This window comes from Ovis aries, chromosome 19, assembly GCF_016772045.2.
Source record: "Ovis aries strain OAR_USU_Benz2616 breed Rambouillet chromosome 19, ARS-UI_Ramb_v3.0, whole genome shotgun sequence".
Lineage (NCBI taxonomy): Eukaryota > Metazoa > Chordata > Mammalia > Artiodactyla > Bovidae > Ovis > Ovis aries.
The window spans coordinates 58,233,920-58,374,483 of NC_056072.1; the positions used below are offsets into that span (position 1 = coordinate 58,233,920).

Sequence of the window (140,564 nt, forward strand, 5' to 3'; positions counted from 1 at the left end):
TTTCCATGGCAACCCCTCTTCCAGGACAAAGCAGAGACTCAGAATTACCCACAGCCACCCCCTGGCAGCCGGCACCGCCAGAGGGAGAGCCCAGGCCGTCAGGCACAGAGGGGAAACTGAGGCCTGGAGAGGGCCCGCACCCTGCTCCGCGTCCCCTGACTCACCCCGCATGGCCCCCCGCGCAGCACTCATCACACCACAGGGTCTGCAGGTGTGGACCTCGGACGGTGATCACACAACTAAATATGTGAGACAGCATGAGTGGATGTGGTTTGATGGAAAATATAAAAGGCTCAGAGGAGAAGTAATGCCAGCTGGGGGGTCGGGGGCCAGGACTCTGAGGGTCTTAGAGGCCACAGTTAAGGAACTGCTGTTCGTCCTGGGAGTGATGGCAAGCCCATGGCGGGGGGTAGGGATGGAAGGAACACAGAACCGGCGTGCTATTTAGAATGAGGAGAAGGTGCTGGGCAGACGGGCGGGGCAGGCGAGAGGGGCCGCGGAGGAGGAGGAGGTGGGGTTCTGCAATGTTCTGAGGGTTCGGCAGGACTTTCTGACAGCGCGGATGCCGGGGCTCACAGAGAAGTCCGGCTACTCCGGATTCCTAACTAGACACCAGGGGCCGGGGCACCACCGCCTGTGCACCCTGTGATCCACCCCCGGCTCACTGGGCCCTTCCCTCCGTATACTGTGACTTCTGCAGCCAGCACCACCCCCCCCCAAACCTCCTCCCTTTACTTGAACACTTGATCCACCGTCAGTGTCTGAGGACCCCTGCTGACAAGGTTTCCGCATCAGCTCCCCTCGTCTGGAGGGATGGACAGGAAGGTGGTCAGTGAAGACCCCCGGAGGAATATGGGGTGGGGGGGCTGGGACAAAAAGGGGCTTGCCCAGCCACAGCTGAGGAAACCGAGGCCCCGGAAGGCGGGATGTCCTGGCCAAGGTCTCAGCTGGCCCAGGCTGGGCCAGCCACTGCCGGGGACACTGCGTCCACTCTGGGCCCAGCATACTGGGTGCCTGGGGTCTCAGAACCCCTCTGCTGCTGCTGCGTCCTCCGGGCCAAGTCCTGGTGCCCAGGCCCAGCCAGGCTCTCTGCAGGGACAACCCAGTGGCGTCAGCCCGCTGCCCAGCTCTCAGGCACAAATCCTGACGCGGCTGACAGCGTCCTGGGGCCGGCACAGAGACCCGCTGTCCCCTTCCTGCCCCCGCCCTTCCTGCCAAGTTCCCCGGGGTCAGGGCGGCTGGGTGTGGAGGACAAGCACTTAACCTTGGGTGCAGCTGGACCGGACCAGCCTTGAGCTTCCGATCTGATAAATGGACCGAGGAGCGGATGAGGCGGGGCCTGGTGCTGACATTTTAGGGCTGAGACTGAGAAAGCTGCTGAGGTCCAAGCCTTTGGGGGACCCTCGGGGGGAACCCCCCTCTCAAGATCAGGCTGATGGGAACCTGGAGCCAATGTTTCAGGTTCTAGGGGGGCCGTGAAGCTTGCAGACGGACCCCAGCCTGGGACCCCGCCCCAGTGGTCCCTGCTCCTGCAGCTCCGACTCAGTCGGGCAAACTCTGATCACCCACCCGAACAGACGGACAGGACCCCGCCTTTCTCTCCTGGGTGGGTAGGTGGCTGGGTGGGGGCGCGCAAAGACGCTTGTTTATTCACTCAGCAAACATTTTTCAGAGCCCGCTTTGTGCCTGCCTGCTGCTGAGAGCTGGGGAAACGGAGATGGTGTCTGTGTGGGTTTCTCCTAAGAGGGGCTGTGTGGAGGCCACGGGGTGAATAGCAGGACGTGCCCCTCTGTGTGCGGTGGGTGGAGTGGGTCCGCAGGGCACTCCCGGCACAGGGGACAGAGGGGCGCATGCCTGGAGGCGTGGAGGTGCTCAAGGGAGCCAGGGAGGGCTGGGGCTGAAGCGGCAGGAGCACCGGGGTGGGCTGAGAGCGACGGCGGGCGTGGAGCTTGGACGTGAAGCCAGGGGTGGGCGGGGCGAGGAGCTGGGTGGGGTGCACACGGGGCAGGGGTTGGTGCGGAGCACCCGCTTCCAGCCCAGCCTCACACCTCCCTCTCCTGAAGTGACAGGCAGGGACTTGGAGGCTCAGAAAGACCCGCCCCTTGTCTGTGGCTGTACTTTCTGTGTGGCCTGCGCAGAAATACTCAACCTCCCTGGACCTCAGTTTCTGCATCTGTAAAATGGGGGTGATCACAGTTTCTGCATCTGTAAAATGGGGGCTTTCCTCATAGCTCAGTTGGTAAACAATCCACCTGCAATGCAGGAGACCTGAGTTCGATTCCTGGGTTGTGAAGATCCGCTGGAGAAGGGATAGGCCACCCACTCCAGTGTTCCTGGGCTTCCCTGTGGCTCAGCTGGTGAACCTGCGATGCTGGAGACCTGGGTTTGATCCCCAGGTTGGGAAGATCCCCTGGAGAAGGGAAAGGCTACCCACTCTAGTATTCTGGCCTGGAAAATCCCATGTAGCCCATGGGGTCGCAAAGGGTCGGACACGACTGAGAGACTTTCACTTTCACAGGAGGAAGGATGTGCTTGGTGATGCAAGAAGGCGACACACAGCCCATCCGTCTCTCAGAGGAGGCGGTGCAGACCCCCCTGCCGACCCCACACGCCACCCCGGAGCCGGCCGGGCAGGGCACCTGACGACGACCGGTGAACACAGGGCTGCAGGCCAGGAGGCTGCCGGAGCCCAGGCACCAGGTCAGACCCCTACACACACACACACACACACACACACACACACACATGCACGCACACACGCAGACACACAGACACACACACACAGACACACACATGCACAGAGACACACAGACACACAGACACACAGATACACACACACAGACACACAGACACACATGCACACACATGCACAGACACACACAGACAGACACACACAGACACACACAGACACACGCACAGAGACACACACACACATGCACCCACACCCACACAGACACACACAGATACACACACAGACACACAGACACACACACAGAGACACACGCACAGACACACACACAGACACAGAGAGATATACACAGACACACAGACACACACACAGACACACAGATACACACACAGAAACACACACACAGCACCCACCTCAGATGCTCTCTGCTGCTTCCACACTCAGGCTCACTCACCTGGAGACGCGACCACTGACGCCCTCAAGCCCCCCGTGCGAGGGGGAGGCCGTGCACCCACCCACTGCTCCGCTCCTCCTCAAGAGTGCAGGTCCAGACGGTCACGTATACAGCCTTGCTGGTGTCGCCCTTCCTCCCGGGAAGCGGGTTTCAAACACTGTGCGTGTCTGCGTGTGCACATGTTTGTGTGTGCACGGGCGTCCCAGAGACGCCTCTGGCAGCCTGGAGGAGCCTGTCGGTTTTTAAAACGCCAATTTAGATTGAAATTACAGTTCTCAAAACACTGAAAAGAGGTCTGTAATACGGCACAACGCGGGCCTCCTTCCTGCTGCTGCTGCTGCTGCTAAGGCGCTTCAGTCGTGTCCGACTCTGTGCGACCCCATAGACGGCAGCCCACCAGGCTCCCCCGTCCCTGGGCTTCTCCAGGCAAGAACACTGGAGTGGGCTGCCATGTCCTCCAGGGCCTGCTTCCCAGCACCGCGAATAACACGATCGGGCGGCAGGTGGTGGTTTGTCAAAGCACTGATGAGGCCCGGCGCTACTCTGAGCTACCTAGAGGAGAGGGGAGCACAGCTAGCGCTACCGAGGTTTCCTGCCTGCGCTCGTACCGAAAGCAAACGCTCCACTTCCACTCGAGGTTAGTGACAAACAAACCATGTCATCTTTGCACGTCTGTATTCGCAGATGCCCCTGATTCCTGCTCCACGACCGCGCCGGGTGCTCTGCCCAGGCCTGCCCGTCCAGGTCGGCACAGGCTGTCCGCGGTCTGCGCCTGCGCGGCCGCCCGCATTCCCCTGCGCCGCCGCCAGGTGTCGCCGCGCACACGTCTTGGCCCAGAGAAGCCCGAGCGACCCCAGAGACCTCACCTCCAGGCTGGGGGCGCCTCCTGCGACTCAACTCCGCACACGCTATGCACCCCAAACTTCCGCTGTGCCCCCAACACCTCGCACCTCCGTGCCTTCCTGCGAGCTGGTTCCTCTGTCCCTAAGGCCGGCCCTGCTATTCCAGCTGGGCTGTCAAAGCTCATTGAACGCTTCCTCCAGGAAGCCAACACTTCCTCCAGGAAGCCTTCCCTGATGCCGGTGTTACAGCTCCTCTGAGTGTTCACAGCCCCCTCGGCCCCCGTGGCCTCCGCATCCCTGCAGTGACTGTACGAATGGTCGTACCTATTTCTGTGTCCAATTCCCACCAGACTGGGAGCTTCCAGGAGCTGGTTAGGGTAATGCAGTGATTTTTTAAAAAATAGACTACTTTTTCATAACAGTTTTAGGTTCACAGCAATATTGTCTGGGAACTGCAGAGTGCCCACATCCGCCCTCCCTCCACACAGGTGCAGTCTCCCCAACCATCAGCACGCCCCGCCACCGTGGTGCGTTTGTTAACAGTCGATGAGCCCATTTCGCTGCACTGTTGCTAACTATAGTCCACAGTTTATACTCTTGGTGGTGCATGTCCTCTGGGGTTAGAAAAATGTACAATGACACGTGTCCACCGTTATAATATCATAAAGAACAGTTTCACTCCCTTAAACATCCTCCAGAATGCACCGGTTTGCCCCTCCCTCCCTGGTAAACTCTTAGCAGCTACTCATCTTTTCACTGTCTTCACAGTTTTGCTTTTCCCAGAATGTCACAGAGTGGGAATCACAGTCTGCAGCCTTTTCAGACTGGCTTCTTTCACTGAGTCGTAAGCATTGAAGGTTCCTCCCTGCCTGTCTTTTCATGACTTGAGAGCGCATTTCTTGACAGTGCTGGATAATACCCCATTGTCTGGAGGCACCACAGTTTATTTACCCCCTCACCTGCGGGAGGACATCTTGGTTGCTTCCTAGTTTTGCTGTATGAATAAAGCTGCTATAAATATCCATCTTTGCATTTTTGTGTGTGCACACAAGTTTTCAGCTCAGCGGGTAAATACCAAGGATGGTGACAGCTGACTTGTATGCTGAAGAGTATTTTTAATTTTATAAGAAACCGCCTGGTGTCTTGAGGAGTAGCTGTACAATTTTGTGTTCTCACAAGCAGTGAATGAGAAACCCTGCTCACCCACAAGCTCACCAGGATGGGGCGTCACCTGCACTCAGTATCTTAGCCATTCTAACAGGTGTGTGATGACGCTTCCTGGATTTAATCTATAACCCCTGACGACATACAGCGTGGGGCATCTTCCCATCTGCTTCCTTGCCATCTGTATGTCTTCTCTGGTGAAGTGTGTGTTCAAATCTTTCGCCCATTTTTAAGTTAGGCTGTTCATTTTCTTACTGTTGATTTCTGAGTTCTCTGTATTTTTAGAGAACTGTCTTTTGCCAGTGTTTGGTCCCTTGTCTTCTCATTCTATGGAGCCATGAGCTTTGGCAGTCAGGCACACCTGGGTCGGAATCTGTGACCTTCGGCCAGTCCCACACTCTCTCTGAGCCTCAGTCTTTGCTTCTGTGGAATGGGAACAGCAGCCCTCCCTCACAGGTCATGGCGGGATGAAAAGCAATCTTAGATGAAAAGCAATCTTAGCAACGCAGAGCCCCAAGCACAGAGGCTGAACCCCTGCAGTGCCTCCAGGGAGATGCTGGTGGAGCCCAGGCATGTCAGTTCTCGGGGGGGGGGGCGCCCTTTGCGCCCAGTTCCACCATTAATGCACCTGGCTGTCAACAGTGGTACCATCCATGGCAGGGCAGGGCAGCAAATCCGCCTGCCAGGAAGATCCCTGTGGGGGGAATTCTCGGTCCCACAGAGACAGTAGAGGAGCAGGCCCCTGGAAACCTCAGCGTTGGGCTCAGGGACACACCTGCTGTTGAAGCAAAGGGTGATCACTCTGCTGGGCGCTACCCAGGCCCACGTCCCTCGAGGACCACCCCTTACTCCACATCCGGTGCCCCCCATCTGACCCCCCACGCCAGACCTCCAGCCTCCAGTACCATGACCCACTCCCCTCCAGCCTCAGGACACGTGGTCAGGGTCTCTCGTGTGTCCCCATGAGCCAGCATGGACCCCCATGCCACCAAGAACACCTCCCCCCCCTCGTTGTCCAAATCCATCTCACTCCACAGGTTGTGGGCAGAGCAGCAGGGCTGGGCTGCAACCACGAGGGGGCACCATTGCCCGGCTCACGCGCCTGCGATGCCCGGCCTGCTGGAAGGAGCCGCCTCCATCCCACTGGCTTGCAGAGCAGCAGGAGGGAGAACACTTGCCTCACAAAATCCTGGAAGGTCCAGGGCCCCATCTCATGCCCAGCGGACCTTCTGGGCCCAACCTGCACATCTCCTGTGACGGGGAGCTTACCACCTCCAGCCAGGCTCTCACAGCTTTGCTCTGGCCTGTTCTGCAGGAGCTATGAGGTTAGATGAGGTTAGACGAGGAGCCATCACTTCATGGGAAGTAGATGGGGAACCAGTGCAAACAGTGAGAAACTTTGTTTTCTTGGGCTCCAAAAGCACTGCAGGTGTGGTGACTGCAGCCATGAAATTAAAAGACGCTTATTCCTTGGAAGCAAACTTATGACCAACCTAGACAGCAGATTAAAAAGCAGAGACATTACTTCGCCAACAAAGGTCCATCTAGTCAAAGCTATGGTTTTTCCAGTGGTCATGTATGGATGTGAGAAGTGGACTATAAAGAACGCTGAGTGCTGAAGAGTTGATGCTTTTGAGCTGTGGTGTTGGAGAAGATTCTTGAGAGTCCCTTGGACTGCAAGGAGATCCAACCAGTCCATCCTAAAGGAGATCAGTCCTGGGCGTTCATTGAAAGGACTGATGCTGAAGCTGAAACTCCAAAACTTCGGCCACCTCATGCGAAGAACTGACTCACTGGAAAAGAGCCTGATGCTGGGAAAAATTGAAGGCAGGAGAAGGGGGCGGCAGAGGATGAGATGGTTGGATGGCATCACCAAGTCAATGGACATGAGTTTGAGTAAGCTCCAGGAGTTAGTGATGGACAGGGAGGCCTGGTGTGCTACAGTCCATGGGGTCACAGAGCCGGACAGGGCTGAGTGACTGAATTGAATTGAATGAGGTCATAAGGGGCCACAGGGGTTACCAAATCAACATTTTAAAAGAAAAGCTTTACCTTGGGAAATTACGAGGAGGAGGAAGCCTGGGGTTTCCAGAAAAGCTGAAAACCTGTAAGTTCGGGCGGAAGCTCTCAACGTTTACGTGTTGCTGCGAAGCTTTTCTGAAGATGGTGGCAGTCATGCCACGGCGCACACGGGCCCTCGGCTCGCTGGCAGGGACCCCGTGTGGGGGGAGCTGAGTGACGAAGCAAGCCTGGGCCACCCACGAGGGGCGCTCAGACACAAGCGCCTGGCACTGGATGCTGGACACTCAAGGCCGGGGCGGGCTTCCCCGCTGGGCGACCCTCCCGCATCGAGGCTGGGAGGAGGTTACCGTGCACCTGGGACTCCACGGGGAAGGCGTGACCAGAACCTGTGCGCAGACGCCCCCGCGCCTGCCCTGAGTCTCCTTCCTCGGCTGATTTTCACCGTGTCCTTTCGCTATCGTGTTCCGTGGATTCCACCAGCACACGCGTGTGCATGCTGGGCCACTCGGCCGTGTGTGACGCGTTGCGACCCCCTGGACCGTCGCCCGCCGGGCTCTTCTGTCCATGGGATTTCCCAGGTAAGAACGCTGGAGTGGGTTGCCATTTCCTTCTCCAGGGGGATCTTCCCGACCCAGGGATCGAACTCACATCTACGAGTCTCCTGCACTGCAGGCGGATGCTTTACCACTGAGCCATCAGACACATCCCTCTGCTGTTAAACAAAGCTGTGAAAGTACGGCGCTTTTCTGAGCTCCATGGGTCATTATAGCAAATCCTTGAACCGGAAGGGAACACAGATTGAGCTGGCAGCTGCTCTGAAGTGAGTGTGGTCCTCGGATATCATAGCTGGCGTCTGAGGATGTGATGGCTACTTTATGTACCAACCTGACTGGATATCTGGCCAAACATTTTTTTCCCAAGTGTACATGGGAAGGTGTTTCTGGAGGAAATGAGCATTTGAACAGGAAGGTGCAGGAAAGTCGCTTGCCCTCAGTCCGTGTGAGCAGAACCACACGGCGGAGGAAGGGAGACGCCAGCTCTCCCTGCCGGACTGTCTGGGCTGAGACGCCGACCTTCTGCCCCGCGTGTGCCGGGCCCTCAGGCCTGCAGACTCGCACCGAACCACCCACCAGCTTTCCTGGGCCGCTAGCGTGCAGGCGGCAGGCCACAGGACTTGCGGGCTTCTGGAGCTGTGCAAGCAATTCCTTATCTACACACACACACACACACACACACACACACATAGATAGATTCTGTTTCTCTAGACAACTCTGACCGACACAGAAGGGCAGTTGTGAGGGGATCACTTCCTCACGCTGTGCCACATGCCAAACGTGGATTTGGGACCAGAAGCTCTCCACTTGAGAGACACTTACTGGCTGGGTACTTTGAGACACTCAGTTGGCCCCATGTTGAGCCAAACACTGCCTCACGGGTGGTGGCCAATGGCCTGCCGCACAGTCAGGCAGAGGGCAGCGGACACCTGGTCTACAATGCTGTTCAGGTGCTCAGCCCTGTCCGACTCTGCGACCCCACGGACTGCAGCACACCAGGATCCCTGTCCATCGCCATCTCTCGGAGTTCACTCAAACTCATGTCCATTGAGTTGGTGATGCCATCCAACCATCTCATCCTCTGTCGTCCCCTTCTCCTCCTGCCTTCAATCTTTCCCAGCATTGGAGTCTTTCCCAAGGAGTCAGTTGTTCGCATCAGGTGGCCAAAGGATTGGAGCTTCAGCTTCAGCATCAGTCCTTCCAATGAATATTCAGGATTGATTTCCTTTAGGATGGACTGGTTGGATCTCCTTGCAGTCCAAGGGACTCTCAAGAGTCTTCTCCAACACCACAGTTCAAAAGCATCAATTCTTTGGTGCTCAGCCTTCTTTATGGTCCAACTCTCACATCCATACATGACCACTGGAAAAACCATAGCCTTGACTAGACGGACCTTTGTTGGCAAAGTCATGCCATCTACTATGGCTAAGTTAAGGCTAAGTGTAGCCGCGCAGTTGTGTCCGACTCTCTGTGACCCCATGGACTGTAGTCCACCAGGCTCCCCTGTCCACGGGATTTCCCAGACAAGGATAGTGGAGTGGGTTGCCATTTCCTTCTCCAGGGGATCTTCCCGACCCAGACATCAAACCTGTGCCCCCTGCGCTGGCAGGAAGCTTCTCTACCACTGGACCGGGGAAGCCCAGTGAGGGTGCCTACAACTTGCAGCTGCTCGGTCACTAAGTCGTGTCCGACTCTCTGCGGCCCCATGGACTACAGCACACCATGCTTCCCTGGCCTTCACCATTTCCCACTTTGCTCAAACTCGTGGCCATTGAGTCGATTCAGCCTGGTAGTAGACGCAAATGTTCAAGAACCTGTGAGAGCCTGGGCACGGGAGACAGTGTGCCAATTTGAACCAGCCAATCACGTTTCTTCAGACCAAGGCTCGCACATCACAGCATAGTGCCAACAACAGGCAGAGAGGCCTCCTCCTTGGAAGGCTGCTCAGACAGAGTCACAGCGGCATCCGCAACGCTCGCTGTCTAACACGGCGTGGGGAGATAAAGCTGGGACGTGCCGGCTTTCAGGGTTTCCTGAGTATACGTTCAACACCAGGGGGACCGAGGCAGGTCCCTGCTAGACGGATTCCTCGGTTTTTCTAGGTGGTCTGGAGCGATGGAGGGGGAGGCAGGGAATGCTGTTATGAATACACAATTCTTCCCACGGCGGGAGGACACAGCCATGCTGTATCTCAACCTTCTTTTTCTGTATCTAACGCCAGGAATAAGGCTGCAACAGCAGCCTGATTCCTAAGCAGGAAACTAAGACTTTAAACCCTGGTGGCAGAATTCCAAAGGGCCTTGCCTTCCACCCCTCTGGCAAGACCAAGGCGGACAGTGACTGCAGCCGCACTGCCCGCTGGTAGGGGTGACCCCTGGCTCTGGGTCCGCAACCCTACCCGGGGGACGGAGTGGACTGGGGGAGGCGCTTGCTGGACGGCCACTGCTGCCTTTGGTCTAGACCAGCACCGTGGCCAAACGCGACGTCCACTCCAGAGGCGAAGAATCGGGGTACCAACAGAAAGGCAGTCGCAGCCAAGGGGAAAGGAAGAATGGTTATTCAAGAGGGAAAGGCGGTGTTACGTTTGTCCAGCACCGCATGACCATCTCAGGGGGCCTGGAGAAAGAGACGATGTCACCTCTCAGCTCCATCACACCAGACGTCTGAAAGAGGGGAGCCAAGCTCACGCCTGCCTCTGGAGTCTGACAAGGCAGAATGGAGGCCGGGGACCCCGGCAGGCACGTGGTCATGCGAGAGACGACGCAGCGGATGAATGGCTAATGACAGCTGGGGCCCCAGCCTCAGTCTCATTCTGCAGGTGACTGCCCCCTGCGCCACGTGTCCACGTAGCCCTGGCGCCGCTGGTGAGGCTATAAAGCCAGTGATAATGGTCAGATAGGTGGGGACACTGAGCTACCGCTTCTGAAGGACGGAAGACACCAATGGAAAATGGCTGGCCCGAGAGAGCAACTGGACTTGCCTAATCGTTAGCTAATTTCTCTGCTCAGCAGTCCCACTCATGTTCATTGTAAGGTGCGAACAGGGGTAGGTGAACAGGTCAAACAGGTAACACTACCCACGCATGCGTGTATGGGAAGTCATGTCCAACTCCGGGCGACCCCATGGACTGCAGCCTGCCGGGCTCCTCTGCCCATGCGATTCTCCAGGCAAAAATACTAGAGTGGGCTGCCACGCCCTCCTGCAGGGGAGCTTCCTGAACCAGGGATCAAACCCACATCTCTTCCCTCTCCTGCACAGGCAGGCGGGTTCTTTACCACTATCACCACCTGGGAAGTCCCAACACTATACACAGATGACCAGTTCCTGGGTGATGTGCAAGGTGACAAGCCAGGTGAGGTCCACACTGGGAGAAGGAAAGGGGGTACCAGGAAACGAGTCAGAAGCAGAGTCAGAAGTAAGCGTGTTCCCACTGCCATCCTTCCAACAACAAGAGGCGAGGGCCCGGCTGGGGACCGCGGACACTCGGGAGCATCATCCTAAGCACGTCACAAAAGGAAGCAGGGTTTCTTTTTTCACTTTTTTACTTTATAACCCTTTGGAACTATTTGAATATATATATATTTGTAATATATATGTGCTACTTTCATAATTAAACAAAAACACAAAAATGACCTTAAAAAAAAAAGTAAAGAACTAATCACAGTGTAACATGAAACAGAATATCATCGTTGGGGACAGGTCACCCAGTTGAGTCCAAAAGCTCCAACGCGGTTTCCAGTCTCGGTCGCCATGTCCAGCCTCCGATCCTCCGACCCCTTCCACGGGGCACCAGCGATGGCCTGCAACTGCCCTTAAAGCCCCGTCCCGGGCCCAGGAGAGGCCAGACCGCGAGGAAGGAAGTCAGCAAAATTAAGTTAATTTACAGCGTCGGAGGAAACCGGCCACAGCGCCGGTCCCCCACGCGGCCGGCGGGAGCGTGGAGGCGGGCGCGCGGCCAGGGCGCCGGACCAGCGGGGGGACCCGGGCTCCACGCGCTGCCCACGGCGGGCGCCGCCTCACAGGGCGAAGGTGGTGAAGAAGATGTGCATCTTGGCCAGGAAGGTGGTGACGGAGCCCTGCCGCCAGAGCTTCATCTCCACGTCCAGCGCGAAGTCGCGCGGCTCGCGCACGGCGCGCTGCAGGAAGACCACGCCCGTGTAGGCGTTGAGGCGGCGCGTGCCGAAGTAGCCCTCCTCGTTGCCCCTGGTGATGGTCAGCGCGATGGTGTCGCCGGCGAAGACGGGCGCGGGGCTGATGCGGAAGATGTGCGCGGGCACCAGCAGCCCGGTCTGGAAGTTGAGCAGGTAGTGCGTGATGCGCGCGGGCGCGTTCTGGCACTCCAGGAAGTCGTGGCACTGCGTGCGCTCGCATTTCCTGCGGGGGAGGACGCGGGGCGTCAGCGGGGGGCGCCCCCAACCGACGCCCACCCAGCCTCCGCCCGCAGCTCCGCCCTCGGCAGCCCCCAGCAGCCTGGGCTGCGTCACCTGACGCCCCCAGGCCCTCCGCTTTCCCGTCTGCAGGATGAGTTAATAGCCGCGCGGTGTCTTTGCTGGAAAGAGGTGAGTTATAAACCAGGCGGCAGCTCTCCCCGGCCCCGCGCTCCTTCCTGTCTGCCTTCATTCTTACCTCCCTACCTCTAGTTTTGTCCTTCCCACACCATTTGCATGGATTCCCTGGCCATGGTGTTTCTTTAGTCGTTTCTCAGACTCCCTTTTCTCCCGTAATTGACTCTCCTGAGCCGTTTCCCCCGCTGACTTGGGACGGCCTGCCCTTGTCCCTCTCCGAGTATCAGAGAGCTCTGAGTCACACCTGCCCCAGAGGAAGCCGGGGAGCCCGGCCACACTACAGGGTGACGACCAAACCCCATGGGGCCCCGACTCGATTTCTAAGCTCAGCAATAATCTGGTCTCTTCTTGGCGCGATGAGACTGTCTCCTCCATCACTAAACCCCCGTCTTGAAGCTCAGTGCTTCCAACAGGGGCACCAGGGCTCCGCAGTTGTAGGGGATGCTCTGAGCAGAGTTCCCGGACGGGGGGAGCCACAGCAGGCAGGACCAGGCCACGTCACACCCTGTGTAAGCTCCTGGCATGTCGTCGCTCATCACGAGCTCTCACCCTCCCTGGGGCTGGCGCTACCATCACCCGTGTAGCAGGCGGAGCAGCTGAGACCCAGGGAAGGGAGGCCACCGGCCACCAGACACACTCATCTAAACACCCACCACGCCTGCACACCGACCCGCCCTCGCACTGTGTATTAGTGAGCACGGCACAGGGTCAGCAGGGCAGCCAGGAGTAAACCACGGGCGCATACGTGCCAGGAAGGGCCGCCTGAGGCGGGCCGTGCGTGCAGAGGCAAAAGAGGCTGGCAAAGCAGCGAACGCAAGCTCGGAACAACCGAGCACGTCTGCGTGGCAGCACCGATCGGAGGAGAGACGCTGGACACTCCGGCAAGCGCTTATGGAAACGTGTGTTTAGTACGAAAAGTGAAAGTGAAGTCGCTTAGTCGTGTCCAGCTCTTTGTGAGCCCATGGATTGTAACCTATCAGGCTCCTCTGACCATGGGGTTCTCCAGGCAAGACTGCTGGAGTGGGTGGCCATTTCCTTCTCCAGGGGATCTTCCCGACCCAGGGATCGAACCCGGGTCTCCTGCATTGCAGGCAGACGCTTTACCCTCTGAGCCACCAGGGAAGCCCCGTGTTCTTTGGTAAGAAGACAGGAAAAACAGCAAAATGCCAAGAAGCATCAGGAGGAAATGTGGTCACCAGCCTGTGAGACAGCCCCCACGTCCCCCCTCTGCAGTCACACCGCATGGGCCGCCTCCCCGGTGACACCTACCCACCCGCACCCACAGCACTGGACTGTGGGGCCAGTGGCAGGAGTGATGATACGTCGGTTTTAAGAGTACGTTGGGTCACAAAGGATTGTCACTTGCCTTCTCAGTGACCCAGGCTGGGGAGCTCCAGCCCCAAGGAGAGGCCAAGGTGGTGAGGCGCTGCAGCCTCCCGCCCAGAGCCGTGAGCGGGCAGTGGCATCCTGAAGCCCCGGCAGGCCTCCAGTGGACGTGGCCCCACGGGGCCCGGAGCAGAACCACCCAGCTCAGCTGCGCTCTTTGGTCACGACCCTCCCAACACTGTGGAGGATGGTACCTACTTGCCATACTTCTTAAGGTGCTACACGTTGGGAAACACTCGCTACACAACAGAAGATGGACGTGTGCGTGTGTTTGAGAGAGAGGGAGATGGAGGGTTTTTTTTATGTGTGTGTGAGAGTCTTCTTTCTTTCATTCTCTCTGTCCCAAACTTCCTGCAAGGTGCTTTCTTTTGCACCATTTATGGTCAGTCAGACCACACCCTGGACAGGGGGCCCGTGAAGATCAGGAGCTGACAAAGGTGGGCATGCTGGTCGCCTGGCCTCTGCCCCGGGCACTGCGGGACTGGGGCAGGGTGCCTGGGCCCAGGGCCGGGGCAGGGGGCGGGGGGACGACTCACATTTCGGAGACTCGGACGTAGTTCGGAGGGCAGTCGAAGCGCAGGCAGCGGAAGCCGCCCTTGACGTTATGGCAGGTCTCACCCTCGGAGCAGTTGTGGGTGCCCAGCACGCACTCGTCCAGGTCTGTGGGGAACACAGGGTGATGGGCGGGTTTACGGGGGCCCCGGTCTGGAGACCCTCGTCCGAGCACCACACACCCCAGCCCACCCTGGGGGCCTGGGTCTCGGAGCAGCTGGTCCTGTGGGTGCACAGCTCACACGTCCCCATCTCATCCACTCTGGACAACAGTCCGGGCCTGGAGCCTCAGTGGGGTTGGCACTGGGGAGGAAGGCTCAGGGGGAGACAATCTGAATGGACACACAGGTGTCTGAGCTTGGAGACGCCCCTCTGGGTTCCATCAGGCAGACACGGCCTCAGCCTCCAGGGTGAAACCACGCTCCAGGCACGTGAAGGCATCATTCCCACCTGGCCGTTTACAGCAGGTGGGGTCCTTGTCTTTTACAGAATCCAGACTGGTTATTTTTTTAAATTAAAATTAGTAATAAACTGTGGAAAAGTCTGAAAGAGATGGGAATACCAGACCACCTGAGCTGCCTCTTGAGAAACCTGTATGCAGGTCAGGAAGCAATAGTTAGAACTGGACATGGAACAACAGACTGGTTCCAAATAGGAAAAGGAGTACGTCAAGGCTGTATATTGTCACCTTGCTTATTTAACTTCTATGCAGAGTACATCATGAGAAACCCTGGACTGGAAGAAGCACAAGCTGGAATCAAGATTGCCGGGAGAAATATCAATAACCTCAGATATGGAGATGACACCACCCTTATGGCAGAAAGTGAAGAGGAACTAAAGAGCCTCTTGATGAAAGTGAAAAGGAGAGTGAAAAAGTTGGCTTAAAGCTTAGTTTTCTAAAGAAAACTAAGATCATGGCATCCAGTCCCATCACTTCATGGAAAATAGATGGGAAAACAGTGGAAACAGTGGTTGACTTTGTTTTTCTGGGGTCCAAAAATCACGGCAGATGGTGATTGCAGCCATGAAACTAAAAGACGCTTACTCTTTGGAAGGAAGGTTATGACCGACCTAGACAGCATATTAAAAAGCAGAGACATTACTTGGCCAACAAAGGTCCATCTAGTCAAGGCTATGGTTTTTCCAGTGGTCATGTATGGATGTGAGAGTTGGACTGTGAAGAAAGCTGAGCGCTGAAGAATTGATGCTTTTGAACTGTGGTGTTGGAGAAGACTCTTGAGAGTCCCTTGGACTGTAAGGAGATCCAACCAGTCCATACTAAAGGAGATCAGTCCTGGGTGTTCATTGGAAGGACTGATGCTGAGGCTGAAACTCCAGTACTTTGGCCACCTGATGCGAAGAGTTGACTCATTGGAAAAGACTCTGATGCTGGGAGGGATTGGGGGCAGGAGGAGAAGGGGACGCAACAGAGGATGAGATGGCTGGATGGCATCACTGACTCGATGGACATGGGTTTGGGTGAACTCCGGGAGCTGGTGATAGACAGGGAGGCCTGGCGTGCTGCAGTTCATGGGGTCGCAAAGAGTCAGACACAACTAAGTGATTGAACTGAACTGAACATTAAAATAGTATTAACAGTAAGAACTCTGCAGCCAGGAAGCCCCAGCCAGCCCAGGGGTTCCTCTCCTGCAGGCTCCTCCCTGGGGAGGTCTCCCGCCTTCAGGACCACTCCCCAGGATCCCTGTCCCACTGGCAGGACAGGGTCCAGAGTGGAGTCCAAGCCTCCAAGACTCTCAGCTGGGTCAAGCAGCAGAAAGACCGCCCTGTTCCTCACCCCAGGCGTGGGCCCCGGTGAGCCTGGCCACCAGCGGCATCGGCCGTTCCGGGCTCACGCGCTCGGTGTTGTGGCTCTGGGCACACGGCAGGCTGTGAGAGGCTTCCCGCGCCCACTCGGGGGCTGCCTGAGGCCCCGCCGGCGCGGACCCCGCACTCACCCTTGCAGGACCTGCCGTTGGCCGTAATGGTGTAGCCGGGCTCCGGGCATGCACACTGGTAGCTCCCTGGCACGTTGATGCACTGGAAGGTGCAGAGGACACCGGCGCCCTGGGTGCACTCGTCAATGTCTGCCAGAGAGAGCGTCAGCCCTCAGGAACCCCCGGTCACCCTGTCCCTGCCCCGGCCTGGGGCGCCTAGGGGCCCTTCTCGCAGATGAGGACAAAGGGGCTGGGGACAGAGCTGCCCAAGACCACACCGGACCCGCACGCTGGGGCCTGCCCCCCGGGGCCGCTCCGGGCTTGCTGCGGCCGGCCGAGGGCCCATCAGGTACCAGACACGGCCTGGACGAGGCACAGCTGACCCCTGAACGACACGGGTTTGGACTGCGTGCATCCGCTTACACAGGGACCTTTTTCAATAAATACTATGGGATCCACCCTCGGGCCAGTCACCCATGTGGGACCACAGATACAGAGGGCAGGCTGTAAAGTTACACGTGACTCCAGGGGAGGGGAGGCCTTGAGCCCTGCAGGGTCCAAGGTCAACTATGTAACTTAACCCTTCACCCCACTGAGGTCACGACCATCGTCTCTGCTTTGCAGGGAAGGTGCCTGAAGTCAGACCTGGGAAGCACTTGTCCAGGTGCCAGGGAGCCACGTGGCTGGGAAGGGACCGCCGCTCCGGTGCCGAGGCCTCTGTGTGCCTGGCGCGTCCCCCCCACCCCGGCGGGGACTCTCGAGCCTGACGCACGGGGGAGGAGCCTCCGGGCGGGGGCCCCGGGCGGACCAGGGGAGGTACCTGTGCAGGTATGCCCGTCCTCGGCCAGCTGGTAGCCGTGCCTGCAGTAGCACTGGTAGGAGCCGTAGATGTTGGCGCATTCCTGGCTGCAGCGCTGGGCCTCACACTCGTTCACATCTGTGCACAGACCGGCCAGAGGTCACGGAGGAGCCCACCCGGACCAGAGCTGGGACCGGGGTCTCGCTCACGTGGAGCCTTCTCTTGAGAGACCATCTGTTCCAGCCTCCGCTTGGGGCTGATGGGGAACCCAAGGTCCAGAAAAAGGCAAGGGGTCAGCCAGGGACATGCAGTGAGGCAGGGGCGGGATTGTGGCGTCCTGGCCTGCTGCCTGGGGGCGGCAGCCACGGTGGCATAGGTCCTCCGGTGGGGACGTAGATGCTGCTGTATTGCGGGCCCACAGCAGCTTGGACAGGTGGCTCTGAGAGGCGCTAACAGGAATCTGCCCTCGACCCCCTTCATGGGGCTGGGGGAGAGGCGAGAGCCGGCCTGCAGGGGACGGGGAGGGAGGGAGGGAGGGACAGTGAGGGGGGCATTGGCTGCACCCCGAGCTCCGTGCAGGAAGGGATTTGTCTCTCGTTCATCCAGCCGAGACCTGCCGAGCTCCGACAAGCGTCAGGTCTGTGCCGAGCTTGGAGACACGGCCTCAAACAAGACAGACAAACACCCCCACCCCGTGGAGCTGATGAGGTCAGAGCGGCTGGCGGTGGCCCTGTGCACGAGCAGGGGGCTCTGGGGTAAGAGCAGGATGAGCCGCGGTGGGGGTGGGGCTGACATCCCACACGCCCTTGGGGCTGCCGCCTGACCCTCACGGCCCCTCCGCACACACCGCTCTCACATGGAATGACTGAAGGCATGAATGAACGCGTAAGTGCCTGGTCTCCTCTACCAGGCTCCGAGGCCATGCTGGTTCCATCCCTGAGCCTACCACGCAGCCTGGGAGAAGCAGGTGAGGTAGGGACGGAGGGTGGGTGAAGGCAGAAGGGACTGCCACGAGGGTGGGCTCGACGGCCCGCCCCCCACAGCTCTCTGTGCCCACCTGGCCTGGCGGAGGGGCTCAAAGGTGACGGGAACACCAATGACTGAACGCCAGCCACAGGGTCTGTCTGGGGAGCCCATCCGAGTGCCATGTGACGGAGCCAGGCCTGGCAATGCTCCGCTGCCCCTGGGCGGGGCTTGTCCCAGGGAAGCCCGCTCTTTAGCCAGGCCAGGCAATCAGAGAGAGGGGCCTGGCCTGCCTGGGGATCTCAGCAAACTCACCTCCCCAGGAGGAAAGAAGGAGAACAGCTCCTGGGGAAGGTGCCGGGAGAGACAGCGCCGGCTAGCGGGGGCTGGAGACCCCACACCCCCTTCACCCCTAGCGTGGGATCTCTGCCTCCCCACCCTAGTCCCAGCAGACCTGGGACAGTCCCTCCCAGGTCGTCAGCCCTGGGGCACCTACCAGTGTGTTCTTGTAAGTTTAAACCCACCAGCAACATGTAAAACCCAGCAGGATTTATGCGTAATAAATATCTGGGTTGCTGGGATCTGGAAAACCGTGACTGGTCCGCCTGCACAGCACACGGGGTGCTGCGAGGCCGCGGGCCTGTCTCCTGTCTCGCTCACTCGGCTCTCTGCCCAGACCCCAGGGCACCGTAGTGGTGACCGGGACCGGAGCCTACCAAGGGGCAGAAGCTGGGCTGCCAGCCCTGCACACGGAAACTCCCACCTCTGGGCATGCAGACAGCAGAGCCAGCCAGCTCCCCGCTCTGAGACGGGGGTTCCTGCAGGAAGCCGCGGGCAGCTTAGGCTGGGGGCTAAGGGGGCGGGTGGGCGGGGGGCCGCTGTACCTTCACAGTGCTTGCCGTCGGCCGCCAGCAGGAAGCCGGAGGCGCAGGAACAGCGGTAGGAGCCCAGCGTGTTCTCGCACGTGTGCTGGCAGACACGCGTGGGTGATGTCCAGCACTCGTTCACGTCTGCAGGCGGCAGGTGCAGGGGGCCTCAGGAGGGCAGAGGGGCCTGGACGCCAGCCCCCACCCCCACCCCGGGCAGAGGAGGGACCCAAAGGAGCAAGGGGGAGGAGGGATCAGAGCAGGAAGCAGCCGGGGTGCCGTAGGGAGATGGAGGGACGCACGGACAGACACAGGCAAAAAGCAAGAAACGAGGGCAACAGGAACTGTGAGGGGAGCCTCAGCTGGGCAGACACACCCAGAGAGGGCCAGGCAGGCGGTCAGAGCAAGGCTGGCTGGGGCCTGGGGCAGGCAGGCACTGCTGGGGGCGCGTCCCAGCCCCCAACCCCACCTACCGATGCAGGCGCGGCCGAAGGCGTCCCGCTGGAAGCCAGGCTTGCAGTCGCAGCGGTAGGAGCCGGGGAGGTTGTGGCACGTCTGGCCTTCGCCGCAGCGGTGCACACCCGTCTCACACTCGTTCACGTCTGCAGGGGGAGGCCAGCGGGGCATGCTGAGGCCCAAGCTCTTCCCCCTGCAGGAGCCACCATGCCCAGGGGCCCCAGGAGGGCGGAGGCTGGGGGGGGCTGTGGCGGGCCTCACCCACACACTTGGTCCCGTCCTCGCTGGCGTGGTAGCCACGTCCACAGATCACCAGGCTCCGTCTGCACGTGTAGGAGCCCACCGTGTTGATGCAGTTGAAGCCGGACCGACACGGCTCGGAGAGAGACGTGCACTCATTGATGTCTGCGGAGGGGGTGCGGGTGACGGGGAGCCAGGTGCAGGCCAGCCCAGGTCAGGGCCGGAAGGTCAGGACCCCCCCCCCCCGCCACCCAGTGCCTGTGTCCCAGGACCCAAGGGTGTTCCCTCCCAGAAGCTGGGCACTGTTGAAAACAGATGTGATACACCTTCATCCAGCCCAGTCCCACAGATGGGGCAAACAGACTAGAGGAGAAGCAGCTCGGCCGTGATCAGACAGCTCGGGGTAATGGGAGCTTCCGTCTGCAAAGGCCTCCGGGGCCCAGGCACTGGCAGTCACCGACACGGAGGCTGGGGGAGGGAAGGGCAGCCACCCAGGCGATCTCTCAAGCCCTCAGACCCATCCCCCCAAGCACCCTCCCCGAAGACCACCCCCACCCCCCGCCCCGGGGCCGGCAGACACAGCCGGGCAGGCCCCGCTCACCCACGCAGTTGCCCTCGGGGTCCTGCAGGAAGCCCTCCAGGCAGCGCTCCCGAGCCTGGCAGTGAAAGGAGCCCTCGGTGTTGCGGCACACGGCGCCCGCCGGGCAGTTGTGTGTGCCCAGCTCACACTCGTCCACATCTGCCACAGAGACAGGGCTGGGGTCAGGGGCTGGCGGGCATGCACCCGCACATCCCTGCCACAACCTTATTACAAAGGTCTCCCGCATCGCGGGGCGCTGCCGTGGCCCGTGCAGCAGTGCCAGCGATGTCACCCTTCTCACTGCCGGGCACTCCAAGATGTACATCTTTACTCAGTGCGCACGGGTACCCAGGGCCGGGGCCAAGATGAGCCCCCTCCCGCACGGGGGAAACAGGCACGGGCACAGTTCGGCGCTGCTCCTGGGCCGCCGGGCTTGGAGCTTCCAAGGATGAAGCCGCCAGACCCGCGTGTCTCCACTGTCCCCACCAGCCTTGTGGCCTCAGTGGGTCAGGGCCCACCCCCACCCCGCCCCCACTGCCCAGCACCCAGTTTACAAAGTGCCGGCCTGTGCCCCCCCCACCCCGCAGCAGGCACGTCGGGCTGTTTCCCCAGATGAGGAAGCTGAGGACGGAGTCAAAAGGCGACGCGGGGCTCGTGGCACAGCCGAGACCCCGTCAGCCTCCTGACGGCCAGGCCCACCTCGTGCGAGCGTCTGTCGTCCATCCGTCCACCCTCTCCGGTTTCCACAGCAGCCCAGTCTCTAGGGGTCCCATATTGGGTTCAGGGACCCCAGGAAGCCTGAGGACACAGCCTCTGCCCAGCCACTCTGGTCTAAGGAGGGTGCCCTGGGAGCAGAGGGCCAGGGGTGCCAGGCGTCCAGGGAGCCAAGACCACTCCCCAGGGGTCAGGGTTCTCTAAAGGGGGCTCGCCATTGATCTGCGTGTGCCCTGGGCGTGCGTGGGTGTGCACAGGTGTGCTACAAGGGGTCTGCGCTCCTCTCCTCTCAGCTCATTCCACCCCTGCTCTGAGCCCAGCTCAGGGCCTGGCACGGAGTGTGTTCGGTCACTTCCCTGAGCTCATGCCCAACCTCAGAGTTGCTTCCCATCAAATTTTCTAGGCTTGCAACAATGGATCACTGCTCTGGGTCTCACCTCCTGGGTGACATCCTGGACGTTTAAATAAACTGTCAGCGATCATGTGTGAAATAGAGTCCCAAGTCCTCGCCTGCCTGGGCCTGCCAACCCAGCACCCTCCTTCCATTGGCAGCGTGCCCCTAGCCAAAACTTCCCTCTGCTCCGTGTACGAAGGCCCCCTCCTCCCCTACCCCCTAAGGGCTGGCACCTGTGTTCCTGGCACCCTTCCCAGGGGCTCTGCATTCTGTAGGGCCCTGCCTTGACATCACCCCCACAGGGGGCTGGCCTCTTTGGACCCCCAACTAAAGCAAAACTCAGCCTTAGCCCTGCCATCCCAGTGTGCCTGTGAGCCCCTGCCTACCTGGTCAAGAGACCAGACAGAGAAACACGCCCCCACAAGCACCCCGACCACCCAGAACCCTGCCAGGGCCATAAACAAAGCCGGGGGAGCCGCTGCTGAAATGGCTCAGCCGAACTTCTCTCTCTCCTGAGGTTAGACTCTTCTGGTTAAAAAGGACAGAAATGACCCTTCTGTGGGAACGGAGGCATGAAGAGGAGAGTAACATGACCCAGACACGTTTACCTCGCCCCTCCCCCCTGCCACCAGTTTGGAGGCTACCTCTGTCCCCAAACACCATCATCTGTGGGGTCTCTTAACTGGCCAGAAACCCTGGAGCTTGGAACTTTCCTGAGGGAGCATGCTCTGAGCGGCCGGGGCAGGCGGGCGGGGAGAAGGGTGAGGGGCGGGGCGGAGCAGGGTGAGGGGCGGGGCAGGGTGAGGGGGCGGGGCCGGCAGGGCGAGGGGGCGGGGCCGGCAGGGTGAGGGGCGGGGCCGGCAGCCAGCCCTCCTCACCTGTACACCGGCCCTCCTCGACCTTGTACCCTGGCTGGCAGCTCAGGGCGCTGTAGCAGATGAAGGAGCCCACCGTGTTCACACAGTGCTCGCCGCGGCTGCACGTGTGCAGGTCTGTCACGCACTCGTTGATGTCTGCGGGGAGGGCCAGGCCGTCAGGGGCTGCGGGGTGGTCCTGGGGACAGCACCAGCCGACCAGCCCCGCCCTCCAGGTGCTCGCCTGCCAGACAGCAGCAGGCTCTGTGCCACCACCCATTCAACAAAGATTTATGGAGCACGTGCCTGGTGCCAGCAGCACCGTGCTTGGCCTCAGGGGCCCTGGTGAGCAAGACAGACAGGAGCCCTGCCATGGGGCACGCTCAGAAGACGCCCAGCAGACAGGCCTAAGAGGGAGGGTGGTCTGGAGTCTTATGGAAGAAACAGTGGGGTGGAGGAGACCAGGAGTGTGGGGGTGGGGGTGGGGGGCACGAAGGGTCATCAGGGCAGAGGGCACTTGAGCAACCATCTGAAGAGCTCCAGAACAAGCCAAACACACATCCCAGGCAGAAGGGGCAGATTCAGGGTAGGGTCCAGATATGGGGTGTGGGGAGAGGAGATGATCAGGAGACGCGGCGGGAGCCATGGAGGGGTCCAGCAGAGGAGAGCGGACTGACTTGTTGGTAACAGGGGCCCCTGGCTGAGTGTGAACACTCCAAGGGATGAGGGGTTCACAGAACAGGAGATGAAGGGGCTGAGGCTGCCATCCACAGAGGCAAGGAGACACAGTCACGTTCTGAAAGTAATGTGAAAGTCAAACCAACAGCTCTATGATGGATGAGAGGAAGGAGAGAGGGAAAAAAGAAGGCAAGGGGTCTGGCCAAAGCTTCCTGGCCAAACAGCTGGGCAGCTGAGGATGGGGCCAGCTGAGGGGAGCAGGCTCACAGAGGAAGGCTGGGAGCCTTGGAGGGGACACCGAGTCCTGCCTCGGAGTTCACAGAACAGGTCTTAATGAAGCTGGGAACTTGGGAGTGGGGGTTACCTGGGGGACAGGACAGGCACAGAAGAGGCCTAGGACCTACGCCTGGTGGGAGCAGGCGGCGGAGAGATGCCAGCAACGGAGGGAGAAGCAGCCCTGGGGAGGGCAGAGGGGACCCAGAGCGGTGACCAACGCAGACGCACGCGCGGGGGACACCACGAGCCGGCACTCCCCCAGCCACACCGGCGCAGCAGTCCTTACTGATCCCTTCATTCCCTGGACACACCTCAACGAGCACCTATTCTGTGCTAAGCCCGGGCGGCCTAGCCGCATGGGGGCCACCCCGAGCTGGCAGGGAAGTGGGGACAGGCGGGTGGAGGCACTGGGGAGGAAGGTGGCACGGTCTCAGAAGCTCCGCCTGCTCGGGGGCTGGAATGTCAGGGTCGCTCTGGGGGACACTGAGATCAGAGCTGATCCTACAAGCAGGACGGGGACCAGGTGGAGAGGAGGGGTACTGGGCTGTGGGGCAAGTGTGTGTTAGTCAGCCGTGTCTGACTCTGCAACCCTATGGACTGTAGCCCACCAGTCTCCTCGGTCCATGGGATTGTCCAGGCCAGAATACTGCAGTGGGTAGCCCTTCCCTTCTCCAGGGGATCCGCCTGACTCAGGGACTGAACCCATGTCTCCTGCACTGCAGGTGGATTCTTTATTTTTTGAGCCACCAGAAAAGAACGCTCCCAAACTCCCAGGTGAGCCTGGTGTATAGGCTGAGCTAAGCCTGGTTGGGTGGGGACGAGGGAGAAGAAAAGGGGATTCTGGACCCATAGTTTCCAAGAAAGGCTTGGCTCAGCGAGATAGAGACTTCTGACTTACAGGCTGGATTGACACTTTCTCAGGACCCCAGAAACGTCATGGGTCAGGAGCCCCCCCGCCCCCGGTCCCCACCCTGCTCTGGAGCCTGGGAGGAAGCGTGTTGAGGGATGACAGCAGACGCCACTGACTGCACGGCTCACTAGGGACCCGGTGATTTAGAGCAGGGGTCCCCAACTCCGCCGGTCTGCGGGCTGTTAGAAGCCAGGCCACGCAGCAGAAGGTGCGCCGTGGGCAAGCGGGCACTGCTGCGCTGCCGTTCCCCATTGCTCGCGTTACGGCCTGAGCCATCCCCCTCCTCCCCGTGGAAACCCTGTCCCCACAAAGCCAGTCCCTGGGGCCAAAGAGGGTGCAGACCGCTGGCTTAGAGGAGATGCCCTTCCATGACCTCGAACACTCCTTCCCAGCTAAGGAACTAGGTCTCACAGAGGGGATGTGACAACCAAAGTCCCACGGCCTGCACGTGGCAACAGCAACAGAGCTCAGAGTGCCCAGCTCTTTCCTCACCCCCGCAGAGTGGGCCACAGAGCCAGGGCGCCTACCTTCCCAAAGCCCAGCCCACCTGGAACCCTCTTCCCCAGGGCCCATGACAGTCCTCAAAGGACAGGGCACAGCAGGCTAACAGAAGAGCACAGGGGGTTCCCCTACAGAGGCCGCCAGCCTGTCAGAAGTCCTCTGGACTCGGCACCACTCAGTCCTGTCCCACTTTGGCTTACATACCTCCAGTGATGGGCAGCTCACTACCTATGCAGGCTGCCTCAGTATAACACATTTGTTGAATCATTATTATGACATCAAACTCTAGCAAGTTCTTTACATGGACTCATCTAACCAGCACAGTGACCCTTGGAGGTAGATGCTATTGCTCTTTTCACGGGTGAAGAAACTTGAGTCTCAGAGAGATTAAGCGACTGGTCTTGGGTCCTACAAGTAGGAAGTGGCAGAGCCAGGGCTTGAACCCAGGCGGTCAGGCCGCAGAGGCCACACTCCTCACCCGGGCACCCATCTCCCGTCTCACCAGCCGAGGTTAACAGAATACGCCCGGAGCGTACAACGCACCCCAGAAGACACGTTTGCGGACAGACAAGTGATGCAGAGAATGAGAGCTCACAGGCGAGATGAACACGTGCGTGGAACAAGGACGGAGAGGAGACCGGGGTCCAGGCAGGATGTCAAGGAGGGGAAGACTCAGTGAACGACCATAAACCTTGCTGAATGGAGGCACCTCTGTTCTTAACCCCAAAACCCATTTTCCAGCCACCCGGCAACCCCTTTGAGAACAAAGTCATCTGTCGGACCACCAGGAAAACCTGCACACCACATCCTGGGAAGGTGCTGGCGGGCCCCACGGACCATCCTCCCAGACACACACACAGACACAACCCAGATGGGAGGAGCTGCCGACAAGCAGGCTCCGCAGGGCTCATGTTGTGCCCACGGCCGGGGGCTGGGGGGCAAACATGTCTGCAGCGGCCACGCAGATGCCCAGCGGTGGCGGGTGAGGCAGAGGACATGCCCAAGCTGGGCATGGTCCCCAAGCACAGAGGCGACGAGTGGGGGTCTGGGCGCAAGCTGTTCCCGCCTGCACGTGCTCCCTGCCATTGCTCTTCCTCCCCGCATGCCCTTCTCAATTCCCACGTCCCTGCTGTCCCTGGCGCCCCATGCCGCGTTCTCCAGGGAGGGTGTCCAGACACTGCCGGCTGGAACGGCCTCCCCCTTGGCCTGAGCCCCTGTATTTCCCAGTCTGCCCCAAGCTCCACTAGGCTGGGTCCCTCTCGGGTCAGGTCCACGATGTTTCCTCCGAGCAAACCTCAGACCCTCCCCCACCAAGCCATGGGAGACCAGCTACCCAGGCAGGAGGGCTCCAAGACTCAGGGTCACGCAGCAAATGAACACCCAGCTGGGGTATACAGCCCCGGACCGTCCGGACCCCAGCTCCACCCGTTTGCCTCGGAAGGGACTGTGGCCCCACTGAAGTACGGCCTCAGCAGCTGAGGTCACGTGCTCACTGTGCCTGGCGTACTGGCTGTGCCACGCACATGCCACGTAATCGCCAAACGGGGAGCAGTGCCTTGAGCACCCCCTTCTCACAGATGATGAAACAGAGGCCCAAGAGGAAGCTCAAGACCACAGAGATGCCGGGCGGCCCTGCTCTGAAGCCCGGCCTCCCTGCCCCCAGACCCCACATCCTGTCCTGCTGCCCACGCGTCTCAATGCCCGCTCTTCAGTGAGCAGCCGGGTCATGCCTCAGTTCCAGCTCTGACTCAGGCCCATCCCTGGGGAGAGCGGCTTCCCAGGGGGTCAGTGGAGAAGCAGGGCAGGACACCAGGGGAGCGTGGGGGCCGTGCTGAGAGCCCACATGCAGAGGTCGGGCCCTTTGGCATGTGGCTGCGGGCGTGGCGGGCGGGCGTGGAGCAGAGCAGGGGGCGTGGCGGCAGGCGGGGCTCTGGCTTACCCACGCACTTCCTGTGCATATTGAGGATAAAGCCCTCAGCACAGACCACTGTGTGGTTGACACAGTAGAAGGATCCCAGGGTGTTCACACAGAACTGTCGCCGGTTACAATCGTGAGCGCCCAGCAGGCACTCATCTTGGTCTAGTGATACGTCGCGAGAGGAGAAACAGAAGGGCCGTTAGAGAGGTGTGGCCTCCAGTGACAGATGGGGAAACTGAGGCCCAGAAGGGCAGGGAGCTGCCCGGGGCCTCTCAGCCCATCCATCAGCAGTCCCTCTGGGCTTTGGGCCCAAGTCTGAGTTTGTGCAGTCAAGAGAGGAGGGAGCAGGAGCTCCGGTAAGGGCAGGGGGCCAGGCGAAGCTCAGCGAGGGCAGACAGCCTGCCTGCGGTAACACAGCGGGCGGGACCAGAGGCTGTCCCCCGCCCGTGCTCCGGAGACACTCCACCTCCATGGACGGCCAGGGGAGTCACAGGTGCTGGGGGCTGCAAACCTGAGCGCTGAGGGGGCCAGGCTGGGGACATCCGCAGGAGCAGGGGCCAAGGGGGCTCCGTGGGCACTGCTGAGCCTGTTCTCTGTCCAAAGGGGAACTGGAGCTGTGGGCTCGGATATTATAAAGATCCGAGAAGAACCTGAAATTTGGATTCTTCTGAGAACAGTTCTGGAGCTGTCACTGTTGGTCACCTGGTGGATGATTTTAAACAGGATGGAGCCCAGCAGGACTCCCCTGCAGGGCAGGCTGCACCCATGGAACACCCTCACACGCACCCCCTGACCTGGACACCACAGCCTTCACCGCTGGGGGCCCTGCAGACAGAAGCGGGGGCCTGGAGGAGCAGGGACACAGGCCCAGGAGAGATACAGGTCCCGGGAGATGGGGAGCAGAGCCAGCCTGGCCCCCACCATCTGAGAGAAAGGCTTGCCAGGCACCGCCGTGCTGTGCATGCTGGGCAAGTCTCCCACGCTTTCTGGGCATAAGGATGGTTTCCGCCCACACCAGAGCCGTCTCAGGCAGGCGGCTGGAGGGTTTTGGCTGCTGACAGGGAGGGGGGTCTTTCCCAGACAGGCGTAACCCCCCAGGGCCCCCACCAGCATCGTGGCTCCTGAACGTGAACTAAAGCATAAAGCAACTCTGACACCATCGGCACGCTCTGTGCCCACGCCGCCGCCCAACACAGAGGGGCTCCAGGTGACGCTCACTGCGGGAACCACGCCCTGATGGCCCCATCGCATAGAGAGCGGGCGGGCCCAGCCCGCAGGGCAGACCCCTCGCCCCGGGACGAGACCCAGACTGAGCAGGCTCACGGGTGCGAAAGGGACACACTTCCAGACCCTTTCCAGCCCCTCTGTGAAGGCAGCGTCGCCGACACCCATACCCCTCCGTGGTTTCTGAGAGCAGGCCCCCTAGCTGGGCCGCCCCCGCCCCGGCCTTGCTCCCCAGGGCGGCCAGCGGGAGGCACTGCCTGCTGTCCTGGCCTCACCCATGGCTGGAACAGGGGCTGTGAGCGAGAGGAGGCGTGCTAGGTGCTCAGTCGTGTCCAACTCTTTGCGACCCCATGGACTGAAGCCCGCCAGGCTCCTCTGCCCATGGGGATTCTCCAGGCAAGAACACTGGAGTGGGGTGCTGTGCATTCCTACAGGGAATCTTTCCGACCCAGGGATCAAACCCAGGTCTCTTGCGTTGCAGGCAGTTTCTTTACCACGTGAGCCACCAGCAGGGCTAACAGAAAGGTCCCACCGAGATACGGACTCGGATTTCTGGATTCAGAGTCTGGAGTGCTCACCATTATAGGGGCAAGGCGGTCACAGGCCAAGACAGGCCACTCACGGGGGTTGACCCTCAAGGACAGAGCCGGTCAGAGCGGGGCCCAGGGGGCCTCGGGCCCCTCCCCAGACCTACTGGGCCAGATCGCTAGGGCCAGGTGGCATTCTCAGGATCGGTGTGGCCCCAGGCCCCCGGGCTACACACTCAGGTTTGGGAAGGCCTGCTCCAGGGGGCGGCGGGGCTGTAGTCACCCCACGTGCCCACTGGGGCTGCACGCACGCCCGGCGCGTGGTGTGGCAGCGGTCTCAGCCGCTCCCCGTGCCGCCAGCGGTCGCGGAAGCCACGCCCGCTCTCGGCACAGCGGGGCTCAGCCCTGCACCGCCTCCCCCATGCCGGGCCCACTCAGGTGTGCGGAGGGCGGCAGGGACTCACCTTCACAGGACACGCCGTCCGCCATGATGGCAAAGCCGGGCAAGCAGGAGCACACGGCCGCGTCCCCGACGACCCTGCAGACCTGCTTGCAGGGCCCGTTGTCTGCCAGGAAAGTGGACGCGTTAGCTGCTCAGTCGGGTCTGACTCTTCGCGACCCCGACCCCATGGACTGCAGCCCCACCAGGCTTCTCCGTCCCTGGGATTCTCCAGGCAAGACTACTGGAGTGAGTTGCCATGCCCTCCTCCAGGGGATCTTCCCGACCCAGGGATTGAGCCCGGGTCTCCTGCGCTGCAGGCAGACTCCTTATTGTCTGCCAGGAGACCACCCAGCCCAGCACCCCCAGCTCCAGCCTACACATGGAGGGGCTGGGAGCCAGGGAACCCCAGTCCCGACCCTTTCCATAAGGTCTCCCCTCCCTGCTCACACCCTGCTGGGGTCTGGGCTCCGCCACCATCACCCAGCCCTCCCTCAAGTGCCAGGGATGCCGGCAGAAGGAGATGGAGAGGGCGGAGTGAAGGATGCAGAGAACTTTCCGCACGTCACTGAATGCAGGCTGCACGGCTCCTGGGCAAGCAGAGCTTCTACGCGCTCGGTTTTACAGAAACTGAGCCTGAAGGCGGCTGACGGGCTGTCCGGGGGCCACACACGCTCGTCCCAGGCCGTGTCCCCCATCTCACTTCTCCCAGCACAGACTGCGAGCTCAGCCAACCTCCCCGAGCAGAAGTACCCCTTGGCAGGGCCACCTTGCTCACGCCCAGCCCCAGAGGGCTCCCCGCCTGCCCGCGGCCAGGTTTACCTTGGCAGATGTTGGGATGCGGCACGGACAATGAGATGGTGTTGGGGGCCTCCTGGGAGGACTCGGGCCTCTGCGCAGACTCCTCTGTGGCCTCCGGCTTGGAGGGGCCGCCATCTGTCACGGGCAGGGCAGACAAGCGAGGGTGTCTCATGTCTGCAGTCAACCTCAGGCCCTTACAGGTGTCACTCGGGGCATTCGAGCGGGGGTGGCTCATTTCACACACACCCCCCACCCCCTCAATCCCAAGGCAGAGGAAACAGAGGCTTAGGGAGGAACACATTTCAGGCAAGATCCACCTCACAGCTAATCAGAGTCGGAGGCAGGGAGGGGAATGGTCTCTAGACTCAGATGACTCTACCCTGGAAGCTGGCAGGGAGAAAGTCCTCCTGGACCGGGTGCTGGGGCCTGACCACCGCAGGCCCAGTGCTGGGGACACAGTCTGGGGACACGGGGGCCTCCTCTGTGGCCCAGGTCCTGGCCCTGAGCTTGAATCCAGGGTGGGGTGCGGGGGTCCCCTGCAGATGGATTTCCAGGAGGGAGCCATCTGCCTGGGCTCACAAACCGATCGCTCAGGACCCCTGGCAGCTGTGGGTTCCTACATGTGCATGGCGGGAGGGGCAGGACTAACCCCCATCCTGCAGCGCACCACACCCTGCTGGCAGGGCCGGCCCCGCCCCCACCCCCCGGGCCCTCACCTGGGCGGCAGGTGCGGCCGTCATCCTGCAGCGAGAAGCCAGGGAAGCAGGCGCAGCGGTAGGAGCCCACCGTGTTGATGCATAGGTGCTGGCACAGCTCCCCCGGGAGGAGCAGGCACTCGTCCTGGTCGTCGCCCGGCAGGCTGTTGGGCAGCTCGGTCTCCGTGCCCAGCGACAGGGCCTCCCGGCTCGCCAACTCTGCCTCTGAAACTGGGGCGGGGGTCCGTGCTCGTGATGAGAGCCAGGCTGGCCCCAGAGAGTGGCTGAGACCACACCACAGGCCCTCAGGAAATCTGATCAGGTCCTCCCCAGAACCTTCCATGTGCTCAGCTGAGACAGCATGATGTAGGATGGAGGGGCACGTGGATGGCGGGGCGCGTGGATGGAGGGGCGCGTGGATGGAGGGGCGCGTGGATGGCGGGGCGCGTGGATGGCGGGGCGCGTGGATGAGCAGGTAGATGAATAGGCTGATGGAGAGGTGAGTGCTGGGTTCGGTGGATGGATGGAGGGGTGGGTGGATCAGGGAATGAGTGGTAGGAAGATGGACCAGGATTGGCGGGGGCTGGGTGAAACGGATGGGTGGATGGGGAGGAATAAGTATGGATGTGTAGGTGAAAAAGCAGATCGGAGGATGCATGGGTAGAGGGTGGAGGGAGATGGGTGGCACGCCCTCATGCGGAACGGATGGTTACACAGAAAAGCGAATGAGGCCACCGTCTTGAAAATAACAGGAGTCCATCATCGGAAGCCACGGGAGAACTCTGTCAAGAGCAGACCTCGGGAAGGCGACCGAGGTCCCCACAGAAGGCCAGAGGGCACCGCCTTGTCTTGAAGCCCCAGCAGCTGTCCCCCGCCACCCACCGGCCCCCGGCCTGGCTTGGGGAGCAGCACGCACCTCTCCGTGGTGCGGCCTCAGGCTCTGGAGGCCGGCGGACCTCGGGCACAATGAGGGGGTCTTCACCCTCACAGCAGGAGAGCATGACGTGGTTGCAGGGGTAGCCGAGGTTGGGGTTGGACTCACAGGACTGGCCCTCAGCCCGCACGCGGAGCCCCAGGCCGCAGCAGTCACAGCATTGCTGGAGAGAAACGGATGGTCGCTGCCCAGCCCACAGGCCTTCTCCACCTGCCTTCCCCACGGCCGGAGGGCCCATGGGGCTCACTCCGGGCCCCCAGGCTCAGAGGAGGGGCTGATAAACGGGAGCGGATTCACCCCCTCTGGTTTCTTCTGCCCAGGACGTGTTCTCCAGGGACAGACGTGTCACCTGTCCCCAGGTCCTGTGTCTGGCTCAGCTAGTGCAAGTGACTTTAATAATTCATAAATGACTTCTCATGAAAAGAACTACAAGTTAGCCCCTGGCCACGCCCATTAACTGCCCCTGTATTTACCAGCAGACTCCAGTTCTGTTCTGCTGCCTAAAAGACAGCACCTCCCACGCCCCTTGAAGTTAGAGACAGGGGTCGGTGGGTGGAGCTTTCAGGAGAGCTCTTAACTGGGGTTAGCGCAACTTGAAAGCACATCTTTTTACATTTTTACTTCCTCCTTTCTGGAACAGATGTGATGGCTGGAGCTCTAGCAGCTATCTTGTGTCATGAGGTGACCTTAGCGACGGAAACTACAGGATCAAGCGGAAATACAGAAGCTTGGGTGCTCAGAGATATCTTTAGATTCACTGTGCCAGCCTGCCTGCCTCCAAAATCAAAGCCTGTCATTTGTTTAAACTACTGTGGCAGACTGACTGCAGTAACGGTGCCAGCGGCTCGCTCTCCACTGTGCCCTCTGTCTTCGCAGAGTGGTAGTGCTGATTCTCCTCCTGAAAGAGAGGGCTCATTTCCCAGTCTCTTGACCGCACCTCGTGACTTGCTTCAGTCAACAAGAGGAGGCAGAAGTGCCGGAGGGCCCTTCTCAGCCCTGGCCCCAAAAAGCCCTGCACACCTCTGCTTCCTGTGTCGGAGGCCTGCCCAGCCACGACCTGAACAAGCCCACGCTAGCCTGCTGGACGTTGGGGCCACATGGAGCAGAGAAACACTGTCCCAAGTGACGGCCATCCTGCATCTAGCCCGCAAAGCCACTGGCTTAGAGCAGCCACGAACGGACCGAAAAAGAAACCGAAAGCCCTGTGAGGGCAGGGGATTGCGTGTGATCCATCTCTGTGTTCTGCGTGACACGGGGCCCGGCACACACTGGTGGTCCGTCAATATTCCCGAATGAATGGGTCCATGGGCCGCCCCCAGGAGGGAGCCCCACAGCCTGCCCACTCCCTCTGCGCTCGAGGACCTGCGGGCTCGGGCCGCGAGCCCCGGGGCAGCTTGCCTTGTACAGGGAGACGCCGCAGGTGTCGTTGTCCTCGTCCCCACAGGCCTCGCCCTCCTTGGCGCCCAGCACGCCAGCCATGCAGCTCTTCTCCTTCAAGTAGGACACGCAGCAGTGCTTCTGGGCCGTCCTGCAACAGAGCCGCGCCTCAGCCCCACCGAGCACCATGTCCTCCAGGGACCCCGCTTTCCCAGCGGAGGACGCTCGGCTCAGGGAAGGAATGCCCCGCCGAGGTCCGCTGCAGGCGGGGTCCCTGCTGGCACGGGGGCAGCAGCTGGACGGCACAGCCCCACCAAGTGCCGTGAGCTCTGTTCTCAGCTTAACTAGGGTGACTCAGGCCTGGGCCCCATGGGGCTCCAGGCTCAGTGTCCCTGACCAGTGGTGGGGGTCAGCGTCCCTGGTCCTGCCTCCAGTAACTGTAGGGCTGAGAGAGCCGATGGACCAGCACCCAAGATGGGGGATGAAAGAGCAGGCTTCAGCCTTGCTTGAGGAAGGCCACGTCCCAGCAAGGGCCAGCCGGTGGCAAGAACGGCTGCCTATGAAGCAGCGAGGTGCCCGGCACAGCAGGACTACAGGCAAGCGCTGGAGCGCTAGGTTCAAGACTCCCGAGTACGGCCCGCCCTAATGCCTAGGCAGCCCGAGAGCAAAGGGGCGAGGCTAGTATTTGAGTATTTCTAGCAGAGGGCTTCCCAGGTGGCTGTGCTTAAAGAACCTGCCTGCCAGTGCAAGAGAGGAGAGAGACTCACGTTCGATCCCTGGGTCGGGGAGACCCCCTGGAGGAGGGCACGGCAACCCACCCCAGTATTCCTGCCTGGAGAACCCCATGGATAGAGGAGTCCATGGGGTCACACACAGTGGGACAGGACTGAGCGGCTCAGCACCCAGCAGGGGCTTGGTGCCTGGAGAGCGGGAAAGTGCGTGTCAGTCAGATGAGCAGGCGGATTCTGTACCATCTGAGCCACCGGGACAGTAGGAGGCACGGGATCTAATCCAGGCCAATCTCCAGTGAGCTGTGTGGCTCGGGGTGAATCATATGCCCTCTCTGAACCTTATGCAGAAAGAGGAGCAGGCTGGATGAGACGGCGCGTCCCAGGAATAAGGAGGGGGTGAATGTCTGAGAGGACGTCCCCTGGGCCTGGCACAGGGAGGGCGTGGGCAAAAAGGCTTCCTTTGCTGAGTCAACCGTCAGAAGAAGCGATCAAGGCTCAAGGCTGAGCAGAGCCCTGGAGCAGTACCTGGTCAGAGAAGCAGCCAGCTGTTCCCGGGTGACGGCAGGCCCTGTCCCCTGCTGCCAGCTGCCCACTTCTGACCGGTCAGCCGCTAGGCTGCACGGTGGGCTGGCTCTCAGGGCCAGTCCGGGGCTCCCCACACCCGGAGAGCACCCGCGGGCACCTGACGTGTGCAGAGGGCTCCCGGGGCAGCGCAGGGTCCGGGGCTGGGGACGCGGGGCCGACTCCCGCCCTACCTGCACACGTCGCCCTCGGCGCTGCTCTCGGGGATGTCCAGGCACTCGTCGCTGTCGATGGCCCACTGCTGCCCGGCTGCGCAGCACGTCTCGATCAGGTCCTTCGTGGACACTGTGGGCAAAAACGCGAGCAGAGTCAGCGCCCGGATGGGGCCCATGGTGCCCAGGTGTGCAGGCCCGGCAGGTACAGAGGCTGCCGGCGCCCGGCCAGATCCCTGTCCATCGCTGGGCAGGGGCCTCGCCCACCTGCTGCCGCCCATGCGGGCCACCGCCAGCCCACAGCTCGCAAGCACGACTGTCTCTGCAGAGCTGCCTGGGCAGGTAAGTCCAGCCGGGGGGAGCTGACCACCAGCTAGGCAGGGTTCACGGACCCATTCCCTCTCCAAGGGGACAGCCCAGTGGGACCAGGAGTATCATCAGCTCCTTCCCTGGTCCCTTCCCTGGGCAGTTTCACCAAACGAACCACAATGTGCCCAAGAACCTCCAACCCAGACTCTGCCTCTGAGGCACCAGATAAGACACCAACACGTGAGCAGCGGCATCATCGTCGGGGAAAGTTCTTGGGGAGGACGGGTGTGCTGACTGGGGAGGACAGGAGGAGCTGGGGCTTGGGAGAAGGTCTTAAAGGCACAGACCACAGTTAAAATATGGATGCCTTTTCCTACTCCAGAATTAACATTCCTTGAATAACCAAGAGCTTCGTGGACAAATACAGCAGGCTGCTGACAGGTTAGGAGGTGTTTTTGGAGCGTCTACACTGACAAAGAGTTGCTACTGAGAAATACAGTAACCTCCTGGAAATAAACATGAAAAAAAACAACCCCCAAAGTAGAGTATCTGTGAAGCCAGAAAAATGGGGAAGAGTGATGAATGCCAGGCGCCGGCCCTGGTGCCCTGGGCACGGGAGCGGTGACCGCAGCAGCCAGTCTGGGTGGACACCTGGCCCCTCGCACAGTTGGGCACATCGGTGTCCCGGGCCCAGCGGTCCTGCTCCCGGCGTCTACGGCAGGACAGTCATCATCGCAGGGACCCACATTCACCAGCTCGAGAGCGCTCACTTCAGTGAAGCTCATGCAGGTGGTGAGGAGGCAACCTAAGTGCTCATCACTGGAGTCTCTCTTAGCAAGAGAGAGTCTTGCTAAGATGATAAGGAGCCGGGAAATACGGAAGGTAAGTAACGCAACCATTTGCCTCCGCAGTCTGAAAACAAATGACATTCAAAGACGGAGCCCAACTTGGACGCCTATGTGCGTGCTGAGGAGCAGCACAGCTTCACAGAGTAACTTCATGCCTGGGTCCACAACTCGGGGCTACCGCGTACAGTCCTCTCTCTTCCCTGAAGACTCAGCGTCCTGCTCTGTTATGCAGACCCACAGCGGCACAGCTGCCAAAGCCTACGAGGACCTCAAAATGTCCTTGAGCAGTTCACAGAACCCAGCAGGGCTGAGGAACAAAAGCACCAAGACACGGCAGCGGCCTGCAAGGTTCTGGCAGCAGAGAGCTCAGCAGGAACCATCTGCGTCATTGGCGTAGCGTGCATTTCAAGTCACTGAGCTTTCCTGAGTTTCAGTTTCCCTTCTGAAAGCAGAGGCAATAAGCTCTGACATCAACCTGAAGGCTGTTCTGAGGCACCAGGGGGATGCAAAACATTCTTCAAAATCAGTGTCTACCAAAACAAGTAACAGACGTCACGCCCAGTGCTGAGACATCAGGCACGTGCCCACTGCAGGCAAAAGTATCCATGAGCGCTCCTGCTCAGCACTGTCTGAGAGATGCTGGCAGACACAATAAAGCAAGAAAAAAAGAAGAGGCAGCAGAGAAACATCGGAAGAGAAGACACGACTCATTCTCTGCAGACGTCACGGTTTCATCTCTCCAGAAAATCCAAAGGAATCAACGTTAACACAGTACTGAAATGAACACTAATTATTATTATCGTTTGGTAGAAAAAAATCAACACATAGAAACTGGTGGCTTTACCATACACCAGCTACAATTAAATAGAAAGGGAAAAGAAAAGAAGTCCCACACTACAGAGAAAGAAACCGGGAAATAAATCCATAGTAAACACACTAAATCTACGTGAAGAAAAAAGTCGCCTCATTGATGCTTTTGAGCTGTGGTGTGGGAGAAGACTCTTGAGAGTCCCTTGGACTGCAAGGAGATCCAACCAGTCCATTCTAAAGGAGATCAGTCCTGGGTGTTCTTTGGAAGGAATGATGCTGAAGCTGAAACTCCAGTACTTTGGCCACCTCATGCGAAAAGTTGACTCATTGCAAAAGACTCTGATGCTGGGAGGGATTAGGGGCAGGAGGAGAAGGGGACGACAGAGGATGAGATGGCTGGATGGCATCACCGACTCGATGGACATGGGTTTGGGTGAACTCAGGGAGATAGTGGAAGACAGGGAAGCCTGGCGTGCTGTAGTTCGTGGGGTCGCAGAGAGTTGGACACATGACTCACAGACTGAACAGCAATAAAACGTCTCAATAAAGCTCAATAAAGGGGAGAAAGAAAGCACAATTCATAAGCAAGAAGGAAAGCCTTAACCCAAGCAACTGGATAAAAGCTGAGAGCGCCTGATGGTAAAACGCAGCCCCAGTCTTACCGCATCACTCACTTTCTAGTCTCCTCACGGCGCTGATCACTATGTGAAGCCCTCTTATTATCCATGAGCTTCCTTTTTCACTTGTCTGTTTCGTCCCCTCAGGGTAGGACCTGAGTCTCTGTGGCCCCTGAGAGTGATGCCACCATCCACACTTTATCCTCTCCCATCACACTCCAGGCACGTGGGAGTCTCGCCTTGCTTGAACACCTCTGGTGATGGGGAGCTCACTGTACCCAGGCAGCTTGTCCCTTTCCGCCCAGCTCAGCACACAATGTCCTTTCTTTCAGAGGACTGAATTCTTTCTTCCTAAACCTTCTCCAAGACGGCCCTAAAGATCAGCAGATGGCAACAGACCCCTGGGGCTCAGCCAGATGGCCGGAGGTAGGTGCCGTATCAGGGTAACACTAACGGCTGGAATGCGCTGAGTGCTGGCCACAAGCCAGGCGGGAGCCAGGCGCTTTGATCTCCACAGCCATTTATTACGGGTGGGAACCCCGGTCAGGCCCACTCGAGATCAGGCAGGGAGCCGGACGTCCCATGCCTCAGTTTCCCCTCTCCAGCCTCAGCTTCTCCACTTGGGCGGCCGGGCGGCTTGATGCAGCAGGGCCCTGGAGGCCCTGTCTGAGCATCTCAGCGCCAGCCCGGGAAGAGGCTCCCTGCCCTGTGGACGGAGCAGGATCCCTTCCTGCCCCCGCCCCCCAGCAGACGCCAGGTCCCAGCCTGCACTTGGCAGGCTCCCCACCATTCTCTCCTAGTCTTCCCCCCTTTCTCAGACAAAGGAACGCAGGGGCGTGACCCCTGAGGTTGGGAGGGCCACCCACTTGGAGCGGGTGGGGGATTGGCTCGGGTGCCAAGCCTGGCACTGCCCGGTACTGTCCACGGTGCGGGAGTGGGAGGCAGGGCTAGCAAAGCCCACCAGCTGTGGACCCCGGCTTCTTGTCCAGAGCGCAGCACCCCCAGGACCCCTGCCCCACCCATCACCCCCTCTGCAGTCGCAAGCTTCGTCTCTCGGGGTCTTTTTAAGCTCCTGGGCACCGAGCCCACAGAGTTCCGGCCCCAGGGCTCTTCCGTGTGTCCACACCCTGGTTGGCTGAGCTCGCCCAGGCTTGCTCCTGCACACGTGGCTGAGCGACCAGCCCGGAGCACCCTCTGGCGCTGCCACGGCCAGGGTCTGTCCAGTAACTGACTTTCCCCAGACCACCTCTCCCCGGGTGGTCCCTGTGCCAACCTCAGGAGCCGCCTGGACTCTCCAGCCCCTGCCCCCTGCCCTCAGCGACCTCTGTTCTGCTTCCTGTCTCTGAATTTGTGGCCAGGAGAAGGTGGACCTGCGGGCAGGTCCATGTGCTGCAAAGGGGCGCACAGCACACCACGCCCCATGAAGACCCGGTGACCCGCAGAGACGCGGCCTTGAGGGAGCAGCCGTCACGGCCAGACACTGAGCTTCCTCGCAGGGGAAGCTCCGACCCAGGGAAGGGCGCCTGCCGAGGTGGCAATGCTGCTACGAGCACGAGGTGCCCGTGCCTGCAGAAGCCAGGACGGCGGTGATCGGGCAGGCAGCTGCAGCCTCTGCCCCCACGGCTGGTGCTGAGGTGGGTGGCACCTACCTCAAGCCCTTCCGCCACCGTCCAGCAAGTACCCCATAACAAAGGCATTACTGGAGAAGATTGTCTGGCTAGAAAATTCTCAGACTGAAGATGCAAAGAGTTCTGGACAGCTTTGTCCCCAAAAGTGCCACAAGCGAGACACCAAAGGCCAAGTGTGAGATTCTACTTACCTAGAATTACACAGAGGACTCTACTTACACAGGATTCTGCTGATAAAGAGAGAAGGCAGAGGAGAGGTTACTGAGGGCAGGGGCAGCGATGAGGGGTTAGTGTTTCACGGGGACAGAGCTTCCATTTGAGAAGAAGAGAATACGCTCGGGAGTTGGACGGTGGGGAGGGTGGTGATGGTTACATACCAGGATGAGCATCCCTAAGGCCACGGACGTGTACATTTAAAACCAGTTACAATGCTCAGTGCTATACTACGTGCCGTTTCCCACAACAGGAAGAAAATAACGCACGGCAGCATAAACACAAAGGGGTGAGGCAGCGCCTCCCCTCTGAGAAACCGATCAGCCCACAGGTCTACAGTGGGCACGCACACCCAAGTCCCGGACACCAGCTGCCCCGGAATGTGCGACAGCGAAGGCGCAGACCCAGCCACCCCCGCCGACAGGGCAGCGACGAAACAGCTGGTGCCACGACCGCCGCACTGCACACGAGTGTCAGAAAGGACACGCTCGGCGCCAGATCTTCACGCAACGCCGTGGAACAACTTCCCGTTAGACGACAAGGAGCGAAGAAGGCAGGCTTCACGCTGAGCAGCGCCTAGTAAGCCACTGCCGACCTCTTCAGACCTGGAGGAGGAAACAGCACCCTACTCCAACATTCCTGACTGTCAAAATCCCACGGACAGAGGAGCCTGGGGGGCTACATACAGTCCACGGGGTCGCAGAGAGTCGGGCACGACTTAGCAGCACCTTTTCAAAGGGACACAGACACACACACGGAGGGTTTCAGGAGGGGTAACAGCGAGGGGCCTGGCCCTGGCGAGGAGGCAGCGCCCTGTCACTCACTGCTGGCCTCTTTTGTGCTTTTTATGTGTCTTCCTTATCGCAGGCAGGTATTGCCTACTGAAGAGAAGTGCTGTTATAAAAAAGACCCTGAGCTTCTGGGGACTCTAACCTCCTTTGATCACAGGAAATGGGGGGGGGGGGGCAATCCATCCCGGAGGTCGTGACCCCTCCAGAGGGTTCCCTCTCCCAGACATCAGAGCCCTAGAGAACGGCGGCTTTGGAAATGCTACAGAAAAATGTCCACCTGCAGGGTGATGGGCGGCCACCACCACCAGCGCCCTGTTTGGACAGGATGTTTGCGGGCCCTGAGCAAACAGCCCGGGGAACGCCGCGGCGCCGATGCTCTGTGTTCTTGGGGGGAGGAGTCACCTGCAGGCCCTGGCTGTGCCTGGACGCCTTTCACAATGACTGGAAGACGGACAGGCAAGCAAGACTCTGAGCGCTGTCTTCCCGCCCCAGGATCCTGGACACGATGGCTGAGAACCAGCAGGAGTGGTTGGGCTGAGCCCAGCTGCCAGGCCCAGGCCATCCAGCCCCTCAGAGATGCCTCCATCCCTCACCCAGGGCAGGAGGCCCCCAGCATCGCCACCCCTCACAGCCCCTCTCACCGCCTAGCTTCCCTGTGGGGGGTGCCCACTGACTCCCTCCCCCGACCTGAGTCAGCACCTCACCCACCTGCCGACTACCCCAGCCTGACCTGCGAGGTGCCCGGCCACCCTGGCTGACTGGCTCGACCTCTGGCCTGGTGGGCACCAGCCTGCAGCCGCAGCAGGTAGAGGAAGAGGTCCCATCCCCAGCCCCGTTTCAGAGGTGAACAGATAGCAGTCCCGACCACACACCCAGCCAGAGGCAGTCAGGCGGCCAGAGAGCAAAAGTTCCCAAGGGACTCCAGTAACTCAGGGCAGTGAGCAAGACAGCTTGACCATGGAACAGAAAAGAGAGATCAGAAAAAACCTACCCAGGCACACCCGACCCTGACTACGGAGCCTGCAGTGGGCGGGGCGGGGGGCCGCGAGACGGGCTTCTCAACACCCAGACTGGGGGCAACTGAATACCCATTTGAATCAAGACAGTATGGTACTGGCACAAAACCAGAAATACACACAAGATAGAAAGCCCAGAGATAAGCCCACTCGCCTACAGGCACCTTATCTTTGACAAAGGAGCCAAGAAGATACAATGGGGCAAATAGCCCCTTCAGTAAGTTGGTGCCGGGAAAACTGGACAGCTACGTGTAGGAGAATGAAATGAGAACACTCCCAACACCACACACAAAGATAAACTCAAAATGGATTAAAGACCTAAATGTAAGACCAGAAACTATAAACCTCTTTGAGGAAAACATAGGCAGAACACTCTGACGTAAATCGCAGCAAGACCCTCTATGACCCACCTCCTGGAGTAATGGAAATAAAAGCAAAAATAAACAAGTGGGACCTCATTAAACCTAAAAGCTTTTGTATAGAAAAAGGAAGGAATTTTGACTCCTACTCACGCTACCCAGAGCAAAAAGCGAGATCTAATGTGGAAGGTGAAATAAGTTAAAAGATCCAGAGTGTAACAAAGGAAAATATTTTCATGACTCCAGGGTAGACAAAGATTTCTTGAAAAGCGCAAAAAATACATTACCGTAAAAGTAAAGATCAATAAAGTGTATTTCACTAAACTGAGAAGTCTTCACTCCTCAGAAGACAGCGTCTGCAATGTGCCGATCAGAAAATGTCATCATGAGACTGGAAAGAAAAGGCAGGGAATGAGATGAGGCATTTGTGACCCAGCTGAAGATGTATCCTCAGAACATCTCAAGAATTCCTAGGCACTGGCAAGACAAAGAAACCTAATTTAGAAACGGGCAAAGAACAACAAACTGTTCAACAGTAATATGAAAATATGCTCAACGTCATCAGATGCCAGGGAATGCAAATTAAAACCACCGTGAGATCCCTCTACACGGCCACCAGGTTGGCGATGATGAAACAGACCACATCCAGTGTCGGCAAAGACGGGACAGCTGGAGTGTTGCTCATGGCTGGTGGGGACAGAAACCAGTGACATTCTGGAAAACTGGCAGGGTCGGCCACAGCTCAGATGCAGCAACTCCTCTGCTGGGTGAACACCTTTCGGAAACACAGAATGTCCTCAGCCACGGTACTCACTACAGTTGCTCACTGGAAACAGCCCGAACCTCCATCCACACCGCGACAGATCAATAAACTATGATTTATCCCTGCGACGGAGCAATAAAGAGCAGCGTTTTAAAATGAATTACTGCTACACGCAGCAGTCTGCATGACTCTGCAACACACGGTCCTGAGCTCAAGAAGTTAAACGCAAGTGAAATCGTATCATATGGTTCCCATTACACACAATAAATTCAAGAATAGGCAGGAATCATTGATAGTGATAAGTCAGCCTTGCGGCTTCCACGGTGGGGGTGGGGTGGGGGGAGGGAGAGCAGAACTGGCCGAGAAGGGGTACCAGGAAGATTCTGGCCCACTCGAGATGTTCTGTGTCTTGATCTGGGTGGAGCTGCCTGGAACCTACTGAGCTTTTTTTATGAAGAGTCCTGTGCTTTACAGACATAGTACTTTATAAAACTATACGGTAAGACATAAAAAAGTTTTAAGGGAGTACTATTAAATTAATCTCGATGAAAAGATGCTCCAGAGCCTCTACGGTATTCTTTAATAAAAACTTTCAGAAAGAAGGAAAGTCAAGCAATAAAACAACACGAACTGGAAAAGATCTCATCGTCCCTGATTAGATACTAGTTTACAAAAGCAACCGGAGGGGCCTCGGGAAGTATAGACGCAGCAGGAGGGCACTGGCCGCTGTTGGGTGGAGGACCGCAGCAGCAGTGTATCCAGAGATGCCTTCATTTCTCAGTTGCAACATACTGTGCCAGACCAAACCACGTCCATCACACACGCATCTGCGCCCTGTGACTGAAACCAGAGAGAAAGGACAAGCCCTGGACAGTTACAGGACTGAGATTTCTTTCCCAAGCCCAAGCCGCTTAGAGGGTCTGTCCCAGCTCCCTGGTGGGGGTTGGGATAGCAGGTGGGACTTGAGAGGCCGGTTGCTGTGGCTGGCAGAGCCGCAGATACTTGCAGGCTCTACGGTGGGCTTTGTTGATGCGGACGGGCCATGCCAGGCTTCCGGCCAGTCCTGGGAAGCTCTGGAAGGTAGTAGGCAGTGGTCGGATGACCAGCACAAGTCCTACCCTCCCAGCCTCACCAGGGAGTAGGGGCGTGGGTCTGTTGGGGGCGTTTTAAAGGGCTAGGGCTGTTGGTACCGTCACTGTCAATGAGAAGCCAACACCACGCGAAGAGAATAGCCGCTTGTACAAAAGCAGGCTGCCCTGATCGGGGGCCGTGCAGAGACTCCTGACAGGCTCTGCTCTGTTCAAGAGGCGTGTGGGGCCCGGGCACCACGGTTAGCGGATGCCACCCCAGAAAGGGCCACTGGGCACAGGGAACCTGCAGGCAAACGCTGACAAACTGAACGGGACCAGCCTTGTTTTCTGAGAAGGAAACTTTCCCAGAAACAAGGAAGCAACAATGAGACACAAGCACTTGGACGCTGCAGCGGACAGCTCACGCCCGAAGGGTGAGCGAGCCACTGGAGAGGAGTCCAGAAGCAGATACTGCAGGCATCTTTCTGACGCAGGGCACGTGACCGAGGCTGGGTTCCCAGGAGAGTGGCCTTCGTCTGGAAGGAGCCCTGTCCCGCCCTCCACCCAGGCTCACCTCGGCCACCAGCCAGCCCGGCCCCTGCCGAGGCTCCTGGTGGCCCCAGATGTGGGGGCACTCCCTTGCTGTGCTTCTAGAGGCTTCTGCAGACCCCCGTACCCCAGCACAGGCTTGCAGTGTAACTCACACTGCAGGAAAACCAAGACATCTGACACGGACTTTGTTCCTCCTTAGAAAGAACTGTGAACTCGCTCTGGTTCATTATGAGCTTCAGAAACGGCCGCTACCCCAGACGACGCTTTGGCTCAGACTAGAGTCTGATGGCATTCCGGTTCCTGGGATAGCTTTTCGTTTTATAGACAAATCTCGTAAGCGACATCATTCTATTTTCCTGTTCTTTCCAGATAGTTTAATTACCAGTTCATCATACATGCCCACAGTTTAATAAGAAAAGATGTTTATCTATAAGGCAATTTGGGTTTTCCCGAGCCAGTATTTACTCTAAGAGAAATGTAAATATAACTTCAATTCCCATCTTATTAAAACTGACTCGTCAAAAACATTTTTAAAAATCACATAAAAAAAACTGGACAAGTTTTTTTTTTTTTTCTCCTGTTCTGAGATGAGATGCAAACAGGAAGCAGAGCATCAGCAGAGGGGACATGAAAAATCCTGCCTGGGGAAGGAGCAGCAGGCACCCTGGGGTCCGTCATCAGATGAGGCAGTGGGGTGGGTGGTGGGGGGGTGCATACTGGGCAAGGGTCTGGGGCTCAAGGTTTCCAGTGTTCCCAGGTGGGATGCCCTGGGCCAGGCTGGGGTCCTTCTGGAACCAAATTCCCAGCGACTTTCTGTGTCTCGTAACCCACACACGTGGCCCACCCAACCCAGACCTTGGCCAGATCTCCTCCCCACCCCACCCGCAAATATCTCCATCCTTTGTCCCCATCCCCCGAAGTCTGCAGTGTGTGGCGAATATTCAAAGTGAAGGGACCCAGAAGAGATGGGTAACACCCCCAGCCCCACTGAGGACCCGAACTGGGCATCACCGGGAGCAGAGCTGGGAAGACGGAACCCTGCTCTCCCTCCCACAGGCTGAGCCACTGCAGACAACACCCTCAGCCTCTCTGTTCCGGGATCCAGGCTCTGGGGGGCAGGCGGCGATAGACAAGGAATCACGAGACCTACCCTGAGCGACCAGCTCCCACCCCTGAGGCCACCCGCCTGACCAGGTGGGCCCAACTTGGCGGGAAAGAAACAGGCCGGCCGCTCCCCTCTCTGAGCAGGTCTCCATGGCCCAGACCTCCGCTCTGACTCCCACAGCTCCTCCACGGGAGTCGGCGCCCGGCCCCCACGCCTCCCTCCAGGATGGGCCCGCGAGCTGCCCTGGCCCACCGAGCTGGGGCCGCCTGTCTCAGCAAGCACACACTGCTCCCCGGCTGGGAGGTGGCGTCCAGCTGACCCTGATCCACCGCCTGGCCTGCTCACTGCTCACCCTCTCCAGGAGCCTAGAGCCTGTTTTCTGGACTTGGATTCTGCTAGGCCAGGAGTCGGAGCTTTGGGGACCCCACCCTCTAAGCTTGCTGTGAAGTCTGCCAGGCCCCCGTTGGCCTCTGTGTCCTAGACGTATAATTAGGGGCAGTTGGCGCTCTCTGAGTCTAAACAAGGCAGCAAGCTGATGCCCACTGCACGCTTTGCTGGGGCCTTGATATACATTTACAGACCTGCAGACTTGATTCAAAATTCCAGATCCGAGGCATCTTTAGGAAAATCTAAGGTGACAGGTCATGCCGCCTTGTCCCCCCTCATTCTGCAGCAACGCTGGAGCTGGGGACCTGGAGCCTCGATCTTCTGACTACGGGGAGAACCACACCCCCCGGGCCAGGCAGCTGGAAAAACCCCAGGAGGCGCCATCAGTGGTCGGTCGGCAAACATCCGCTTCACCACCCTCAGTGACCCTGCACGTGGACGTCACCTCCCTGTGCCTCAGGCGCCTTGGCTATGAGGTGGGGATGACGGCCCCCCCATGCCACGGGTGTCCCGGTTTGTAACACCTTGATCAATACATGTCCAGGGAGGACCACAGCGCCTGCCACGGGATGCATACACAGCCCGACCCAGGCTGAAGGAGGAGATGCTCCCCATTTCTGGGATGTCAGCCCACGGCCAGGCTGTGCTGCCGAAGGCAGGACCCCGCAGGACGGGAGCTGAGTCCGTGGACAGGCGTCAAAACGAAGGTGCAGGGCAGGGGCCAGCCTGGCGGGGAGTGGGGGGAAATCTCTACAGGTCTCGGGGGGCTGGAGGGGCAGGCGGGGGTGGGGGCAGACAGTAAGCCGCTGAACTCCCCCAGCCAACCCTACGAGGCCCGGCCCCTTTGCCTCTTCACCAGAGGGACAACTCTTGGCCCCAGAAAAGGCCACATCTGTTCACTTAAGGAGAAACAAACCCGCAGCCCACCGCCCAGAGTGCAGGGCCCCGGGGCAGGGATAGAACGGGGCTCAGGCCACGGCAGCTGCTCTGGGCGGGCGGTCATGCCCTCTCTCCGCTGGTCAGTAATCCATGGCGGGGAGAGCTTACCCTTCTGTCTCACCGATGCTGACACTGAGCCTCAGAGAGGGTGCGTCCATCGCCTGACGTCACACAGCCAGAGCCTCAGAGGCAAGGCTCTCGCCCAGGGACTCGCCTTCTGAAGACCAAGCTGGCTCATGGCCAGCACAACTCGGCCCCAAGCCCGACTTCCCTGCGTGGAGATCCCAGAGCAGGCAGGGAGGGCCCAGTAGACACCCTGTCCACACACAGCTGGCCTCGGCCGGACAGAAGCTCCTCCTGGAGGCCCCAGACGCTGGAGGACCAGGGGCCCGAGGCTGTACAACCCCAGCCCCACCTGCAGGAAGCGCTGGAGGATGACGGGGCTGACACTCCCCCCGGGGAGCCCACCCCCCCCCACCTCTGAGCTGTAGGTCACGGGGCACCCGGGCTCTGGAAGGTTCAGGGTGCAGGAGGCCCAGGGGGCTTGGCTGGGCCTCAGGAGAGCCACTTGGTGGGTGAACAGGAAGCAGCCTGGAGCTCAGAGGGACTGCCTTCCAGTGGAGCGCCCAGGACACTGGCGTGAGGCCAGCCCTGCTACGCGGCAGACCCCAGCAGGCGGTCCAGCTGAGAGTGTACTCTAGCAGGGAGCCCTCAGGAAGCCCACGGAAGAGATGAGAAAGTCGAGGCCCGGGGCAGTGAAGCGATGTGCCTGAGGTCACACAGCCAGCGAGGGGGAGGGCAGCTGCAGCCTTGGGGACCAGGCCAGGGACCCCCGAGGATCAGAAGGACCTGGATTCGCAGCTGGCCCACCACTGCTCGCGGCTGGGCGGCAGGCTGTGTCCCCTGGTGGGAGGGGACTCGCTGGAAGGCTGTTTAGGGGCTGAGATGAGGTTCCCAGAGCAGAGGCCTGGGGTAGATTCACTGCAACGACCACCCAATGTGCTTCCTTTCTTTCCCAAACCCCCTGTAATGTAAAAATCAGGAGGGACCCTCGACCCCAGGCCAGCGTCCTGCTCGGCGGGCAGCAGACGCGGAGAAAGCAGTGGCTGAGCCGGTTCCGAGCCCGGTCCAAGAGTCCCCGTGCGCATCTCATCTTTCCCTGGGAGCCCTGTTTCCACGATGGGATCGGGCGTGTTGGGCGGCGGCAGGTGGCCTGGTAGGGGCTGTCCTGAAACAACTGCTCCCAGAGCAGCCCCTCCCAGCGGCCACTCCCAGCCTGGGGCAGCGAGCCTGGCCGAACCGTGGTCTTGGGAGCCGGAAGCAACGCGTACGGTGCACCGCAGAGGTTCCGCGGAGGCGGAAGACCGTGCATCCATTCGTGCCGTGACTGAGGCGCGTCCCCCGCTGGGAGGACTGCCACCGGTTTGGCGAGACGGCAGAGAGATCACCCGCACCCCACGCAGGGCTGGCGGACCTCCCGGGGGGCCCTCGGCCGAAGCAGGCAAGAGAGGAGCGCACGTGCACGCCAGCGGTCCTGGGGGACACGTCCCTCCGGCCGAGGTGCAAGCACCTCACAGCCCTGCTCAGCGCTCTCCTTGGCGCTCTTCAGCATCTGACACAGATCTGATATGTTCTCACGGGTGGCTGTGGGCATCCCCTCCCACAGGGTGGAGGGCCCGTGAGGGGTGCCAACTTCATTCCGTTTGATCTCAGCTGTCTCTCTGGCACCTAGAATTGTGCAGGAGGCACTCATAAATATTTGCTGACTCAGTATCTTAGGAAACAGGCATTCTTGTACACGGCAGGTGTGAGTACCGTCTGGTACCATTCATGGAGGGGAGTTGGCAGGCACCGATTAGACGCACACACCCCGTGGTCTCTCCAGCAGAGCCCATGGCAGCTGGCTGGTGCTTCCCTGGAGAAAAGCGTGCAGGCAGCCATTAAAACAGGAGTGGCGTGCGCACAGCAGCCCTTCTCCAAAGGGTCCACACTGGAAACAAGCCCACAGCCCTTCAGGAGGAGGAACCACCAACCGGGGTCTGTCCTCACCATGGAGCGGCTCTCAGCCACAAAAAGGACGAACCGCGGCGCCCACAACATGTGGGCATGAACGTGCCGTGCTGAGCGCAAGTCGCCACCCCAGAGAGCGGACTACACGGCTCCGTTCACAAAGCTCCCAGAGCGGCTTGCGGTCAGGGCAGCAGTTCTGGGGACGGGCACAGACGAGGGGACCCTGCATCTCGGGATGATGCCTCATGATCCAGGTGCTGGGCACGCGGGCGTTCACCTCTGAGACGTATCATTGAGCCGCAAGTTTCTGAGGCTGCCCAGGGGGCGTGGTGGGAAGAACCCGCCTGCCAAGGCCGGGGACACAGGGAGACAAGGGACACAAGGTCAACCCCTGGGTCGGGAAGATGCCCTGGAGTAGCAAACGGCAGAGTCAGACACGACCGAGTGGCTGGGAGCATGCACGCGTGGACGCTTCTGAGAGGGTCTCAGAAGCTAAATGGCTCACCAAGAGTAAAGAGAGAAACCCACGTGGACACGGACCCGGCAACTTCCTGCCAGGACAGGAAGACGTTCACTGGGGCAATGGAGAGAACCGAGCATCCACCAGCAGGGATAGTGAGCAACTGCGGGGGTGAGCAGAGAGCAGAGCTCCTCCCCACGTGCCGACAGGGAGCGCCCCAGGGTAGGCTGTCCACGGAGGAACGCAGGGGACAGAAAGGTCCGCGCACGACGCTGTATCTGTGAAAGGTAGCGCACACGCCTAACACACGTGGCAGAGTCGACCTGTGGTTCCCAGGCGTGCTCCTACGCCCCGGGGTCCCTGAGACCGAGCCGGGGACCCACGGGGTCACGGTTACTCTCAGAACAACGCTGGTGGCCTCCTTCGTGCCCCTTCTCCTATGAGTAGGCGGTGGAATCTTCCAGAAACCACGTGACAGGGACGATGGCATCGCTTTGATGGCTAACAGAACGCGCGCTTGCATGTTCAGGGCTGTCTAAAGTCGAGAAAAGGAGCTCAACGTCACCAGCCTTCAGGGAAACGCCAGTGAAACCCGCAGTGAGATAACACCCAAGACTTCAGCACATCACATTCAAAAAGACATACAGGTGTCTGGTGGTCCAGTGGTTAAGACTCTGAGCTCCCAATGCAGGGGGCTGGGGCTCAATTCCCGGTTGGGGAACCAGGTCCCATATGCTACAACTAAAACCCAGTACAGTCAAAAATAAAAACTAAATAAATATTTTAAAAAAATACAGACAATAACAAGTGCTGGCAAAGACAGTGGGGGCAGCCGCTGTGGGTTAGCAGGTCTGTGTTTCATGACAGTTACACAGAGTTACCAGATGACCCAGCAAGACGACATTCCTGGGTACATCCCCCAAAGATGTGAAAACACACAGCCACTCAAAGGTACGTAATGAACACCACGAGCAGTGGCACTCACAGCAGCCAAAAGGTGCCAACTGTGCATCAATTGGCAGCGCACAGACAAAGACGCGGCCCATCGCCACGCTGGAACGCCCGCCACGAGGAGCGCAGCCCTGATCCACGCTGCAACACGGAGGAAACGCCGCAGCGTCACGCCGAGTGACTACCCGGGGGCAGTCCCCAAAGGCCACATACTCTGTGGTCCCACGTCCAGGAACGACCAGCACACGCGATCCACAGAGACGGAGCCAGACCGGGGTCTGCTGGGGCCTGGGAAGAGGGAGCCGGAGGTGGCTGCTACTGGTATGGGGCTTCTTTCTGGGGTGATGAGAGTGTTCCAGGATTCGATTCTGATGATGTTTTCACAACCCTGACAAAACCTACTGAATTGTATGCTTTAAATGGGAGGGCTTAATGGTGCATGAACAATGTCTCATAAAGCTGTCTAGGAAGGAAGGGAGGGAGGGAGGCAGGAAGGAAGGAAACCGTTTTCCTAAAGCCAAGAAACCCCCCTCAGGCCACACCTTCACTGTGGGGAGCGGCTGTGAAATGAGCCCTTTTCCTCCAAGTGCCACAGGCTCTGGGAGCAGCCAAAGCCGGGGACCCCTTCCTGCCCCTGGTGCCCCACGGGCGCTGGGAGCCCACCCCTCGCCTGGGAGACGAGGGCCCCCTGCTCAGCTCTACTACACCCTCTAGAAAATCCCCTCCACTCTCAGGATCCCAGTTCCTCTTCCATGGAATAGAAGGACCACAGAGACCCGCCCAAGGTCACCACACAGGACCTCTCAGTGCCCTGACAGGCACCCCCTGCAGAAGACCCATCCACCACCCAGCTGCCAACTGGGGCTGGGCCAGTGACGAAACCGAGGGGAACCAGCCCAGGACAGTCCAGCTCCCCCACTGCACCCCGACGGGCAGGCAGCCCCTTCTCAGATCCCTTGGCGGCTGCCCCAGGACACAGGGGCCTGGTGTGCCCACAGAAGCCGATTTCCCACAAAAGCCAGGAAGCTCGCGTTCACAAGATGTCTTCTAAACGTGTGCAACAAAATCCGAGCGCTTACGAAGGTGCTTTGCAGAAAGACGCTGACCCGTGGCACTGGCGTGCACCCTCGGCCCAAAGGCAGACAGAGGAGAAGGGGGAGACCGAGGATGAGACGGCTGGTGGCATCGTCGACTCAAGAGACAGGAGTTTGAGCAAACTCCGGGGGACGGTGAAGGACAGGGAAGCCTGGTGTGCTGCAGTCCAAGGAATCACGAAGGGTCGAATACGACTGAGTGACTGAACAAAACAAGAGGGAGCGGGGGCCAGCCCCAGCTGTGCGGGGTCACTGAGGAACCTGGGGCTCAGAAAGGTGGCATCCCAGGCCTCCGGTCACACGAGGAGCGAGGCTGAGCTTCGCCCGGGGACTCAGCGTGGACGGGCAGGGACCGGGGGGCTCCTGGGTCCCTGGTCTGCTCCCAGCGGCGTGGGCTGGGGCAGAGCCACTTGGCCTGCCTGTGAGCTCGGCATGGGGGCGGGGGGATGCCCCCTCTCCAGGCCGCTCCGGGAGCCAGGCACTCCCGCACAGGACATGGGCTCAGCTGTCCAAGTTTCCAGCCTGGTTCCCTCGGGTCCCCCGGCTGTGCCTGGGGACCTCTCAGACCCAGCGCGAGTTTAAATCTCCCACACGCCCGGACTGGAGAGGACAGCAGAGGCCACAGTCTGCGGCGATCGTCCAGGAACCAGGCAGAGGCTGGGCGGGTCTCTCTGCTGCCTGGACCCACAACCCGGGGACTCTGGGGGACCCTGGAGAACCCCAGACGCTGAAGGCCCCACGTTCTGCCCCTGCACCCGGAAGAAGCGTTCCAGGACCCAAGTCAGACTGTACCAGCTCCTGCCTCACACCGGCAGGGCCGCCCCCTGCCCCTGGGGAAAGGCCCCAGTCTTCATGCTGAGGGTAACACTGCTGCCCTGGGCTGGGTCCCTGCCCCTCCCGGGCCTCTTCTCGCCGCAGCCACACAGCCTCATCCCAACCCAACCTCCCCTCCACCTGCAGGGCCTCTGCCAGACACTCTCTGCTCCCCACTGCCACTCGGTCAACACCTCCTCCTGCTCAAACAGCCCTTCCTCCAGGAAGCCCTCCCTGATCTCCAAGGACGTCAGATCCCCTGGACAGGCCCGCAGAGCGCATCCGCTCCACCCCCACGACGCTCGAGCTTTCTCTTCCGCTGAACTATACGGTCCCGGCGACAGGGCCGCGCTGGGTTTTGGGGAACATCTGGCATGCGTCACAGCCCCCGGGCAGGCCGGGCACCGGAAGTGACTGTTGGGGTGAAGATGTGGAGAAATGGGGGGTGAGGTGGGCCCGCCGCCTCCTGCACGTGTGTCGGTGGGGAAGCGGCCCCGATTCCTCCGCCATGTGCCGAGGGGGCAGCTGTGATGACTGAAAGGGCCTCTGGTCTCAGAGAGCTTACGACAGTGCGGGCACAGGCCTCGAGCATGATACGGGGGTGCAGTTAGCATGCTATTACCCAGACGTCGAGCAGCTCAAACACCCCTACCCAGCAAAATCCGGGGGCGGGGGGGCTCCTCCTCCCACACGGTCCCGGGGCCTGCAGGTTTCGCTGGGGTCCTTTTCTGGGGAGGGGGCTGCCTCTAGCTGGGCCACCCTGACCCCAGGTTCCCTCGCTTGTGCTCAGAGGGGCAGGGTGGGGTGGTCCCCGGGTCCCTCCATCCTGCCAGCCCAGCGGTAGAAGCCCCCGAGTGACAGGAGGCGTCAGAGCCCCTCTCCCCGTGGGGGAGTCAGGCATGTGGCTCCCAGCAGGTCCCATCTGGACATCCCAGAGGCGGCCGGGAACTCTGGCAAGGCTCGGAACCCTGCCCGAGCTGGGCCTGGCGCAATGGCTGGCAACCACCTTCTCCAGGCCCGGGTTGCCACAGCAGCATGGCCAAGGAGCATTTCCGCCCCGTGACCCACCTCTCAGCAGGTCCCACAGGCAAGCAGGACCAAGCTACCAGCTCCCCCGCTTCACCCAAGGGCCCTCCTTCCCTCGGGATCCCCCGGCCACTCCCTGCAACAGCAGCAGAAGGCACAGAGGCCCTGGCTACCCCAGCAGCGCGCCACTGGGCCCGACCCCCACCCACCAGGCCTCCCGCAACCCCCTCCCCACGCTGTGTGCACGGTGGCGACCACGAATAATTCCGTGTGCCCATCCACGCGTGCCCTCCGCCCCCACCAGACCACAGAGGGCAGAGGCTGTGCCCGCCCAGTTTCACCAGCCCGACCCCTGGTGCAGAGAGGCTGTTCTGCACTCGTCTATTGCAGAAACTGAGTAGCTGGACTGAGAAACAGAGGGTGGATGATCACGGCGAGCATTTTTAATTACTCAGCAGCGCTGTGCCCCTCTCCGGGCTTGAATGGGTTAGTTCATTTAACCCTCAGAACCCTTCCCTGCCCCCGACGAAGGGCCTTCCCTGCACTTATAGATGGAGAGAGCAAGGCACAAAGTGGTGCCCGCCTGAGTTACAGGCCGGGAGAACTGGTAGGGGTCAGGGGTCAGGCAGAGGGGTCAGGGGTCAGGGTGAGGAGGCGGCAGCGGCAAGATGGATGGGGTGACGGGCGGCGGTCAGTCCTTGTTCATGCGGCCAGGGCCAAACTCCTGGGTCCCACTGACATTCACCCCACCCGGCCCCCACGGTCCACACCTCCCTCCCTGGAGGAACATCAAGAAACCCAGCCCGTCCCGTCCACGCCCTCCGCCAGGCCCCTGCCAGGACAACCCTCGGATGGGACGAGGGGCACTGAGTCAGGGGCCCCTACCCCCTGGCCAACTGCAGCAGCAGCCACACCCCAAAAACCATCTGAGAAAGCCCAGGCAGAGGAAAAAAACCTGGGGCGCCCGAGAACAAAGCAAACCTCCAGGATTCCAAGGCCCACAGCCACAGAGAGGCCTCTGGCAGCAAGCAGAGGGGCGGGGGGCTGTGTCTATTTTGGAAACCCCGGAGGCTGCAGGCACAGACTTGGGAGCCAGGCCTGCGAGCCCGCCCGCTCGGGCACACGTGGACTTCATTACGCTCCCCGCCTCCTGCAGGCCCGGGGGCCTGGGTGAGGAGGAGCCCCCGGAAGTCCGCTGCCCTGGTGGCAACCCGCCACCTCCTGCCGTGAGACCACGAACCACACCTTTCCACCCTCGACCTGGTGAGCTGAAAAGCGGGAGCCCAGCGCCTAGCCTGTGCATGGATCAAGCCACAGACGGGGCAGGCACTCGGTGAGGGCGAGCGCTGCACCGTCCACTGAGAGCAGGATGCAGGGAAGGAGCCGCCGGGCTGGGGGCCTGCAGTCTCAGCCTCAGCACACTGTGGACACCCGCCGAGGGCCGCAGCGCTGGACAGACGGGCCCCCCGTCCCCAGGAAACCTTCCTGGACCCCGCCCAGGGGTGGCCCGCTCACAGCCCATTGACCAGGGCCAGCCGGGCCCATGCCTGCCTCCCCAGGGTCCCACAGGGCCTGCCCACGGCTGATGCCCAGTGAAGGTCTTCACAGTGAACAAGCCAGGCCTGGACAGGACATGGACTCCCTGCCATGGACAGAGGTCTCCAGAAAACAGGTTCCCAGGGCTCCCTCAGAGGGGTGGGCTCAGCCACAGACTCCCCCCTCCCCAACCCCTCTCCAGCTGAGCACAGACCTGGGCTGGCACCAGGACCCGAAGACGCCCTCCGCTGGACAAGGTTTCCTGGAGGAGCCAGGGAAGAGTCTTACCTTCCAGGCCGCCTCTCGGGACAGAGTGCACGGAGTTGGGGTCCTCCTCCTCCTCCAGCCGGGACCGGGGCCCGGCCGGCTGCTGGGGCACTTCCTGGGTGGGCGGGGCGCGGGGGATCTCCCGCTGAAGTGTGGTCAGGGCGGCAGGGGCACTGGGCTCGGTGGGGTCTGTGGGGGGGCCCTGCGTGGTCTCGGTCAGGAGGATGCTGGGCACGCTGAGCGTGGGAGGGGGCCCGGCACTGCGGTGCGTGGCCTGCACGTCGGGGATGAGGTTCTCTTCCACCCCGGCCCTGGCCTCGGCCCCCTCCTCCCGGACAGGGTGAGCCGGCATCGGGCCTGCCGTGGGCCGTCCATCCAGCCCCCGGGGGCCGCCTGCGGCCAGCTGCTCCCGGATGGCCGGCGCCTCCCTGTCTTCCTGACCGTTGTCCGTCACTCTCCTGGCTTTGGCCTGCACGGGGGCCGGGGGACCCAGAGCGGCGGCTGCCGTGGGCCTGGGGAGGGCGGCCGGCCAGAGAGTGGCCTGGAGGGCTGAAGGTGGCTGACCCCCGCCTCCCAGAGCGGCCGGGCCCCCAGCGCCCGCCTGGAGCTCGCCCGCCAGGGCCTCCGCCTCGGCCACCTCCTGGTCGTAGCTGTAGGGGTCCTCGTAGTGCCGCTCAGGGTCGCCCTCCTCGGCGTCCGAGGTGTTTCCGGGGGTGGCATCTCCGTGGCAGCTGGGCAGCGGGTAGCAGATGAGCTCGCCGCCCGCGTCGGGGCAGTGGCAGGCCCGGCAGGGCGCCAGGCGGACAGTGTGGCCGGCGGCGTACTTGCGGCCGGAGTGGACGCAGCCCACCTGGCCGCACTGTGGGCAGCTGTCGGCCGCCACCACGGCCTCGATGCAGTTGGGCGGCAGCTCCGGGCAGGGCATGAACTGGCAGCTGATCTTGCCACCGCCCGGCGGGCAGGAGCACTCGGTGCTGCCGAAGTCCACGAAGTAGGACTGGCCGGCGGGCACGCGGCCGCGCATGAAGCCGCCCTGCAAGCAGTCATAGTACTGGTAGCCCTCGCAGGCACAGCCCTGCTGCACGCACGTGGCGCAGCAGGCCCCCGGCTCGAGCGCGTCCTCGATGCAGTTCTCAAGCGGGGGGCACTCGACGCCCGTGCAGTCCTGCCCCGGGGCTGCTGCACCGCCGGGACTCAGGGCCAGGGCCAGGGCCAGGGCCAGCCAGGCTCCCACGGGCTCCCCGAGTCGCGCCATGCCCCGCAGCCGGCCACGTGCAGCCTCCAGACAGACCGTCCTCTCCCGTGAGGCCCTGGGGGAATCAGAAAGGACAGGGGTCAGCACCGCGTGGTGGGGGTGGGGGTGGGGGTGGGGGGACTCACGTGCACACCCGGCACACACACCAGCACGTGGGGGCATGGCTGGACAGCCTCACCGCCTCCATTCACACGCGGAACTCGGCCCACATCCCCACACACACATTCCCACCTGCTCGGACGCTGCACAGACAGGTCACCGTGGTTCTCACCTGGGTGGTGTACAGGGTTGCCAGCACCCAGCTCAGGGCTGCAGCCCCCGCCCTCACCTGCCTCCTGGCACGTCCCCGAGTGGGACCCTCTGCCCCCAGTCCCGCATGCACACACACACACACACATCACACCTGTTCACTGGGCACACGGCCACAGGCATGCGGGTGACGGGCAGGCAGAGGCCCCACCACAGTCCTCCAGGCAGTTATGAACACCGTGGCACCAAGCCTCGCCCGTGTGCCGGGACACCACGGGTGCTCTCGCACACACGGTCCCAGGCATGTGCACACGGTAGCACCCAGCTTGTTTCCCCCCGAAATCCAGGTTGACTCCCAGCCACGCGCCCAAAGGCCTGGGGCAAGCAGCCGAAGAACACAGCCAGGTGGATGCGAGGCAGGAACCAGGCCCTCCCAGGTCTCACGCAGCAACCAAGCCCCCCACCAAGGTGGCCCTCAGATCCCAGGGCTCAGGAACAACCCCCAACAGACCTCCCATGACTGCAAGCTTAGCTGCAAGGCAGCCTTCTGCCAACCTCCTCAGCAAACGTTACAGCCGTTTGCAGAATTAGCCTTGCACGCACACTGTCCTGCACACGCACACGCACACACACACACACACACACACACACACACACACACGCCGATGCCGTCTATTCATGGGGCCCTGTGAACAGCTCCCCGCCTCTGCCCTGCTCCTCCACCCACCCTGCCAGCCCCTCTCCATCACCACAGCCCGCCCCTCTCCACCCACCCCTGCCCGCCCCCTCCATCACCACAGCCCGCCCCTCTCCACCCACCCTGCCAGCCCCTCTCCATCACCACAGCCCGCCCCTCTCCACCCACCCCTGCCAGCCCCCTCCATGCACCCTGCCCGCCTCCTTCCACCGACCCCTGCCAGCCCCTCTCCATCACCACAGCCCGCCCCTCTCCATCACCACAGCCCACCCCTCTCCACCCACCCCTGCCAGCCCCTCTCCATCACCACAGCCAGCCCCTCTCCATCCACCTCTGCCCGCCCCTCTCCATCACTACAGTCCGCCCCTCTCCACCCACCCCTGCTCGCCCCCTCCATGCACCCGCCCCTGCCCACCCACCTCCATCATCACAGCCCTGCCCTGCTCAAGCCGCACACTTCCCTCCCCCAACCAGGACCCTGGAAGCCGCCTGCCGCCTCCCTCCCCCTGATCGCTTTCTCTGCAAAGCCAGTGTGCTCTGAGAGCAGCTGACCCCACGGCTTCCCGGACAGCAAGGAGCAGCCTGGATTCCCTGTGGGAGCCACCCCGACCTGCCCTCCAGGGCCCTCATGTGACCCCCGCAGCCCCTCCTCAGCCTCCTCTGCAAGCTACTCAAATGGCACCTTCTCACAGGTCCTCTCTCGTCCCCTCACCTCCATCCTCACAAAGGTCAGTGGTCCCACGGCCCTGGGACCTGCCGCGACTCGGGAGCAGGCCTGCACCGCCTGGGGCCGCGTGCTCCTGGTCAGAGATGAGGGTCCCTCTCCACCCACTCCCCGCCCCGGAGCTATGCCAGTCACTGCTAAAGCCCTCTGATTCAGAAACAAGCACAATGAAGCGATATCACTAGTATTTTAAGTTTGTAAATTTCACACCTAAGAAATATAAGGATAGGGGCTTCACTTTACTGGGTTTTTAACAGAGAGAGAGAAAGAGGGAACAGTCTTCATGCCGCCCACCACCTGGCTGAGCTGGGCAGAACACGACAAAGGAATGTGGGAGAACACGAGAGAACACAGGAGAAACGGTGAGAGAACACAGGAGAGATGAGGAGAGAACACGGGAGAACATGAGAGAACACGGGAGAAACGAGAGAACACGGGAGAGACGACGAGAGAACACGGGAGAAACGACGAGAGAACATGGGAGAACATGAGAGAACACGGGAGAAACAACGAGAACACGGGAGAAACGAGAGAACACGGGAGAAATGAGAGAACACGGGAGAAACGGTGAGAGAACACGGGAGAAATGAGAGAACACGGGAGAAACGACGAGAGAACACGGGAGAAACGACGAGAGAACACGGGAGAACATGATGAGAGAACACGGGAGAAACAAGAGAACACGGGAGGACATGAGAGAACACGGGAGAACATGATGAGAGAACACGGGAGAAATGACGGGAGAACACGGGAGAACATGATGAGAGAACACGGGAGAAATGACGAGAGAACACGGGAGAACATGAGAGAACACGGGAGAAACGACGAGAGAACACGGGAGAACATGAGAGAACACGGGAGAAACGACGGTGGCACGAGGGCCCGGCCAGCGGGGCGGTGACAGCGCGGCTCGGCGGTCGCAGAGCAGCAGCAGCCGCCCGCCTCCGCAGCCACTCGGCCAGGAGTGGGGGGCACAGGCCCCCCAGGCCGGCGCCCTCCAAACGGGGCTTGTCCGCCAGCGCTGTGGCCCCAGCGTGGCGAGGCCGGTGCCAGCCCACAGGGACTCGGGAGATCACTGAACGCCAGGCGGCCGTGAGGACAATGGGGACGTAAATGAATGAAAGCCAGGAAATGGGACAGGAAGAGGCCGGGGCAGGGCAGAGGCTGTGTCAGCCAGGGGAGCCGGGCAAGGCTTCTCTGAGGAAGTGCCATTTGAGTGGGGGCCTGAGCCCCGTCCCCCACGGGAGGCAGAGCACAGCAGAGCAGAGACCGCAGTGCAGAGGGCCTGGGGCAGGACTGGGCAGGGACGGGGTGCCCCCCACCCGCAGGGTCCACCCTCCACGGTGGAGCCCAGCGAGCAAGGGCCAGGTGGTACGGCCAGGGAGCCCCGGAGCCGGGAATGATCTGACAGGGTGCTCGACCTAAAGGGCTTCTCTGCTGCCGCGTTGAGAGCAGGAAGCTGGGCAAATGATGGGCAGCGGGAGAGGGCGTGGCAGGACCGGCTGGCAGCCTGGGTGACGGGTAAGGGGTTCAGGAGAAGCGGAGGCCTGGGCCCGGAGCGTCTGGAAGGATGGGTGGAGCCGGGGCTTCCATGGAGGGGCGCCACAGTGGGCAGAGGAGACTGGGCCAGGCTGCGTTTGAGGAGCCCGGAGACGGTCCAGGTGAGGACGGCAAGGATGCAGGTGAGGACAGGAGCACGTGCGCAGTGGGGCCAGAAGCCAGGCGTCCCTGGGCGAGGGCTGAGCCCCACGGCCCGCCTCAGGCGCGTGGAAGGGCTGAGCCCCACGGCCCGCCTCAGGCGCGTGGAAGGGCTGAGCCCCACGGCCCGCCTCAGGCGCGGGGAAGACGCCACAGCAAGGAGGCCCGAGATCCACATGACAAGCCACAGAGATGGGGGGACAAAGGCAGCCCCTCTGGCTCAGAGACAGACCGGGCTGCAGGGACAGAGGGAGCTCCCCGTCCTTGGAGACAAGCAAGCCAACTGGGAACCCGCACGCGAGAGAGGACTGCGAGGGCACGATCTCCACGCGGCTGGTTCTCGGATCCAAACACGCCGTCCCGGGGGTGCCCGCGGCTGTTCTCCCAGGGCCCCTGCCGGACAGAGCCCCCCAAATGCCTGGCTTCTGCAGGGCCCCCCCCTTCCAACCTAAAAAGAGGAATCACGGGAGGAAGGGCTGAGAAAGGGTTCTTGACCTCCTGCAGCCAGAGAGTGGGGAACACATGGAGACCGCGTGGCAGACTGCCCAGGGCCTGTGGCTGGGCCGGGGTTGGGGGCGCCGGGCCCGAGGGAGGGGCTTATCGGGGACCAGGGAGACACAGAGGCTCCCCCAAGCTCTCCCGACACCCGCAGATGAGCCAAGCTGGGTAAGGCACGCATGCTGACGATGAGACGACGCCTGTCACAGTGCCAGCAGCCTACGTGAGCCCTGGAGCGGACACTGCAAAAGGGGCACTCATGCGTGCAGGGCGGGCGCTGGGCTCTCCTGACCCGCGGGGTCCCCCCGAGGGATCTGCAGCCCGCGGTGACGGCCACTGATGGGCGTCCTCTCGGGGCCTCACGCTCCATCACCAAGAGACAGAAACAAGAGGCCTTTAGATGGGAAGGAAGATGGGAGATGCCTTCAGCTGGGGTCGTCCTGCTCTGCAGGCCCAGGGCAGGCTCGGGGCAGCAGCGGGGAGCTGGGGTGGCCAGGGCTGACCACAGCTCTGTCAGGGAGGGGTTCTGATGCAGCCCCGGGGCCAGGGTCTCACAAGCCGGGTGTGGGCAGGGCGGGGCCGGGCCTCGCTCAGCAAGGCTGTCTTCCAAGGGTGCCCAGGGAGACATGCCTACCGTCCCACAGCCCCGCATCCACAGGGAGCCCAGGGAACAGGGTGGTGACGCTGACCACACCTCCGCTGCCCTCACTGCCCGGCTGCGAGCTCCTGTCCCTGACCCCCCAAACACAGACACGTGTTCCTCCATTCAGATGACCCCCCGCCCCCATAAATGGACTACAGCGCACCCGTCCACAGAAGCCCCGGACTCACACTCTGGGAACTGGCAAGGCCACCCTGGTGCCCCCCACACGGGGCACCAACTCATCACCACTACCAAGGCTCCACTACTGAGCGTGGGGTCTGGCCTCACGTGACAGACAGTGACTCACAAGATAAGGGAATTCTTCCTTTCTCCAGTTTGCTGAGCCTTCTGATTCTGACGAGAACAGGCTTGCCAGAGCTAGCCAATAAAAATACAAGACATGCAGTTACAGAGGAATTTCAGATAAACAAGGCATCGTTGTTTGGTACTAAGTCCGCCCTGTGCAATATTGGGAGATACTTATTCCATCGTTTCTCTGAAATTCCAACGTAACTGGACATCCTATGTCTTTACTGGGCAACCCCAGACGAGAACAAAGTCTCAGGTTGACGCTGGTGTGGCTTCAAAACTTTAAAAATATCTGTGGGGCATCTTTCTTTTAAACCCGAGGCAGACACAGCCAAACGCTGAGGCTCTCAAGCAGCTGGGGATGACAGAAGGGAAATAAACACTCAGGACCCTTGTAGACACACCAGTTACAAGCACGCGAGTAATCGGGACCACCTGGCCTGCTGGCCGCCACCTCACAGAGCAGCGCTGGCCCCAGCATCTCCCAGAAGCCTGTCCAGACTGCTGCCCGCTGCCCCCAGGTCCAAGCAGAGGGTGAGCGCCAACCAGCCACCCCACCGTCTGTCCACGGGGTATGCTTGGAACCCACACAGTGCTTCTGAAACCAGTTGCTGTTATTAATGTTGCAGTGTTACTAATTTATATAATTGATTTAATGTTATGACACATAAAATCAGAACATTTTTACAGTCAACCTGGATTTCCAATTTCTCTAGGAAAATCTGAAGCTGGGCCTGATGGCAGGTCCACGCTCACTGTCCATCGGCATCACGAGGCTCCCCCTGGCACCCCACTTCTATCCGCTGGAACCCTCCCAGGCCTCTCCTGTCTACACACAAGCAAGAGAGTCCCAGGGGAGGCAGGGGTCCCTGCTTCTTCCTGCCTAGAGTCTCTACCGGAACCGCCTAGTGTTCTGGGCTAGGAACTGTCTCTTCTCTAAGTAGAAGCTGGGGAATCGTGCCCACTCCAAGAAGTCCACTCCAAGGAGCCTCGAAACCTAGAGAGCATATTAAAAACCAGAGATGTCACTTTGCCAACAAAGGTCTGTATAGTCAAAGCTATGGTTTTCCCAGCAGTCAGGTACAGATGTGAGAGGTGGACCACAAAGAAGGCTGAGTGCTGAAGAAATGATGCTTTCAAACTGTGGTGTTGGAGGAGACTCTTGAGAGTCCCTTGGACTGCAAGGAGATCCAACCAGTCCATCCTAAAGGAGATCAGTCCTGGGTGTTCATTGGAAGGACTGATGCTGAAGCTGAAACTCCAATACTTTGGCCACCTGATGCGAAGAGTTGACTCACTGGAAAAGACCCTGATGCTGGGAGGGCTTGGGGGCAGGAGGAGACGGGGACGACAGAGGGTGAGATGGTTGGATGGCATCGCCGACTCGAGGGACATGAGTTTGAGCAAGCTCCGGGAGACGGTGCAGGACAGGGAGGCCTGGCGTGCTGCAGTCCATGGGGCTGCAAAGAGTCGGACACGCCTGAGCGACTAAACCACCGCCAAGGAGCCCGCTCCTACCCGGGCGGCCTGGAAGGTCAACGGTGTGAGAATCCGACCTCATCCGCGCAGCCACAAGACACACGCACCGGGGGGGGGGAAAGTGGAGTGGCACGCTGGCGCCCCCCAGAGGCAGAGCCCGAGACGGGGCACGGGGCCCACTGCAAGACCCTTGGGAGGAGAGAAAAGGGGCCGTGATGGCAACGGAGCCGTCTTGGCCAAAGTCTGACACCTGCCTGACCCCACGGGGAGCGCCCAGGGCTCACCCCCGTCAGGCACGTCGGAGGGTCACCTGCTGACAACGGCGGAGAGACGACGGCCGGAGATCACGACCTGGGCCTGCGGCGGTGGTGGTGGTGGGGTGGGGGAGAACGCCTGTCGGCCAAGGGTGAGCGTCTGGAGAGGGTGCCGGCGTGAGCCAGGAGGAGCAGCCTGGGCGCCAGCGGGGACCACAGGCTCTGCCACGCACAGACGCACACGCACGTGCGTGCGTGCAAGAGCGGGCCAGCGAGCCTAAGCCAAGAGGCCACCCCCAAAGCTAGCTTTACCCGCTATGCAACTTGGGCTGGGATCACCCCAGGCTCAGAAAGGTAAGAAGGTGAGGTCCTAAGGTGTCGACGCAAAGCCCGCAAGGTGCTGAAGGCCAGGGACGCCTGGCGTGCTGCAGTCCGCGGGGCCACAAAGAGTCGGACCCGACCCAGCGACCGAACCACCACAACACGTGTCCTGAAGCAGTGTTTGCACACCGATGTTCACAACAGCATTATTCTCACTAGCCAGAAGGGGAAAGTAACCCAGGCGTCCATCGACAGACAGACGGACCAACGTTACATGGTTCTCTGCACACAACGGAATATTACCCAGCCGTATAAGGGGGTGCTAACACTTGTGACTACACGGGTGAGCGTGGAGAACGCTGCTCGGTGAAGCGAGTCAGACACACGAGCACGGGCTGTGCGACCCGCTTACGCGCGGTCCTTAGAGAAGGCAGCTCCACAGAGACGACAGCAAGATGGTGGGCGCGGCGGGCGGGCGGGGCGCGCGTCTAACGGGAAAGAGGGTCGGCTTGGGAAGATGAAGGCTCTGGAGAGGATGGTGGGGACGCTCACACACCAGCGGGGATGGACTTACCGGTACTGAGGTGTCCATTCAGAAACGGCCCAGCGGGGCAGTTTTATATGTATCTTCTACAGTCAAAAGTAAAAAAACGTGTGGTGCGGAGCCGAAAGTGAACAGTCAAGGAGCAGAGAGAGCAGGAGAAAAGAAGAAGTGCTGTGCTGAAGAGCTAACAGGAAGCCAGGGGCCGCCCCCGAGACCTCGCCGTTGTAGGAAGCTTCCTGGCAGCCAAGGCTAAAAGGGAAATCGGAGGATGACCCGGTGCTCCGTGTCTGATCAGAGGAAGTCATCTAATTCTCTGGGAAAAATAAACGTACTCTTGGCACAAAACGTCAGGAGGGATGTTAGCTGTTGATCAGGTTCGTATTAACCTTTGCTTCCTCAGCACCGACGGAATGCCCAGCACTGGCCTGAGAACTTCCAGCGTGTTGATTTTATTTAACCATGACACCAACGGTAAAAGGTGGTTCAGATATCGGAAGGCAGATCCGCCTGGTCAGGGAGCACAGCCTGGGTCCTCCACGCTGCAGACACTCATTGCCCACCTGCTGCCTGCCAGCCTCCATGACAGGTACCAGGACGCGGCCACGAACAAGACCCCCGGAGGCCAAGACCTCGTGTGGCCAACATCCTGGTGGACGGAAGAGACAAATAACACGTAAGAAGGGAACAAGGAGGTTGTGAGGGATGACCCTGGCAAGACAGGGCCGCACAGGCCTCTCCAAGACGGCGACACTTGGGCCGAGGGTCTCCTGGCACAAGCGCGGTGGCCGTGCTAGGACGTGGGAGAAGCAAGCCAGGAGGTGGTAACGGCACGTGCAAAGGCCCTGCGGCATGAACCAGCAGCACTCCCTGGGGCCGGCACGCAGGGAGACAGAGAACCGAGGGAGAGGGGGGTGACAGGAACCGCAAGACGGAAAAGAGGTCGGGGTGTGAAAATCAAGGAAGAGGAGGAGGTCAGAAGAGGAGGCCAGTCAGTCCCCCATGCCCAGGGCCCCAGGGGACGCGGCAAAGGGTCTTGGTGGACACTATTCCAACAGGGTGGCGGGAGGCATCACCAGGTCCCAGCACGTTAGGAAGTTGTCAGGAAGCCGGAGGAAGATTCCAGCCACAGGTAGCAGGGAGCTGGGTTAAACTCTGTTATTGTCAAGGAGGGAGAGCAAGCAGGGGGCAGGGCTAGACGGCCACGCCCAGTGAGGCTGGTGGGTGCTGTGGGGGCGGAATGGGCAAAGGACCACGGAAGGAAGGGGCGTCCTCCGGGGTCAGAGGCGGTGGTGGTCACAGGAGAGTGTCTCCACTGCTGTGCTGACTTTCATGGACTTTTGGGTACGTTTTGGTATGCATGTTTTTTCACAAGGGAAGAGACTTTTAAAGAAAAGAGCCTATTATAATTGCCCAGAAAAAGGAAACAGAGCTGTTGGCAGAAGAAATGGACAGGACTGGACAGACGTGAAAACCAGTCACAAATCACCCGAAGAAAAGTGATGAGGCCTGGCTTCCATCTTTAAAGGCCAATATTCCTGCCCCTTCTCACGGAAAGACATCTCAGTGATCTGTGCCGTCATCTGCAAAAAGACAGCTCTGGCCAGGGGAGAGTGGGCACGGCTGAGGGCACCGGGGACTAGCCTGGGACCCCCAAGGCAGATGAGGACTAGAGGGAGAGCAGGGAACCCCGGGTCTCGGGCCAACCTGAGGTGAAAGTACTGACCGCAGCGGGTGTTGGGGCCCGTGTGCTCATACTCATGGCCCTGGAGACCCTCCACGGGCGAGCTTGTGAAAACACCGGGAAGACCATCCTTCCGGTTTAACAGCCAGGCTTCTTCCCCTCCCTTCCCTCTCTTTGCTCATAAAGAGAAAGGAAAAAAAAAAAGTAACTAAAATGGTTAAAATCTCCTTAAATCTGGAGTGAGGGTTGAGCCTTCATACATAATCGCTAATCTCATTACCAACATAAGCAGGTGAAAAATCACAAAGATGAACACCCAAGACTTACAATCAACCCTCGAGAAAAGGAAACGCTGCTTCTGGCACAGGACGGAGCTGATGTTTTCCTTCCCCAGGAGTCACGACTCTGGAGAGAGGAAGCACACTGGGCACAGCAGTGAGCGATGGCCCTGCCCGCGGCCAAGGCTGAGCTCATCACCCTCCCCACCTGCGTCCCCACGCCCTCCACCCGGCCCCAGGCAGGCAGACAGGCATCCAGCTTGCCCGTGGTCCTGCCCGCCTAGGACTTCTCCCCAGACGGCCTCCCAGTTGCTAGAAATTCTGATGCTTCTCTGCCACCTCCAATCTCTTGCTTAATCCACCCATCTCCACCACAAAAGGAAAATGTGAGCATTCCTTGGACATGGGACGGCTTCTCATTACCCATCGTACACTCACTCTCCTTCCAAGAAGGGCCCCTGGATCTCACTCCGGGGTCCACGCCACTCAACTGCCATGCCATCAGTGCTTCTCACTCCTCTCACAACAGTGGATAACCCAGGGATGGACACCAGGCCGGCCCGAGCCCACGAGGCCCAACTCCGGTGAGACACTGGGCAAACGGCCTCTCTTGTTCCCACCGTATTAGGCATGAACTGCTTTAACAATGAGGGTCCCTGAGGCCATCGTGTTGTCAGGTGGAGACTGTCTGAGGCCGGGGTCAACTCAAAACCAAACAAAACACAAAGGAAAAGCCAAGATACAGGAAAAGAGAAAGAGTCACGGTGACAGCTGTCAGGCACCTGGGTCCAGCCAGGCCTGAAGCTAACAGATAAGCCGGACTCGCAATGTCACGAACCCACCTTGCTTACGCTTCCCATCACCTGCGACCCAAAGTCGTAACAGGCATGTGGGCTTATAGAAAAAAACTGATGCCTATCATTTCAGGGGTCTCAGAGACTCTCTGGGACTCATGGAACCAGGGCTGAATCCCCCTGGCCCACGGATAAAGTGAAAACTCCTAGGGTGAGCTCTCAAAGTCCTTCACCATCCCACTCTCACCTATCTTTCCTGCTCCATTCCTCTGAGTCGCCCTCCACATACGTAATTCCTGTTAAATTCTAAGGCTCTGGTTCCCAGCCGCTCATTTTGGCTCATATTGTTATCCCAAACAAGGGTGCCCTCCCTCCTGAATCTCTGCACACCCAAACCTAACCTTAAGGCCAAGACCCAAGGGCGGGTGGACGGATGAGTGGGTGGGCACCAGAGGGAAGGTGGATGAGCAGGTGGACTAGCAGATGGGAACGTGAACTGGCACGTGGATGGACAACGACGAAGAGACGGACGGCTGTCTGACGGATGGCGGTCCGATCAGGGATGATGGGGGAATGAATGGCAGATGGAAGACGGATGTGAAGACGGGTCGGCGGACGGAGGAGTAACCAGCCTGTGGATAAATGTCTGGTGGATGGGGGCGGGTGGGTGGAAAGATGGGTGAGGAGACACAGGCAGCGTGGACGGGAAGGTGGCTTAACAGCGAGGGCATCCGCAGGGGGACGAAGGGCTGAAGGACAACGGGCTGGCTGGGTAGGGAGCGGGTCAGCAGACAAGCGGATGCTCAGATGGCAGGTGGGCCAGCAGACCGTGAGCAAGTGAGGGGAGCTCTCACTCCATCAGTGCCCCTCCCAGCCTCCCTGGAAAACCCAGAGCAAGGCTCGCAGCTCCCCTGCAGGCCAGCGTCTCAGGCGAGTCCTGCACCGCGGTGAACAGCGTGCAAAGCACAGGGCGGGTGTCAGACGGGCTCACGTTCACAGCCCAGGGGAGCCACCTCCTGCCGTCTGACCACGGACCAGAAGCTCCAACTCCGAGCTTCCTTTTCCCCGTCCATCCAGCGAGGAGAACATGCTGCCCTTGCAGGGCGCTATGGGATGAGATCGAAAGGTAGCTGCAGAGGCCAGCCCGAGACCTGGTCCCGTCAGAGCTGACGATAATTCCCACTCTACTAAAAACCGTTCCAGCGCCTAGAATAAGAACGGGGCCTCCTCCTCCCGTTTTATGAGACTAGGAAAAGTCCTGATACCAAAAGCAGATGCGGGCACGACAAGAGTGAGGTGCCGGCCAGCCTCACTTATGAATCGAGCTGCCAAGCCCTAAGTAGAATATCAGAAAATTGAATCCAGCAGCACATTACAGCAGTAAGAATACATCGCGTCCAAACAGGGTTTACCTCAGGAATGCAAGCGCCGTACAACACTGAAAAATCAAGGCAATTCCCTAAAAGACAAATTCTGTGTGATCCTTTCAATAGACGCTACTCAATAAGCTTCAACATTTCGTGATTAAAAGTCCTGAGAGAAGTCAGTTGCTCCGGGTACAGTGGGTCATCCACTCGGTCCTTCCTGGAGGGGCTCCCTCCCTGCCAGATGTGGAGAATGGGCTCACCCATCACCCACCCCCCCAGGACCACACATACACAGAATAAAAGTAGCTCAGTCGTGTCCGACTCCTTGCGACCCCATGGACTGTAGCCTACCAGGCTCCTCTGTCCATGGGATTTTCCAGGCAAGAGTACTGGAGTGGATTGCCATTTCCTTCTCCAGCGGATCTTCCTGACCCAGGGATCGAACCCGGGTCTCCCGCATTGTAGACAGATGCTTTACCGTCTGAGCCACCAGGGAGTCCTAAACTGGCCTTTACAGGGATTTAATTCCCCTCCCGCGTGCGTGTATGCCGCTATACATGACTCCATGTGACCACACGGACTGTAGCCCTCCAGGCTCCTCCATCCATAGGCAAGAATACTAGAGGGGGTTACCATGCCCTCCTCCAGGGGATCTCCCCAACCCAGGGATCGAACCCACGTCTCCTGTGTCTCCTGCACTGCAGTGGACTCTTTAGCCACTGAGCCACCTGGGAAGCCCCATGTCTCTCCCTGAAAGGGACGCAAAGGGAGGAGATCAACTCTGGGGTCCATCATTCCTTCAGAGCCTCCCAAACCAGGCACGTGCCCTTCTCCAGCCCCTGGACTCCAGAGGTCCATGCACACTGAGAAACCACTGGAGGAGGAGAGGGGAGTCCCCGAGCGGGGCCGGGACCCGGTTCTCCCCCTACCTCCGGGCTCACGCAGACCGCCTCTGGCTTCCTGTTTTCCTTCTCCTTCGGAAGCAACATGCGTTTTCAAGGGAAGCTGAAAGACCAAGCGTCCCTCCACGAGAGACGCATGTCCACAACCTGCGGGTCTGTGTAAGCAGGAGTGTTGGGGCAGAGGCGGGGAGGCAAGTGTGTCTGTGTGCATGTGAAGTCTAAGTGAGTATGCGTGTGGGCAGGTGTGTCCCTGAGGCACGTTTAAGCGTGTAGGAGTGCATGTGCGTGAGTGTGAGCCTGTGCACGCCTGCCGCACTGGGTTCCCAGCTGCACTGGTGTGACCGGGGTGTCAGCGCCTACCGCACCCCACGTCCTGTCCAACCTCAGCACGGGCAGCTCTGCCCACATCCCCGCGCTCCGGGCTCCCGCGGTGCCCTGGGCAGCCTGGTTCTGCTACCACCTCCCCTCTGCCCAGACGGGTCAGATGCCCATGGGGCCAAGGCAGGCAGGTTGCCTCCTCGTGCTGGGAGCTGACATCTCGCCCACATGGGCCGGAGGCGGGGACCCAGCTCTCCTGCTCAGCCCTGATGCTTCTGGTGGGCGGGAGAGTGGGGATGGGTGGCTGGATTCACTCGCCCGGCCCCAGCACAGGACGGGAACAGGATATGAGATGCGTCCTCAACGTGAATGTCACCTGCACTCATCCCAGAAGGGCCTTCAGCAACGGAGAAGAGCTCACCTGACGTCACCCGGCAAGTCGCTGGCTAAGCTGGAGGTGGTGGTCCCACCGTGACCCCCGCCGGTGTGTGTCCACCCTTCATACAGAAGTGTGTGTCTCCTGGGTCCTCCTCTGAGCCTCACAGAGGCCAGGGAGGGACTCTGGGGCGGGGCGGGGGGTGGGCAGAGACATGCAGACACAGAGGGAAGCAGCAGCAGACAGACAGACAAGCAGAGAGACAGACAGGGATGGGCAGGGGGCCGGTCCGGCAGACCTGGGCTCCTGGACCACCCTCCGAAGCATCAGCATTCGGAAGGCGGTGTGGCCAGGGAGGCTCTGTGACCGTCTGGGGCCTCTGCCAGGCCAGCACCCCCATTTATTTGCACGGCCCTGAAATTTAGAAACTTCTCATGGGGGTCCCCAAAGGGCCCCCAAGGCCGTCAGTCAACTCTGCTGGAGCAGAGATGGGCAACAAGTGGGACCAAGCCCTGGACCCTGGACGTCAGGGTTCAGATGTGAGCCCAGGTCCCCCCAGGCTGTGGGCGGTTCAGAGCATGTGACTCCAGAGCGGACCCGCTCCTGTCTGCTCGTGAGCCCAATCACAACAGCCTCCCGGCAACACGGGCAGACTCCAGAGGAGATGGAAAGGCCGCAGCAGGGTGCCAGGCATTCAGTAAAGGGCCTGCCCCAGCTCCTCTCAATCTCACAGCCCCTCAGGTCTGCCCACTGTTCTGGACCCTCTGCCAGGCACACCCTTCTGGCCTGAGCAAACTCCTAGTCATCCCTAAAGACCCAGCCCAGTATGCCCTCCACCAGGAAATCTTTCCTGGGCATTCACAGCTGCCTTTTATGCCCTCCCTGTGCCCTGTGCATGGAGACCTGACCATTTGGAATAAGGAAGGCCGGGCTGGAGGTCGGGACTCTGCAGCCTCACCCCGAATCTCCAATTCCCCATTTTCCAGGCCCAGGCAGGTGCACCAGCGCCCTGGCCTGGCGGGGTCCTCACCCCACCGTCACCCAGCACCTCGGACCCCTCTTCTCACACTCCAGGCCATTCCTGGGCTCCAAGTGAGAGCAGAGCCAGGAGGGCTGGCCCCAGTTTGCAAATGAGGAAACTGAGGCCCTAGGAGGTAAGATGGCCCGAGGCCAGCAGAGTCTGCTCGAAGGCAAAAGCCGCCAGGGCCTCAGAGGGTCATCCACTCCTGGGCACATGGGGGCTGGTGGCCCCCACCCTCTTGGCCACACAGAGGCTCTTGACGCTCCCCGCCAACTACACCCCCTGGCAGACAGGCACAGCACTTCCTCACTGACGCTGACCAGGCGGGGGTGCCCTGGCCGCCCACACTGCAGCATACGTCCCCGCCGACCGAAAAGCCAGGCTCCCCACCCTGAGGAAGGAAATAACCTTTCCCCAAACCAGCACTTTCTTTGCAATAATCTCCATATATGAGAAGACGGGCATTTTTGCAATGCTTCCAAATTCCAACAACCCTGAGGACAATGGTGCAAAATGACGCACGACTTGACCCCACAGGGACCCCGAGCAGGGACCAGCCCGAAGGAAAGGAGTTAGCGGTTCGTGCGCGCCAGGCACCCCACAACCCAGGGCCAGCCGGCCCAGGGCAGAACCCGACGTGGACATACCTGGCCCCCGCCCAGCCCTGCTCCTCACATGCTGTGTGACCGCAGCCAGCCTCCCACCTATGCTGAGCCTGTTCCCTGCCCAGTCACCCGCCCAGGCCTCCCACTGGCTGGCGGACCCCCGTCCCTCCGCTCAGAAACGCCCGAGGCTGCCCACCGGCCACCCTCTGAGCAGGACTTAGCTTAAGGTCCTCCCTGTCTGGTCCAGGGCTTGAGGCCAGCCTCACAGCCCGCCTCCCCTCCAACTCATCTGAGAGGAACCAGTGTTCTCCTGTTCACCCCTCAACCTTCACGTTACAGAGAAAGCATCGCCCCCTCCAGGAAGCCCTCCCTGACCACGCCCACTCTCAGAGGCTCCACGCTCTCCCCTAGAACCGCTCTGATGGAAGCATTTCAGAACTGCCTACGGGGGTCCCTGGGGCCCTCAGGATGGCTACAGGAGGGACCCTGGGCTGGCCCACACCAGAGGCTGTCCTGAGTGCTGGGTGTGAGGAGGGGACTCAAGGTCCCTCATACGGAAGGAATCCCGAGTCCAGCCAGCCTCTCCCGGCTGCTCCCACACAATCCCCACCCTGGGTTCCCAACCTTCCCGGAGGCAGGCTGCGATCCCACTCCCAGAAGCCAGGGGTCCCTGAAATTCCCAATCAGATCGGCCCACTCTCATCTGATTTCTCATCACACCCAGGGTAAGACTGAAAGTCCCCCTGAATCCCCAGATCCGACCACCCCATGCTCACGGGGGTCCCTCCTCCAGCTGCTCCGGGTCATTTGCCCAGGCTGTGCCCCCTCCCCCGAACCCCACTGGCCTCCACTGATGTTCCACCTACAGCAGCTCCCCCCAACCCAGGCTCTGGGCCAGCTTCTCCTGCTTTGCAGCCCAGGTGTACCCGGCCGCCTCGGGACCTCACAGTGAGCATCTGTCTGTCTCCCCTAGACAGCGAGCTCTCTAGGGGGCAGAGGAGCTGGTCCTGGCATTGCTTTCCCCAAGGACAGCGACCAGCACCCACTGGGTATCACTTCCTTCCTCTTTCCAACAACCCTAAGAGATGGGTTATGACACCATTTGACAGATGGGGTCCTGTCCCAAAGGAAGCACGGCCTGCGACCAGCAGAGGTGGGATCTGAGCCTTGGGGATCGCCGAGGCGGGGACTTCCTTGCACCCAGCAGGCCCCCGTGGTCTGGACCTGTCGCTGAGCTCCAGCCCGTTGGCAGGCAGACTGCAGAAACAGGCTGGAGAAGGGGCGCCAAGTGCCATGGTGCCCACCCCAGGAAGAGCCAGCAGTCAAACCTGGAGAAGGAAACTCCCACAGGAAAAGGGGCAGAGAAAAGGGCGGCATTTTTTCTTTTGTCCAGTTGCCAAACTTTGCAAAACGTGACTTTGCTCGCATCTAATTTTCATCACAGTGGAAACCTTTCTATACCGTGCCAGGAAGAAGTCAGTCTGTTCGGTAAAGCAAAGAACTTAGAAACCGTCCTTAAACGCTGCACTTAAAACTCACAAACGAACCCTCACCCACCAACTGCTCAGCTGTGTCTGACTCTAACGTAATGCTTAAACAGCGAATACAGTGGTGTGGTTCAAAATCCAAAAACACAAGGCTGGCAGTGGGCGTGTCACCTGATCTTACAGCCTGGCCCCCACCTGCACACGCCCTCCAGGCAAAGCAGACGACCACTCTCACCCCAGGGCTTCCTCCCCGCGTTTGCCTGCGAGCATACGAGCAAATGCGGATGTGCAGCTCTTACTTGGCACAAGACACACTGGACGCCACATGCTGTCCACCACCTTCTCTTCCTTCAACGGACCTCGAGGATCAGAGCCTCCTTTTCACAGCTGCATAGTCTCCCGTCAGACGGCTGCACCAACACCTGCTTCACTAGCATGCATCACCCTGGATCTCAAAGGTCTGTCGACGGCCCTGTCTCCTCACCTCCCCTGTAGCTTCTCAAGGGGGAGACCTGCCCTCGGGCCCAGGCCCAGAGAGGGCCTCCCCACTCCTGCCAGCACGCTCCTGGTGGGGGCACACAGCCTCCAGATTGCGCCGCCAGGGAGGCTGTCTTAAAACGGCAATCAGAGCTCGTGGCTCCCTGGATAAACACTTCTCCGCAGCTTTCCAACTCCCTGACCTGCCCCTCCTCCCCTCCCCTACCGGCTCCAGCCTCCTCCTTTCTGTCCCTAGTCCTTTGAACACGCCAAGGCTCATGTACACCACGCCAGGGCCCCACTAAAGGCCGCTTGCACCAGCTGCGCCCTCAGCCTGCATGCTCCCATCTCAGCTCAGGGATCCCCTCCTCCGAGGACCCTGTCCTCCCACCTGGGTTGGGCTGCCCTGTTGGCTTCAGCGCCTTTATAGCAACTACACCTGTCTGAAGTCAATCTAATTCAATTCTCTGTTGCCTCAGTCACCCTACCTGGCAGGCTGGAACGACATCCCAGGACCAGGCCTTCAGTTGGGGTGGGGTGGGGGGGCAGGTGGTGAGTGGTGGGACATCAGGGTTCAAGAAGCCAGAAAGGGGAAACACCCAGACACTTCCTGGGCAGCGGGCCCCAGGCTCCCCTCCCCAACACCCCATTTCAGGACCGTGAGCCCTTTACAGAAGAGAAGACCCAGGGTCAGGGAAGGGCGGAGCAGGCCATTGGCACCCTCCTCTGTAGCAAGAACGAAAGCCTCGCGAGGCGCAGGGACGAGGCTGGGGGCCGAGTCCACCCCCCAAGTCCCGCATGCCACCCACAGGCCCAGTCCTCAGTCAGTCAGTCAGCAGACTTCCAGGTAGCCACCCACCACAGGCTCAGCCGCATCCATGCAGCAGAAAGAGAGCAGAGAGTCACAGCAACCAGGCCTTAACACAGCCACCGCCCCGCCCCACGCCACCCAGCGCGAGGCCGCCAAGAAGTGGGAGCTGGGAGCCGGTCCCTCGGCCTGAGCCCCGCCCTGCAGAGAGCGCCCTCCTCCTCCAAGGCCAGCCAGGGGTGGGGAAGGGAAGTGCTCCCTGCTCCCCTCCACGGCAGACGCAGAATTCTGATGCCCAACAGGACACACCGAGGTCCTCCGGAGGCCCCGCAGCCTTGGGGAACTCGGGGTCTTCAGCCTGGCAGTCCTGGAGTCACAGGGGCTGCAAGGCCACAGCGGGAAGAGTGCCCACCGGCCCAGGCCCCCTTGGGGTGGGCACTGCTGCTGTAAGGGCACCCCAGTTTATACAGCAGGTCTGGGGGGAGCTGCAAATGGGAAAGCGGCCAGCTGGGGACTACGGCCTAGTGGGCCCCAGCCCCGACCCCAGGGGCGGCAGGCAAGCCAAACTATCCAAGGGCCCAATCCCCGGCGACATGGGTCCCAAGCCGCCGGAACCCTGCGATTTCTCACAAGACAGAAATCGGATTTTTCTGTGAAGCTCACCGATCTGCAAATGCTGACAGCTAATTAAATTTTTAAAAAGAATACTAACGTGCTGAGAGCCAAACCAAACAGGCAGGGCCAGGCTCGGCTGGGGCTGGCAACTCCGCGCCTCCCGAGTAAGAGCCTCTGACTCCATCCACGCCCTGCCCACTGCCCTTCCCAAGGCTCTGGACCCGGTGGTGGAGGGGGAGCGGGAAGCAAGAGATGGAGCAGTAGTTCCCAGGCCCTCCCTTCCTCCCGGGGGGCGGGGAGGGGGGGTGGACGGGGATCTTCAGCCCTGTTTGCACGTGGAGACGCTCAGAGTCCCAGTCACTCAGCCACAGACTCCGGCCAGGCCCAGGCACCAGCTGACTCCAGGGGGGGCCTGCAGCTGCACCTTCATCCGCGGGGCTCGGGGTGACGGCCAGCACCCAAATGACCTTTCCGTTTTTCCATTTCTAGCCGGTCACGGTGACACCTGCTGGCTCAGGCCAGCTCTGGACCAGCCCAAGTGGTGGGCACACACTGAGGGGGAATGGGACCCTGTGACAGCAAAGGGCAAGAGGGCACCCCTGCCTGGAGAGCGCGCAGGAGGAGAGGACACAGGGAGGCGGTGTGTGGGGGTGGGCGTGAAGAGGAGGGGGAGGCTGGCAGGGCCAGTCACCCCAGCCTGTGCTCCCGGGAGCCACCCAGGCTCCCCCACAAGGGACAAGGCCTCTGGGGGCTTGCCTGGGCCCCCATGGGGGTTAGGAGGTCATGAAGCCGGGTGCCCACGAGGGTGTAGGGGGCCGGGGTCCCCCAACGAGGAAGCTATTGGCCTGTGCAGGCATTCATGGTGTGTGGCTGGGAGGGGGGTCTGCTCACCCCCGCAGGTATGCCTGCGACACACGGGAGCGGTGTGTGGGACAGACACACAGCGGCGAGGCACACGCGCGGCACAGGCAGCGGGGTGGAGGCTGGCGTGCGTGTCCGGGGCCGCCCGTGTGCAAGGCACGTGTGGGTGAAGCTGTGCGCGCACAAGAGACGTGAGAGCCGAGTGTGAGGGGCCGGGCGTGCGCAGGGGGTCCGGGGTGGGCGTGCGCCGAGCAGGAGAACTTGGGCCGCCCGCGGTGGGGGGACGCGCGGGGGAGGAGAGCGGTGCCAACCGACCAGGGCCCGGTTCCCTCCGGGGAAGGGGGCCGGGGGCGGGACTAGGCGGGGGAGCGCGGCAGAGGAGGAGCCGGGCGCCCCGGGGCGCGGGCCGGGGTCCGCGTGCACTCACCGCGCTGCGCTCCGCTCGCCCGGCCGCCGGCGCGTCCACCCGTCCGTCCGTTCAGCCGTCGGCGCGTCGAGAGCTCGGGCAGCCCGGCGGCGGCGCGGGGCGGGCCGGGGGGCGGGCCGGGGGGCGGGCCGAGCGGGCGCCGGGCCCCCGGGCCGCCCTGCCCCCTCCGCCTCCGGGGCGGGGTCTCGGCCGCGGCCGGGGAGGGGGCCGAGCGCGCCGCCGCTCCCCGCCCCGCCGCGCCCCCGGGGCCGGACGTGGCCGCGCCGCGCGTGCGCCTCGAGCCCCGAGCGCCCTGGGCGCGCCCCCTCGCAGACCCGCTCGGCGCGGAGTCCCCGCTCTGGCCCTGCAGCCCTCAGGGGGCTGTGGCCCGGCCGCCTCGGCCAGCTGGGCCTCAGTGTCCCCGCCGGGAAGATGGGCCGGCCTCCCCGAGCAGTTGAGAGGGCCCGAGGGGCCTGGCCGCCTCTCACCAGCTCGCTCCCCGTCTGGGGGTCTCCCACACCACCCCTGGCCTGCTGGCACCGGGTCCCAGCCCCCAGCCTAGGCTTGTCCTTTTCCCCAGCCCACACGGCTGCCTGTGGCCACTGTGTGACCTCAGCCAAGGCCCTTGACCTCTCTGAGCCCAGGCTCCTCATTTCTTGAGCAGTCATACCCTGGGCTGTTGGTGGGGAGCCGCGGAGAGCCCCGTATTATGCCCTCCTGGCTAGGTGCGACAGGCAGTGAACACCCCAAGCTGTCAGCTCAGAAGGTTGAGTGCCCTGACGCCGACCCCCACAGCTGAGGGGGGGGGGCATCATCCGGCCCCCACTCACTGGGTTTGGCAGCCTTGGAGCTGGTGAGAGGACCTCCAGGGACAGGCTGCCTTCCGCTGAAGGAGGAAACAGAACAGGCTCCGTCTTGAAAGCAGGACTCCGTCTTGGGCCGGACTGCGGGCTTTGAGCTATATGCCCAGTATCTGTGGAAACGACATACCAACTGGAAAGCCAGGGCCCCTGGATGGAACCCCAGGGCTCGTAGCTAGACTCTCTGTTGCCTAAAAGAATACCCTAATTATCTGTTTAACCGAATAGAATCATACATTCTAGTATGCTTATTGGGGTATGAGCACAAGTGTATTGATAATTGTCCCCTGTTAACTACCTAGGCTTAAGGCATATGAATCACGGGTTAACTTTGTATCTTTCTTTTCCTTTGTTCAGACTAGTTTCAGGGAATTTGGGGAGGTGGGTTTGGGCAGGTACACTTAGGATATATAAAGTTTTCACAAAAACTGATCGAGGTCCTTGGCTAAGAGGAGACTCTGCCTTGGGCCTGCCGGTGTAATAAACTGCACTCCGCTATCTGCACTGTCCTTCTGAGTGAGTTTGTTTCCTGGAACATGTGGCTACATTTGGCGCATGGGCCAGGAAACTCCTCACTTTGAGGAGTCAGGTCCCATTTGGGACTACTCCAAGGCCTTGTGGCTCAAATCTTCTGGAGGGGGGAAGGCGCCTGGCGCTTCTGGAAGGATTCTGCTTCTCAATGCCCGGACCTTTCACGTTAACAGGTAGTAGATGGCATCAAGGAAAGTGAGCGCTGGGGTGAGGAGGAACCCACCCGGTAGGGTGGAAGTGGGGGCCTGATCACCCCCCTGGGAGGGATTAGAAGGGGCACAGACCCACAGGAGCCTGGATTAGTCAGGTGGCAACGATTGCTTGGTACACAGGTTGACGAGCGTGTTAGGGTTTAGGAAGGAAATTCGTGAAGGTCATTTAGGAGGTGGTGTCCACGCTGTCTTGGGGAAAATTATTACCAAGCGATTGCCAGGGGATTTTTAGGAGAAGAAACTTGGTTTTTGTGTGCTCGTATTCTGCTCTCACCAAGGAGGTGTCCCATCTGCTGTGAAATTCTTGACCCCCTCGGAATTGTCAGGCTAGAAGGAGGGGGATACACAAGTGAGTATGAATTGGCTTTTCCGGAGACGGCCTGGGACGTGGGATATTTAACCCATCTGTATTTTCATCCGCACCTGATCAAGCCCACCAAGGCAGAATGGACTTTAAAAGTTAAGGGAGAAACAGTCTTGGATCACGTGGTGTTCTGGTTCGGCTGTGCCGACCGGCAGATGAAGGCACGCAGATCCCCCTTCTCCCTCTGGGATCTGGCAGGTAAGGCTCTTCTCACCCCAATTAGGAAGGAGGCAGAATGGCAATTTAAGTGTTTCATTGAGTGGAAATGTCAGAAGTGCATAGGGTGCTGAGAACTTCGTAGACAGAACGAAAAGGAAAAGTAGAAAAAGGTCCGAGAAGGTAAGCAAGATGGGGGAGTGAATCTGAGGCACTGAATTGGAGCGCACGATTCAAAATTTAAAGAAGGGATTTGGAGGAGACTATGGGGTGAAGAAGAAGTCTAACCGCCTCCACATACTCTGTGAGGTCGAATGGCCCCCTGTGGAGTAGGACGGCCACCAGAGAACACCGTGATCTTACAAATGGTGGGAGCAGTCTATCCAGCAGTCACAGGAGAGCCGGGACACCGGATCAATATCCATGTACTGACTCATGGCTCGGCTTAGCTCAAGACCCTCCTACTTCCACAAGGTTCTGTATCCAGACGGGAAAGGGAAAAATATTAATGGCACAAAAATTGACTGATGGAAACTCTACAGAATTTGGACGGGGACGACCTGACCCCTCCTTCTTGTGGGAGAAGGTGGGCCCTCACATGATTGCAAGGTAATATGCCAGCAGGCCTGACTTGAGAGACCAGCCAATCCCAGACCCAGATTTGGTCCTGCACACCAACGGCACCAGCCCGGTGAAACAAGGACAATGACTGTTGGGATATGCAGTCGTCGTGGAAGAAACCATCGTTGAGGCTAGCTCTCTGCCGTCACACTGGTCCGCTCAACAGGCCGAGCTATATGCTCTAATCCAGGCCCTCCAGCTGTCCAAAGGACAGAATCTCAGAACTGCACTGCCTGCTCACAGGTCAATGCTGCCTCTTGGCACAGACAGGAACCTCCAGGGATTCAGGTGAAAGGCACGCGGCCCTTTGAACACCTGGAAGTGGACTTCACTGAAATGAAACCTCGCCAACACTACCTTTATCTGCTGGTCATGGTACGTACATTCTCGGAATGGGTAGAAGCTTTTCCTACCCGGACTGAAAGAGCATCCAAAGCAGCCTGGTGCCTGCTTAGGGAGATAGTTCCCAGATTTGGATTTCCTACCAGCATCGGATCGGACAATGGCTTGGCTTTCGTAGCTGATGTAGTATAACAAGTAAGCAAAACTCTAAACATCAAGTGGAAATTACATACAGCATATAGGCCCCAGAGTCCTGGGATGGTGGAAGGAGCCAGCCGGACACTTAAAGAGACACTCTCCAAGTGGATCTTAGAGACTGACTGCTCCTGAGTGGGCTTGTTTCTGACGGCTCTGCTCAGACTCAGGATGACCCCACCGTCCCATGGCTCTTCTCCATACAAAGTTGTGTATGGGAGGCCCCCTCCCATAATAAAACAGGTGTCAACAAATTTGCCTCAAGTAAGGGGAGATGAGATTTCACAGCAGATGGAATAACTGGGTAAGGTAATAAACCAGGTAACCAAGTTTGTACAAGAAAGGGTGCCATTCCCCCTTGGGGAACAGATTTAAAAATTTGTGCCCGGGGGTCAGTGTGGTCAAGCACTGGAAGCACGACTCCTTGGCCCCACATTGGAAGGGTCCACATGCTGCGGTTCTAACCAGCCCGACTGCAGTTAAAGTTGCAGCTGTCACTCCCTGGATCCACCGCACGAGGGTGAGGAAAGCATACCACGCAGACCCGGAGGACGCCGAGTGGTCTACACAAAAGGACCCCACTGAGCCCCGGGAGACCAAGAAAAAGAGGTGAAGCTCTACAATCAACTGCTGCTACAAGGACTTGCTGGTATCATCTTGAGACGAACCTTAGCTTCAGTACAAAGACGGACCTGTGCCATAATTAAAGTGGAATGTTGTGTATATGATCCTGATTTATCTGGCTATATATCAGCCACCTTAGATGACATGAAAGGCCAGGTAAAAGTTATGTCTGATGATAATCTTCCTTTTTGGACTTCGGTCCTATCTTGGGTAAAGCGTGATTGATGGAAAACTACATTTACCATTGTTATAGCTGCCCTGACACTTCTGCTTTGTGGACCCTTATCTTACAATGTGTTATGAACTTTGTAACCAACCCAAAGGTTGATGTCGTTCTCCCAAACTGGAGGTCGAAGAGTCAGGGTGCAGTATATCCCTATGAATGATGCTCATACTATGAGTTAAGAGCATCAAGAGCGGGGATGAAGGAGGAAACAGACAGAACAGGCTCCGTCTTGAAAGCAGGACTCCGTCTTGGGCCGGACTGCGGACTTTGAGCTATATGCCGAGTATCTGTGGAGACGACATACCAACTGGAAAGCCAGGGCCCCGGGATGGAACCCCAGGGTTCGTAGCTAGACTCTCTCTTGCCTAAAAGAATACCCTAATTATCTGTGTAACCGAATAGAATCATACATTCTCGTATGCTTGTTGGGGTATGAGCACAGGCCTATTGATAATTCTCCCCTTTTAACTACCTGGGCTTAAAGCACATGAATCACGGGTTAACTTTGATTGTATCTTTCTTTTCCTTTGTTCAGACTAGCTTCAGGGAATTTGGGGAGGTGGGTTTTGCACGTACACTTAGGGTATATAAGGTTTTCACAAAAACTGGTTGGGGTCTTTGGCTAAGAGAAGACACTGCCTTGGGCCCGCTGGTGTAATAAACTGCACTGTCCTGAGTGAGTTTGTTTCCCGGAACGCGTGGCTACAATACCCAGACTTCCCAGGCCCTGTCTCTAGGCCAAGGGCTCAGAACCCCGTCCCAAAGCCTAGGTAAGCAAAACCGGCCACTGCCAGACCAGGGCAGCCCGGTGCAAGGGGGACTTGCCCCCAGCCCCTGGGCCCTGGAGGCCTAGACTCAGCACAGGGACCCACCCCCCAGCCCCTTCCCCACCACCAGCTTAGGGCCCCGGAGAGAGAGTCAGGATCCCAGAACTCGGTCCTTCCATCGCTGTCTCTCTTTTCACTGTAAAATTTACAGAGCGTGAAATTCACCATGGCAAGCACCATTCAGCGGGGTCCGGACAGTCCCAGCTTTCTCTGCTAGCGTCTCCATCTCCATCTCTTTTTGCTGCTGTGGGTCAACGTCTCCCTGTGTCTCTGGGTGTCTCCTTCAGATGGCCCGTGTCTCCCAGGCTCTCTGGGGGCGTGTCCCCCTCCCCACCGACCCTGTCTCTCCCTCTCTGCATCTCCGCCTGTGTCTGTCTTCCTCTATCCTCTGGGTCTCTGCATCTCCCTCTGACTCTGTCCTCCATCTCTGTGTCTCTCTCAGCCCAGCGACCTCTGGGAGCACCTTCTGTCCCTGCCAGGAGACACGTGGTAGCGGTCGCTGCCTCACATCTGAGCAGCAGCCGTGGGCCCATCGTGGGCCCTGCCCCCACCCTAGGGGCCTCCAGAGCCCAGACTGGGATGAGGCAGCCAAGGGCAAAGGCAGAGAGAAGGAAAGCCGCCTGCCCAGGTTCACCCAGTGGGAGGAGGTGAAGCCAGAGGGGCTCAGACTGGCTGCGGACGAGCCAGAACTGGATGGAGGGGCCAGCTCTGTCCTGAGAGCCTGGGGCCAGGCCAGTGGGCTCCCGCATAGTCCCGCCAGGCCCTTTCTCTGCAGGCCCTTTTCCCCTGGAGCTTGTTCTCGCTTGGGGCCTCTGCCTGAATGCCCTTCCCCCAGATCCCCATACAATGGGATGTCACTCCCCATCCCACCCCCCGGGAGCCCTCCCTGAGACCCCAGCAGAGATAGCAACTGCCCCTCCCTCTGTCCCTTTCTGTCCTCTCTATTCCTCAGAGTTCTTGTCCCTAGATGCCTTTTTAAAGTCTGTTTATAAGTAACTTTAGGTAAGCTAACCCAGTAAGGACTCCACCACCCTCCAGCTATGTGACCTTGGGCAAGTTGCTTGACCTCCCTGGGCCTTGATTGTCTCAACTGTCAAATGAGCCGAATGACATCAGGGCCAATCTGGTGGGATCTGTGGGGAGGATTAAATGAGTGGAAATCCCAGAGCACTTTGAACAGGGCTTGGCCCCAGGGGCGAGCTCGGTAAATATCTGGTGATCAGTGAGTGGTGGATTGAATCCTTCCTGCTGTGGGCAGCTGGCAAAGGCCCTGGGCCGCTGTCCGCTCTCAGATGCACTCCCTTTCCGCCCCAGGTGTCCAGGCCGGGAGGGGCGGCAGTGAGGTTGGGCCTCACCTTCCAACCCGCCCCCAAGGCCTGGCCAGCTTTCCAGAAGATAAAGCGGAGATACCTCCCTGTTATCTGAGCTGGAGATGAGCCGAGGCAGCCGGCCCCTCAGAGTCCTGCCAGGACCGTATCGCAAGCAGCCTGCACATCACCCACCAGGAATGTGGGGCCCGGGGCCCGGCCGCGACAGGATTGGAGGAAGTTCCAGGCCGATAAGGCTGAGACAGAATGCTCAGAGTGGGCAGAGGGGTTACATCAGTGACGATCTCCCAGGCATCGAGGCGCCAGGGCTGGCGGGTGTGGGGGCTCACCTGAATCCCTCTGCCGGCCCCGGTGGGGCAGAGAAGGCCTAGTGAGCTTGCTGGGTCTATATCCTTGCTGCATAGGCAGGAGGAGGTCCCATGCCTCTCTTGGTGCGTGAGACACGCGAGTGACCACAGCAATAACCCCAGACAACCATCACGTAGGTTTGGACACGCAGGCTCTGCAGCCAAAGGGTTGGTTTCAAGCCACATCTGCCTGCCTGACGTTCATAGGGGGCTTTAGTCCTCTGCCCTCAGTGGACTTGTCTGGAAAATAGTTCCTGCCCCGTGGGATTGTTTTGAAGATGCTTACAACGAGTCTGGCACATAATGAGCCTTCAATTACGGCCGGCAGCTTGGGCCGGCCACCTTCTCCCTGCAGCCCTGTGTGCCGGCTGTGTGGGGGCTGCTCACTGCCCCCGGGATCCGCCTGCTGCTGCCTCTGGGGGTCACAGGGACCCCCTCCTTTTCCCAGGACTGGGCTCTGCACTGGGCTGGCTTTCTCATCGCTCTGACTTCAGGTTCACAGTAACTAGGCGGCACAGAAAGTGAAGCGTCTGGGCCCAGCCAGAATGTCTCCTATATACGGGAAAGACATTCAGAGTGGATGGACAGTGACTTTCAGACAGAGGCCCTTCTCCCCAGAGTGGCGCTGCCTGCCAGGCTTCTGTCCGACAGACTCAGGGTTGCCCCGTCCCTGGGAACTGAGCTCTAGGACAAAGCTGCTGTCTAGAATCACCCCACTCTGGAACGATTAAATCTGAGTCTCCAGAGGGTGCAGCCAGGTGTTGGGATTTTTTTTTTAAGCCCCAGTTGCCTGGAGGTGCTGCCAAGTGGGGAAAGCACAGGCTCCCTGTAGCCTTCTGGCAGAACTGTGTCCCTGCTGCCTGGAGCCCACCATGCCTCACGCCAGGCCCTGGAATCCGCTGCTCAAACGGCCCCCGAGTCCCACGATCTGCCCCTAGGAATGGCCACAGTGGACACATGCCAGTCCCAACAGGTGGCCGAGGGCAGCTGCTGGCAGTTAGCATGAAGGGAGCTCAGATCCGGGCACAGAGTCAGGCTTGGAGCCCCGCGCAAGCGCCCTCTGCTCTGGACTCCAGCCATCCCTGCAGCCCCTTTGCCCGTCTGCACTCCTTTCTGCATCCCCAGCATCCTACTCATCAACCCAATGAAAGCTGATTGTGCCCGGTCTCTGCGTGGCCCCACTTTCTGGCTGCAGGAGGTCAAGAACCCTTTCCCCTCCTTGCTGGCTGAAGCGAGGGCCTGGGGTGGGCATGGAGCTGGAGCGCCCCCGTCTACCAGGGGGAAGTCACACTGGGGTGGGAGCATCCCTGAGCCTCATGGAGTCACCGAACATGGCCTGGCCCTTCACCTGCAAGAGAAATGAACTCTCGGGTGCACTGAGCCCTGGGTCTGTAGGCCTGAAGCCAGCCCACCCCTGGGGTGTACTAAATTCCCTTTGGGGCTTCAGCTAGTCTGAACTGGGGCTTTATTACTTGCACCCAAGAGCTTCATCTGATAGCCTGAGTTTTGTTGTGGTGACATTACCTCCCACCAGTTCCCAGGCCCACTTAGGACACGGGTTAGTTAGCCATCAAGAATCTGTTTTTCCTGATCTCCAAGGATGCTCTGCCTTAAATAAAGGTGACACTGATTGGAATGAAAAATAAACTCATATCTGTTCATCATACACTGTAACAGTTCAAACTGTGGTGCTGGAGAAGACTCTTGAGAGTCCCTTGGACAGCAAGGAGATCCAACCTGTCCATCCTAAAGGAAATCAACCATGAATATTCACTGGAAGGACTGATGCTGAAGTTCCAGTACTTTGGCCACCTGATGTGAAGAGCTGACTCATTTGAAAAGACCCTGATGCTGGGAAAGATTGAAGGCAGGAGAAGAAGGGGACGGCAGAGGATGAGATGGTTGGATGGCACCACTGACTCAATGGACGAGTCTGAGCAAGCTCTGGGGACAGTGAAGGACAGGGAGGCGTGGTATGCTCCAGTCCATGGGGTCACAGTGAGCCAGATGCAACTTAATGACTGGGCAACGACGACAGTACTTTAATAGGAACCCTACACCGATTAATCAATTTGATCTTCAAAGTAGTCTTTGAGAAACTAGGTATTATCACCCCCATTTCACAGACAAAGAGAGCGCAGCCTGATGGCAAAGCTAAGGCCCCAGCCCAGAGCAGTCTGAGCGCAGAGTCCGCACACTCTCCGTGCCCTCCCAGAGGCAGGAGGGGAGCACCCTGCAGCCAGGCAGTAGGTTCCCCATCCACGGGGCGTGAGCAGGGGCTCGGAGACCCCTTGGCAGAGTGGTTGGAGTGGGCTGTGTGGAGAGAGGAGCTGGAGGAAGCCTCCACAGTCCTTCTCTGACTCGAGGATTTCTCTCCACTTTCCCAAGCCATCTGCTGATTCCAGGAAAGCGGCCCGGCCTGACACCTCCCATCTGGGATTGGCCAGACCCTACCCCCTGTGGCCTAGCTCATTCGTGACTCACCCCCGCCCATCCCTCTGCCTGGTGTGATGAAATTTCTGGCACTTCTGAAAAGTTCTGGTCACCCTAGACAAGACTTGGCCCAGTCTCACCATCAGGCCAGCTTTCCTGGGAGGGGGGAGGGAGGGAGGGGGCTAGGGATGCGATACTCAGGGGGCTAGGACCTCCCTGGAGGGCTGGAAAACTCGGTCTCAGCGCCCCTTCCCTACTGGGGCAGCCCAGAGATGGGAGGCCTGCTCCCAGCAAGTCTCTTGTCTGCTCTGAGCCTCAGTTTTCCCATCTGTGAAATGGGAGAGGCTGGTTTTGATTTTACTAAATAAGTTAGGAAATGCATAATAAAACACTCAACACTAGCAAATCTACCTTCACAAGAGAAACTCTTCCAACCCCTTTTGTTTTATAAAAACGAGTAGTTGCATGAGCGAATGTATGTGCATCGACATACATGTACGCTGAGTCGCTTCAGTCATGTCTGACCCCGTGACCCTGTGGACTGTAGCCCCCCGGGGTCCTCTGTCCCGGGGACTCTCCAGGCAAGAACACTGGAGTGGGGTGCCATTTCCTCCTCCAGGGGATCTTCCCGACCCAGGGATCAAACCCAGGTTTCCTGTGTCTCCTGCACTGGCAGGCAGGTTCTTTACCACTAGCGCCACCTGGGAAGCCCGTCCGTATGTACGCCCACAAATTCTAACACACTTTCTGCTCCGTTTCTGTGTGATACACTGTGGCCATTTCCTGCATCAACACGTGTGTCTACAAAACCACAGTCAAGAGCTGCCCAGTGTCCCGCTGTCTGCTGTAGCCACGGTCGATCTGATTCTCCATTCATCATTTCCAGCTTTTTATCATGAAAAATAATTTGAAGACTATCCTCCAGCCTATATTTTGGGGCACTTGTCCACCATCCAGAAACTGGAAGGGTGTGCACATGTGTAAATGCTTGCGGTATATCCTGCCAAAGGACCCCCGGAAAGCCACACAGATTTCCTCCCCCAGTCGTGTGAGGACACTTGCTCCTCGCCCAGTCACCGCCGTCTTCTGAGGTCTTGGTCCGTCTGCCAGGCGAAGGCCTTCTCCCACCGTCTGAAGCTGACTGTCGTCGTAAATGATTGGTGTTTTCTGAGAACTCCGTGAACATGTTGTCCATTCGCTTTCACCATTGAGGCGCTCATCTTAATAATTTTTGAGAGTCCTCTGTATAGTGCGAGTGCTGACCCTTTGTCTGCCAAGTACCTGCTGCAGACAGCTTTGTTTTAAGTTTATCTGTTTCTCTCTCTCTCTTTTTTTTTTTAACACGTAGAGCTTGTAAATTGTTTTTTTTTTTTTAACTTGTAAACTTTGATGTAGAAAAACTGTCTAGTATTTTCCTTTGCGCTTAGGATTTCTCCATTCTAAGACAGACTAGCAAGCAACCTGTTTTCTTCCAGCTCTTTTCCATTCATCCAGCCTTCACCCATTGTTACTCTCATATTTAACCCCTAGCCCTCTGGCCGCCCTAGCCCACACCCCTGGTGGCTGGGCCCTCAGCACCAGGACTTGTTGACGGACAGGAATTCCCAGTAATTCCTTAAAGCCTCCCCTTCTGGGAACGTGCGAGGGAAAACACATCTCTATTTAAATCACGAAGTTTGGCCTCTGAGGCTCCAAATAACCTCCAGTTACCCGACAGGGCTCCACCAGACCAGTCTGCGGGTACCGAGGAGTTTAGGGTAGCGATGCTCTCAGTGGCCCTGGGAATGCCTCACTCAGACCTCCCGCTCCAAGGAGCCTGGGCGACCCCTACTCCCGCCGTGTGAGCTGCCCCTCAGCCGGCAACTGAGCACAGTGGCTGCCAAAGCAGGATCACTCCAGCAGGACCCGGGGATCCCCCCGCAGAAAGTGGCTGAGGGCTCCCTCGTCCTGGCTGAAGCTTTCGGGAATAATGGTGAAGACAGTAATTAAGACAGTCACAGGCTTCCCTGGTGGCTCAGCAATAAAGAATTCACCTACAAAGCAGGAGACGTGGATTCAATCCCTGGGTCGGGACGATTCCCTGGAGAAGGAAATGGCAACCCACTCCGGTATGCCTGCCTGGGAAATCTCACAGACACAGGAGCCTGGTGGGCACAGTCTACGGTGTTGCAAAGAGTCAAACACGACTCATGGCTAAACGACAAGAAGCGTAGTCCACAGCTTCATGCAGCTTATGAGCCTGCGATACAACCACCCCTCTCGGGTCCTTCTCCACCACGCGGCTGAGACTCGCACCTGAGTTTGGGCGCAAACCTGGCCTCTCTCCTTCCCACCAGGAAGCTCGCGTGAGCTCTGTGCCCACACTACCCACACCCCGGAGTCCCAAGTCCCTGAGTCCAGGTCTCCCAGTCCAGAGACACAACCCAGCAGGCTCCAGGTTTCCTCTCCCAGCTCTGAGACCCCTGGACCCCAGCTGGTTATAGCAATGCCGGAGGAAAGGGCCCAGAATGCCCTTCCCTGAGTAGAGGAGCCCAGATCCTCCTCTCCCAGCTGAATCCGAAAGAAGGAGCCAGAAACTGGGCTGTTAGGTGTGGAGAGAAAAGTCTTCCTCACACAGGAAGGCGACTCCTTTTTGGGTCCCAGCCCTGCCTTCTGGTACCTGCAGACCTCTCTGCTACTCCTCAGTCAGAGCTCCAGGCTGCCTGCTTTCCAAGCTCACAGACCCCAACTCCTCCAGTACCCTGTGACCAACTCAGCCCATCCCTTTCCCAGGGCTGGGCCAGAGGCTTTCTACACGGTCCAAAGAGAATTTTCACCTCCCACATTCCAACCTTTAGACCTCATGTGATGTGACCCACGCTGGAGGTGGTTATCTAGGGTGGCCATATTGAAGCACCAACATACTGACTGCAGTGTCCCTTAGCTGCCCGGCTGACCATACAAAGCTGAGGAGTCCTTTGAAGGGACGGTGGTGAGAGGAGAGGACTTGGCCAGGCCCAGTGGGCTGGCAGAAGAATTTGGTGTTTATTTGGAGAGCTATGAGGAACTGCTAGAGGATTTTAATGGGAGAGACTGAGAAGGCTGGGGCTTCCCTGGTGACTCAGCAGTTAGAAGAATCCTCTTGCAATTCAGGGGATGCAGGAGACGTGGGTTTGATCCCTGGGTCAGGAAGATCCCTTGGAGGAGGGCGTGGCTGCCCACTCTGGTATTCTTGCCTGGAGAACCCCATGGACAGAGGGGCCTGGGAGGCTACAGTCCATGGGGTCGCACAGAGTCAGACATGACTGGGCAACTGAGCATGCGCGCACACACTGAGAAGCTGGGTGCCAGAGATTAGGTGGGCGATGACACAGTTCGGATGGGGGTTGTGGCGTGAGGATGTGGCAGGACTGGAGGGACACTGAGGAGAGACACCACCCGGGCTAGCGTGGCCTAGGAGCTGGGGAGAGGGAGGGCTGGGGCGACTCCCAGGTTTCTGGCTCCAGGGGTGTCCCTGATGAGCTGGGAGGGGTGCTGGTCTGCACTTCCTGCTGCAAGTCACAGAACACTTGACTCACAGGGGCCTAAAGCCAAAAAAAAAAAGGGGGGAGGTAGTGAATTCCATAATGGAACAATATAGAGAGGAGGACTTCAGGCATAGCTGGATCCAGGTGCCCAAATGTCTCCAGGAACAAGTTTCTCCCCCTCGGCTCTCAGCTCTTCTCTCCTCTCTCCACTTTTCACCCAAAGCATCTCTGCTGGTGACCAAAATTCCCAGAAGTTCCAGCCCACAACCCTTCACGTCTAGACGAAATGAAGCAATACTCCACTGGCCTTAAGGTTCTCTCCCGATGGAGGGGCTGAAGTCAGATGCTCAGCCCTGGACCAATCACTGCAGCCAGAGGAACAGGCTGTGCTGATTGGCTCAGCCCCGATCGAACGCTCTCCCAAAAGCCTGGGTGTGGGAGTGAGCCTCTCAATGGAAACTGGGGGCCGTTGCCAGATCCTGGAGAGGAATCCGTGAATGACCCTCACAGGGTGACTGCATTTGCGTTCTTGGGTTTGAATTTGATTTCTTCTGCATTCGATTCAGATGCTGTCAGATAATAGCAAACATTCCTGAAGTGTGTTCTCTGTAAAATCCCCAACAGACACTTTGGGGACTTCATCGAGCTCATCAGTGATTGGCTGTCAGCCAACAAAGCCCTGAGCCACCAGCCAATGAGAGCCCAGAGATTTCCTGCGTCTCACATGGTCGCTGACTGCGGCTGGACTGGGTACCAGGAGCCCCGGCAGCAACGGGGAAGCAACGTGGGCCTGATAGGAATGCCGTCGCCTGCGGCTGGTGACTAATAATAAAATAAGCGGGTTACACCCATTGCAAAAATGCGAAGCCAGCAGGAGAGAAAGTGACACGCGCCCAGTGGCTGATTCCCACTTTGTGAAAATACCGGAAGCGGGGGATTGTGGACCACGGGGTCCACCGGATCCAGAGAGCCTCTCCCAGGCCCCTCCCCGGTTGCAGCATCTCCCCGTAAAAGCAGCGGCCAGCTCTGGGTACATCCCTAAGTCGGTATATTGTTTGGGTTGTTTTTGAACTGGACCTAAACAGACCCCCGTAAACGGTCTTCTTTGCATCCGTGAGCATGCGCACCTCCGCCTGCGTTTCCTTTCAGTGCTGTGTAATATTCCACCGCCCCTGGGGGAGCACAGCGGGTGAGTCTGCTGTCTGGGTGTTCCAGGCTGCGGTCTGGTTTCCCTGTTACACGTGACACCCCTCTGGCTGCTCCAGTGACGTCGGCACTAGTCCTCCAGGGCCAGCGTGCGGCCCGGGTCACGGGTGTGCACGTTTCAAGTCCACCAGCTCAAGCCAAACTGCTCTTTCCAAGTGTTTGCACCCACGCGGGCTCCCGCCAACGGCTGCTGGCGGCGGGGGGGCGCGCCTCCCCTCCAGCTCTTGTTAACGCTGGCCCGTGCAGTAGGTGTGAAATGGTGTCTCAGCGTGGTTCTAATTTACATGTCCCTGGTCACTAATGGGGATGAGGATTCTGACGTGTTTGCCAGGCGTCTGCAGCTCATCTTCAGTGAAGTTTCCGCTCAGGCCTTTCACCCCCAAAAATATTGTTCTCTTCTGGGCAATCACTGATTTGTAAAGCGCAGTCTGGCCACGTGACTGCCTGTCTTTAAGCCCTTCCGTGGCTCCCTGGGGGCGCTGGAGCAAAGCCCACTCCGAGGCCAGGCCGGCAAGGCCCTCGAGTGGTTGGGCTCTGATCGGCGTCTGCCCTGGGTGGGAGCCCGGCGTCTCTCTCTCTCCTCTCAGTCTCCCCTCCTCTCTGTGCCTGTGGGGCTGTATCCACTTTCTTGTCCACACCCTGCTCTCTGTGACCTCCCAGCTCCTGCTTGTGCTGTGACACCTGCCAGAAACACCCTCCCTCTCCCCACCGGCCCCCCCTTGCCTGCTTGCTCCATTCTCAGCCTTCGCATCTCAGCTGAAACATCACTTCCTCCAGGGAGCCCTCCTGGCTTCTGTCCACCCCTACCCAGACGGTGGGGCCACAGGGCCTGTCTCCAGGCTCTGCTCTGTGTGCCATGACTGTCAACAGGCTCGTGAGCCTCTGCCACTGAACAGCAGCCTCCCCCGAAGGTCAAGAGCATGACCGTTTGGCTCATGGGTATAAGCTTTGTAAGTGGGAACATAGCTGCACAGAAGCAGGTCAGCAAAACTCCGTGGAAGACACAGATGGACAGAGGCAGCCTGGGGATGTTTAAGAAAAGCAGCTGCACAGACAGAGACCCTGGGAGAGACCCAGGGGCCACTAGGGAGGAGGAGGGGCAGGCCCTGGCCTGGGAGCCCTGGAGCTGGTTCCAGTCCTGCCAGACTGAGTCCTCAGCCTTCTCTGTCGCCCCGTCTCACACAGGGGTGTCCTCCTGGCTCTCCTCTCATCACAGGTCATGCCGTGGGTGGCCAGCCCGAGGTCGGGCCCGTAGCTTCAGTCTCGGGGAGCAGGCAGACCTGGGATCAAACAAAGAGGCCGTGTTCTGGGCTCTCTCAGTGGCTTGGCTGCAGCTGAGCAAAGCCACGTGCCAACACGTGGGAGGAAGGGCTGGGGGCGGGCAGCACCCCGGCCCCCTCTTGGCCTCCAGGCCCTGCTGTCTGAGCCTCCCGTGGGCCCGAGGGAGCTGGAGGGAGCGTGCTCTCCACCCTGGCTCTCCCAGGGCTCATGCCCATGGCCTGTTGAGCGGATGGGGAACTAGAGAGGCTTGGAGGTCGTGGTCAGAGGTCCCGGGATGCTGCTAGGAGGGGCAGAGGCTGGACCGCACTCCACCACAGTGCCCAGAGGCTCCCTGCCGGGGTCTCAGCAGCCTCTGGTCCTGCCCTGGGAAGATGGGGCATGGTGCCCTCCTGTCAGCTGATCAGAGGACGGGCAGAGGCAGCTGCCATCACCTGGCCGGCTGCACGGCTTCCAGGGGAGGAGCAGGCCTCAGTCTCAATCACCACCTCGTGTTTGGAAATCTGCCGAGCATCCACCCACGTCCCCTCCACCCGTGTCCCCTCCACCCACCTCCTGCCAGCTGGCAGAAGGCCTCCCGCAGAGAGCCTGGCTCAAGCCCCAGCCAGCCGCCCGCATGCTGTGTGACGTGGGCTCAGGGGCTCCCTCTCTGGGCCCCTGTTCTGTCTCGTCTCTGAAGCGTGGAGGAGGCTGGCGGGGGTCAGAAGGACGTGGTGCCTGTGGACAAGCCCCATGGCCGCTAGGTTTGTAGAAGGAAGAGGACGCGTGTCTGCAGTGTGGGCGGGAGGAGCCGCAGCTGGAACCCTTGTCCGCTGCGGGTGGGAGCTTCACGCGGTACGCTCATCTCAGAAACCATTTGGTGGAATTGGCTGCAGCTGAGCACTTGACCTTGGATGACCCGAAACTCCCCTGCAGAGGAGGCAAGCGAGTGTCCGCCAGCAGTCAGACCAGTCAGTTCCCTCCAGCACCGCCCTTAGTTCCCCAAACTGGGAGTCACTCGCACGCCCGCCGCAGAGGGATGGATACGGGCGTCTGGGTGCGTCCACACGGCAGCAGAGGGTATCGCGGCGAAAACAAACGGTTCCCAGCCACATGGGACAACGTGGACATCGCTCAGTAACGCAGCCCAAGAAGCCAGGCGCAAACAGCACGCACAGGAGGCCCCTTTCCACGAAGTTCGGGAGCAGGCAAAACTAGTCTGTGCGGCTGGAAGTTGGGAGTAGGGACCCTCAGGGTAGTTAGGACTGGGAGGCAGCACGGAGGGGACTTTTGAAGGGTTCTCGGGCTGTGGATTTTTTTTTTTGGTCACATGCATGGCATGAGGGATCTTAGTTCCCCGAACAGGAATCGAACCCGAGTCCCGTGTGTTGGAGGTGCAGAGTCATAGCCGCTCGACTGCCAGGGAAGTCCCTGGGTTCTGAATCGTAACCTGGGGGCCAGTTTCATGAGTCTGTGTGATTCACGAAGATCCAGTATACACACCCTGATGCTGGGGGCGAAAGAAGTTATCCCAAGACAGGATCGCGTGGGAACTGGGATATCCCCCCAGCTCTGTTCATGTGAGTTTTGATGAGGCCTCAGGAGGGTAGCAGAGTGGCCCAAAGGCAGGCCACACACTGCCTGCCGCCCTCAGCCCGTGCAGAAGGTCACCGCAGCCCCCATGGTCAGCCTTGCATACACGTGGCTTCTGGCTCCAGGGGAGCAGCTGGCCCGTGTGTGTGTGCAGGGCCACCCCAGTGCTGTGGAGTTAACCTCAGCCAGCAAGGGGCAGGGTGGCTGGGCAAACACCCAGCTTCCTCGGCCCCCACTGGGGGCAGTTCTCAGGCGCGCCCTGCGCAGTCCCTGCGGGGGCCCTGGTTAACTGTGCCCCGGTTACCCCAGGGGCGACGTGACCCCTGCTGGTGACTTTCCCCCTCGCCTCCCTCCTTCCCGCACTGGGCTTTCCGAGTCACCCTTTGTGCCTGAACCCTTGCTCCAAGTCACCTTTCGTGTCCTTAGATGTGGAACAAAAGGGAAGCCGGAGGGATTACCCCTATCTGGGAATCTGGAGGCAGGCGGCCACCTCAGATCTAATCAGGAGACCGCGTGTTCCCCGGGGCTGAGTCACCGCCTTATCTGAGCTGTTCAGCAGCCCCACATCTTGACCGCGGCTTTTGCAGAAACTAGTAACCAGGACTGAGAGCAAAGGACAAAGAAGCCCGCCGAAGCTATCACGTTCTGTGATAGATTCAGATTGTGAATTTCTTGCATATTTTTCTTTCTTTTTATACTGGCTGCGCTACTTGGCATGTGGGGTCTTCGTTCCCCAACCGGGGATTGAACTCAAGCCCTCAGCTGAGTGAGCGCAGAATCCTAGCCACCGGGAAGGGAAGTCCCAAACCCCACCTTGTAAAGACAGTCAGAGCCGCAGCTCCATCACCCCCACAGGAGCGCCCGCAGCGCGCCCGAATCCGCGTGGAGCGGGAGGATGGGGGTGGGTGGGGGCTCAGTGCAGGGAGGGCTCTGCACTGTTAGGACATAAGCCGCACTTCCCCTCCCCCAGAACCCAAGGTAACCCCCAAACCTGCACCCCCCCGAAGCCGGGTCTCCTGACCGTGTGGATCTGCAAGGAGGAGGGCCTGGCACTCCCGGTGGATCCCAGAGGCCCTGTGTCCAGGGCCCAGGTGTGCAGGCGAGAGGAGGGCAGAGGGCAGTCGCTGGTGCCCACCGCTGGTCAGCGCAAGAGGGGGCCAGGCTCGGGCTGTCGGGTCAGCTCCCCACGCTGGAGGGACGCCTGGCCTGGGGCACCCGGCTGGGGCAGCGTCAGAGCGGATAGGGAAGGTGCCCCGGGGTCAGCGCTCTCCCCAGCAGTGCTTCTGGAAGATCCTCACATGCCCACAAATGCAGTGGTGGGGAAGGTGCCCACCCTAGGGACCCTGATGGCCGCTCAGGGCAGCCCAGGGGGCTGTGGAGACGGCAGCGAGCGGGCAGCAGAGGCGAGGGGGCAGCAGAGGCGAGGGGGCAGCGGAGGCAGGGGCGGGCGGAGGTGGAGGGGCAGCGGAGGCGGCGGTGGGGGGGCAGCAGAGGGGGGGGGCGGTGCAGCGGAGGCGGGGGCAGCAGAGGCAGGTGCCGCCTCCTCCCTGCAACCTCCGGCCTCCGCGGGCTGGACACAGAGGAGGGGGGGGGTGGGGGTGGGGGGGGGGGGGGGGGGGGGGGGGGCGCCACACCCGCCCCACCTTGCCCCAGGCCACAGGCCACGTCCCACCCGGGAGGGACACAGCGGAGGAGGTTCACAGCATCCTGAACCCGCCTTCCCCAGCTGACCCCTCTGCATTCTGCCGGAGTCGGGGCTCAGGGAAGAGCCAGCCAGCCGAGCTAGGATGGAAGGAAAAGAGCTTTCTGCCTTGTCTGCCCAGGAGTGCAGGCTGCTCGTCGAGCCGGTGGTGGTGAAACGGGAAGCTGGGCCTCGTGAAGGACGAGACCGGGGCTTTGTGGGGTGCCAGGCTGCGGCCCAGCTGCAGGAGACCCCCGTTAACCCCCCACATGCCAGGCTGACTGAGGCGGCCTCTGCCCACTTGGTGATTTTGCTGGTGGGCAGCATCCTCAGACAACAGGACTGCCCCCCCAGGACCCCCAGGACACAGAGGGGCTCAGGCCCCCCAGACCCTAGGAGGGGCACCCCAGCGATGGGCTGCCCCTCGGTCCTGGAGCCCCCATGAGCTTAGACAGCTGAGCATGGGCGGGCCGGGGCAGGGGAGGGGGGCAGAGAAATGAAGAACCCCCAGCTAGGAGCAAGGACAGGCACAGGCCAGTCTCATCCAGAGACACAGGCGCGAAGGTCCTGAACGAAGGCGAACAAAGCAAATCTGGCCACCTCCGCAGAGAGACGCATCACGTGTGAGCGTGGCCCAACCAGGACGGCGAGCCTGCAGGGCAGGAGGACAGGTCACCACGGTAAAAGAGATGCGGGAGGCCATGCCGTCGTGTCCAGTGGGCGCGGAGAACACTGCTTAACAAAGTCAGTGTCCTCACGCAGACTGGCCTGGACAGTAACCTTACAAAGGGCGGGGATGTATCGATTCCACTGCGGCAGGTTAAAGGCAGAGCTGGTGGGCAAGCCCACGCCAGCGTCCAGTGTCACGCCAACCCCGATCGCCCTCCCAGACAGCAGCTCACTGGGCACCTCCTGGCCGGGTCCATCACTGTACTGACCTCCCAGAGCAGCGCTGGGTCCCCGGCCAGTGGGCCGGGCGTGCAGAGCCCATGTCCCGCTGCAGCGCTTGGGTGCGCCCCGGGGCTTTGGGAACAGGCAGCACCGGCTCCGCCGCCTCCACGCCAGCCTCCCCAGCCCGCCTCTCCCCTCCCCGCGGGAACTTCACAGCCACTGCCTTTAAATTGGAGTCATTTTACACGTAACGCATAATTGTAGTAAAATACACATAACAAAGGTCTGTCTAGTCAAGGCTATGGTTTTTCCAGGAGTCATGTATGGGTATGAGAGTTGGACTATAAAGAAAGCTGAGCGCCAAAGAATTGATGCTTTTGAACTGTGGTGTTGGAGAAGACTCTTGAGAGTCCCTTGGACTGCAACGAGATCCAGCCAGTCCATTCTAAAGGAAATCAGTTCTGAATATTCATTGATAGGACTGATGTTGAAGCTGAAATGCCAGTCCTTTGGCCACCTGATGCGAAGAGCTGACTCTTTTGAAAAGACCCTGATGCTGGGAAAGACTGAAGGCGGGAGGAGAAGGGGATGACAGAGGATGAGATGGTTGGGTGGCATCACCAACTCAATGGATGTGAGTTTGAGCAAACTCCGTGAGGAACAGGGAGGCCTGGTGTGCTGCAGTCCCTGGGGTCACAAAGAGCCGGACACGCCTGAGCGCCTGCCGCTGTAGGCACAAGTATGCAGATGTCCGTTGCACACCTCACTGTTAATCATGAAATGGAAATATTTTATGTCTGAACAAAAATGTGGACCCACCAAGTGCATACATTTCTCTCAGAATTTGCGTTTTTCATCCCACGGTTAGATCTTAAATCCAGATAAAAGCTGCGTGCGTTCTCGTAGAATGGAAGTGAGTCAGCTTCTCTCTTTCCCAGCTCTATAATCACGGTGCAGGAACTGATTATTTCCAATCCACCGACCAAACACAGGAGTAGGTGGCACGGCGGACAGCAGAGACCCCAAACGCACCTCGTGTGGCCTGAGGACGCTGAGCCGTCACCGACTTAACCCTCCAAACAGGGGCTTGGAGCTGAGTCCTCAGGTGCCGGGGCAGCCGGACTGCAGGGAGTTCAGTTCAGTTCCGCGGGTGACGTGATGCTTATGAAAAGGTGCGTCTCGAAAACACACGCGTCCAAAGCACCCGTCTGTGTCACGAAAGCAACCGTGTCCACGGCGATGGCTTAACACAGCCAAGCACTTTATCCAGAACTCGTTGCAGAATTTCTGGAGCATGGGGATCATAAAAAGCAGACTGCCTTTATGACTGATTCCACTCATGCACAGGCAAGGCCCCGTGTTGCCTGTGCCAGGGTCGGGGTGGGGGCTGCTCTTCCTACCAGCCCACCGGGGTCTGCATGGCCCTGGCAAGTCAGTAGCTCTGGAAAAAGAGTCCTGCTCACCAGGCCCCGCCCGGGGACCACTGCTCAGGCCCTGTGGCTCTAGGCTTTCTCTGGGTTTGCTGGGTGCCCCTGGTGGGCCATCAATCAGCAGGGTCTTCACCCTCGGTCCCACCTGGGGCAACTGCCGGGCCCCCACTCCGAGTGGCGGCATGGCAGGGCTGGATCGAGGCGGACCCCCGGGGGGGAGCCTTTTTTGGCTCTGCCCCACACCCCAGAAAGATGTTTGTCAGGCTCTCTCTGTCTCCCCCTGACTTTCCCAGCCCCGATGACCTCGAGCACACCACTGCAGAGACGTGACCCGGCAGACAAGCCCCCGTGGCAACCGGGATGCTGTGCCCAGCAGGCAGCCTGAACCAACCCGTGCCTGCTCTGCCGGACTGATGACCCCGATCCTGCGCACAGACAGGCCGGCCAGAAGCCCTCCCGCACATAAAAGGCCTTTGTTTGGCTCCCTTCACCCCGGCCCCCCGACTCGGCTGCCCGCCCAGCGTCTGTCGACCCCTGCCAGGCCCTGCGCCGGCCGGCCCTCACGCTAAGCTGTGGAAAATGCTGGAGAGGTCATGAACGTGGACTTTGGTGTCACACCCGGGGGGGCTGCTCCTCACGACCACACACCAGCTGCACAAGCCTGGGTTTGCTCCTGACCACTCTGAGCCCCTCGGTGGCTCAGACGGTAAATAATGTACTCGCGATGTGGGAGACCCGGGTTCCATCCCCGGGTTGGGAAGATCCCCTGGAGGAGGAAATGGCCACCCACTCCAGTGTTCTTGCCTGGGAAATCGCATGGAGAGAGGAGCCTGGTGGGCTACAGTCCATGGGGTCGCAAAGAGTCGGACACAACCGAGTAACTAACACTCTCTGACCCCCACTTCCTGGACAAAGCGATGTCCTAACCCCCAGGACAGATCTGGCGTGCTGGGGGTCAGAAACCGGGGGCCCCCTTGTCCCCACGTGCCTCCTGCTATGTCTCCCATCCCTGGCCCATCTGGACCCCGGGCCCTGGCACTTGCGGACTCTCTGTCTGAGCCCCGTGTCACCGCGTTCCTGGGCACCAAGCCAGCAGCACTCTCCCCGGCTCTCTGCGTCCTTACCTGGTGGGACGCTGACAGGCGCGTCCCCCGGCGGGCCTCGCTTTCCTCTCAGGACCCTTGACGAGGGTCGCCAGTGGAAAGCAGAGCACGATGACCGCACACACGCGCCCACCACGAGGTTCCCTGTGTTCCCAACCCCAGGAAGAGTCTGTCCTTGCCTGAGACCCCCGAGCCCAGGACCCCACACCAGGAAGGGGCGCTGGCACCAGGACCGCAGGGAATCACCCTGTCGGATGGCTGCCCAGGTATCCCTGGCTGACCTGGGTTCCACGGTGTTATCTCCGGGATGATGCCCTCCCCAAGGAGCTGGCTGGGCAGGAAGCTGTCCTCGGAGGGCGGGGGTTGCCTCCCTGAGGTGGGCACAGCCCTGTCCCTACCTGGGCAGCTGACCACCTTTCCTCCGGCCTCAGCTTTCCCTGTCCCCGATCTTGGACGCCCCTCCATCCAGCCCGGGATGGCCTGGCCGGAGCTCGAGTTGGGGAAACTAGCGCAGAAGAGTGGAGGGCTCACCCCACATCTGTGATGCTCGGGCTGCAAAGTGGGAGACCCCGGGGTGCCATGGAGGGAGGGGCACCCTGTCTCAGCCTGGCGCTGCCGGGTGGAGGAGGGGAGCTGGGACATCAGGGGGTCCGTCTTCCCCAGCACCCCGGGGAGTGGAAGGAGGCTGCAGGAGGCAGGCCGCCCTGGCCTGAGCCCACGGGTGTCTGTGGGGGCAGCCAGCAGTCCTTTTGGTCGCCCACGGGGATCCCGCCTGATCTCACTCCAGGGGACACTCCCCTCGGGTGGCACCTTCGTCTGCACGCGAGGCCCTAAACCATCCAGCCCTGGGGCTGCAGAGCCGGCACTCTGGAGCCACGGTGTCGGAGAAAAGTTGGAGTCATCGGTGAGGGCGGAGGGGCTCAAGGTCAAGTTCAAGGGCCGTGCTGGGAGCCAGCCTCCCCCCAAGGGGGCTGCCCATCCGGACCCCCAGGAGGCACCAGCTCTGAGGATGGCCGGGGCTGCTGCGTCTACTAGGGCGCGGGGGGCATGCCCCCACCAATCCTGAGCCTGCCTGCTGTGTCTGTGCGGGGCCCCCCTTTCCCAGCGGGCGTCTCAGACGGCTCTGAGGGGCCACAGCCTGGCTCCTGGAGCCATGGCCCCAGCCCCGGACACCTCGCTCTGGCCCCCTGGCTCTGCACCTGACTGCCAAGCCCAGCTGGATGCCCTCTCCTCACTCCCAGCTGGTGGCCCCCTCCCGCCCAGTCCACGCGTCCAGCCGCCACAGGGAGCTCCCGATTCAGCTCAGTTCCAGGCGTCTTTTGGGGAGACATTTGCTCACAGCCTGCAGGCTGCCCTGGCTCCCCTTTCCAGCCCTCAGAGGGGGAGGACCGCAGTCTGCTGTAGACCCTGGCCAGCAGCCGCTGGCACTGGATGAGCAGGCAGTGCCCAGTGTCCATCCCGGGTCAGAGAGAGCTTGGCAGAGCTCTGCCCTCCTGTTCCTGGGACAGACCCAAGTTCCCATGGGCAGAGCACCCGTCCCAGGACTGACCTGGCGGCTTCCAGGGTCTTGGGAGCTGGAGCCAGCACGATCAGTGCCCACGGCTGCATCCTCCGGCCCCTGGACAGAGCAGGAGGCCTGAAGCAGCCAGAGGCTCAGAGCCCTGTCTGCCTGCCTGCCGGCCACTGGGGTACACGAGGGCCAAGTTGCACATGTTGGGGGCGTTCCTCCTCTGCTTTGTGGATGAGGAGCTGGGAATCAGAGGGGAGAAGGTCCCTGCTCACGGTCACACAGCTGGGACGAGGTCCAGACGGGACTGGAACCAAGGCCTGATCTCTGCAACGCCCCTCAAGTCAGCCTCTCCCTGGCTGGGCCCTGCACCTCCTCCCATAGGCAGGCGGGCCCTTCAGTGCCAGTGACCGCGGTGCCCCGGTGCCCACGCAGCTACCGTCTCCCTGCTGGGTCATGTTCGTCATCAAGCCCTGGAACCGGGCTCCTGGAGATGCCCCTGCCTCCCCCAGCGGGGTCCTCCCCGGGATCCGACTGGCCTGGGACAAGCTCCCCCAACCGGTGTTAATGACTCTCCCCTCCCCTTCCTGAAGCCTCGTCCCTTTCTGGGGCGCGTGGTCCTTCCACAGCCCAGCAGCTGCTTCTCAGCCTAAGCCCAGCCGGGTCAGGAGGGATGAGGGGTGAGGCACATCCCACTGACGGTGTGCACACCCACCTGAGCACATTCTTCCCTTAAAGGGCCTCTCAAATGCCACCGGAGTATAACGTCCCGAGTCCCCCCACCCCCACACCCCATCCTCATCTCCTAGGTCCAGAGCGGGGAGGACACACAGAGACCGACCGCTCCATCCCCCTGATTTTCACATGGAGGTTACTGGCCACCAGGGTCTGACTCGGTCAGCCAGGGGCTGCCCCAGGCCAAGATCGCGGGAGCCAAGGGGCAGGCAGGGAGGCCTGCCGGGGTGTGATGACCTGTGTCTCCTCCAAACAACAGCGGGGGACGGCGGCCAGGAGGGTGGGGACAGCTTGTTCTCACAGCTGGGCCCCGGGGACTTGAGTGGCCGCCCCTCAGCCCCGCTGGACCTCACAGCTGCGGGGCCGCCCTGCCCCCAGCCCCAGCCTGGATGTCGAAATCTGCGCAGAGGCTGCTGGGACGTGGCCATATCAGTAGGTCCGCCACATCTGCAGCGCAGGGGGCCGGCAGGTGACCTGTCCCTTACATTTCTGGGGACAGCTGCCAGGCTACAGGCAGAAAGATGGGACGGGGACCGGGGGTGTCTGTGGGCTCACGGCTTCCCTACACACACAGCGGCCCGGAGACGGGACTGACCTGCTTTACCGCAGACGCGGCGTCAGCATCAAGACGACAACCCGCGGGAACGACGCCTTACAACCGTAAGGATCACGGCAAAGCACTTCTGGAGCCTTCGTCCAGGGCCAGGCGCTGTTCTAAGGCCTCTGCACGGGGCCCCCCAGCCAGGCTGAGATGTCTTCCCCATTTCATGGATGAAACGGGAGCAGAGGGCAGTTCGGTCACGCACCCCAGGTCAAATGACAGTGGACAGCCGACCCGTGGCGTCCACTTCGCTCCATGGACGGAGTGGCTGAAGCTCGGCTCCTCCCGCGCCCGCTGGCGGCTCACCCGAGCCCCCCGGCTTGGCTGCCAGCCGCCCCTTGGAAGCTCCAGGTGGAAAAACAATTGTGGTGTTGGCCCAGGGCTGCTGGCGGGGCCCGGGGCCCCCCCTCCCTGAGCCAGAGATGCCAAGCAGCCTGCCGGGGAGCCCTGGGGAGGGCCAGTGGGGGGAGGGGCACTTGCTCAGAATGCAGGGGGGGAAGGGGGCCCCCTCCCGGATGTGGAGTGCGGAGGGGGTCTCTAGGCTGGCCCGGCAAAGACCGCTCCCAGCCAGTCTCCTGCAGCCCATGGGCACAGACCAGAACACCAACGGAGTGGTTCTGAGGACCCACTGCCTGCCCTCAGGCCCTGTTCTGGGGCTGACGCGGGGGACAGAGACCCCCACGCTCTTGCTGCCCAGCAGGGAAGCGAAAGGGCCTGGTTGTTCCTTGCACCCTGGGAAGCCAGTACCTGACGGACGAAGAAACCCAGGCTTCCAGAGGCTAAGCGACTTGCCACAGGCACCCAGGGACCCATGTCAGGGGCCCTGGGCCCCGCGCCCACCAGCCACGCCCTGGGCCCTTCTCACGCCCACCAGACTCTCCTGAGGACCCCGCAGGTGGGTGTCAGCTTTCCCGCTCTTGGCCGCCGCAGCTCCGAACGGGCAGGGGCGGGGGCTCGTCTGGAGTCATCTTGCCGGGAGAGGCAACACCAAGACTGCCCCCCGGCGCCCCGATGGTCCGACGTCAGAGCCCACAGGCTTTCCTGCTCAGACGCGTCCGACTCTGCGAAATGTTGGACGGTAGCCCGCCAGGCTCCTCCGTTCATGGGATTTTTCAGGGCAGAATACTGGAGTGGGTTGCCATTTCCTCCTCCAGGGGATCTTCCCGACCCCAGGATGGAACCCTTGTCTCCTGTGTCTCCTGCACGGCAGATGGACTCTTCACCTGCTGAGCTATCAGGGAAGACCCACTGTCTCTCCCAAAACTTTCCCGGAAGGTCCCCGCATTTTGAGTCATAGGAGGGAGTCCGCATGAGCCGGGCAGACTGGGGTTAGGGCCCCGGCCAGCGGGCAGCCCCCTCCTGCGCCGGGGACAGCTGGAGGACTGGGCCTCGGCCAACAGCATCCTTTCACAATGATACGTTATTTACCTAGCTCAAGCCACACACACACACGCGCCCTCTGCGGATAATTTTGGTCTGTCCTTTTTAAGCAACAACACAGTTATACTTAGCCATTCAAGAGGAAGTGAAGCCCGCACAATGCCTCCTCTGTGATCCGACAGAAAAACGACCAGGCCAGCCAGCCGCCTCAGGCTGCAGCACAGCAGAGCACCTGGGCCTGCGGAGAGTGCGGGCGTCACTCCCTCCACACAGAGGGCCCCAAGCTGCACTTGGCTGTTGCTGTTCTTGTGTTTGCTCTTGTTAGGTCTCCTCTCCTGTCGTTGGTCGGTCGCTTCTAGAAGCGCCCAGGCTCTGCCTGGAAAGCGGCTAACAAGCTCGATGCCTCTGGCCAGTGAATGGACCATCGATGACTCTGCTGTGAGCAGAGCTTAACAACGAGGGGAACTCGCGGCGAGAACAAGCGCCATCGAGCCCTCCTCGAGCTCCAGATGCTCTGGGGGCTCCAGGACACAACTCGGGGATCTGATACCGCAAGGGGGCCAGCCTGGGTGAAGTCATGTGCCAAGCGCAGCGAGGCTCCACTTCCTCCAGATGCTTCACCGCCACCTGCTGGAAGAGCATCCTGGCAAGTACGTCTACCCTGATGCCCCTCTGAGCAGCACACGTCAGAGCTGGGTAGGGCACAATCGCACAGCTGTCCATGAGAGCCCCGTCTCAACGCCACCAGCCTTCCTCGTTTCCCCATCATACTTTATCCTTTTTCCCCTCCGTTTCATTCTCTAATACCTTAGACAGGCTTTATCTTTGTGGCTGAAATCAGGCTGCTCTGTGACTTGTGAGACAAAGTCCCTTCCCCTCCCACCCCCAAATATAAAAGTCTAGGTGAGGACTCTGGTCCGTCACTGAACCTTCTCCGTGGTCAGAGGCAGGGGACGGGCGTCAGGATGGGCAAGGTTGTGCCAGGCAACGCGCCATGTAGAACCTCAGCGGTGCTTCATTTCTCCCTCATTCTGAACATCCACCCTTGTCTGCCCAGGAGGCTCTGCTCACCTGGGGCTTTCAGGGACCCAGACTGGCAGATGCCACAGCTCAAAATGTGTTCCCGCCGTCACTGCAGCAAGAGGGAGGCACCCGGAGCATCGCCCACTGGCTCCTCCCCGGGGACACACACAGGGCACTGAGCTCACGGTTCTTGAAGCAAGTCCGCGGGCACGTCCAAGCTCAGGGGTGGCGAGGAGCACCCTCTAGGAGGATCTGCGCTTGGATCACGCTGCACTCTCGGGGCAGCGGGGGCTAGGCTGGGGGGGAGGGCAGGGGACCGTGACTGCTACAGCCTGGGCTGGAGGCGTGGGAGCCCCTCCAGGAAGGCGAGGAGGGTGCCAGCGGCTCTAAACACTCGCCCGGGGCCGCAACCAAGAGGGAGCCGGGCCAGGCAGGGGTGTGTGAGCAGGGGCACTGGGCGGCCGCACCAGGCTCTGGGCCCTGCTGCGGTGGGAGCCCCCAGGGGCCCCCAGGGACCAGCTCTCCGGGAATAAAGAGCCAGGCTCCGGCCCAGGCGAGACGGCAGGAGTGGTCTGGCCTGGCCTCCACCGGGATGCGTTAGCCGGGGACCCTGTCTATTTGCTTCCCCTCTGGTGCTGGGGAGCAGCTGGCTGTGAGCAGGCCAGGGTGCCAGGAATGACTCATCGTCAGAGTTGAAGGTTCCGCTGGACAGAGGCTACTGGCGCTTGGACTGGCCAAGGACCTGTCTCAGGCTCGAGGAGCTCTTGGGGAAGACGCCACTGCTAGGTGCCCACCACCTGCCAGGCTAGCATGCCCCCAGCCCCACCAGGAGTGCCCGTCTTAGCCGCGTGGACGAGAGCCTGGGGTCCGGGAACGCATCACACATCTGGCACCTCGTCCCAGGCCTTGGACCCCCGCGGCATCGCAGGATTCCTGGGGAGGGAGCCACAGCCTTTGAGACGACAGCGGGTCCTCACGTGACCGAAGACCTCGGGAACCAGATGGGCGTCCGCCGGCCTGTGTTTTCGCCACATTCCTGAGCTCCGAGAGGAGAAATAAAAGTGTTCCCTTGTCTGCGAGCTGAAGAGACAGCAATATTGTGGCGTAACTAGGACCAGATGGACTCCAGGAATTTCCAAACGCCTCTCAGCGCATTAGACAAAATAGCCTCCCAGCCGCACACCATAACTCTGTCTGGCCGCCCGGGTATCAGTTACCGCGACGACCGGCGGGTTGTGAGTGCCGGCTCGGGGGTCCTAGCAGGGAAGGGGTCTCTGGTTAGGCCACCGCCCCCTCCTCCTGGCCCCTCGGGAGCACCCCTCATGCGTGAGCCCTCCCCAGAGCTCCAAGGCCAGGGCGCCCAACGGGAAATCTCAGAAAGTGGTGGGACATCCCTCAGCCATGGAGCTGGATGCCCAAGGCCCCCTCGCTAGCACACCCCCTGGGAGGGGAGGTCACGGCCACAGGGCACCCAAGGGTGGGCACTTCCAGCACACCGAGTGCAGGCTCTGGGGGGCTGGGGGCATGTCCGGAGACCCGCCATCTCTGCACCCGTCTTCCTCCATGGCCACAGCGGTGCTGAGAATGAAGCCAGTGAAACACGCCTGGTTCAGCCCGCGCCGTGAACCCAGAAGCTGCACCCAGAGGCCACGAGATGATCTCGGATGCCCCGGCCCCGAGAACATCCCGCCCGGGGCCCTCCTGAAGGATGCCAACGTTAACTGAGAACGCGCCAACACCAGGGCATCCTACGGGGGAGGAGATCGGGGCTCAGCATGGTGATGCACAGCTGAAGGCCGCACAGCTGGCAAAGAAGTCCAGCTCCAACCACCGTGCCCACCACCTCCCGATGAGCCAGCTCCCGCGTGCAATGAAGCCGTGTCTCTCTAGGTGTCCACGTCCCGTCTGTGTGGCAGGAGGCCGGGGAGCAGGCCAGGAGGGCAGCCCACACTCTCCCGCTGGACCCGAAGTCCGCCCTCAAGTGACCGGAGCACATAGGCCAGGCCACTTCCATCCCCTCACACAGGCCTCTGCGGAGGGAGGGCCAGCCTGCGGGCAGGGATGCACCTTCCCAGGGTGACTCTGAGGCCAGCGGCGAAGCAGGTTCAGACCGAGGCTGGCCGGCCACAAAGCCCACGTCCTTCCTGCAGAGACCACGCCCCCCATGGCAGAGCCCAGGGCTCCCTCATGCCCTGACAGCTGTACCTCGACCCTGGTGGCGACGAGGTGTGCGGAGGTCGGGGCGGCGCTCGGGACCCCCGCCTCCCCTTCGTAAAGCTGCTGTGGGCGGGAGCCAGGAGGCTGAGCTCTGGTCCCCTGCTGGCCACCAGGCTCCTTAACAGCCCCCCTGGGCGTCAGTTTCCAGACTGACCACAAGCCCCGAGCTGGCATCCCAGCAGGCCCTCCACAAAGGACAGCTCCGCCTCTCCTGCCCCCGGGTCATTACAAACCTTTGCAGGACGGTCTGCTTGCAGGGTGGTGGTGGGGGGGGCGGGGCAAGGGTGCTCATTCTAGAGCCAGGCGGCCTCGGGTCCATTCCCTGGCTTTTGTGGTGCCTGTGTGACCGTGGGCAAGTCACTTGACCTCTCTGAGTCTCCCTGTCCCTAAGGCAGTGACGCAGCTGTTGATGGGTAACTGGTATGGAATGTCTGTTCCAGGCTCGACACCACTATAAGCTCTCAACAAATATTGGCTCCTTGAGTTCTCATGACAACTGCCCCCATGCAGAGTATCAATCCTACTTTGCAGATGAGTATACTGAGGCAGAGAGGGAAAAGCACCCGGCTCCAAAATCACTGCAGATGGTGACTGCAGCCAGGAAATTAGAAGACGCTCACTCCTTGGAAGGAAAGTTATGACCAACCTAGATAGCATGTTGAAAAGCAGAGACATTACTTTGCCACCGAAGGTCCGTCTAGTCAAGGCTATGGTTTTTCCTGTGGTCGTGTATGGATGTGAGAGTTGGACTGTGAAGAAGGCTGAGCACCGAAGAATTGATGCTTTTGAACTGTGGTGTTGGAGAAGACTCTTGAGAGTCCCTTGGACTGCAAGGAGATCCAACCAGTCCATTCTAAAGGAGATCAGCCCTGGGATTTCTTTGGAAGGAATGATGCTGAAGCTGAAACTCCAGTACTTTGGCCACCTCACGCGAAGAGGTGACTCATTGGAAAAGACTCTGATGCTGGGAGGGATTGGGGGCAGGAGGAGAAGGGGATGACAGAGGATGAGATGGCTGGATGGCATCACGGACTCGATGGACATGAGCCTGAGTGAACTCCGGGAGTTGTTGATGGACAGGGAGGCCTGGTGTGCTGCGATTCATGGGGTCGCAAAGAGTCAGAAGCGACTGAATTGAACTGAACTGAGCCAGGGGTGGAGGGTTGGGACTCGAGGCCTGGCCAGTGAGGGGCGGGCACTCACGGCTTAACCGCTGCCCCCCTGCAGCCTGGCTGACAGTCCCAGGAAGGCACTGCTCCCGACGTGGCACCAAGCCTCCCCGTAGTGGCCCTGGTCTCGGGGCAGGGTGTCCCCAGCCGGGGCTGGCTGGGCTAAATGAAGCCAGCAGGAGGGCAGCCAGCCCTGGAGGAGCCGGGGCGGCATCCTGTCTCCTTCAGATCTGCCCGGGAGTCCTATGAAGCCGGGGGACCCTGCCAGTGCCCCCGCCTGTGTTTGCGCCCTGGGTGGCAGGCTGGGCACGTCCCTTCCTACCTCTGTGCCCTCCAGCCTCAGGCGTGGTGCCCTGGGTGGGCAGTGCTGCCTGAGAACCCGCACTGGTCCCTAGCTGAGATCAGGGCTCTGAACTCTCTCGAGAGGACCTCCCAGGACTCGCGGGCCTCCAGCCGGGCCTGGCGCTGGGGTCTTGGGGATGACGGGGGGATACGATCGCGCAGCAGCTACGTGGGGTCAGGCTCTGAGCTGGCTCCAACATCACCCCGGACACCCAGCCCAGCCTCACAAGTTCAGGACACAAGCCACCAGGACGGCTGAGGACGGAGGCTCGGAGAGGCCCCGGAGGGCTCCCTCCTTGGTGGGCGTGGGGCCCCGGGGTCTGCCCACGCCCCAGCTTGGGGCGTGGTGGGGGCGGGGGTCCTCCTAGGTCAGTTCTTCAGGACGCTCTGGAGCCACCTGCTGCAGGAACTCCCACCACCTCCAGGCATCACGTGGCCCACACGGGCTCCTTTCTGCAGGGCCTTTTCCAAGCTTGCCAGGCCCCTGGGTTCTCCCCCGAGCACGTGTCCGACCCCAGACCTCCCAGCCTGGCCCCACTCTTGCCCACCCGGTCGGCCAGGGCTTGGCACGTTCCCCTCGGGGTTTCATAACCTGGGGGATCATCTGCAAAGAGCACACATCCTAAGAACAGACCCCGAACACCTCTCGGGAACCAGCCCAGACCCTCCTCCTGCCCCACAGCAGTCACCATCGTCGTCACAAGCAGTCCCAAGCACCCCCAGGCGTTCAGTCCTGGGCCCGCCCTCCGGGTGAGTACCGCGTCCTTCGAGGCCCATCTCACAGACGAGCAAAGAGTTGCGGATTCTGGAGCCAAGGCCTTGGTGGGAATCCTGCCCCTGAGCTCCCAGTGCGTGCTCTGAGCAAGTAACCCCTCCCCTCCCCCGCCAATCGCATGCCTCAGCATCTACATCCGTAAACAGAGACGACGGCCTTGCCAGCCTTCACTCGCCTCACACCTAGCGCAGGGCACACCTGGACCCCAACCACCACCCCGATGTCTTCATCTCTTGTCTTTGCCCTGGCACTGACCCTCGAGCAACCACCCACTCCCTGCCCAGGCTGTGCCCCTAACGCTGGGGGTGCCCTGGCCGCTCTGCTGGGCTGAGGACAAGGTCCCACTCCCCACCTGCCCCAACCCTTCTGCCCCCACTCAGCCCATCCCTACATGTGCTCCCTGCCTGGCACCTTCCCATCCCCACTCGCCCCCGCCCCAAAACCGCTCTGTCTGGACAGCACCCTCTCTTCACCCTTGCTAAATCAGAGGCAGCTGCGAACATGCTGTGGGATCTGGCAGAGCTGCGGTCAAGCCTGGTTCCACCACTCACTAGATGTGCAGCCTGGGACAAACTCACTGAGCCTCAGTTGCCTCATCTGTAAAATGGGCCCAATGACCTTCCTTCCCCAGGAGACTCTGAGGACAGAACGAAACACTGGCGTTCACCGGGCCACTGCCCCAGGCCCCTTGCTGTGTGAACTTTCAGCCTTTATTTCCTTGATCCTTAGGAGGGACGGACTCCTCCTCTGAAGAACACACGTCAGCCAGCTCGCATCGGGAAGGGCCTTTATGGTTCTCTGGAACAGAGGCTCCACGGACACAAGCCCATCACCGCCTGCCCCCTGGGGTCGCAGGCCCGTGTTGGGGGAGAAGGGGTGTTAGGTGCAGAGACCGGGGGGCGGGGGCGGGGCGGGGCGTCCAAGTGTTTGTGACACTCGGTCATCTTGGGACCCTCCCCACCCCCACAGCAGACGGGGTGTGAGGGAGAAGGCGGGAGGGTTCAGGGCACCCCAGGTGGCGAGGAGCAGAGTCCCCACGGGGGTTGACCAGGGACGGCCCACCTTCCCTCCCCCCAACTCTGATCTCCGAGAGCACACCCAGGCCGTGGGGCGCTGGATGTCTCCCTCACCCTGGCTTCCTGGGGGGTCCAGAGCATCCCCTTCAGAGCAGAGCCGGTGACAAGGTCAGGGCCCACCTGGGACCCCAGGCGCAGGGCAGGCCTGACATTTTCAGGGAGGCCAGTGGAGGCTGTAGCCCTACCTGGCCTCACCCCAGCCCCCAACCCCCTACCCGCTGCAGGCCAGGATGGAGACCCTCCGCTCATCCCCAGCAACCCCAGCCTGGCGTCACCAGCACCGCAATCCCCACCTGGGCCTCGAGGCCTGCGGGACCCCACCCGGCCACCTGCCCCTCCGCGGTCTCCTGGGCTAGGCCTCGGTTCCCTCCACCCCTCTGGCCTCCAGAGCTCAGGCCTGTCCTGTCCCTGAGCCCAGAGCTCATCCCCCGCCCCTCAACCCCGAGCCTGCCCTTCCCTCTGGACAAGCAAGATGTTGGTGGAACAGGCTCCCCTCTCTACCCTCCCACGAGCGGGGAGGGGCTCAGGGACAGCGGGTCCAGCCCTTCCTTTACTGATGGAGAAGCCAGACGGGAAGACCCACCTGTACCTGCACGCCTTCCCCGCGACCCCACATCCAGGACCAGGGCTCGAGCCTGCTGCCTGGGAATCCCTGCCCAGAGAGACCCGGCTCAGCCCCCTCTTAGACGGCCCACCCCTGGCGGGAGGGGGAGAGGGTGTGGAAGAGGCAGGAGGGCGATCCTGCAAGCCTCCTCAGTCTGAAACGGCCGTGCTATGCTGAAAACTGGAGCATCCCACCCTGAGGAGCGCCCCCTGCACCGGAGCCTCACCTGTCTCCTCCCTCTGGGGAGAACCACCACCTCTGCGGTCTGGTCAGGCCGTGCCCCTGTGGGTCCTGCCAGGACTCAGGCCCTGCCCTCTGCCCCATCTGCAGAGGGGCCCGGAGTCCCCAATACCCGGGGCGGGGGGAGAGCGGAGCTGTGCAAGGCGCCCCCGACCCCTCGGCTGGAGGAGGAGATGCGCTGGGAGGCTGGTGGGTGGGTGGACGGGCTGCAGGCGGGGAGCCTCCGAGAGGGCAGCGTGGTCAGGGCACCTCCAGGGGCAGCAGAGGCGTGTCTGAGTTCTGTGCTGAGACGCTAGCAGACTCGGGCCCGATGAGCCCCAGGCCATACAGGTTAAGGATGGAGTCGGCGATGATGCGGGCCGTGCGCTTCTGGTAGCCGCCCGAGGTCACCATGAGGATGGGCAGCTGGCGGCCACGGACTATCCGGAACACCAGCTCGTCCCGCTTCACAACGCCCTGGGTGGGTGCGGGGGACGGGGAAGATGGGCTCAGGCAGGCTCGGACCCTCAGGGTGGTGGAAGTCCTGCTGTGAGTCTAAGCCCGCTCCATGCTGCTGCTGCCGCCCAGCCCTCTGGCCTCAGGAGGAACGCCCGTGCCACCCACGTTCCCGTCGCTGCTGAGTCCCCAGAGCAGAGCCTGCCCCCGCCCCGCCCCGGGACGCACCTGTGGACTGATGGCCAGCCCGCCGAGGCGGTCGCCCTCGAGGATGTCCGTGCCCGCGTTGTACACCACCACGTCGGGGCGGTGTTCCTGCAGAGCTTTCTCCAGGTTCCTCTCCACCTTCTGCAGGTACTCGTCATCCTCCGTGCCCCACTCCAGCTCCACCTTCCGCCTGATGGCCTCTGGCAGGGGAGACAGCGATGCCCCAGCGTGCAGCCGGGAAACGGGGGCTGGGGGCACTGCCTGCTTTCCCATCTGACTCTAGCGCTGCTCAGCCGCTCACCCACCCAAAAGTAAGCTAACAGAGCACAAGGACAGCGGATGGAACACTGCCTGGGGCTCAGGGACCCACACCAGGCGCCTGGGCTCACTGCCTCCGTGAGCTCTCTCCAGAGACACAGACACCCCATGTGCCCTCGGGTCCGAAGCCAGTCCGCTCGAGATGAGATTCAGTTCGGAATCGGGTCCCTGGGGCCACAGAGTGGCTGAGTCACCCGCAGGCGCTTTCTGCGTAAGTGTCCCCTCCCCACAGGGTGGGCAGGTCCCCCTGTCTTCAAAGCTTCATCGAAGGGTCTCCTGCCTTTTAATCGATGAGTTTAACCCACTGGCATTTATTTAACTGTCACATTTGAGCTGATTTCTGCCATCTTATCTTGCGTTTTCTACTTCTACATTTTTCTGTTTCTTTCTTGTCCTTCCCTATTTTCGACCGGACAGCTGCATGCCCGGGAGAAAATCCCACTCTATTCTCCAGGCAGCCACCCCAGCAGAGGGATTCACCGCGTGCTTTGGCGGGGGGGGGGGGGGCTGTTACACGGTCTTCCGTGGGTCAAGCGACCTCTCGGGTCTCAGTTTCCTTGTCTGTGAAGTGGGGATGGCCTCCCCCTCCCTGGGATGGGGAGGGTCAAGAAGTGAAGTGATGTCTGCAGGGCCCGGCACGCAGGGGAAGCCCGGCAGACAGAGCCCAGCTCAGGCGGGCGCGCTGGGGTGGGGGGCACTCACGCTTGGCGAAGCGGTCCCCGGGGTAGATGTGGCGGTTATACACGTCCATGATGTACACGCGCTTGTCGCCCATGAAGTCGCGCTCGTGCCCGTTGCCCTGGTGGGGACACAGAAGGCGCTCAGGGCAGGCCACCCGGGGCCAGGCCAGGACCCCCCAGCACGCCCCAGGGAACGCCCCCTGGGCGGGGGGGTGGTGGAGGGGCAGCAGAGGCCCAGCCTGGGGCTCAGGGGTGTTCCTGGGGGTGGGGAACCCCACCGCGTGGGGCCGTGTGTCGGAGGCCGCCTGGGGAGAGGGAGACCCCAGCCCCGCCGGGCGCTCACCTGATGGGCGTCGAGGTCCACGATGGTGGCTTTGGAGATGCCCTCCACTCGGTCAAACAGGAACTGCCCAGGGCAAGAGAGGGGAGAGGTGAGGACCCCCCGGGCGAGAGGGCGCGGTCCCCCAGGGGCCCTGGTCGGCGACGGGGTGGGCTGGGAGCGCCTCCGTGCTTGCGGGAGACCCCAGGCTGCCGGGAGGTCTGTGGGGCTCAGAGGAGCCTGTGTGTGTCTGCAGCGGGGACCGCCTCCCAGCTGCACCCGGAGCTCCGTCTTGCCGTCTCCGCCTTCTTACAGGGGCCCGGCCCTAGAGCCACCGCCTCGGGGAAGCCCTTCCTTCCCCTGCCCTCCCCTCCCGCCAGGCCTCCTGGCCTCTCCCTCTCCAAACGGCCAGGGTCTACTGCCCCTCCTCCTCATCCGTTCCCACGCCGGGTGAACAGGAGCCGCGGGGACCACATGGACACCCAGCCTGAGCCCCGACGCGGGTGCTGGCAGAGCGCTGGCTTCTGACAGCCGCGGAGGCCACGGCCAACACTGCCCCTTCGGGCTGTGCCCTCAGCCCTGCCGGCCCCGTTCCCTGAGGGTGAAGGGGTGAGCCCCGCAGATGCCAGTCACTGTTGCCACCATCAAGGTCTTGATCCCTGTCTCCTCCCCGCTCTCCTGGAGCAGAGCCCTGTCTCCTGTTAATAATCTAGTGGCGTCCTGTAAGCTGCTCTCCTCCGGTCCCCGGCCCCTGGAGAAGGCCCACAGGCAACAGACACGAGCAGGTGTCACGTCCACGTTTGAGTCTCAGCCCAGCTGAGGGACCCAGGTGAGCTCCCTCCCATTCGGGGCCTTGACTCCCTTCGTGAGAAAGTGTGCTGAGAACACTAGGCTGGGGGGCGTTCAGGGAGGCTCTTGGAGACGATCACCCTCGCCCCCGCCCGTCACGAGCGCTCGGACGCACCTTGATGGCAAGTGTAATGTCCGCGTAGGCGCAGAAGCCCCCTCCCCGGTCGCTGGAGCAGTGGTGGAAGCCGCCGCCTGCGAGGACAGTCGTGGAGTGGGCAGGGCTGGGCAAGGGCACGCCCCAGGTGCCCCCTCCATCCTCCCAGGGACAGCTCTGGGCCTCCAGGCTGGCCAGGCAAACGGACCCCCCCGGGGCAGGTCACCGCCCCCGGGTCCCTGGGTCGGGGGGCAGCTCTGCCATCACGGCATCCGAGCAGCTGCCACCAGGCCCCAGGCCCAGCCCCGGGGCACTCACCTACGTTGATGGCCCAGCCGCGGTCCACTGCCAGCTTCCCCGCCTTTGAAAACAAGCACAGGCTGAGGCAGGCAGGGGCCGAGCGCTTCACTCACTCCTGCACTGACTCACTACCCCCGTGAACACTGCAGGCAGCTCCAAGGTGCGGATGAGCTGTGAGGTGGGGTACGGGGGGCACCACCCACCCCCACCCGGCAACCCCCCGGCTGGCCTCTGAGACGGCAGCGCGTCGTGAGCGCGCTCAGTAGCGTCCGACTCTGACCTCGAGCACTGCAGCCCACCAGGCTGCCCTGCCCACAGGATTTCCCAGGCCAGAATGCTGGAGGGGGCTGCCGTTCCCTCGTCCAGGGGACCTTCCCAACCCAGGGATCAAACCCACATCTCCTGTGGCTCCCGCACTGGCAGGCGGATTCTTTGCCACTGAGCCACCTGCAAAGTGTAGACCCCTGTGGTAACTGTGTCAGGGAACTGGAGGAAACCAGAGTTCCGTTCTCAGGCTTGCATGCGAGCTGACAAGGATTCTCACGTGGCTCTCGAAGGGAAAACAGACACAATTTTGCTCACGGAAATACTGTTGCTCTAGTCCTAAAATCATGTAGGAACCCATCATTCTGGGGTGAGCAGGAATATTCTAATAAACTTTGAAAGTGCACAGATTTGCAAAGCTAAGAAGAAAACTACAAGGGGTCAGCCGGTGTTGATCCAGGTCTGGGTTAGATCACTGTACATTTCAATCGTTTCCACTTCTTTTCCTCACTGTCTGTGGCTGACTTTCATTGGAAGGACTGATGCTGAAGCTGAAACTCTGATACTTTGGCCACCTGATGTGAAGAGCTGACTCATTGGAAAAGACCCTGATGCTGGGAAAGATTGAAAGTGGGAGGAGAGGGGGCCGACAGAGGATGAGATGGTTGGATGGCATTGCTGACTCAATGGACATGAGTTTGAGTAAACTCTGGGAGTTGGTGATAGACAGGGAGGCCTGGTGTGCTGCAGTCCATGGGGTCACCAAGAGTCAGACACGACTGAGCAACTGGACTGAGCTGACACGCGGTGTGAAACCCACTTTTGCCGCGAGTGTTGGTGACGGCCACACCCCGACGTGGGTGAGGGCCACCATCCACCGCCGAGATCACGGGTTTGTTTTCATCTGAAATGTGAGAAGCTCAGAGCCGCAGTTTTTGGACACACTCTTGGGAGGGCCAGCTGGTTAAGGACGCCTCTTACACACCAGCAAATACTCTAACAGGGGGTCTTGGGGGAAGAGCAGTGATTTCTATGGGAGAAGCTTTGGAAGAAAGTTCCTGTTGCCGCCTTGAAGAACATTTGTAATTTTGCTCAACTACTCAGCAGGACGAGGCATTCTGGAGGGAAAACCCCAGGTGGGCAAAGGCCCAGGGAGCGAAGGAGCCGGGGCTGGGGGCTCCCGCCCAGCCACTGCCCCCCACGCCCCACCTACCATTATGGTTCCTCCCGTCTGGGTCCGCAGGGGCCTGAGCACCTTCCTCTGCACCAGGAAGTTGGGCAGGAAGATGACCGGGGGGATCTCTGTGATGGTCGCGACGGCAAAGGACCACTGCAGGAAGAGACGTGGGCTGTTTGGCCTCCCTCTGCCCAACAGGCCCAGAGGCAGAAGATTCCCCCTGGACCAGCTTCAGGGCGCCTGGGGGGCTGTGGGCAAGTGCAGCTCCTCGGGTGAGAAATGGGGGCCCTCCCACCGTGGCTGAACTTCAGGTTCGGCTCAGAGATGCTCACAACAGGGTGTTCGTAAACTGAAGTCAGCGAAGGGCCTCATGGGCCAAGGCCCTCGGCTGCCCTCTTGTGTCCAGAAGGAGAACTGCAGGGGACGACCGATCACCACCCAGCCTACTCAGAACTGGCCTGGCCCGCACCCCGGGGCAGCAAGGCCCTGCGGGGGCAGGGAGAGGGGATAAGGAAGGAGGATCCTTCTTTACAAGGTCACAGAGAGTCATCGACAGAGTCCGGACTGGACGCCCAGGGCTGCTGGTGCCCCAGCGCAGCACGCCCCTTCATCCACCCGGAGTCAGCTATCCCTTCAGATGGGGCTGCACGCTCTCATCCCCTGCTGCCGAGGCAGGAGGGCCTGGGGCACCCAGACCAGGATATAGCCTCCCTTCGACCTCCCAGGCCCTGAGCAAGTGTCCATGCACCCTGGTCCTAGACCTCTCCTGCCTGGCTGGGAACACCCGCGATCCAGACCCTGCTCTCCACCAATGCTAGGCAGAGCCCTGCAGGGACCCTGGCACCTGGCAGATATTTCCCAAGAGCCTGGGGAGGCACCAGGCCTGGAGATGGAGCTGGTCTGTCCTCACGGACACACAGCAGCCTGGTGGGGAGGTGCTGACCTGCAATGTGACAGCTTTGCTGGGGGAGGGAGAGCACGGTCTGGCCGGACAGCTGCAAGACCACGTGTGAGTGAGCGGGGGCATATGTGTTGCACGTGTGTGGAGGACCCATAAATGGGAAGGCGGGGGCTCCACCTGTCTGTCACACCAACCCCAGCAGCAGCCCAGCACGTGGGAAGCAGGGAATGACTGTTCCCTGGAAGGGAGCGACGAGCCCCCGAAGGAAAACATCGACCTCTGCCTCCCTCCCACCCCCAGCAAGCCAGCAGGGGACAGAGAAGGAAAGAAAATGAAGCCACCGGCCCCAAAAGGAAATTAAGAAAGCAATTTCATTTACAAGGACATCAAAAAGAATAAATTAACCAACCAGGTACAAGACTCGTACGGTGGAAACTGCAAAATGCTGCTGAAAGAACGTAAAGTTCTGAATGAGGGGAAAGACATCGGTGCCCACAGGGTGGAAGACCTAGCCTTGTGAAGGCGGTTCTCTCCTAACTCATCTACAGACTCATAATCGCTACTGAAATCCCAATAGCGTTTTTTGATTTTTGTTTTTTTGCAGAAGTGGAGAAGCTGTCCTATAAACCTGGAGGTCCCATTTCCCGGGGACCCTCGGAGGCTCACCCTCGGGTACTCTGTGCACGGGGTCTGTGTCTCTGCTCTCACCAACTCAGGGCACCGTGGGGGGCAGCAACAAGGCCAAAGGTGTGCCCAGACTCCCTGGGGCTCCGGCCACAGTTTCCGGGACATCCTTGGCTTCCAGACCCCACACCCAATCCGAGCCCAAGAAAGTCCTGTTGTTCCAACTTCACAACAAACCCCGGGTCCTGCCATGTCCGCCCCCGGCCACAGCTGCTTCCAGCCTTGTCTGAGCGCCCAGGCTCTCCCACCAGGATCACGGCAACCATCCCCTTCCTCTTGCGCTCCTGATTTCATCCTGATAGCCGGTCTCATCTATTCCCATCACAGCTGCCAAGCAAGCTTTGGAAACCCAGGTCAGATTGCGTCCTCATGCTTGAAACTCTCCTGGGCTCCCACTGCCCTCAGAGCAAAGGCGTAGCAACCACAGGCCCTCGCTGGTCCTAACCCTCATCTGACCCCGCCTCCTACTGCCTCCCTTCCGTTCCCTCCAATCCAGCGGTGTCACTGCTGCTGGGACACTCCTGCCTCAGGGCCCTTGCCCCTGCTCCTCCTCCTGCTCGCTCAGAATGCCCTCCCAGCCCACTCCCTCACTCTCCCCTTTGGGAGGCTGAGCCCCCTCGCACTCCAGGCCTGAGTCCCTACAACCGCCTTCCTCTGAGACTCCGCAAGTATCACCTTCTCGTCATTCTCTGGTCTCGGCTCACAGCCCGCCTGCTCTGCGAGGCCCGCTCGAACTGCTCGGCCTGCGCGAGCGCGCCTCTGCCCAGTGGCCCTTTCTTTCCCCTGTTGCTCCCGGGTCGCTCGGCCTGCACAAGCACGCCTCTGCCCAGTGGCCCTTTCTTTCCCCTCCGTCGCTCTCAGATGCTTTTGACTGTTACTTCTTTTCAGTCTTGCAGCAGGAAATGCGAATCCATGGCAGCAGGAAACGTTGCTTATTGCTTTGTTTTGGCACCCAATACACAGTCAGAATGCCATATGGAGGTGTTGCATGACTGAATACTTCTTTGCCTTAGTAGGTCATGTGGAAATCATCGTGTTTCTCCTTTTGCTCTGGCCACCAGGGAGCTCCAGATATGTAGCTCGGCCGTGGCCTCTTGGATACGTTTGCATATCTGAATGCTCCTTCTGCCCTTGATGTCGGTTTTCTACTTGAGACTCTACCTGTAAATACTTGCTCGTATTATTACGTAGCACCTAGAAAGCTGCCTTCAGGGTGCTGGGGGGCCCAAGGCCAGGCATGCGGTCAGCCCCCATTGTTCCCTGAAAGGACCTCCAAACAGATGGAGCTCAGCCCCGCCCAGCTTTCTCCGGGCGCTCCCTCCAGCCCCGCCCCTTGGTCCCGGCCTCGCCCTGGCCCCACCCTCACCCTCTGGACTCTGGCAGGCATGTCCTCCTGGCCTCACCCCTGGGCTGTGGACTGTGACCACGCAGTCCCGGCCCCGGGAAACCAGGGCAGCCAAGTGCTGGGCTTCCTGCCAGGGCCTCGCACCCTTCGCTCTCCCGGCAGCCAGGCTTCATCTTCTTCCTGGTAATCTTTCAGGAGCACAAGCTGCCAAGGTTCCATCTAGAATTCTCACCGCTCGGGCTGGCGCGTGGGAGGACAAGGGGCAGCAGGCGCGACCAGGAGCCCAGGAGCTCCTGCGGTGGCCTGTCTCGGGTCCCCCCGGGGCCTGCGGGACAGCCTGGGTGCCCTCGAGCAGGTGTGGCCTCTGCAGGCTTGCCCACCTTGGGGGCGGGGCCTGGTGACCTCAGGCGTCCACTCTGGCTCTAAGATGAGGCGCTGGGAGCCCAGCGCTATGTGTCAGGGGTCCACGCTCCCTGGGGCAGAGAACCCGGGGCATCCTCGACCCACCGAGTTCTGACACCGCCCCCAGCCCCGCCTGCCCTCCGCCCCCACAAAGGGGCCCAACAACGTCTCTGCCCTCGGAAGCACACAGACAGGAGCCGTGCGGCTCCTCTAGAAAGAGGTCGGGAGCCGTGTGGCTCCTCTAGAAAGAGGTCGTCACAGGTAGCCTGCAGGCGGATTCGCAAACCTTCCGATGAGAAATCAGGTGCCGTCACCCGCCGGTCTGTACCCGCCGGTCTGCATTCCTGGCTTCTCTTTGGAAGCCAGGCCCACGGAGGAGCCGGGCGGCAGCCACCGCCTGGGAGGGGCCGGAGCTCGGGTTCGCCCCATACCACCCACCACCCGCCTGACCACTTGGGTACGTTCCCAGCTGGGGCGCAAAAACCAGCTTTCAGCGCAACAGTTTCCAAGTCTCTAGCAGTAGAAGCCTTGAAACAGAATCTTCAGCTTCAACCCAACATAAATACATAAATACAGGCCAAGGTGGCACAGACGTGGCTGGAGGGAGACAAGGAGCTGGGGGCCGCCACCCATCACCCCAGCAGGGGTCTTGGAGGCCTGTCCACAGAGGCCAGGTGGAAAGTCACTGAGGCAGAAGCCCCAAATGCCGGCGAAGCTTCGATCCCCAGGGGGCGTTCATGCTTTCATGCTCCCAGGGATGGGGGCTCACGACCCCCAGGAGCAGCCATGCGCATCCCTGGTACCTGCCCTCCTAGGGCCCCTGGCTCCCGATGGGGACTGCAGACTCACACGCCCACCCTGCGCAGGGACAGGAGCGGAGCCCCTGGAGCCTGTGTCCCCGCCTCCCGGCTGGCCGCCCCCAGGCCCTGTACCTTCAGCTCGTTGAGATAGCGCCTCGTGTGCACCACCAGCAGGTCTTCGTCCGAGGCCTCCCGCGCCTCCACCAGCGTGCTGTCTGACAGCAGCTTCTCCTCTGAAACCACAAAGCAGGCACCATGCACCCCTGCTGGCCTCCAGCCCCAGCCCCTCCCGCGGGCTCAGACGTGGCCTTGGCAGCGCTGCCCCAGGAGAAGGTGGCCCCTGCTGGCTTGGGCCACCTCTCAGGCCAGTGTGGAGAGAGCTGCCAGGCCCTCGGGCCAGGGGGCATAGGACGTTGTGCCCAGCGATCCTCCGGTGTCCCAGGCCGCTGAGAGCCAGGGGGTGAGCTCAGGCGTGGCTGGGCAACTTGCAGAGGCAGGTGGCACAGGGGTCACTAATGCTGCGTCTCAAGGTGAGAAAAACTCTGAGTGAGTCTCCTCCCCCTTGGGGTGACGTCATGGGGGGTGTCGTGTGTGGGGCTCTTGCCTGATCCTTGCTCCTCTCCCTTTTTTTAACCCCCTCACCAGCAGCAATCGTTTCACAGCCTCTCACAACAGAAAGCCGCCCGAGCTGGAATACACCGCTACTTTCATTGCATTTATTTTTTTACCGTGACCTTCTGTTTCTGGCAAATGAAACTGGCTTTTTCCATTGAGATGACACAATGTTTCCTTTTAAAACAGGCTTATTTAAGTTTTTAAAAATGAAGGCTAGGTCGATAAAAACTCTGATGCAAATAATGGAACAGGTGGTATGAGTTGATGGCATGGTCCCAAGAGTGGTGAGCCAACGACTGATGTTTGGGAAGTGCCACACTATGGCGTCACCCCCCACACACACCAGACAAAATTCCCTCCTTTTTGCAACAGAAGAAGTCAGACAGAAGGGAGGGAGTGCTCTGTCCAGGGCACCGAGAACGGATCCGTGACGCTCTGGTTCTAGGGAAACTGAAGGACCAGGTCAGAATCTACGGGACCAGTACTAATATGTCACTCTCAGAAACCAACCCTGGTAGAATCCGGCTTGCCATTGTTTAGCCACTAAGTCATGTCCGACTCCACGACCCCATGGACTGTAGCCCGCCAGGCTCCTCCGTCCACGGGACTTCCCAGGCAGAATGCTGGAGTGGGTTGCTATTTTCCCCTCTGGGGATCTTCCCAGATCAGGGATCGAACCTGCGTCTCCGGCACTGGCAGGCGGATTCTTTACTACGGAGCCACCTGGAAGATCCTAGACACCACCTGGTTCCCTCCATCTCCCACAGAGAGCTCCATGGAGAGCCCGGAACATTTCATGGCTCCCTACTCAGTTCAGTTCAGTTCAGTAGCTCAGTCGTGTCCGACTCTTTGCAACCCCATGAATTGCAGCACGCCAGGCCTCCCTGTCCATCACCAACTCCCGGAGTTCACTCAGAGTTGTGTCCATCGAGTCAGTGATGCCATCCAGCCATCTCATCCTCGGTCGACCCCTTCTCCTCCTGCCCCTAATCCCTCCCAGCATCAAAGTCTTCTCCAGTGAGTCAACTCTTTGCATGAGGTGGCCAAAGTACTGGAGTTTCAGCTTAAGGCTCCCTACTGCCTTCCCCCAAAAGACCAGCTCTGTTCCTGGCAGTACCCAAGGCCCTTCACCACGTGGCCCTGCCTCCTCTCTACCTACATCCTCATCAGAGAAGGAAGCAAATTCAGAAAGACGGTCACCTCAGTGATGGGGACAAGGCACCCTTAGGTTGCACTGCAGGGCAACATGTGAGCCCGAGAAGGGGCAATCTGCGGAAAGCCTCAGGCCCGCTGCAAGCAGAGAGGGAAGGACCTCATTCAGGGAGGCGTGAGCGAACTCCCTGGAGGTCCAGTGGTTACAGCTGCGAGCTTCCACCCCCAGGAGGGAACGGTCAGGGGGAGGCAGGCTGGCTCCATGACCCCTCCCCCCCCCACCCCCCCGAGCTCTTCCCAGGCCTGCACACTTGTTCTCTTTTCTACATAATCTTTTCCTGTGAATAAGCACTCTGGTCGCTACTGCAAGTGGAAAATCAGTATCGCCTGCCAGAAACAGAAGGTAAGCGAAACTAAAAACAAACAAAAACAAAAAAATACGAAGGCCACAGTGTCCTTAATCTCCACTGTGACTATTTTCTGCAAGGTGCAGGGCCGGAGGCTCGCTCTAAATTTGTTAAAGTGGGAGATGGGCTTAGGTGTTAAAGGTGGGCTAGCCCCCAAATGAAACATCCCCCAGGACGTGACCAAAGGCATTGTGTGATGTCGAGATATTCAGCGCTTCATCCAATGCCAGGTAACGCTTCACGTAATACTTCCTATTTCCCTCAGTTAAAGAACCCCAATATAGGAAACTGGAGTATCTTTTTTTTTTTTTTTCCTCCACCAGTCTACTGAGATGCTTGAATTTTCAACCCTGGATTACAAACCACGGTTGAAACAGCGCACTCCCCACAGCATTACCCTACTCAGAGAATGAGCCACAAATGGGATGAGGCTAGAGCTCTGAGGGTCAGACCTTTCCGGGCCCAGTTTCCTAGATTTTTCATCAGTGGGGTTGGAGCAAAGGTGGTCCAGCTCCAGGATTCTCGGACTCTGTGGGGCATGGACAATACATCCCTCCAGAGGTCAGCTTCCCTGGCCCCATGGCAACCAGCTCCCCTGCTACTGGTCTCCAGGGGCAGAGACAGGGCTTGGGTCCCCAGGGAACAGGAGCCGGTGAAAGTGTGCTGCGGGGCCAGGTCGTGCTCAGAGGGCTGTGTTGGAGAGATCCTCATGACAGCACGGGTGGAAGGCAGTCAGGGCTGAGGCTGGAGCGGGAGCGTCTGAAGCTTGCGTGAGGGAAAGGCAGCAGTGGGCAGTGGTGGCAGGTGGGCTGCAGGGAGTGGATGCAGGTCCCGGGGGTGGGGGGGCCTTCCATACCTTTCAGGAAGCTGATCACTTTGCCCCATTTTCCTGCGTCAAAGGGGTGCAGCCTCTCCAGGCCCAGGAAGGTTATGTTGTAGCGCGGCGAGTACACAATGGGCCAGCGTGAGTCCGGCACGTGCTGGTACAGCTGGGTGGAGTGTGGCCTTCGTGGGCACGGGGACAGACATGCACAGACAGGAACAGCCTCAGAGTGGGAGCAGCCGCACCTTCGCGCCAGCAAGCTCAGGCCGCACACAGCCCGGACCCAGTGCCTCTGGCTCCCCTGGCAGCAGCAGAAGGGCCCGAGCAGCAACACTAAGATAGTGGCTCCCTACTGAACTCCCTGGACCGTCCGGCCCAATCCTGGCAGCCGCCCGGGGTGGGTGCAGGCACCACCTCCCCACCAGAGGCTCAGAGAGAGGACCAGGGGCACCCCAAGGTCACCCCGGTCTCTGGAGCAGCCCATGTGCACCAGGTGTGTTGGGGTGCAAGCCTCAGCACCTCACCTCCGCATGACAACAGTTACAACCAAGAGCTGTGCGGCCTTAGGCCTGGCTTTCCTGGGCTGTCTGTCGGGAGGGCTGAGATAACGCACTCAACCGAGCACAGAACGCGCCCTATCTATCCCTGACAAGCGAGGGGGACAGTTCCCAGAAACAGCAGCTCGGGCTCACGCAGGCTGCGGCCCAACCCGGAGCCAGGGATGGGGTCACCTCGGGCCCTCCGCGCCAGCTGACCCCCATCACACCTCCGCAGCCGCCGCACAGGGCACAGAGAGCCGGCTTGCCACCGCGGGGGCCTCCGCTCTGCTGGGGGGCCCCGAGGACAGACGCCAAGCCGCGCACGTCGCGGGCCCCCGCCCGGCCAGCGCCCCGTGCGCCGCAGATGAGTGGCGCTGGGCTGGCCGCGGCACGCGGGGCGCTGACCCGGGCCAAGCGGCCCGAGCGCCCGCCGCACCTGGGCCCGCACCTGGCCGGCTCGCTCGGCCGCCCGCGCACCGGTGCGCCCGCCCGCGGGGACCCCTGGGAGCCCCCGCGGCCTGGCCGGCGCCCCAGCCCGCGCCCCCGCCCCCGCCGCACTCACATCCCGGGGCCGGGCCCTCCCTGCGCCGCCACCGCTCCGCGACCGGGCGGGGCGGGGCGCGGCCCCGCCCAGGACACGCCCCCGGCCTCGGCCGCCTCCGCTGGGGGCGGAGCTCGAGAGGCTCGGCCCGGCCCCGCCCCCACTCGGGCCTGCGTCACAGAGGGTCGGAGTCCCGCGCCGAGCTCTCGGGCGGCGCCGACGGAGGCCACGCCCCCAACGTCCTTCCAGCGCCAAGTCCCGCCTTCCGCAGGCAAACATCCAGTGAGGTCTCGCTCTGCTCGAAAGCCGCGCCCCTTAGGGGGAGGGCCGCTCGTCGCAGAACTGGAACAGGAGCAATAGCCCCGCCCCGGCCCTCCCGGCCGGTCTTAGTGGTCCCAAGGCCGGGAGATCCGGGGAGCTAGGGACGCCCGGCTTCCGGGCGGGCTCGGAGCCGGAGTCGCTATGTGACCCCGACCCCAGCTGGGCGAGCGTCTGCGCTCTAGGGTCTCTGTTTCCACTAGCGGGATGAGGTCGGGGGCCGGGTGTTCTGGCCTTGACATTTCCGACCTAATACGATGCGTGACCTCGCTGCCTCGAGGTCCCCCGCTCCCACTGCCCAGCCTCGTCCGGCAGCTCTGACTTGAGACAAGCGCTCCTCACTCAGTCCTTTAGCCTCTCCGAGCCTCCGTGTCCTTATCAGTAGAACCAGACTGGTGATCTTGTTTATCATCTGCACGTTCTCCCCTCCTCCAGCTCGGGAAGCCAAGACTAGTCGGGTAACAGCTGAGTGTCTTGGGGCTGCGCCCTGGGAGGAGGCCCCAACAATAGAGCCCCAGAAGATGGAGACAATGGGCTTCTCTGAAGGCCCAGCCGCCCCGCCCAGCACACAGGAGCAGCTGACCCCAGGGCTGCCAGGCACAGGGCAGCTGGGATCCCTGCTGGCTGTGTGAGAGAGAGCGTAGGTGTGACGGGCCTGGAGACTGGGGGTCCCTATGAAGGGGAAGGGCACGGTCGTTTGAACGGTGTCCTCCACGTTCCTATCACCTGATTGCGTGTCAGCACTGGACTCTCAGAGCTCCCCTCTCGGCTCAGAACGTAAACAGACTGCCTCCAACTCAGGAGACCTGGGTTTGATCCCTGGGTGGGGAAGATTCCCTGGAGAAGGGAAAGGCTACCCACTCCAGGATTCTTGCCTGGAGAATCCTATGGACAGAGGAGTCTGACAGGCTACAGTCCAAGGGGTTGCAAAGAGTCAGACATGACTGAGCGACTAGCCCTTTTCACTTTCACTGGACTCTCACAACCTAATACTACCGGGGGGCTCCATCATCACCCCAAGTTTATCATGAGGTCACTGAGGTTCAGGCCTGGATTAAATCCAGACCCAGCCAGCAGCCTGCCAGCGCTGTGGCCTTGGGCAACTGGTCCTTCATTTCTTTGTCTCAAGGTGAAGCGATGCCTGCCCTTCCACCCCATGGAGAGATGGAGAGAATCCAAACAGATACTCATGCTGATTATTATTAAAATAGCACGGAGCATGTGCTAGGCTCAATTCTAAAAGCTTTAAGCTCAGTTGATCCTAGGAACCTAGAATTTGATCCATACCGCAAACCTAGGACTTGAACTATGGTTATCCCTGTTTTACAGATGGGGACTCTAGGGGCACAGAGTAAAGTACTTTGCCCAAAGGCTGGGGATGCTGGCAGATAACCAACCTATAGCCACAAAAAGAAAGAGTTCATATTTAATAATAACATGGGGAAAAAGTGCGCACTGGGGTCCATTGTCTTCGGGAGAGGCGGGCTTCATCTCAGGGAGCCTGCTCTGTGGTTTGGGAAGTCGTGTGGCTGAGCCTCTTGGTGACAGAACAAAGATCTGGGGCAGACTGAATTGGGACCTGAGGCTGAAAGAGCGGGCAAGAGGATTCGCAGGCCGTGTCCTGTGTGGTTGAGGAGCAAGGTGGCTGGGGAGCCCTGGGACTCGAGAGCACCGTCAAACATCCACGCTAGCCTGGACCACCTTCTCACACTGCTATGGCTAGAGAGATAAACTAAGTTATTTGTGCTGAGTGTTGGGGGGCCTCTTGTTACAGAGTCCTACTCTGTCCACCGAGACACCCCGCAGGCAAGATCTAAAAGCTTTTGTCAGGTCGGCAGGGCCTCTGGAGAGCAGCGGGGACGACTCCCGTCTCTGGATGCCTAGCAGCAGCCAGCTCCGCCAGGGAGGACGGGCCCTGAGGGAGGTCACTGCACAGCCTCGGCATCTCGTTAGCCTGCAGCTGCCTGGGCCCTGTCCCTCGAGGGGTGTCCCGCAGCCGCACGCATGGAGGGACACACTCCACGGCCATAGGCACACACGCACGACATCACACCCAGACACACACACAAGCACACAGGCGGGCGGAGTGTGAAGATACAAACGCACCAGCAGCGTGGTCCACCGCGCCCCGCCCGCGGCCCACTAACCCTGGCCAGTTCTTTGGTTCTCCCAGGACGGGTTTTCTGGATTGTCCCAGGAGGAAGGCGGCAAGCCCTACACAGTGCTCCCGTGGACTCCTGACCCTCCCTGAAATGGAGTCTTCACCCCGGTGCCTCCGCCCCAGAGGCGGACGTTGCTGGAATACAGATGCTGAAAGAAGAGAGGTGGGAGGGAGGGAGGAGACGCAGACGTGGGCGTGTCACATGTGGCTTCTAACATGTGGGAAGCACAGATCTGCAAGCCCATAAACACCTATGGGAGCACATTCACAGGTTCCCGGACTCCAGGCCTGCTCCAGGTGACCATTAAGGGCTGGGCCCAGGGGCTACCAGCCTTCAGAGACCCCTTCAGCCCTCACTCAGAAAGTGGGCTTTGGTTGAGCTGGTTCAGACCAGCAGAGCGTCCGCTCAGAGCCTTCCCCATCTGTGCTCCTGTTTCAGAGGAGTGGACTCTCCTGCCATCTCACCTGGACCCCACCTCCAAGCTCACCTGCCCCACAGATCCAGGTGGGCCGGCCCAGAAGGGTATGAGGCTGCCTCTGGAGAGAGCTCTGGGCTGTCAGTGAAGTTACAGCTTCCAGCCTTTAAAGCCAGCGGTACTCCCAGCCCAGCTCCCCCAGCTCTTTCCCTGAGTATGAGAAACAGACCCAGAGAAGGAGGGCGTGGATTCTACGAGGGTCCTCATGGGCAACAGCAGCTCATCACACACACACACACACACACACACACACACACACACACACACACACACACACCACCCATCACACATTTGTCAGCAGTGCAAGAGATTTTTCAAGGTTTTCTTTTTCAATACAGAAGAACATGAAAATGAAAAGCGGCTTGGAATGCCACTGCACAGATAATCCTGGTGGCATTTAAAAAATAAAGTTAATGTGCGCACACATTTAGAAAATTTAAACTGTTCCCAAAAGATGGTAAGATAAGAACTAAAAGCTTCTCTACCGCAGCCCTCCTCCGGGAGGTGATTCCTTTTTTTGCATTTCCTTCCTGAATGCTTGGGTAAATCAGCATTTTTACTGATTGAAACAGAGTTGCTCTCTGCCCGCTGTTCTGTACTTGGCAAGTGTTACACCTGAACTACGTCCCTGAAGATCTCTCCAGACCAACACGGCCTCCGTCTCCACCTCTTTTTGAATGGTTGTATGCTATTTCCACGGTAAGATTGCATTCTCTGTGCACGTGTGTTCATTTCCCGTTTCTTTGCTCTTACAAAGCCCCGGCCGCATCTCCTGGGTGTTCCTGGATGTGCAGCATTTCCATAGGGTTAGCTGGAAGTGGAAGCCCTCGGATGAAGAGCGTGTGCGCTTTTAAATCTGGCAGCAGTTGCCAAAATGCTCTTCAGAGAGGTGCCACCAATTTACACTTTCATCGACGGTATAAGAGGGAGTCTATATCCTTACGCTCTTACTAATTTTGCCAGTCGGAGAAGTGAAAAGTCGTATGTCAGTGTTTTCTTAACAGCTTTATGAGATGTAATTCACCTGCTAAACAATTCACCCATTTAAAGCGCGCAATTTAATCATCTCAACATATTGAGTGTCATGCCACCATCCGCATAATCAGTTTTAGAACATTTCATCACCACTTTCGCGCAAAAAAAAAAAAAATCTGTGATCGCTAACAGACACTGCTGCGTTTCCTCCTGCCCCTGAGCCCCAGGCAACCATTAGTCCCCTCTCTGCATCTATTGATTGGCCTATTCTGGACATTTTACAAAATGAAATGATGTAATATATGGACTTCCGTGTCTGACATTTCACTGAGTGGGATGTTTTCGAGGGTCGCCCACGTCATAGCAGGCCTCAGGACTTCATTCCTTTTGCGATAGAATAACATTCCATGATAGGGACGGAGCACGTCCTGCTTATCCATTTATCAGATGATGGACGCTTGGGTTGTTCCCATCTTTTGGGTTTGGGGAATACTGTTGCTATGCACATTAGGGCTCAAGTTTTGCGTGCACCTGTGGTTTCCTGTCTCATGAACTTGGGCAAACTCCGGGAGCTGGTTGAAGGACAGGGAGGCCTGGTGTGCCCATGAGGTTGCAGAGTCGGACACGACTGAGCGACTAACACTTACACACAGTAGGACACCCAGCTGGTGCCACAGACTTGCTCGCTGTCAGAATAGAGCCCACACATCGTCACTGGTGGGCAGAATTACAATTGGTGTCAGAACCTTACTGCAGAGTGGAGCTCTCTGTTAATCACGGAAAGCTAGTCCACTGTCTGGCACGTGTATTCCAAACAGATTTTTCTAGTTTGTCATCCGTGTTTTTGCTTCATTTACCGTATTTGGTGACATCCAGGAATCAAATGTTTTTATGTTTTTAAAAGTTACGGGCTTTTTCCTCTGTAGGCTTATAACCAGCTTTGGCAGATCGTCCCCACCGTGACTGTAAACTTATTCACAGCTCCTTCAGGGACTTTCACGGCTTTCCCGTCCCCTCCTTCTCTTATTGCCACATTTAAGACTCTGATCCGTATGGGATTTAATCTGATGCCAGGCGCAAACAGCCAGCGGTCTTTCCAGATGCTGAAGTAATTATCTCAGGAGCGCTGGTTGAAGAGCCCTCCTTGTTGCCACCAGTGTGAAATGCCACTGTACCATAAATTACACGTTCCTGGGTGCCAAGCCCGCTTCGGGACTCGCCAACCCAGTGGTTCTCAGTCCTGGCTGCGCAAGAGTCCCCTGGAGGCATTTAAGAAACTATAGAATTAAACACTGATAAAGTCAAAGTTTTTAGAAGGGAAGAAAACCCCAGTGCCCAGGGGCCACCCTGATGGATCACAGTCTCTGGGAATAAGGCCCAAGCACTGTATCCTGTTTGTGTGCCTTTTAGAAGCATTTTAGGGGAGCCTAACGTGAAGCCAGGGCTGAGAACCGCTACTCAGCAGCACCCCACTGATCTATCGAGCTATTCTTTCCCACCAGGCTGTGTCCTTTTAGGGCGGGCCCTGGTCCCTTCTTTTTTCTGTCTAATCTTGGCTGTTATTCGCAGATGTATTTTTCCAGGTGAACTTTACTATCATTTTGTTGATTTAGGGAAGCCGGAAGCCTGTTATTCTAATTTGAGCCACACTGCTCTGATCTTTGTGACCCAGATAACCACGATGATGTGATCACTCATCTAGAGCCAGACATCCCGGAATGTGAAGTCAAGTGGGCCTTAGAAAGCATCACTATGGACAAAGCTAGTGGAGGTGATGGAATTCCAGTTGAGCTGTTTCAAATCCTGAAAGCTGATGCTGTGAAAGTGCTGCACTCAATATGCCAGCAAATGTGGAAAACTCAGCAGTGGCCACAGGACTGGAAAAGGTCAGTTTTCATTTCAATCCCAAAGAAAGGCAATACCAAGGAATGCTCAAACTACCGCAAATTCTCCAAGCCAGGCTTCAGCAATACGTGAACCATGAACTTCCAGATGTTCAAGCTGGTTTTAGAAAAGGCAGAGGAACCAGAGATCAAATTGCCAACATCCACTGGATCATCGAAAAAGCAAGAGAGTTCCAAAAAAAACATCTACTTCTGCTTTATTGACAATGCCAAAGCCTTTGACTGTGTGGATCACAACAAACTGTGGAAAATTCTGAAAGAGATGGGAATTCCAAACCACCTGACCTGCCTCCTGAGAAATCTGTGTGCAGGTCAAGAAGCATCTGCATACAGTTAGAACTTGATATGGAACGACAGACTGTGCCTGCAGCCATAAAATTACAAGAAGCTTGCTCCCTGGAAGAAAAGCTATGACCAGTCCAGACAGCATATTATACAGCAGAGACATCACTTTGCCAACAAAGGTCCATCTAGTCAAAGCTATGGTTTTTCCAGTAGTCATATATGGATCTGAGAGCTGGACTATAAAGAAAGCTGAGCACCAAAGACTTGATGTTTTGAACTGTGGTTTTGGAGCATACTCTTGGGAGTCCCTTGGACAGCAAGGAGATCCAACCAGTCAATCCTAGAGGAAATCAGTCCTGAACATTCATTGGAAGGACTGATGCTGAAGCTGAAACTCCAATAGTTTGACCATCTGATGCAAAGAACTGATTCATTTGAAAATACCCTGATGCTGGGAAAGATTGAGGGCAGGAGGAGAAGGGGACGACAGAGGATGAGATGGTTGGATGGCATCACTGACTCAATGGACATGAGTTTGGGTGAACTGCAGGAGTTGGTGATGGACAGGGAGGCCTGGAGTGCTGCAGTCCACGGGGTCGCAAAGAGTGGGACACGACTGAGCGAGTGAACTGAACTGACCTGATCTTCAGCCAACAGATATTTGCTGAGCGTCTCCTGTGTGCCACGTAGAGGGGGAAGTGGCAACCCACTCCAGTATTCTTGTCTGGGAAATCCCACAGACAGGAGCCTGGTGGGCTACAGTCCATGGAATTACGGAGTTGGATACGACGGACCCCTTGGGCACGAACATGATGAAGATTCCCAGGAACATGCTGAGTGTGCCCCTCGGGCTGTGTCATCTTCCCCAGCAGGAGGGGTGGGCACGACTTTGTGGTTCCGGAGGGTTGGCAGGATTTCAAGGGGCTTTTTCCCCATTGAAATATTTCACACAGTTACAAATGTGAAAAGAATTATACAAAAGAGCCCCAAGTCCCCATCCTCTGGCCTCGGTAAGGATCAACTCGTGACGAACTTGTTTCAATTGTATCTTTGGCTCCATTCTGAAGCAAATCCCAGGCAGCATATCCTGGCATTCATTTATTGCAATTAAAAGAGATAAGTCCCCTGATGCCTCTGGGAAGATACAGAAATGTGTTTCCTAACCAAGCAAGATTAAGTGCAACCCACGTGTATAAATGAACACTGACCCCTGCTACATGAAAGTCATTTACTTCATGCTGGTCAACTCTCTTTCTATTACATTAGTCAAGCCTGTCACCAGTGGGGGCAAGCACTACCAAAGCATATGGATGTTAGGAATCAAGAAAAATTGGGGCCATTATAACCATCAATTGACCACAGGCTGCATCCTCAGCAGATGGAAGCATGATCTCCATGGCAACCAGCAGGGACCACTCCTGATGCTCGGCTGGGACCGAGATGACACCTCAGTGGAGGCTGCTGACCTGCCCCCAACACATGCGTCAGCATCACATTTAATCCCTTTGGGATGTCGGTGTATCCTGGGGTTAGGGAGAAAGCAATGTTTCAATTGCCAACCTAGAGGAATGGGGTCTGGAAATAGAAATTAAATTAAGGGATGAAAATTACAGATACTAGCATTTGAGTCCACAGCAAATGAGAGAATAATGGCCTTAGGTGGAGTGCAGCGCGGAGGCGGAGCGGGCGGGGAACACTGGAATGCCGTGAAGAAATGTCCAATGCTGGAGGGAAAAGAACCCTCCCACCTCCTTGGACTTGCCCGTGTGGTGGTCAGCAGGGTGCTTAAATAGCAACCGGCATCACCCCCTCATTTCACAAGCCAGGAAGCAGAGCCCAGGGAGGGGCGATGCCTGGTCTGAGGTCCCTCGTTTGAGCTGCTGCGGGGACGCCAGCAGCCTGAGGGTCTCTGCTGCACTGGCTGCTCTGGGCTTGCGGCAAACACTCCAATTGCTTCTTAATTGGAGGCTCCTGCTTCATTAGCTGCTTCCTGAGCAGACTGTGCTCCCTGTCTGGAAATCTCAATTAACACCATCTCCTCTAATCGGTGTGACCGCGCTCTGCTCATCTTTCCGCACTGGGACGTGCTTCCTGGTTTGGGGGTGGGTGGTTAGGTAGGACAGCTGGGGAGGGGACGGCCTGAAGGCAGCGCTTGGAGAGGGACAGCTGTGCTCGCCAGCACCCCTGCTCCCGTGACTTGGGAGCACTCGGCAGCCTCACACAGGGGGAGGAGCTGGGAGCAGGCACACTGCCCTCAGTCCTGGGTTTGCTCTGACTTCTCCTGTGTCTTTTTTTCACTTTTTGGCTGCACCCCGAGACATGTGGGATCTTAGGTCTTAGTTCCCTGATCAGGGGTCAAACCTGCGCCCCCTGGATTGGAAGGCAGAATCTTAAGCACTGGACGGCGAGGGAAGTCCCTTCCTGTGTGTTTTTGAGCAGATCGCTGTCCCTCTCTGGGCCTCAGTGGCCACTTAAGGTGTCCCCCAGGTTAGGGTTACCAGGTTTAGCAAATAAAAGTGCAATACGCTCATTTACATTTGAATTTCAGTAAATAACAAAGACTCTTAACATTGGTGCGTCCCTGCAATACGGGACATGAAAGAAAGTGAAAGTGAACGCAAAGCCACGAAGTCGCGTCTGACTGTTTGCGACCCCACGGACTGCAGCCTACGAGATTCCTCCATCCATGGAATTTTCCAGACAAGAGTACTGGAGTGGGTTGCCATTTCCTTCTCCAGGGGATCTTCCCGACCCAGGGATTGAACCTGGGTCTCCAGCATTGCAGGCAGACAATTTTACCATCTGAGCCGCCAGGGATTGAAAAAAAAAATCGCTGTTTATGTGAAATTCAAATTTAACTGGGCATCTTGTATTTTGTCTGAGCACTCTACCGCACATGCAAAATTCTATTCCATTCTGCTTTACAGAGGCGGCCGGATGCAGCACTCAGAGCAGAGACTGGGGTAAATGCTGGTCTGGGTGTAAAGCCCATTTACCTGGCTCCCATTCCTATGTAATCTTGCAAGTCCCTTCACTACTCTGAGCTCAAGTTTCTGAATTACAAGGGACACGTCACTCCCTGGCTCGTTCTCTCTCATGACTGACGTCAGCGTAAATGAAAGGACATTCGTTAGAATCCCCTTATAGACTGAAAAATGTGCTGCAGTCTTGAACCTTTATTAAGAAGCTACTCCTACAATTTATAAAAGAAGCTACTGTATGTAGCATGCTGTACCAAATATGAGAATCAGAGATAACAGCACAACTGGAAGACATTTGCGTAAGAAAAGGAAAATCCGAGGCTATCTGTTTTTCCACGGAATCCTTCCATAAAGGGAAATTCCATCACGAATGTGAATTATGACTGCCACGCACTGATAAGGAATTAGATGGTTTAGGAAAAAAAATAATCTGTGCTGTCTTGGGGGAGAGTCACACCTGGGCTTGATTCCAGAAAGAGCGGGAATAAATCCTTGGATACACTGGGCTTTCAAAGGCACCTTTGGGAAGGGACCTGACCAATTCAAGGTGATCGAGCTAATCAGTTTGGGTGGAATCGCTCTCATCTTTCCTGTGGGCCTCGGAGGTGCCCCTGCTGGGAGAGGAGAGAAGACTAATTCCCACCTGCCAGAAGCCTAGACTGATCCGGTGTAGGTCGGAGGAATTGCCTGCCCAGCACCCCCTGGTGTTAAAAGGACCCACCTGGGCCACCCAGAGAATGGGAGAAAATAGCTGCCATTACATAGTGGTGAGCTGGACCTAAAGAAGGCTGAGTGCGAAGAATTCTCCGGTTTAGGACTTCCCAGGTGACACAGTGATGGAGAATCCGCCTGCCAATGCAGGACACCCGAGAGATGCAGGTTCGATCCCCGTGTAGGCAAGATCCCCTGGAGGAGGACAAGGCAGCCTACTGCAGTATCCTTGCCTGGGAAGTCCCATGAATGGAGGAGCTGGACAGGCTGTAGTCCATGGGGTCACAAAGAGTCTGAAGCAAGTGAGCAGCTGAGAGCACACACAGCACACACTAACCCGTCTAACCAGTTGGGGTGTTCCTGACTGGACACCCCTTGCAAGAATGGACATGTAGAGCCATCAACGGGGACATCACCCCTGGGCCATCCCAACCAGGGCTCAACACCAGGCCTAGTTGTATGTGTTGGCAGAGGAGTGTATATGGTACTTACGCTAAGAATGCCCAGCACGGTGGGCGTGATCTGGGGACGACGGCTCAACACGAGATTAGGAGCCCAGGCCTTAAAGAGTGTGGGACAGCGCTGTGGCCCGAACACTGGCCCAGGGCCAGGCTGCAAGGGACTGGGGCTCCACAGAAACTCTCAGTGTGGCAGGGACGGAAGAAATCCCGACCAACTCGCACCCTGTGCGAGGCTGGATCCAGCTCTCTTTCGAGAGTTCCTTTGAATTGCTGGATTAATTCTTCACCATCTTCCAAAAAGTCATGCTTACCTAGCAGGTGCAGACTGAAGGCTATTTTAGTTTCAAAAACCAGAGGGGGACTTTATTTCCGCCCCCAAGTTGCTAAGCAAAGCACAGGTCACCCTTAATTCTGTTGGTCAGTTGCCTCTCCAGTGCGGGTGTCCCCTTAGTCGCAGTCCCTACCTGAGGCTTCTTTTCTCCTTTTCTGGTTTGCTCTTGATCTGCAACCATGACGGCTGAAGCATGGGCGTGATTACTGGGACGAGGTTTAGTGCCCTCTCACTTTCAAGGGAGGGGGAAGCTAGGTCAGATGCATTCAAGGCAATTAGTCCCATTTGTTTCCCAACCTCGGCATCCATCCAGGACCGCCAACCTGATCATTCGTCAGTGCTCCCAGATTCCTTCTGATCGTGGGCCGGTTTCCCAGGATGCCTTGGCTGTGCTGGAAATTTGTGCAGAGGGAGGGCAACTCGAGACTGGGGGCTGGCAGAGAGGTGACTCCCTCTAAGGGAGTCTATATCTTCTGTGTATTAGACCTCCCTTTTTTCATGTTTTTTATTTTTTTGTGTTTTTTTTAACAATTTAATTTTTTAATAAATCATTATTTAAAAATTTTTTACAATGCTGTCTTGGTTTCTGCAACAATGCAGATCAGCCATAATTATGCATCCATCTCCTGTCTCTTGAGAGTCCCACCCCTCCCCTCACCCCACCCCTCTAGGTCATCACAGAGGGCCAGACTCGGCTCCCTGTGTCACTCGACTCCTCACCAGCTACCCATTTTGCACACGATAGTTTCTCCACGCCTCTCCCTCCTTCCCTGACTGTGTCCACAAGCCATTCTCTCCATCTGCCTCTCCATTCCTTCTTTGCAAACAGGCTCATCAGTACCATTCTTCTAGATTCCATACATATGTGCTAATATATTAATACCATATTTGTTTTCCTCTTTCTGACTTACTTCACTTTGTATAACAGGCTCTAGGTTCATCCACCTCACTAAAAGTGACTCAAATTCATTCTTTTTATGGCTGAGTAATATTCCATTCCAACACTGAATATTATTAATATTATTTACTGTTAGTAATTAGTAATATTCCAACACCGAAATCAGATTGATTATATTCTTTGTAGCCAAAGATGGAGAAGCTCTATAGAGTCAGCAAAAACAAGACTGGGAGCTGACTGTGGCTCAGATCATGAGCTCCTTATTGCCAAATTCAGACTTAAATTGAAGAAAGTAGGGAAAACCACCAGACCATTCAGGTATGACCTAAAGCAAATCTCTTATGATTATACAGTGGAAGTGAGAAATAGATTTAAGGGACTATATCTGATAGATGGAGTGCCTGATGAACTATGGAATGAGGTTCGTGACGTTGTACAGGAGACAGGGATCAAGACGATCCCCATGGAAAAGAAATGCAAAAAAGCAAAATGGCTGCCTGGGGAGGCCTTACAAATAGCTGAGAAAAGAAGAGAAGTGAAAAATAAAGGAGAAAAGGAAATATATAAGCATCTGAATGCAGAGTTCCAAAGAATAGCAAGGAGAGATAAGAAAGCCTTCCTCAGCGATCAATGCAAAGAAACAGAGGAAAACAACAGAATGGGAAAGACTAGAGATCTCTTCAAGAAAATTAGAGACACGAAGGGAACATTTCATGCAAAGATGGGCTCAAGAAAGGACAGAAATGGTATGGACCTAACAGAAGCAGAAGATATTAAGAAGAGGTGGCAAGAATACACAGAAGAACTGTACAAAAAGATCTTCACAACCCAGATAATCACAATGGTGTGATCACTCACCTAGAGCCAGACATCCTGGAATGTGAAGTCAAGTGGGCCTTAGAAAGCATCACTATGAACAAAGCTCGTGGAGGTGATGGAGTTCCAGTTGAGCTATTTCAAATCCTGAAAGATGATGCTGTGAAAGTGCTGCACTCAATATGCCAGCAAATTGGGAAAACTCAGCAGTGGCCACAGGACTGGAAAAGGTCAGTTTTCATTCCAATCCCAAAGAAAGGCAATGCCAAAGAATGCTCAAACTACCACACAATTGCACTCATCTCACACGCTAATAAAGTAATGCTCAAAATTCTCCAAGCCAGGCTTCAGCAATACATGAACCGTGAATTTCCAAATGTTCAAGCTGGTTTTCGAAAAGGCAGAGGAACCAGAGATCAAATTGCCAACATTCGCTGGATCATCGAAAAGCAAGAGAGTTTCAGAAAACATCTATTTCTGCTTTATTGACTATGTCAAAGCCTTTGACTGTGTGGATCACAATAAACTGTGGAAAATTCTTCAAGAGATGGGAATACCAGACCACCTGACCTGCCTCTTGAGAAATCTGTATGCAGGTCAGGAAGCAACAGTTAGAACTGGACATGGAACAACAGACTGATTCCAAATAGGAAAAGGAGTGCGTCAAGGCTGCATATTGTCCCCCTGCTTGTTTAACTTCTATGCAGAGTACATCATGAGAAACGCTGGACTGGAAGAAGCACAAGCTGGAATCAAGACTGCCGGGAGAAATATCAATAACCTCAGATATGCGGATGACACCACCCTTATGGCAGAAAGTGAAGAGGAAGTAAAAGCCTCTTGATGAAAGTGAAAGAAGAGAGTGAAAAAGTTGGCTTAAAGCTCAACATTCAGAAAACGAAGATCATGGCATCCGGTCCCATCACTTCATGGGACATAGATGGGGAAACAGTGGAAGCGGTGTCAGACTTTATTTTTGGGGGCTCCAAAATCACTGCAGATGGTGACTACAGCCATGAAATTAAAAGACGCTTACTCCTTGGAAGAAAAGTTATGACCAACCTAGGTAGCATATTCAAAATCAGAGACATTACTTTGGTGACTAAGGTCCGTCTTGTCAGGGCTATGGTTTTTCCAGCGGTCATGTATGGATGTGAGAGCTGGACTGTGGAGAAAGCTGAGTGCCAAAGAATTGATGCTTTTGAACTGTGGTGTTGGAGAAGACTCTTGAGAGTCCCTTGGACTGCAAGGAGATCCAACCAGTCCATTCTGAAGGAGATCAGCCCTGGGATTTCTTTGGAAGGAATGATGCTAAAGCTGAAGCTCCAGTACTTTGGCCACCTCATGCAAAGAGTTGACTCATTGGAAAAGACTCTGGTGCTGGGAGGGATTGGGGGCAGGAGGAGAAGGGGACGACAGAGGATGAGATGGCTGGATGGCATCATGGACTCGATGGACGTGAGTCTGAGTGAACTCCGGGAGATGGTGATGGACAGGGAGGCCTGGCGTGCTGCGATTCATGGGGTCGCAAAGAGTCGGACACGACTGAGCGACTGAACTGAACTGAAAGTTCCATTGTGTATATATGTGAACCCCATCTTCTGTATCCATTTATCTGCCGATGGACATCGAGGTTGCTTCCTCGTCCTGGTTACTGTAAATAGTGCTGCAGTGGATGTTGGGGTACATGTATCTTTTATAACTGGGGCTTTCTCAGGGTATATGCCCAGTAGGGGGGTTGCTGGGTCACATAGGACCTTTTTAATTTGCTGTCCTTTCAATACTCATTCTTTCTTTCATCGAATCCTTTGAATTGACTGGGATAAAAACTTGGCTGCTAAACCCAGAAACAACAGCAAGCTTAAATCAGCTGGAGTTTTATTTCTCTCTCATAAAAGTCAGTGTGGGTGACCCAGGACAGGTAATGAGTGTACAGATATCTCTTCAAGACACGGCTTTCGGTTGTTTTCCGTATATTCCCAGAAGTGAAATTGCTGGAACATGTCAATTCTATGTCTAATTTGTTGAGGACCCACCATCTTGTTGTTGGTAGGGGCTGCACAGTTTTGAAAATGGTTTCTCTTTATAATGAAAAGTCTTAGGGTTTGTTCTTCTAATAAGTTTCCATGTAGCCGTGGTCACGGTAGATACCATGCCGTGCGTTACATCCCTAGTAGTTATTTCTCATACAGTTAGAAGCTTGTATCCTTTGACCACCTTGCTCCAATTTCATCCCCCGCCCCTCGTAACCTGAGGTAACCACAAAGCTGATGACTTTTTCTGGTTTTGTTTGTTGTTCATTCCACGGGTAAATGAGATCGTATGGTGTTTATCTTTCTCAGACATTTCACTTAGCACCACGCCCTCAGAGGCCATCTATGTTGTCAAATATGGCAGGATTTCCTCTCTTATATGGTAAACAGTCTTCCATTGTGGGATATATGGAGACGGCTTCTGTGCTGTGCTCAGACATGGCTCACTCCTTGCAACTTTATGGACTGTAGCCGCCGGGCTCCGCTGTCCATGGGATTTCCCAAGTAAGAACACTGGAGTGGGTTGCCATTTCCTGCTCCAGTGGATCTCCCTGACCCAGGGATCTCAGACCTGCATCTCTTCGGTGTCCTGGACTGACAGGCGAATTCTTTACCACCCAGCCACCTGGAAAGTATGGATGGACCACATTTTCTTTACGCATTCATCCATCGATGGACACATGAGTTGCTTTCATATCTTGGCTATTGGAAATAATGCTGCTTTGAATGTGGGGGTGCAGATATATTTTCAAGTGTTTTCATTTCTTTTGGATATATTCCCAGAAGAGGAATTACTGGACCATATGGTAGTTCTATTTTTAAATTTTTTTAGGAACCTCCATACTGTTCTCCATACCGGCTGCACCAGTTTGCACTCCCACAGGAGCTCTCTTTCCTCCATATCCTGGCCAATGCATCTCAGTTCTTGTCTTTTTGATGACGGCCATCCTAACAGGTGTGACGTGGTATCTCACTGTGGTTTTGCTTTGCATTTCCCTAAAGAATAGTAATGATCAGCATTTTTCATGTGCTTATTGGCCATTCATATATCTTCTTTGGAAAAATGCCTATTCAGATCTTTTGCCCCCCTTTAAGTTGGATTATTTGGGGGGTAGCTTGCTATCCTGTTGAATGAGTTCTTTATGTATTCCGGATATTGCTTTTGTGTCTAGCTTCATTCATTCGACATCAAGACCGTAGGACTTGTTTTCATCTTCACGTTTGGGGCTTGTTTATTTTACTGTTGACTGGTACCACTTTATGGATATACTACGATTTAGTTATGAGTTCTACTCTAATGGGTATTTAGTTTACTTCCAGTCTGAAGCTTGGGTGTAAACCTGTGAATATTTGCATATGAGATTTCTTCGTGTGTGGACATATTGCTTTAACTAGATAAAGACCTAGCTGAATTGCTTGGTCACAGAGGTGGTCTCATTTTATAAGCAACTGTTGAACAAACCTCAGAAGCCACTGTACCCTTTCAAACTCCCACCAGCGAAGGATGAGCGTCGATTGATCCACAGCCTGGAGAGCGTCTGGGATTATCACTGTTCCAGCTGTTCTAGCGGGTGGGAAGGGCTGTCTCACTGTGGTGTCATCTTGCATTTCTCTGATGACTACTGACAGCGGGCACTTGGTCATGTACTTATCGGCCATTTGCGTGTCTTTTATGGAGTGCATTTTCACTTTTCCCCACTTTTTCTTTATTGAACTCTGTCTTTTCAGTATTATTTTGCGGCACTGTTTTCTTGGTTTGCCTATTCTGGAAAAATACCCTGGTCAGAAGTAAATTTTCTGATATTTTCCATCAGTTTCATCTTGCTGATTTTTTTTTCACTTTTAAAGACAGCTTTGAGACGGACAACAATCTGCACATTTTTAAAGCATAAAATTTAATAAACGTTGGCATAGCTACACCGTGAAAACCGAGAGTGCGATCAAGGCACTTGAGTGTATCCATCCATCCGTCACCTCAAAGCTTTCCTGATGCCCCTCTGTGATTTCTTCTTGTGCACCCTCCCACTGATCTCCTCACTGTCTACGTTTGTATACACTTATCATGCCTGTTGCCCTCCCGTTACCCTTCTTGTGTTTGACTAACCAGTCAGCATCAGCTCAGTAGCTCAATCGTGTCCGACTCTTTGTGACCCCGTGGATGGCAGCGTGCCCGGCCTCCCTGTCCATCACCAGCTCCTGGAGTTCACTCAGACTCGCGTCCATGGAGTCGGTGATGCCATCCAACCGTCTCATCCTCTGTCGTCCCCTTCTCCTCCTGCCCTCAATCTTTCCCAGCATCAGGGTCTTTTTCAATGAGTTGGTTCTTTGCATCAGGTAGCTTAAGTATTGGAGTTTCAGCTTCAGCATCAGTGCTTCCAATGAATGTTCAGGACTGATCTCCTTTAGGATGGACTGATTGGATCTCGTTGCAGTCCAAGGGACTCTCAAGAGTCTTCTCCAGCACCACAGTTCAAAAGCATCAATTCTTCGGGGCTCAGCTTTCTTTATAGCCCAACTCTCACATCCATACATGACCGCTGGAAAAATCATAGCCTTGACTAGACGGACCTTTGTTGGCAAAGTAATGTCTCTGCTTATTAATATGCTGTCTAGGTTGGTCATAACTTTTCTTCCAAGGAGAAAGCAATCAGCATAGCTTTTTTTTTTTCAGAGATTCCTCTCACCCTCGAGTGTTAAGAGTTCCCTCGGAACCCCGCCCACTCAGACTCCCTCACGCCGAGCTTCCTCTCCGCTGCCTCCCTGCCTCCTCACTCAGCACTGCTATTTTTAAATTAATCCACGCCCAGTTCATTATCAACACACATCCCTTGCATGGATATACCACAGTTGCTTTTATTCACCCCCTGCTGATGGACATTTGGGTTGGTTTCAGTGTGGAGCTAAATCAGCCTGAGCCACCGTGAACATCTGGACCCAGTTCTATGTGAGATGTAGCCTTCCGCTTCTCTGGGTAAGTACCTAGGAGGGACATTGCTGGGTCGTATCCTAGGTGTATGTTTCACTTCTTTAAAAAGAGCTGATTTCCAAAGCGGTTGTACCGTTTCACGTACCCGCCAGTTTGGGATGAGGATTCAAATTCCAACACATTCTCATCGCCATTCGGATTGATCCCTCTTTTTCATTCTAGCCCTTTGTAATACCTTTCTAAATGTATCTCACTGTGAAAATATTTGCAAATATTTTCTCCAAATCTGGGGCTGTCTTTTCATTGTCTTACCAGTGTCTTCAACGAGCAGAAATTTAAAATTTTGATGAAGTCCAGTTTATCTGTTTGTTTTCTTGTATGGTTTTGCTAGTTAGAAATCTCTGCCTGCCCCAAGGTCATATAGGTATTCGCCCATGTTGTTTTCTAGACAATTTATGGTTCTGGCTGTATCTCAAATTATTGTTTCTGTTTTTGTGCACTACTCATGAAAAAAGCTTATGTTTCCCATTAAATTACTTTAGCATCTTTGCCAAAATTCAGTTGACCATGTACGTTTTGTATCATAAATCTGCCTATTTTTAAATGTCAGTACCATAAAAGTTTGATTACTCTACGAGCCTTAAAATTAAAAAGTGTAAGTCTTCCAACTTTGTCCCTTTTCAAAATCATTTTGGCTGTCCTGATGCTGGGAAAGATTGAAGGCGGGAGGAGGAGGGGACGACAGGATGAGATGGTTGGATGGCATCAGTGACTCAATGGACACGAGTTTGGGTAAACTCCGGGAGCTGGTGATGGACAGGGAGGCCTGGTGTGCTTCAGTCCATGGGGTCGCAAAGAGTTGGACACGACTGAGCGACTGAACTGAACTGAGACCCTTTTCATTTTCATATAAATTTGAGGATCAGCCTGTCAGTTTCTACTAAACAGCCTGCTGAGTTTTTTTCTTGGATTTGTGTTAAAATTATAGGTGAATTTGGGGATGATGGACATCTTCAGTCAGTCAGTTCAGTTCAGTCGCTCAGCTGTGTCCGACTCTGCGACCCCATGAACTGCAGCACGCCAGGCCTCCCTGTCCATCAGCAACGCCTGGAGTTCACTCAGACTTATGTCCATCAAGTCGGTGATGCCATCCAGCCATCTCATCCTCTGTCGTCCCCTTCTTCTCCTGCCCCTAATCCCTCCCAGCATCAGGGTCTTTTCCAATGAGTCAACTCTTCGCATGAGGTGCCCAAAGTACTGGAGTTTCAGCTGTAGCATCATTCCTTCCAAAGAAATCCCAGGGCTGATCTCCTTTAGAATGGACTGGTTGGATCTGCTTGCAGTCCAAGGGACTCTCAAGAGTCTTCTCCAACACCACAGTTCAAAAGCATCAATTCTTTGATGCTTAGCTTTTTTCACAGTCCAACTCTCGCATCCATACATGACCACAGGAAAAACCATAGCCTTGACTAGACAGACCTTTGTTGGCAAAGTAATGTCTCTGCGTTTTAATATGCTGTCTAGGTTGGTCATAACTTTCCTTCCAAGGAGTAAGTGTCTTTTGATTTCATGGCTGCAGTCACCATCTGCAGTAATTTTGGAGCCCCCCAAAATGGACATCTTACAGATTTTTAATCCTCCAATCCATGAAAACAGTGTATCCACCCATCTATTTAAATCTTTTAAAATTTCCCTCAATCGTGTTTTGTACTTTTTGATATAGAAATTTTGCATCTATTTTATTAGTTTCTAAGTATTAATATGTGACGTTCTTATGGTATTACAAACAATGTCCTTTCATATTTTTTCTTGTTTCTAGTATATGTAACTCAGGTTTTATATATTGATCTTATATTCTCTGTAAAGGAGCAAAATTCGCCAACCCCAAATGTATTACTATCTCTCTAGCCTGCAGATTATTTTGAGTTGAAAATAAAGGCCCCGAAGACTCTGGAAGAATCTTTGACATTCCCCTAACTGCCTAAAGCGCTTCCCAGGTGTCACTAGTGGTAAAAAACCTGCCTGCCAGTGCAAGAGATGCAGGTTCGACCCCTGGGTCAGGAAGATCCCCTGGAGAAGGGAATGGCAGCCTGCTCCAGTACTCTTGCCTGGAGAATCCCATGGACAGCGGAGCCTGGTAGGCTGCAGACCATGAGGCTGCAGAGTCAGACACGACTGAGTGACTGAACACACACACACACATACGTGAGCACGCACACACACACACGCACGGACACACACACATGCGCACACACATGCACACACACACACACACAGCTGCCTCAAAGAACACAGATACAGGTCCTGTTACAGGAAGGGAGCTGTAAGACAGGTAACTATAGGCAACGTGAACTGGGTGTGTAGGAAGGAGGAACCCGGCAAAGTCTGCTGATTCAGGTTCTCTCAGTGTTACATCGTGTACCAATCAAGCAATCACTTGTTTGCCAGGCATTTGCTCTTTCGTTGTCTCTGTGAATTAATTGCCTTCCTGCCCTTTGAGGTCCCAAACCTAGTACCACCTCCAGCACCCTCCCTGTATTTAGCTGAAGGTGCTATTTAAGGTGAGGCTTTCAGCTGTTTCACTAAATTACTTCGTTTTCCTGGGTCTCTCCCATGTATACATATTATTAAAGTTTTGTTTGATTTTCTCCTGTTAATCCATCTCAATTCAATTTAATGCTTAGACCAACCAGAAGAACCTAGAAGCTCAGAGGAAAATTTCTTCCTCCGTAACACCTACAACCTTGTTAAATTCACTTACTGGTTTTTCGCAGATTTTGCTTTGTATGATTCTGTGGGTTTTCTGTATGCAGAATGGTGTTGCCTGCAAACAGAAACAGCTGTATCTCTTCCTTCCGATACGTATTCTTTTTTTCTCTTATTTGCTGCACTGGCTAGAACTTCCAGTAGAATGTTGAATCAACGTGGTGAGATTAGGCATCCTTGCCTCATGGCTGAAGTGAAGAAAAGTTTTCCACGCTTCATTATTAAGCAGTTGGGTAACTATGTGTATTTATAGATGCAGTTTAT

General features: G+C 58.6%; 2 protein-coding genes across 10 annotated transcripts; both read right to left on the reverse strand.

Moving 5' to 3' along the window:
* Window positions 1–11,249: 11,249 nt before the first annotated feature.
* Window positions 11,250–98,988, reverse strand: FBLN2 (fibulin 2). 9 transcript variants are annotated; one of them, XM_060402957.1, is made up of 20 exons: window positions 74,026–74,093; window positions 65,797–65,867; window positions 65,163–65,393; window positions 53,359–54,647; window positions 33,795–33,906; window positions 32,330–32,459; window positions 30,914–31,094; window positions 30,019–30,228; window positions 29,324–29,437; window positions 28,527–28,628; window positions 26,333–26,473; window positions 22,053–22,187; window positions 20,088–20,225; window positions 19,508–19,651; window positions 19,264–19,392; window positions 18,809–18,934; window positions 16,983–17,099; window positions 16,184–16,312; window positions 14,213–14,336; window positions 11,250–12,099 (listed from the first exon to the last, which is right to left on the reverse strand). In XM_060402957.1, the coding sequence occupies exons 4-20, from the start codon at window positions 54,590–54,592 to the stop codon at window positions 11,742–11,744; spliced, it is 3,624 nt and encodes a 1,207-aa protein (XP_060258940.1). In that variant the 5' UTR covers window positions 54,593–54,647; window positions 65,163–65,393; window positions 65,797–65,867; window positions 74,026–74,093; the 3' UTR covers window positions 11,250–11,741. The 9 variants fall into 9 exon arrangements, with proteins under 9 accessions (XP_060258940.1, XP_042092384.1, XP_060258942.1 ...); XM_042236450.2 differs by having other exon boundaries at window positions 65,753–65,867; XM_060402959.1 differs by lacking the exons at window positions 65,163–65,393; window positions 65,797–65,867 and adding an exon at window positions 62,395–62,654.
* Window positions 98,989–106,256: 7,268 nt separating this feature from the next.
* Window positions 106,257–120,327, reverse strand: HDAC11 (histone deacetylase 11). The gene is made up of 10 exons (XM_027957834.2): window positions 120,280–120,327; window positions 119,212–119,360; window positions 116,314–116,414; window positions 112,086–112,202; window positions 110,627–110,669; window positions 110,330–110,406; window positions 109,390–109,452; window positions 109,069–109,165; window positions 108,070–108,248; window positions 106,257–107,862 (listed from the first exon to the last, which is right to left on the reverse strand). Coding segments are annotated over exons 1-10 (1,044 nt in total). The 5' UTR covers window positions 120,282–120,327; the 3' UTR covers window positions 106,257–107,646.
* Between the last annotated feature and the right edge of the window lie 20,237 nt (window positions 120,328–140,564).

What these genes read in the sequence shown, in the direction of transcription:
- FBLN2 (XM_060402958.1), bottom strand. Translation starts at nt 54,592, where the DNA reads ATGGCGCGACTCGGGGAGCCCGTGGGAGCCTGGCTGGCCCTGGCCCTG. An exon ending in GGACGGGACCAAGTGTGTGG is followed by an intron (nt 19,393 to 19,507) that starts GTGAGGCCCGCC and finishes CTCCCCCTGCAG; the next exon opens with ACGTGAACGAGTGTGAGACG. An exon ending in CAACGGCAGGTCCTGCAAGG is followed by an intron (nt 14,337 to 16,183) that starts GTGAGTGCGGGG and finishes TGTTCCCCACAG; the next exon opens with ACCTGGACGAGTGCGTGCTG.
- HDAC11 (XM_027957834.2), bottom strand. An exon ending in GCTATCTCAACGAGCTGAAG is followed by an intron (nt 112,203 to 116,313) that starts GTACAGGGCCTG and finishes CTCTTCCTGCAG; the next exon opens with TGGTCCTTTGCCGTCGCGAC. An exon ending in CGGCTGGGCCATCAACGTAG is followed by an intron (nt 110,407 to 110,626) that starts GTGAGTGCCCCG and finishes CTGTCCTCGCAG; the next exon opens with GCGGCGGCTTCCACCACTGC.